We start from the raw sequence: 144,179 nt of genomic DNA, 5'->3' as shown, positions 1-144,179 counted from the left end.
TTCAGAATCTAAAAGAACAAACAAATTTGCATGCAAAAAGCAAACAACTCCATTAAAAAGTGGGCAAAGGACATGAACAGATGTTTTTCAAAAGAAGATATGCATGCAGCCAATAAGCATATGAAAAAGTGGTCAACATCACTAATCACTAGAAAAATGCAAATCAACACCACAATGAGATACCATCTCACACCAGTCAGAATGGCTATTATTGAAAGTCAAAAAATAACAGGTGCTTACGAGGTTGCAAAGAAAAGGACATTCTTATATTCTGCTGGTGGGAGTATGAATTGGTTCAGCCATCATGGAAAGCAGTGTGGCAATTCCTCAAAGAAATAAAAACAGAATTACCAATAGACTCAGCAATCCATTGTTGGGTATCCAAAGGAATGTAAATTATTTTACCATAAATACACAAGCACACATATGTTCATCTCAGCACTATTCTCAATAGCAAAAAGATAGAATCAACCTAAATGCCCATCAACTGTAGGCTGGATAAAGAAAATATGTACATAAACACCGTGGAATACTATGCAGCCATAAAGAGGGATGAGATCATGTCTTTGCAGGGGCATGGATGAAGCTGTAAGCCATCATCCTCAGCAAACTAACACAGGAACAGAAAGCCAAATACTGCATGTTCTCACTTGTAAGTGGGAGCTAAACTCCACACCCACTCTAGCCTGAGTGGATAATCACTGCCTTATAGTGAGTCATAGTCACAGCATTGTGGTTATAAGCATGGAATCACACTTAGACCACCTCTGTATAAATCCTGTCTCCTCAGTTTGCTAGCATTATGCATATCCTCTGCATTCTGGTTTCTTTACTTGTAAAATTGGAATGAAAATAGACTCTTAAACTGTATGGTTGTTGCAAGGATTAAATGAGTTAACATATGTAAAACATTTAAAACAGTGCTTTGGAGATGGTTAAGTGCACAGAAATTGTTAGTTATTCATGTCATGCCCTTCAGGAGCATTGGGCTGGAAAAAATTTGAGAACAAATTTGGTGTGGTGTCCTTCCCACAATAAAGCTGTTAAGTGAAGCTATAGCTATCATGCAACAAGGCACATTAGGGCACCTACAAATCCATGTGAGGCCTTTAGTGTTGCACTTGGCAGTATTTTTAATGTGTCCTTGGTCAGCCCCTTGTTTTTTTCCCCATATTTGATATTCTGTATCTTTGCCCACTCCTCAAACCATGTATCCCACTCCACCCAACCACTTCCCAGTTGGAAAAAAATATCCCTCTACTCTGCATCTTTCTCAGACTGCCACCCTGTCTTTCCCTTCCTCATTACTGATAAGCACCTCAAAAGGGTATCACGTCAGTCTCTCAATTCCCTCACTTTACAATCTGCTGCACTCCAGATTATACTCTCACCACTCCTCTGAGAGTGCTCTAGTAGGTATCAACAACCTCCTTATTGCTGGATCCTGAGGTCTCTTTGCAGCAACCTTGTTTATTTGACCCCTGCTCCATGGCCTTTGACTGTTGTCTACTTTCGGCTTCTGCCATACCTCTCGTGCCAGCTTCTCCTCTTACCTCTTTGATAGTTCCTTCTCAATCCCCTCTGTATTCTTTTCTTCTTCATACACCTAAAAGTTTGTTGTGCCTAGAGGTTTCACCTATTGACCCTCTTATTTTTGCAGTCTGTACGTGTACCTTCAACAATCCCATCCACTGCCCGTACTTTATTTACAGCAGTGATTAAGCATGCAGGTGTTAAAGCAGGACTGACCTGGGTTTAAATCTGGCTCTGCCATTTACTAACTGTGTGAATTACTTAACCTCTTCTAAGCCTTGTTTTCCTCATTAGTAAAAAGGGGTCAAATATGCTTCCTAAATCATAAAGTCTTTGTGAGGGTTAAATGACATAGTGCCCAGTCTTTTCTCCTGACTTCAGTTCCATATAACTGACTGCCTAGTTAAAATATCTACCTGCATACCCTCAGAAATATAAAACTCACTATGTCCAAACCTACCCTCATGGTTGTTTCCTCCAATTTTGTTTTTCATCCTGTGTTCTCAATCTCGGTGAATGACACTACCATTATCCAGTCACCCAAGCTGTAATAAACCTGCACATGCATACTCTTAGATTTGTCCCTTTTATTCACCCTCCACCTGTTGAGCTAGCAACTAAGCCCTACTTTTTCTCTGTTGTTAACATATGTCCTGTGTGTGTTTTCCTCCCAATCTTCTGTGCTGCTGCCTTAGTTAAGACCTTCATCTACATAGTATTCTAATTAGTTCTCTCTTCATATATCTGGTCTTTTAATTGGTCTCCCTGTCTCCTGCAGCTTTGTTCCCTTTTAGTCCATTCTCTAACTGCTGCTAGAATAATCTTCTACTGTCTTCCTAATGATTATAGAATAAAATCCAAATTATTTAGTGTGATATATAAGGATCTCAATGATTTCACACTTCCATCTCAGATAGCTTATGCTACTTTCTCTACTGGAAATGCTCCCTCACCTTGGCTTTCTAATAAGCATGTACTCAATGGCCAACATTTAGCTCCAGATTCACCTCCTCCAGGAAAATTTCCATGACTGCTTTACCTTTTGCTCCAGTTTTGTGTTTCCCCACTCTTCCTACACATATCTAAATACTTAAATATTTTCTTAAATACGTTGTCCCATGTACTAATATACATATCCACCTTCCCTTACTAAGTTGTAATCTCCTTGAGGGCAGAGACTTTGTTATGATCCTTTCCGGCTGTCACTCTGTTTTGTTTCACTGCTTATCATAACATATAATAACACAATATTGTTGGTCAAAGAAATGCATGAATGAACCAACCACTCATGAGCTGCGCTAATAAAAATGTACACCATTTGGTGCAAGAAAGATGATCATCCTCTTTCTAATACTTTTTTTATTTTGCTATAGTCAGACCATTATTTAAAGAGAGCCTTGGCTAAAAAATCTTTCAGAGCCCTTCTGTTTCTGAGAGTTCTTCATTCTGCCTTATCCTCAATACTATGAGGGATACCAAAGTATGAGATATAATATGCATTCACAGTAAGCTTACAATATATCTGACCAAATGAGCTTAACATCTATGAAAAACTCAAGCAGAAGTATGTTTGGAATGATAAGGCAATAGGGCTAGGCTTCAAATTAGTAACACAGCATCATTAAAAAACTCAGGATGGGGTATTTAGCTAATGGCTGGAATGGTTAGACAAGTCTTTCTGAAGGGATGGGACTTGAGTTGAACTTTAGCAGATGAGAAGGCACGAGTAATGTAGTAATAACAGGAAAGAGACAGAATAGCAAACTGGTTAAGAGTATAGACAGTCCAATTTTCTGGCTTTAAACTCAGCTCTCCCACTTACTAGACTATTTGACTTTGGGCAAGTGACTTCACCTCTCTCAGCCTCACCTAATTCTTCCATACATTTAAGACGGCAATCATATTTGACTCATGTTGTGAAGATTAAGTAAAATATTGTGAATAAAGAGTTTAGAAGAGTACCTAGTTCATAGTAAGCACTTAATGAGTCAATAAGTATTGGTTGTTTTTATTATGCCTTACATATACTGAAGGCTTTCAGTTTGCACAACTTGTTTTGCATATTTCCTCAGCGACCCTATGAGAACTGGGAAGTGTCTTATTCCCATTTGACAAATGGTAAAACTGACATCCAGAAAAAGGAAGTGACTTATCAAAAGTGAGCTAATGGAAGAGTCCAGCCTTCCTTTGGCCATTGGTTAGCCTTTTATACTCAGTGATATCACGGCTTCTCAGTAGCTGTTTTATTCATGTCTGGGAGATAAAGTGGAGTTGGGTACAGCAAGGGGTAGGGGGAATAATGGGAGAAGAAAAGTGTAGAGAAAAAGCCAGAACTATCTTCAGGATTTGATGTTTGTTAAGGATCACCCAGCTCAGTGGATAAGTTTCAGGTCCTGCCTTCTAGGACACAAAAGAAGCACAATAGACAACCCATCCTACTAGGATAGAAATTATTTGGGAGGATATAAAATAGTTCCATGCCTCACCCTCCTTGTCAGCCATCAAAACAAACAGAAAATTCTGAAAGGGTTGAGTCAACTTCCTGAGGAGGAAAGGGGAGCTTTTCTACAATTAATAACATCTGGCAAAATTGTTTCTGATTAGTCAGCATGTGTTCCAAGGGTAACTTTTCACATTGGGTGGTGTGTAGTTCATGTCCAGTTGTCACACTGAGACAAATGTAGCAATAACTACACTTTTCTCACACAAATCACTCATCAGAACCCCCACCTAGGGAAAAACTACAACCTGAATTAGCATTTTTAAAAATTACTTTTATAGGCTCTATTTCACAAAGGTTCTTCCTCCATGCTTCTAGGCGAGGTCTCTGACTATAAAGCCACACACAGGAAAACAGCCTCACTATTTCTCCTTGAATCACTTCTCTCTTTCACTCCCCTTTTCTCTCTCTCTCTCTTTCTGTATTTGTCTCTCCCTCACACACACACACAGACACACATACACTCACATACACACAGAGTTCCAGTTCTATTTCTCCATGTTAAACTGAGAAATCGATACTCTCTCATCATCAGTGTGATTTCTAAACACTACAGTTTAGAATACTTTTTAAAAATTAAGTACAGATCAACAAACTATGCCAAGTGCCTACCATGTGCCAGATATTCTGCATTTTTAACAGGACTCCTATGACAAAACTTGGTTGTGGAGTATTACTCATCTCTATCTTGCAGACAAGAAAACTGAGACTTGAGAAAGGCAAGAAAGCCTCTCATTGTGGAAATAATAGAAAATCAACCAGGCATTATGAATGCTAAACCTATATCTGTCTTATTTAACTCTCACAACAAACTGATGAGTTAGCTACTTTTGTTATCTACACTTTACAGATGAAGAAACCAACGCTCATGCTCACTTTCACAGCACATAAACTAAAATTGGAAAAATGAATAGATGATTAGCATCGTCCTTACGTAAGGAGGACACATAAATTCATAAAATATGCTATATTTGTACAATAAAATGATTAGCAACATGAATGAATGCATAACTTCCATACCTAATATATTCAATAAATCTCATACACATAATATTGAGTGAAAGAAATGAGACAAGAAAAGAAAACATAGCATATGATTCCATTCATATAAACTTTAAAAAACAGGCAAAAGTAAACTATAGTGTTTATATATAGAGAAAAGCAAGCAAGCTATTATCTATTATTGCATATTCTCATTCATATTGCTTCCCTCTATTTCTGCTTCTTTTATTTATGCATAATATACCTTAAAATAAAATTTTATTTTTCTAGGCCCTAAGGAAGGGCCTGGGACCTTTCTCAAGAAAAACTTTATAGGCTTCACCTTGGGATACACCATAAGTACAGACATGAGAATTGTGAGAGGACCAAGCCAGGGTACAGGGGTGGGCTGGGGACAATTATTTCACATGGCGTGCTGTGGGCAAAAGCATTAGCTTACAGGGGATAAATATATCTTCAAAAAAGGTATGTTACATGCCAAAAATGAGCCTCATGACTCATTGTACTCCAAATCCCTAAAATGAAGAGCTCCAGAAACCCCCATAGGCCAAAAAGCTAATGTTGAAACTTCATAAATATAAACCCTACTTCTTGCCCTAGTCCAGGAGTTGTAGGGACCAGAGAACAATTGCTGGTAGTATGGTATATTGGGAAAAGAGCAGAGTTTGTGTGTCTAACTTGAGGTCATCATCTTGGATCTGCTAAGCTATGTAACCTTGAGAAAATCACTTCCTTTCTCTGAGTCTCAACTTCTTCATAAATGGGGGTGTGAAAGGTTTAGCATACACTAAGAATCATTAAAATTAAAATGGGATAATCATACTATGTAATTTACAAACTTATTTTAGGAAAGCACCTGACACATAGTAGATACACAGTAAATACGTTTTCTTCATTTTCTTCACTTAGTGGCTCCTGCCAGACCTCAAAAGATAAAGCAGGAAACTCAATGTCAGATAACTTGTGAAGATATGTACTAGTTTATTTTTGGAAGGACATATTTCAAAGGCTACAAATTTATCATTGTCAAAAGAAGACACTCCTGAAAGCATAACATCAATCTGCTGTCTACTTCATGTCCTCTCTTATACGGGGGAGCAGAAAAACAGAAAGAAGGGGTCTACCTGGCTATATTCCTTCATCAAAACAATATTCTGCTGTTTCAAAGTCTACTTTGGGTTGAATTTCCCTACCCACAAATCAATGTAGCACACAACCATAGGAGCTCAAAGGAATAAAATTCTGTTAATATTGAAGCAACCATCCTTTGTTATCTATTAAAACACCTTGCCTATCGCCTCTGGCTAACATTACTTGGTGAAAAGGTATTCCATGCTGGTTATTAAAAGTCAGTGTAATATAAGAAACTGTAAAAATACCAGGTGACTTCATTGAAACAGATGTGATGCCCAAAGATAATTATGACTACCATCGTTTTGTGACCCTAGGGAGGTATCAACTATTGCTGTTGATGTGCCTGCTAGACTGAACCACCTCCCCAACCCACCAGCCACAGAACCTGTGGTTGACATGCTAAAATTACTGTAAAGTATTTTGGTATGGTAGCCAGAGAAACTTGTGTCTGAACCCTGGCTATGGCACTTACTGGCTAGGTGGACTTTAAACAAGTCACTTTTCTCTCAGTCGCAGTTTCCTCATCTCTCAGACAAGAAAAACAATAGTATCTGAGTCACAAAATTATCGTGAAGACTCAATGAGATTATGTTATATAAAACGCCTAGCATGACACTTCACACCAATTAGGCACTCCAATATTAGTTTCCTCTTGCCTTGCTCACTAAAGCATCTACCTTATTTCACTTAATGAATTTAGCTACAGGTTTGAACATTCCCAATGTGTAGTTGACTAGATCCTAAGATACTGTAGCATGCTCTGTTTCAAAATGGCTCAGACCTGGATTCTTATTTAATTTCACTAAACCAGAGCTCAGAAAACTGGCCAGCCAAACCATATGCATCCTGAGGCCTGTTTTGATATGGCCTATGAGCTAAAAATGGTGTTCACCTATGTAAAGGATTGCAAGGAGAAGAAAAAGAGGATGAAGAAGAAGTAAAAGAGACAGTATGTGGCCTACAAAGCCTAAAAACATTTACAATCTGACCCTTAGAAAAAAAAGCTTGTCAAACTCTGCACTAGTCCCTGGCCATCAGCAAAATGCAAATCAAAACCACAAGGAGATACCATCTCACACCAGTTAGAATGGCCATCATTAAAAAGTCAGGAAACAACAGGTGCTGGAGAGGATGTGGAGAAATAGGAACACTTTTACACTGTTGGTGGGACTGGAAACTATTTCAACCATTGTGGAAGTCAGTGTGGCGATTCCTCAGGGATCTAGAACTAGAAATACCATTTGACCCAGCCATCCCATTACTGGGTATATACCCAAAGGACTATAAATCATGCTGCTATAAAGACACATGCACATGTATGTTTATTGCGGCACTATTCACAATAGCAAAGGCTTGGATCCAACCCAAATGTCCAACAACGATATACTGGATTAAGAAAATGTGGCACATATACACCATGGAATACTATGCAGCCATAAAAAATGATGAGTTCATGTCCTTTGTAGGGACATGGATGAAACTAGAAACCATCATTCTCAGCAAACTATCGCAAGGACAAGAAACTAAACACCGCATGTTCTCACTCATAGGTGGGAATTGAACAATGAGAACACATGGACACAGGAAGGGGAACATCACACTCCGGGGACTGTTGTGGGGTGGGGGGAAGGGGGAGGGATAGCATTTGGAGATATACCTAATGCTAAATGATGAGTTACTGGGTGCAGCACACCAACATGGCACATGGATACATATGTAACAAACCTGCACATTGTGCACATGTACCCTAAAATTTAAGTATAATAAAATAAAATAAAATCAGGAATTTCTGTTCTTTAAAAGATGTTATGCCAAGAGAGAAAAGGCAACTCACCATCTTGGAGGGGATATTTGTAATACATCCAGCAAAGGACTCATATGCAGAATATATAAATAACTTATACAAATTAGTACAAAAAGACAACTTATTAGGAAAATAGACAAGAGACTTGAAGATATTTGACTGAAATGTATTCAAACACCCAATAAGCATATTAAGTGCCCAGTTTCATTAGTCATCAAAGAAATACAAATTGAAACCACAGTAATGTAACACTGACACTCATCAGAATGACTAAAATTGAAAAGTTCTAAAATATCAAGTTTTGTTGAGGATGTGGAAAAGCTGAAACTCTCATATAGTTTTGGTAGGAATGCAAATAGGTATGACCACATAGGAAAACTGTTTTACAATACCTGCTAAAACTGAACATAAGCATACCCTATAACCTACTGATTCTGCTCCTAGGTATCTAACTAACAGAAATATGCTCATCAGCAGACGTGTTCAAGAATGATCATAACAGCACTATTTGTAGTGGCCCAAACGTAGAAATTCCTCATATGCACGGCAGCAGTAGAATGGATAAAATGGATACAAACATTCTGTATAAGAACAGAAAGCCAAACACAGGATGTTCTCACTCATAAGTGGGAGTTGAACGTGGAGAACACATGGACATGGAGAGGGGAACAACACACACCAGGGCCTGTTGGGGGGTGGGGGTGAGGGGAGGGAACTTAGAGGATAGGTCAATAGATAGAGCAAACCACCATGGCATACGTAGACCTATGTAACAAATCTGCACATTCTGCACATATTTCCTGTTTTTCTTTTTAGAAGAAATAAAGAAAAAAAAGAAAAGAAAAATAAAACATTGTATATGAGGAATACTCTACAGCAATGAAAAAAACTCTGCAGATACGTGCAACGATATGGAATAATTTCACAATCAAGTAAAGGAAGCCAGAAATGAATGTAAACTGTATGGTTCTATACATATAAATGACAAAAACAGTTAAAACTCATCTATGCTGTTAGACGTTCTAATAGAGGTTACCCTTAGGGTGGGTAGAATAGAATAGGGCACAAGGAGGACTTCTAGGGTGTTGAAGCTTTTATACATTGATCTGGGTGCTGATTAGTCGAGCATGTTCAATTTGTGAAAATTTATTGAGCTGTACACTTACGTATGTGTTTATGCATGTATGTTATACTTTAATAAAGGAGATAAAGAAAGTAAGGAAGTATTTGCTAGGGCTAACATAACAAACTACCACAACTTGGTGGCTTAAAATAACAGAAATTTATATTTTTCACAGTTCTGAAGGTTACATAGCTGTCAGAAATCAAGTTGTTAGGAGGGATGCACTCTCTCTGAAAGCTCTAGGGGAGAATACCTTCCTTGTCTCTTCTAGCTTCTCGTGGCTCCAGGTGTTTCTTGGCTTGTGTCTGCATAAATCCAATCTCTACCTCAGCCTTCACATGACCTTTTCCTTCTTGCTGTGTGTCTCTTATAAAAACATTTGTCATTGGAGATAGGGCCCATCTGGATAATCTTCATCTCATCTCAAGATCCTTAACTTAATACTTTTCCTCTTTTGGGAGATCATCATTCAACACACTATAGTCAGAAAGATACTCAAAGAGAAAATTTTTAGCAGAGGAGGTCTTCCATTGCCTGAGATCTGCCACAGCCTCTTGCTTGGTGTAATAGTACTTACTATTGCTTTTCTGGCCTCCAGAATTGAAAATATTGCCAGAAGTTTCCAGCTCTATATACCTGATGACCTAATTGATGGGATCAGCTTATCTGAAACTGACATCCTGGAAGATATTTGGAACCAGGACTACTTATAAAGGAGTTGTAAGGGAAGCAATTGCAGAGCTGATTGACTCTCACACACCCAGCAAATTTCTTTAGCAATCATTGTCCACCTGGCCCCACTATGTAGGTTGTCTTATCTCTAGCTGTCCCCAGTGACCGTCTTCATGCCTTTATCTTTCTACAGCTGAGCAAAGTTCTATGCTGTGGATGGCAAGGCAGTTAAAAAGAAGGGTGGTTTATATTCAGTAACGCCATTCTCAAGGTGTTCTTATACTGACGTTTGTAAGAACCTTTTGCTCAATGTATTGGTATTTACTATTGCACAGAAGATTTTTCTTAGGTATTATGGTGAACCAGAATGGTTGCATTTGTGAAGAAAAACATGGCATAGGTCATCGGAAAGACTGAAGTTCTGGCTCATAAGTTGAACTAGGTAACACATGGGTATCTCATTACTGATGAGCCAGATACCTATAAAGTTTCTGCTGTAGCCACCTCAGTGACACAAGAATCTAATTTTGTTTCATTCTTCTTATTTAGATAACTCTCATTGATGATTAATAGGCATCTTAAACCTAACATGGCCAAAACACAGCTCTCACCCAAACCAGTTATTCTCTTATTGTTATCCATGTCAGTAATTAGCACCACTTTCCAGCCAGTTGTTCAAGCCAAAAACTTAGTAGTCATCTTTATTTGTGTGTTACTATATGCATTCTATTGACATGTCACAACTCTACATCCAAAATACAATGTATTTTGAATCTAACTGCTACTAATCCTTATCAACTCTGCTACCAACCTGGTCCAAGCTTCTATTACATCTCATCTGGATTACTACACCAGCTCCCTAATAGTATCCCTACTTCCACTTTTTCCATTACAATTCATTCACTACACAGAAGTCAGAGTAAGGTTTTTTTTAAATAAAAATATATTACAGTGCGGTGAGTGTGAATATTCCTGCTGCCCTGACTTTGATAATGATTGTCTTGACAAGGAACTTTAAAAAAGAAAAGAAAGAAGAAAGGAAAGAAAATGAGAAAGGATGAGGTGAAGAAGAAGGAGGGATGCAAAGTGCCTCACACTAAAGAATATTGCCAAAAACTGGGACCAAATATTCTGCCAAAGGCTTTCTGGAAGGTAGCAACACCATCGTTGTCACAATCCATCCAAGTACCTCTGTTACCACCTAGCATGTTAGCAGCATATAACGGGTAGGAGGAAGGACTCTGAGACTTGTGCATCGTTGGTCTAATGGACAATATAGTTTTTTTTTTTTTTTCTCACTTTTACAGGTCAGTTGTAAAAGTGTCCTTACCCTTGAGCCAAGTGAAGGTGTTCTTCAAGACAAGAGAATCACTCAAAGCAATTGTGGGAGACTTCAAAATAGAAAAAGAAACCTAAAATTTTATTACCCAGTTTGCAAGGATAAATATGTTTCCTGTGCATCTAGTGGTCATCCCAGAGGATGGCTAAACTTGAGCTGCTTTGCTGAGTCCCTATACAAGACGGCTTGCTACAAGGCAAGTGTTCCCCAGCAGCAAGAAACTTTGGGGATTGCAGGTGCGAGTGACATCTGAGAGAGGCTGAAGAGAGTGAACTGGAGCTGGATTTCCGACGTTAGGAAATGAAACAGTAGGGGAGCCCCCAATACTCGTAGGTGAACGTTTTTAACCCAAAAGGCATTGGTATTCAATTATCCTGAGAAGACAAGAACACCAGCAGAGAGAACCACAAGTATCAGCAGTTAGGAGATGTTTGCCTTTACTTTACCTGTTCCCTTTTCCCATTCCCCCAAGACCAGAGTAGTTGGGTCCTGAAAAGAGAAGTGGAGAAAAAGGGAGCTACAGAACTTCACACAGCCCCCCTACACACACATGCGCGCACACACACACACACAGACATACACACATGCACAACAATTCCAAAGTACTGGAGATAGACGAGAAAGGATTCTAGATCATCTTTACAATTTAGGCACCTCAAGCTACAGACCTGGCATGTGATACAGGAGGGAAAGGTTTGCACCTGACATGAAATTATGATTTTAGATTGGGTCAAATTTAATAAGAAACGTGACCAGGTAGTTGTGGAATCTGCCCAAGACATTATTAAGAAGAGATGTTACTCAGCAAATAAAGGATTTGACATAACAAGAAGGTATTGAAGAAAAGCAAAACTGTTTTATACTTGCATTCTGCTGAGTAGCACTGTTCACCAAATCTGCTGCACATGAATCAGATCATGTTGCTTTCTTAAAACTCTCCAAGTGTCTTTCATCTAACTCAGGATAAAATAAAAATCCTTTGTCTTGGTATATAAGGCCCAACATGATCTCTCCACTTATCTACTATGCTAAAATCACATTGGTTTCTTTTGTTCATCTAACCCAACTGACTTGTTCCCACCTTTGCAAATTGCTATTTCATCTGTCTGCAGCCTTCTCCCCTCAATTTCACAAGACTGGCTCCTTATTATTAAAATACTAGCTCAAATATCACCTCCTGGGAGAAGTCTTTGTGGACTACCCCATTTAAAGTAGTCTTTTCTGTCCCCTCCCCAAACTTATATCTGAAATTATCTTGATAATATTTGTTTACTTGTCAGTCTCCCCTCTCTAGAGCAAATTATGTGAGAACTGAGAACTTTGTTGTTCTTATTCACTGCTATGTGCCCAGCACTCAGCACAATGGTTGGCATACAGAACCCACTAAGTACTTGACTGAAAGGATTAAATGTGTATAAAATCATGGTAGCATAGAATCTATAGATTAGAAATAAATTTTGATATCTTTCTGTTCAGCTCACCATTTAATGCTTAATTTATGTCTATAGCATTAGTAGCCAAATCGATTTTTCCCAATTCTGTTTATCTCTAATAAAAGGGAATTTGTTATATCTCTCATTTGCCCATTTGATCAATGAACAGTTTTGTGAAAGGGTTAGATAAGTAGACATACTTTTCTCTATTCTTCCCACTGAGTACAGCTAAATACTCTGGATATTATATATAAAACAAGAACAAGAAGACTGAAAGGTGGAGAAAGAAAGGAAGAATGACTAGCATCTTTGAGATCTAAGGAGTGACAGCACAGTGAGTTCTTTGTGTTTTCTTTTTGCCTCACATATCCCAGACTTAATCTTCGAGAATCTGACAATGTGGTGATGCCAAAGGACATAGAAAAAGCCCCCCAAAAAGCCATCCAAAGTAGCAGCCCAGCAACACACAAAATTTTTAAATAACAGCTCCACTACAACCAAACACCAGAGGAAAAACAACTGTGGCAATGGCCAGATGCGGAGCATAGATTTTCACCCTTGCCAGGCTCTAGCAAGGTGCCCCCTAACTCCCCTCCTCCACCGTGAGTATACTTTAGTTCTAGAACGCTAGGTGGGGAGCCTGAACTTTTAACACCACCCACTGTGTTACCAGTGGAGACTGTGTTACCGGTGGAGACCATGTGGGTAGTCTTATCTCTATACATTCTAAACAACTGTCCTCATTCCTTTACCTGAGGCAACACTAAGCAAGTCTTATCCTCCCCATTCTTCATGACAGGTCCTCTAACACCTGAAGGTGGCAACTGATTTGTTTCCTATACCATCTAACCTCTCAAGTCTTTTCTTCTGTGATCTGTGATCAGTTATCTTTAATATTATTCTGGTAATTGTTTTGGAGCACCACAAACCATGCCCATATGACAGTGAACAAAATGATAATGTGTGTTCTGACCGCTCTACTGACTGGCCACTTTCCTGTCACTTTCCCTCTCCTTGCCCCTCTCTATCCCCCAAAACAAAACAAAATAGAAATTTAGGACAATTAATAACCCTAAAATGGCCAAAAGTATTCTAGTGAAAGGGAGAGTCACATGTCTCTCACCTTAAATCAAAAGCTAGATATGATTAAGCCTACTGAGGAAGGCATGTCAAAAGCTGACATAGGTCAAATGCTAAGCCTCTTGTGCCAAAGAGTAAAGTTGTGAATGCAAAGAAAAAGTTTATGAATTAAATTAAAATTGCTACTCCTGTGAACACATGAATGATAACAAAGTCAAACAGCCTTATTGCTAATAGACAGAAAGTTTTACTGATCTGGATAGAAGATCAAACCAGCCACAACATTCTCTTTAGCCAGATCTTAATCTAGAGCAAAGCGTTAACTCCCTTTAATTCTATGAAGGTTGATAGAGATGAGGAAATGGCAGAAGAAAAGTAGGAAGGTAGCAGAGGTTGGTTCATAAGGTTTAAAGAAAGGAGCAAGCTCCATAACATGAAAGTGCAAGATGAATCAGCAATTGCTGATGTAAAAGTTGCAGGAAGTTACCCAGATCATTGATGAAGGGTCTACAGTAAATAAAAGACTTTCAATATATTGGGAGGCCGAGGTGGGCGGACCACGAGGTCAGGAGATCAAGACTATCCTGGCTAACACAGTGAAACCCCATCTCTACTAAAAAATACAAAAAAAAAAAAAAAAGATTTTTGATATAGATGAAAAAGTCTTACATTGAAAAAGTTGCCTTCTAGGACTTTCAAAGCTGGAGATAACTCAATGTCTGCCTTCAAAGCTTTAAAGGTCAGGCTGACTCTCTTGTTAGGAACTAATGCAGCTGGTGACTTTAAGTTGAAGCCAATACTCATTTACCATTCTTAAAATCCTAAGGACCTTATGATTTGTGCTAAATTTCCTCTGTCTGTGCTCTACAAATTGGACAATAAAGCTGAATCACAGCACATCTGTTTACAGAATGATTTATTGAATATTTTAAGCCCACTCTGGATACCTACTACTCAGAAAGATTTAGTTCATAATATTGCTCATTGACAAAGCACCTAGTCACTCAAGAACTCTGATGAAGATGTATAGGAAAGTAATGTTATTTTCATGCCTATTAGCACAATATCCATTCTTCAGCCCATAGATTAAGGATTGATTTTGAATCTCAATATTATTATTTAAAAAATAGATATCATAGGCTGTAGCTTCCATAGATAGCGATTCCTTTGATGGATCTGGGTGAAGTAAATTGAAAACCTTCTGGAGATGATTCACCACTCTAAATGTCATTAAAAATATGTGTGGTTCATTAGAAGAGGTCATGCCAACATTAATGGGGATCTGGGAAATGTTGATGACAACTCTCATGGATGACTTTGAGGTTTCCAAGACTTCAGTGGAGGAAGTAACTGCAGATGTGGTGAAAAAGCAAGAGAGTTAGAATCTTAAGTGGAGCCTGAAGATGTGATTTAATTGCTGCAATCTCGTGATACAGCTTGAATGAATGAGGAATTGCTTCTTATGGATGAGCACAAAAAAGTGGTTTGCTAAGATGGAATCTACTATTGGTGATGATGCTGTGAACATAATGGAAATGACAACAAACAGTGTAGAATATTATGTAAACTTTGTTGATAAATCTGCAGCAGAGTTTGAGAAGATGACTCCAATTTTGAAGGAAGTTCTACTGTGGGTAAAATGTTGTCAAAGAACATCATGTATTACAGATAAATCTTTTGTGAAAGGAAAGGCCAATTGATGTGGCAAACATCACTGTTGTCTTATTTTAAGAAGTTGCCACAGCCACCCCAACCTTCAGCAATCATTACTCTGATTAGTTAGAAGCCATGAACATCAAGGCAAGATCCTCCTCTGCAAAAAGATTATAATGATTTGCTAAAGTCTCAGATAATCATAATCAATTTTTTAGAAATAAAGTATTTTTAAATTAACCTATGTGCTTTTTTTAGACATAATGCTATTACACTGTTAATAGAGTATGTTATAGAGTAAATATAACATTTACATGCACTAGGAAACCAAAACATTTGTGTTACTTACATTATTGCTCCTTTTGCTTTGTTTCAGTGGTCTGGAACTGAACCCACAATATCTCTCAGGTATGTCAGTAATGAATGAATTTCCTTTAGATGTATACTAACTAGTGGGATTATTGAGTCATGGTAGTTTATTTTTAATTATTTGAGAAATTTCCATATTTTTATAATGTCTATACACTAATTTACATTTCAGCTGCAGCATACAAGGATTCCTCTTTCTCAACATTCATGCCAGCACTTGTTTTTCATCATTTTTTAATTTTTAAAAAACTTTGTGTGGGTACATAGTAGGTGTATATATTTATGAGTTACATGAGATATTTTGATACAGGCGTGCAATGTGTAATAATTACATCAAGCACTTTTCCTCTGTATTTCAAACAATCCAATTATACTCTTTAAGTTATTTTATTTTATTTTTTCTATGTATTACTTTAAAAAATGTTTGTGGGTACATAGTAGGTGTATATATGTATATGGGGTACATGAGATGTTTGATACAAGCATGCAAGGTGAAATAAACACATTAATGCAGAATAGTCCATCTGTTCCCTTAAGCATTTAATTCTTTGAGTTACAAACAATCCAATTACACTCTTTATTTTAAAGTGTACAGCTATGTTATTATTGACTATAGTAACCCTATTGTACTATCAAATAGCAGGCCTTATCCATTATTTTTAACTATATTTTTATACCCATTAACCATCTCCACCTCCCCACCAGCCCCTCAACACCCTCTCAGCCTCTGGTAACCATCCTTCTAGTCTCTATGTCCATGAGTTTAATTGTTTTGATTTTTAGATCCCACAAATAAGTGAGAACATGCAATGTTTGTCTTACTGTGCCTGGCTTATTTCACTTAACATGATGACCTCCAGTTCCATCCATGTTGCTGAAAATGACAGGATTTCATTCTTTTTTATGGCTGAATAGTACTCCCTTGTGTATAAGTACCACATTGTCTTTGTCCATTAATCTGTTGTGGGAAACTTAGGTTAGCCAAATCAGCTATTGTAAACAGTGCTGTAACAAATATAGAAGTGCAGGTGTCTCTTTGATATGCCAATTTCCTTTCTTTGGGGTATATATACATTAGTGGGATTGCTGGATCATATGAGTATTAGTTCTATTTTCACACTGCTATAAAGAACTATCTGAGACTGGGTAATTTATGAAGAGAAGAGGTTAATTGACTCAGAGTTCTGCATGGATGGGGAGGCCTCAGGAAACTTACAATTATGATAGAAGGTGAAAGGGAAGCAAGGCATGTCTTACATGGTGGAAGGAAAGAGAGAGAGCAAGGCAGGGAGTGCAACACTTTTAAACTATCAGATCTCATGAGATCTCACTATCATGAGAACAGCATGCGGTAAATCCACCCCCATGATACAATCACCTCCCACCAGGTCCCCACCCCATGACATGTGGGGATTACCAATGCCACATGAGATATGGGTGGAACACAGAGTCAAAACATATCAATATGGTGGTGCAATTTCAGATTTGTGAGGAAATTCCAAAGAGTTCTCCATAGTGGTTGTACTAATATAGTTTCTCAACAACACTGTACAAGGGTTCCCTTTTCTCCACAGTTTTGCTAGCATTTGTTTTTGCCTTTTGGATGGAAGCCATTTTAATTGGGGTGCTATGTTATCTCATTGTAGTTTTGATTTGTGTTCCTCTGATGATCAATAATGTTGAGCACTTTTCATATGCCTGCTTGCCATTTTTGTGTCTTTTTTTTTTGAGAAATATCTATTCAGTTGTTTTTGAACAACTTTTGATCAAATTACTAGATGTTTTCCTATGCAATTGTTGGAGTTTCTTAAATATCCTAATTATTAATCCCTTGTCAGATGAGCTGTTTGCAAATATTTCTCCCATTCTGTGGGTTGTCTCTTCACTTTGTTGATTGTATTCTTTGCTGTGCAGAAGTTTGTTAACTTGATGTGATCCTATTTGTCCATTTTTGTTTTGGTTGCCTGTGCTTGTGGGGTATTGCTCAATAAATTTCTGCCCAGACCAATGTCCTGGAGAGTTTCCCCAAAGTTTTATTCCAGTAGTTTCATAGTTTGAAGTCTTAGATTTAAATCTTTAATTAATTTTGATTTGATTTTTGTATATGGTGAGAGATACAGATCTAGTTCCATTCTTCTGCATATGGATATCCAGTTTTCCCAGCACCATTTATTGAAGAAACTGTCTTTTTCCCAGTGTATGTTTTTGGCACCATTTTTGAAAATTAGTTTGCTGTAGGTGTGTGGATTTTCCTCTGGGTTTTCTACTCTATTCCACTGGTCTACATGTCTGTCTTTATGGTAACATGCTGTTTTGGTTACTATAGGTCTGTAGTATAATTTGAAGTCAAGTAATGTGATTCCTCCAGTTTTGTTCTTTTTGCTTAGGATAGCTTTGACTATTTTTGTGTGTTGGGGGGGATTTGTATACATTTTGGAATTTTTTAAATTTCTATGAAGAATATTATTGGTATTTTGATAGGGATTGCATGGAATCTGTAGATTGCCCTCTGTATTACAGACATTTTAACAATATTGATGTTCCAATCCATGAACATAAAATATTTTTCCATGATTTTGTGTCCTCTGTTTACATTTTGGATTTCTTCCTGGTTCAATCATGACAGGTTGCATGAATCTAGAAATTTGTACATTTTTTGTAGATTTTTAAATTTATTGGCATATAGTTTCTCATAGTAGCCACTAATGATCCTCTCATTTTTTTCAGTATCAGTCGTAATGTCTCCTTTTTTTTTTTTTTTTTGAGACAGAGTCTCGCTGTCGCCCAGGCTGGAGTGCAGTGGCGCGATCTCGGCTCACTGCAGGCTCCGCCCCCCCAGGGTTCACACCATTCTCCTGCCTCAGCCTCCCGAGTAGCTGGGACTACAGGTGCCCGCCACCTAGCCCAGGTAATTTTTTGTATTTTTAGTAGAGATGGGGTTTCACTGTGTTAGCCAGGATGGTCTCGATCTCCTGACCTCCTGATCTGCCTGCCTCGGCCTCCCAAAGTGCTGGGATTACAGGAGTGAGCCACCACGCCCGGCCAATGTCTCCTTTTTTATTTCTGATTTTATTTATTTGTAATCTTCTTCTTTTCTTAGCCTGGCTAAAGGATTGTCAATTTTCTTTAATTTTTTAAAAGTACAACTTTTTGTTTCATTAATATTTTGTATTATCTTTTTCATTTCAATTTCATTTATTTCTGTCATGATCTTTATTATTTCTTTTCTTCTAGTAATTTTGGTTTGATTTTCTCTTGCTTTTCTAGTACTTTAAGATGCATTGTTAGATTGTTCATTTGAAGTCTTTCCATTTTTGCTGTAGGTACTTTTACCTATAAATTTCCCTCATAGTACTGCTTTTGCTGTATCCCACAGGTTTTAGTATATTGTCTTTCCATTATCCATTGTTTCAAGAAATTTTTAAATTAACTTATAAATTTTTACATTGACCTGCTAGCCTTTCAGGAGCATATTGTTTAATATCATGTTTGCATAGTTTCCAAAATTCCTCTTGTTAATTTCTAGCTTAAGCCCATTGTGGTCAGAGATGATGCTTAATATTATTTCAACTTTGTGATGTTTTAAGAATTGTTTTGTGACCTAACATATGATCTGTCCTTGAGAATGATCTATGTACTAAGGAAAAAAATATGTGTTCTGTAGCTCTTGGGTGAAATGTTCTGTAAATATCTATTAAATTCACTTGATCTACAGTAGAGATGAAGCCTAATTTTTCTTTACTTTCTCTCTTGAAAATCTGTCCAGTGGTGAAAGTGGGGTGTTAAAGTCTCCAGGTATTATTGTAATGGGACCTATCTTTTTTTTTAGCTCTAATAATATTTACTTTATATATCTGGGTGCTCCAGTGTTGGGTGCATATATATTTAACATTTTTTCTATTCTGTTGCTGATTTTACCCTTTTAATTAATTTAATTAATTTTACAGTGAACTTCTTTGTCTCTTACAGTTTTTGTCTTGAAATCTATTTTGTCTAATATAAGTACAGCGACTCCTGCTCTTTTATGGTTTCCATTGGCATGGAATATACTTTTTCATCCTTTTATTTTCAGTCTATGTGTATCTTTATAGGTGAAGTGTGTTTCTTGTAGGCAAGAGATCAATGGTTCTTGTTTTTTTATCCATTCAGTCAGTCTCTGTCTTTTGATTGCAGAGCTCAGTCCATTTACACTCAACATTATTATTGATAAGTAAAGACTTACTGCTGACATTTTATTTGATTTTGGTTGTTTTGTGGTCTTCTCTTTCTTCTTTCTTTCCTTCCTGTCTTCCTTTAGTGAAGGTGCTTTTTTCTGATGATATGGTTTTTAGCTTCTTGCTTTGTGTGTGTGTGTTCATTGTATGATTTTTGGTTTGAAGTTACCATGAGGATTGCAAATACTGTCTTGTAACTCATTATTTCAACCTGATAACAACTTAACACTATTTGCATAAACAAACAAACAGGCAAAAAGAAAACTAATAACAATTTGACAACTTAACATCATTTCCCTGCTTTTTAAATTATTTGTTGTTCCTTCCATGAGGGGGCATCATCTGAATTTTGTCCAGTTTTCCTTTCTTCTTTAACAGGACAGCATGGACTTCCACGCCTCACAATTTCTGTGTTCTCCCACTTCCAGCACCCAGAGATGCTCTCCACACCATTCTGCTGCTCCCTGGGTTGGTGGTGGCATGGTGTCTGTAATTCAGAACTATTTTTTCTATTTCTTCAGTACCTCTTTCAGTGACATGAAATTAAAACTAGGTAGTATGTTCGGCTGATTTTTGGTTCTTATGAAGGTGGTTTGTTTTTTTTCACGTGTATATAGTTGTTAACTTGGTGTCCTTGTTGTGGGCATGGTCTGTGGAGCTTTCTATTTCACCATTTTGCTCCACCTCTCTAAGTTATTTTAAAATGCATAATTAAATCATGTTTATACTATAGCCACCCTGTTATTCTAGCAAATACTGGGTCTTATTTATTCTTTTTAACTTTTTTTGGTACCCATTAATCATCTCCTCTTCCCCAACCCTAAGTACTCTGGCTAGCTTCTGGTAAACTGTTCTTCTACTCTATATCCATGAATTCAATTGTTTTATTTTGTGGTACCCCCAGATAAGTGAGAAAATGTGATGTCTGTCTTTCTGTGCCTGCCTTGTTTCGCTTAACATAATGCCTTACAGTTCCATCCATATTGTTGCAAATGACAGTATCTCATTATTTGTTGTGGCTGAATAGTACTCCATTTTGTATATGTACCTTATTGTCTTTATCAATTTATCTTTGTGAATAATGCTGCAATAAACATGGGACTGCAGATAAGTCTTCAATATGCTGATTTCCTTTCTTTAGGGTGTTTATCTAGGCATTGGATTGCTGGATCATATGGCAGCTCTATTTTAATTTTTTATGGGACCTCCAAACTGTTCTCCATACCAGTTTTACTAATGTACATGCCCACCAACACCGTATGAGGGTTTCCTTTGCTTCACATTCTTGACAGCATATGTTATTGCTTGTCTTTTGGATAAAAGAATTTTTTTTTTTGAGAGAGAGTTTTGCTCTTGTCACCCAGGCTGAGTGCAATGGTGTGTTCTCAGCTCACTGCAACCTCTGCCTCCCAGGTTCAAGAAATTCTCCTGCCTTGGCCTCCTTTGTATTTTTAGTAGAGACAGAGTTTCACCATGTTGTCCAGGCTGATCTCTAACTCCTGACCTCAGATGATCGACCCGCCTCAGCCTCCCAAAGTGCTGGTATTACAGGTGTGAGCCACCACATCTGGCATTTGGTGAAATGATATCTCACTGTACTTTTGATTTGCATTTCCCTGATATCAGTAATGTTGAGCACCTTTTCACATACCTCTTTGCCATTTGTATGTCTTTTTTGAATAATGTCTATTCAGATCTTTTGCCCATTTTAAAATAATATTAGTAGACTTTTTTCTTATACAGCTGTTTGAGCTCCTTATATATTCTGGTTGTTGATCCCTTGTTAAATGAGTAGTTTGCAAATATTTTTCTCTCATTCTGTGGATTGTCTCTTCACTGTGTTGATTGTTTCCTTTGCTGTGCAGAAGCTTCTTAAGTTGATATGATCTCATTTTTCTATTTTTTCTTTTGTTGCCTGTGCCTGTGGTATATTGCTCAAGAGGTTTTTGTCCACTTCCATGTCCTGGAGAGTTTCCCAAAAGTTTTTTGTAGTAGATTCATAGTTTGGGGTCTTAGCTTTAAGTCTTTCATTCATTTTGATTTGTATACATCTAGAGATAGGGGTCTAGTTTCATTCTTCTGCATATGGATATCCAGTTTTCCCACCACCATTTGTTGAAGAGATTGTCCTTATTCTAATGTATGTTCTTAAAATCTTTCTTGAAAATGAGTTAATTGTAGGTGCATAGATTTATTTCTGGGTTTTCTATTCTGTTTCATTGGTCTATGTGTCTATTTTTATTCCAGTACCATGCTTTTTGGGTTACTATTGCTCTGTAGTATAACTTAGTCAGGTAATTTGATTTCTCCAGTTTTGTTCTTTATGCTTGTGATAGATTTGGATACAGTGCATCTTTTATGGTTCCATATAAATTTTAGGATTGTTTTCTCTATTTCTGTGAAGAATGTTCTTGATATTTTGATAGTGGTTGGGTTAAATCTGTAGATTGCCTTGGGTGGTATGGACATTTTAACAATATTGATTCTTCTAATTTATGAACATGGATATCTTTCCATTTTTTGGTCCTCTTCAATTTATTTTATCAGTGTTTTATAATTTTCAATGCTAATATATTTTACTACTTTGGTTAAGTTATTTCCTAGGTATTTTTTATTCATAACTATTGTAAATGAGATGACTTTTTAATTGCTTTTCTACATCGTTCACTGTTGGCATATAAACATGCTACTTATTTCTATACATTGATTTTGTATCCTGTAACTTTGCTGAATTTGTTTATCAGTTCTAATAGTTTTCTTTCGGAGTCTGTACGTTTTTCCAAATATAATATCACATCATCTCCAAAAAAGGATAATTTGACTTATTACTTTTCAATTTGGATGCCGTTCATATCTTACTCTTGTTTGATTACTCTAGCTAGGACTTCTAGTACTATGTTAAATAACAGTGGTTACAGTGGACATCCTTTTTGTGTTCTAGATCTTAGAGAAAAGGCTTTCATTTTTTTTCCCATTCAGTATATTAGCTGTTGGTCTTTCCCATTTGTATTTTATTATGTTTAGGTATATTACTTCTATCTCCAGTTTTTGGAGGGTTTTAATCAGGAAGTTATTTGAATTTTATCAAATGTTTTTTCACCATCAATTGGAATGAGAATGTTTTTTGCCTTTCATTCTGTTGATATAATATATTACATTGATTTGCACATGTTGAGCTATTATTGCATTCCAGGGATAAATCCCACTTGGTCATAATGAATGAACTTTGTAATGTGCTATTGAATTCAGTTTGCTAATATTTGGTTGAGGGTTTTTGCATCAATATGCATCAGTGATAGTGGCCTGTGGTTTTCTTTTTTTGATATGTCTTTGTCTGTTTTTGGTATCAGGCTAATACTGGCCTCATAGAATAAATGTGGAAGCATTCTTACCTCTTCTAGTTTTTAGAATAAGTTCACTATGTTTGATAGTATTTCCTTGCGAGAAGACTTTTTATTACATCTTCAATCTTGTTACTTATTATTGGTCTGTCCTGGTTGTGGATATCTTCATGGTTCAATCTTGTTAGGTGGCATGTGTCTAAAAATTTGTCCAGATTTTCTAATTTATTGGCATATAGTTGCTCATAAAAGCCACTAATAATCCTTTGAATTTCTGTGGTGTCATTTGTAATGTCTCCTTTTTCATCTCTAATTTTATTTAGCTGGAAATGCTCTCTCTCTTTCCTTTTATTTAGTCTGGCTAAAGTTTGTCAATTTTGTTTAATTTTTTTTAGAAAAACAACTTCTTATTTCATTGACCTTTTTTATTGTCTTCTTGAGTCCAATTTCATTTATTAACTCTCTGATTTTTAGTACTTATTTTCTTCTAATTTTGGGCTTTATGTGCTTTTGCTATTTTAATTTTTTAAAGATGCATCTTTAAGTTTATTTATTTGAAGTTTTCCTTCTTTTGTAGTGTAGGCATTTATAATCACAAACTTCCATTTTATTACTCAGTTTGTTGTATTCCATAGGTATGTCATATTTCCATTATCATTTTTCTAAGAAATTATTCAATTTTCTTCTTAATTTCTTCATTGGCACATGGGTCATTCAGGAACTTGTTGTTAATTCCCATTTATTCATATAATTTCCAAAATCTATCTTGTTACAAATCCTACTTTTTTTCCATTATGGTCAGAGAATATGCTTAATATTTTTTCAATGTTTTTGTATATTTTAAGACTTGTTTTGTGACCTAACAGATGGTCTATATTTGGGAATGATCCATGTGCTAAGGGAAAAAAAAGTATATTCTGCAGGTGTTTGACAAAATGATCTGTAAATATCTCTTAGGTCCATTTGGTCGATAGTGCAGATTAAGTCCCATGTTTCTTTTTTGATATTCTGTCTGGAAGAACTGTCCAGTGCTGAAAGTGGAGTGTTGAAGTCTCAGCTTTTATTGCATTATGGTTATCTCTCTCTTTGGCTATAATAATACTTGGTTTATATATATGAGTGTTTGTCTGGCTTTGGAATGAGGTTGATGCGGACCTTATAAAATGTGTTTGCTAGTCTCCTCTCCTATTTTATTTTTTGGAAGAATTTGAGAAGGATTGACCTTAATTCTTCTTTAAATGTTTGATGGAGTTAACCAGTGAAGCTATCAAGTTCTGAGCTTTCCATTCTTGGGAGGTTTTGGATTACTAATTCAATATTTTTATCCATTTTTGATTTGTTCAGATTTTCTATTTCTCAATGGTTTAGTCTTGATAGGCTGTATGTTTGTAGCAGTTTAACCATTTTTTTCAAATTTATCCAGTTTCTTGGCGTATAGTTTTTCATAGTAATCTTTTACAGCCATTTTTATTTCCATGGTGTTAGTTTTAATGTCGTGTCTTTAATTTGTAATTTTACTTGTTTATTCTCTCTTATCTCAATCTAGCTAAAGGTTTGTCAATTTAGTTTATCTTTTTCAAAAAAGCAACTCTTAGCTACATTAATCTTTTCTATTGCTTTTCCTTGTATCTATTTTATTTATTTCTGCTGTGTTCTGTGTTATTTTCTTTATTCTGCTGAAGTTGAGCTTCATTTTTTCTTCTTTCTCTAGTTCCTTGAAGTCTCAGGTTAGGTTGATTATTTGAGATCTTTCGTATTCCCTATTGTTGGCTTACATTGCTATAAATGCCCCTCTTAAAATTACTCTTCTGCTGCATAAATGTTTTGTTATGTTTTGTTTCCATTTTCATTTTTCTTAAGACTTTTATTTTCCTTTTTTGGACCCACTGATTGTTCAGAAGTTAGTTGTTTAATTTCAACTTATTAGTGAATTTTCTCATTTTCATCTTGTTGATGTTTAGTCTTATTCCATTGTGTTCAGAAAAAAATACTTGATGTGATTTCGTCTTCTTAAATGTTTTATTAAGAATTTTTTGTGGCCGGACATATGATCTATTCTGGAGTGTGTTCTGTGTGTGCTGAATAGAATGTGTATTCTGCTGCTGTTGGATGGAATGTTCTGTACATGTGTGTTGAGCCAGTTGTTGAAATCCACTGTTTTCTTATTGATTTTCTGTCCAGATGATCTATCCATTGTTGAACATGTGGTTTTGAAGTTCTCTACTACATTTTGCATTTGCTACTATTTTTGCATTTGCATTTTTGCAGAAATGCAAAATAGTCTTCCTTCAGCTCTGTTAATATTTGCTTTATATATTTAGTTGCTGTCATGCTGGTTGCATATGTATTTACAATTAATTGCTATGCCTTCTTGATGAATTGACCCCTTTATCATTATATAATGCTTTTTTTGTCTTTTGTCACAGTTTTGACTTAAAATTTATATTTTGTTTGATATTAGTAGACATATCCCTGCTCTTTTTGATTACCCATTGTACGAAGTATCTTTTTCCATACCTTCACTTTCAGCCTATCTGCATCCTTCAAGCTGAAGTGTGACTCTTGTAGAAAACATAAGTGGGATCTTGTTTTTCTATTTTGTCACTTGATTCCTTTTTATTGGAAAATTGAATCTATTTTCATTTTACATAATTTTTATTACTAAGAACTTACTACTTCCATTGTGTTTTCTGTCTCTTTTGTAATTCCTTTGTTCATCTCTTCCTCTCTTGCTGTTTTTCTTTGTGATTTGATGACTTTTACCAGCATGTTTTGATTGTTTTCTCTTTATCATCTGTGTATCTAATATTGGTTTTGTATGTAGTTACCATGAGACTTAGAATATACATCTTACATAAAATGGTGTACTATTTGCATATAAACTTCACATATCTATTCATGTACTTTAAATCATCTCTAGATGTAAGCATAATATGTAATATCATGTAAGTTCTATGTAAATACTAGTTATACTGTATTTTAAAATTTGTATTATTTTATTGTTATTTTTATTGAGTTTCAAAAAATATTTTTGATCTGTGGTTAGTTGATTATCTGGATGCTGAACTTTCACATATGGAGGGCTAACTGCGTATGGTTTCCTTGATGGTATCCCATAAGTCCCACATGCTTTCATCACCTTTTTCTTTTATTTTTGTTACTGTTGCTTTTGAGTGGGCAATTTCAAATAATCTGTCTTGGGGTCACTGCTTTATTTTTCTGCATTATTGAGCCTGCTATTTCCAGCTTTCTCTAGGAATTTTTAGTTCAGTCATTGTGCTCCAGAATTTCTATTTGGTTCCCTTTTATGCTTTCTATCTCTTTGTCAAATGTCTCATTTTGTTAAAGTATTGTTTTCCTGTTACCATTTATCCACAGCAAAGGGCCTGGAGCCTGGGTTCATTGTAGCAGGACTCGATCCTGGATCTGCAGGTGGCATACTAGATTCTAAGTCTGCAGATGGTGGCGTGGAAGCTAGGTCTATAGGGGTTGGCCTGGATGCTGGATCTGTGGGAGCAGGCCTAGTATGTGTCTGGGCCTGAAGGATGAGTCTGTGGGCTAAGCCTGGATCCTGGGGCTGTGGGGGGTAGTTCTGCAGCCTAAGGCCATAGGCTGGCCTGGTGCTGGGGCCTACTGAAGCAGGTCTGGTCTCGGGGTCCACTGGAGTGTGGGGCCATGAGTACTAGCACAGAACCTTGGTGTGTGCATGCTGGCCTCTTGCCTGGTGCCATGTAAGACAAGCTGGAGCTGGGGTCTGTCAATTTTGTTCTGATACTCTAGCAGGCCTGGAGTCTGGGTCTGTGGATGCCAGCATGGAGTCTAATGCTGTGTGTGGGGACTAGCCTGGTGCTGGGGCTTCTCCAGAGTCTGAGACGGGCCTGGAACCTCAATATATAGGGACTGGCCTATAGCTGTGGTGAGCCTGGTAACTAGGCCAGATATATTAGCATGGATAAGTTACCTACCATTTATGTGCCTCAATTTTCTCATCCATAAAATAGGAGCGATGTCATGGTTTTTGGCGAGACATGGGGGAGGGGTAATATGGATAATATAAAACTTTCTTTACTTCCTTCTTTGATGCATCTTTTCTTACTTCTGTGCTATGTCCAGGTGCTATAATCTCTCACCTGGATTCCTTCACTCTTGTGAACATATTTTTGTTCATGGATAGTTTTGTTTTTTGTTATTGTCATTGTTGTTGTTGCTTGTTTGTTTTGGTTTTTAAGAGAGTTTTGCTCTGATCACCCAGGTTGGAATGCAGTGGCATCATCTATAGCTCACCGCAGCTTCAAACTCCTGGGCTCAAGCAATCCTCCCACCTCAGCCTTTTAAGTAGCTGATACTACAGGCTCATACCATGACAATAGGCTAATTACTTTTTTTTTGTAGAGATTGGGGTCTCGCTTTGTTGCCCAGGCTATGGATTGTTTTTCAAATTGATGTTTCTACAAGAGGATGAGTGCTGAAAAGTTCTATCCAACAATGTTGCTACTGTCACTCCCACTTAATGTTTTATATGTTTACTTGTTTCACTTTTAAAAATGGAGTTAATTATGGAGCTGCTCTGGAAGGGTTAGTGAAATAACTTACATAAATTACCTAGTATAGTGCCTGTATATAGTGCACATCCAACAGACAGCCTTCTGCCCTTTCCAATTAGTAAATTGCTATAATAATAGCAATTCCACTTTCCTGTGATTATAAAGATTGAATGAGGCACGTGTGTACAGGACTTTAAAGGGTTATATCCCACATTACTTTAAAGTAATATTATTAACAAATACATGTGTAGAATAGTCAGTATTGCAGAGCCTTCTGGTCAGTGTGTGCTGGGCTTCTGAGTATAGGCCTGCTAAGATATAGAGTAGGCATAGAGGTTTGGCTACTTGTCTGACTCAGAATTACATTTGAAGTGATTTGAGTAAGGTGAGAGCAGACAATAACAGGAAGTAATGATAAGGAAATTACTCATGTAACCAAGTACCACCTGTACCCCGATAACTTATGGAAAAACATTAATTTAAAAAATAAAAATAAATAAAAAGAAAAAGAAAAATAGAAGGAAGCCAGCGGACAGGATTTTTTTTTTCAACATTAGAAAGAGTGTTTTCCAAAGAAAAGAGTGACCACTACTGGAAAAAGCTGTGGATAAATCAAGTAAGAAGATGAGTGAAAAAAGCAGGTCAGGTGGTTCCAAGATGGCCAAATAGGAACAGCTCCAATCTACAGCTCCCAGCATGAGCAACACAGAAGATGGATGATTTCTGCATTTCCAACTGAGATTTGAAGACACTAGTGGTTCTCCCAGAACACAGCTTGAGATCTGAGAATGGACAGACTGTCTCCTCAAGTGGGTCCCTGACCCCCAAGTAGCCTAACTGGGAGGCATTCCCCAGTAGGGGCCGACTGACACCTCACATGGCCAGGTACGCATCTGAGACAAAACTTCCAGAGGAACGATCAGGCAGCAACATTTGCTGTTCACCAATATCCACTCTTCTGCAGCCTCCACTGCTGATTCCCAGGAAAACAGGTTCTGGAGTGGACCTCTGGCAAACTCCACAGACCTGCAGCTGAGAGTCCTGACTGTTAGAAGGAAAACTAACAAACAGAAAGGACATCCACAACAAAACCCAATCTGTACATCACCATCATCAAAGACCAAAGTAGATAAAACCACAAAGATGGGGAAAAAACAGAGCAGAAAACCAGAAAATTCTAAAAATCAGAGCACCTCTCCTCCTCCAAAGGAACACAGCTCCTCACCAGCAAAGGAACAAAGCTGGATGGAGAAAGACTTTGACGAGTTGAGAGAAGAAGGCTTCAGACGATGAAACTTCTCTGAGCTAAAGGAGGAAGTTTGAACCCATTGCAAAGAAGTTAAAAACCTTGAAAAAAGACTGGACAAATGGCTAACTAGAATAACCAATGCAGAAAAGTCCTTAAAAGACCTGATGGAGCTGAAAACCATGCCACAAGAACTACATGACGAATGCACAAGCCTCAGTAGCCGATTCGATAAACTGGAAGAAAGGGTATTAGTGATGGAAGATTAAATGAATGAAATGAAGCAAGAAGAGAAGTTTAGAGAAAAAGGAAATGAACAAAGCCTCCAACAAATATGGGACTATGTGAAAAACCATATCTACGTCTGATTGGTGTACCTGAAAGTGACAGGGAGAATGGAACCAAGTTGGAAAACACTCTGCAGGACATTATCCAAGAGAATTTCCCAAATCTAGCAAGGCAGGCCAACATTCAGATTCAGAAAATACAGAGAACACCACAAAGATACTCCTCGAGAAGAGCAACTCCAAGACACATAATTGTCAGATTCACCAAAGTTGAAATGAAGGAAAAAATGTTAAGGGCAGCCAGAGAGAAAGGTCAGGTTACCCACAAAGGGAAGCCCATCAGTCTAACAGCTGATCTCTCAGCAGAAACTCTACAAGCCAGAAGAGAGTGGGGGCCAATGTTCAACATTCTTAAAGAAGAGAATTTTCAACCCAGAATTTCATATCCAGCCAAACTAAGCTTCATAAGTGAAGGAGAAATAAAATCCTTTAGAGACAAGCAAATGCTGAGAGATTTTGTCAGCACCAGGCCAGCCCTAAAAGAGCCCCTGAAGGAAGCACTAAACATGGGAAGGAACAACCGATATCAGCCACTGCAAAAACATGCCAAAATGTAAAGATCTACGAGGCTAGGAAGAAACTGCATCAACTAACGAGCAAAATAACCAGCTACCATCATAATGACAGGATAAAATTCACACATAACAATATTAACTTTAAATGTAAATGGGCTAAATGCTCCAAATAAAAGACACAGACTGGCAAATTGGATAAAGAGTCAAGACCCATCAGTGTGCTGTATCCAGGAAACCCATCTCACCTGCAGAGACACACATAGACTCAAAATAAAGGGATGGAAGAAGATCTACCAAGCAAATGGAAAACAAAAAAAGGCAGGGGTTGCAATCCCAGTCTCTGATAAAACAGACTTTAAACCAACAAAGATCAAAAGAGGCAAAGAAGGCCATTACATAATGGTAAAGGGATCAATTCAACAAGAAGGGCTATTTTAAATATAAATGCACCCAATACAGGAGCACCCAGATTCATAAAGCAAGTCCTCAGAGACCTAAAAAGAGACTTAGACTCCCACGCAATAATAATGGGAGACTTTAACACCCCACTGTCAATGTTAGACAGATCAACAAGACAGAAAGTTAACAAGGATATCCAGTAATTGAACTCAGCTCTGCACAAAGCAGACCTAATAGACATCTACAGAACTCTCAACCCCGAATCAACAGAATATACATTCTTCTCAGCACCACACCACACTTATTCCAAAATTGACCACATAGTTGGAAGTAAAGCACTCCTCAGCAAATGTGAAAGAACAGAAATTATAACAAACTGTCTCTCAGACCACAGTGCAATCAAACTAGAACTCAGGATTAAGAAACTCACTCAAAGCCACTCAACTACATGGAAACTGAACAACCTGCTCCTGAATGACTACTGGGTACATAACGAAATGAAGGCAGAAATGAAGATGTTCTTTGAAACCAACAAGAACAAAGATACAACATACCAGAATCTCTGGGACGCATTCAAAGCAGTGTTTAGAGGGACATTTATACCACTAAATGCCCACAAGAGAAAGCAGGAAAGATCTAAAATTGATACCCTAACATCACAATTAAAAGAACTAGAGAAGCAAGAGCAAACACATTCAAAAGCTTGCAGAAGGCAAGAAATAACTAAGATCAGAGCAGAACTGAAGGAGATAGAGACACAAAAAACCCTTCAAAAAATCAGTGAATCCAGGAGCTGGTTTTTTGAAAAGATCAACAAAATTGATAGACCACTAGCAAGACTAATAAAGAAGAAAAGAGAGAAGAATCAAAGAGACGCAATAAAAAATGATAAAAGGGATATCACCACCGATCCCACAGAAATACAAACTACCATCAGAGAATACTATAAACACCTCTGTGCAAATAAACTAGAAGATCTAGAAGTAATGGATAAATTCCTCGACACATACACCCTCCAAAGACTAAACCAGGAAGAAGTTGAATCCCTGACTAGACCAATAACAGGCTCTGAAAATGAGCCAATAATTAATAGCTTACCAACCAAAAAAAGGCCAGGACCAGATGGATTCACAGCCGAATTCTACCAGAGGTACAAGGAGGAGCTGGTACCATTACTTCTGAAACTGTTCCAATAAATAGAAAAAGAGGGAATCCTCCCTAACTCATTTTATGAGGCCAGCATCATCCTGATACCAAAGCCTGGCAGAGACAAAACAAAAAAAGAGGATTTTAGACCAATTTCCTTGATGAACATTGATGCAAAAATCCTCAATAAAATACTGGCAAACCACATCCAGCAACACATCAAAAAGGTTATTCACTATGTCAAGTGGGCTTCATACCTGGGATACAAGGATGGTTCAACATATGCAAATCAATAAACATAATCCAGCATATAAACAGAACCAACAACGAATGCCATATGATTAGCTCAATAGAAGTAGAAAAGGCCTCTGACAAAATTCAACAACTCTTCAGGCTAAAAACTCTCAATAAATTAGGTATTGATGGGACGTATCTCAAAATAATAAGAGCTATCTATGACAAACCCACAGCCAGTATCATACTGAATGGGCAAAAACTGGAAGCATTCCCTTTGAAAATCAGCACAAGACACGGATGCCCTCTCTCACCACTCCTATTCAAAATACTGTTGGAAGTTCTGGCCGGGGCAATCAGGCAGGAGAAGGAAATAAAGGGTATTCAGTTAGGAAAAGAGGAAGTCAAATTGTCCTTGTTTGCAGATGATGTGATTGTATATCTAGAAAACCCCTTCGTCTCAGCCCAAATGTCCTTAAGCTGATAAGCAACTTCAGCAAAGGCTCAGGATCCAAAATCAATGTGCTAAAATCACAAGCATTCTTATACACCAATAACAGACAAACAGAGAGCCAAATCATGAGTGAACTCCCATTCACAATTGCTTCAAAGAGAATAAAATAACTAGGAATCCAACTTACAAGGGATGAGAAGGACCTCTTCAAGGAGAACCACAAACCACTGCTCAATGAAATAAAAGAGGCTACAAACAAATGGAAGAACATTCCATGCTCATGGATAAGAAGAATCAATATCGTGAAAATGGCCATACTGCCCAAGGTAACTTATAGATTCAATGCCATCCCCATCAAGCTACAAATGACTTTCTTCACAGAATTGGAAAAAACTACTTTAAAGTTCATATGGAACCAAAAAAGAGCCTGCATTGCCAAGTCAATCCTAAGCCAAAAGAACAAAGCTGGAGGCATCACACTACCTGACTTCAAACTATACTACAAGGCTATAGTAACCAAAACAGCATGGTACTGGTACCAAAACAGAGACATAGACCAATGGAATAGACCAGAACCCTCAGAAATAATACCACACATCTACAACTATCTGATCTTTGACAAACCTGACAAAAACAAGAAATGGGGAAAGGATTCCATATTTAATAAATGGTGCTGGAAAAACTGGCTAGCCATATGTAGAAAGCTGAAGCTGGACTCCTTCCTTACAACTTATACAAATATTAATTCAAGATGGATTAAAGACTTACATGTTAGACCTAAAACCATAAAAACCCTAGAAGAAAACCCAGGCAATACCATTCAGGACATAGGCATGGGCAAGGACTTCATGACTTAAACACCAAAAGCAATGGCAACAAAAGCTAAAATTGACAAATGGGATCTAATTACACTAAAGAGCTTCTGCACAGCAAAAGAAACTTCCATCAGAGTGAACAGGCAACCTACAGAATGGGAGAAATTTTTTGCAATCTACTCATCTGACAAAGGCCTAATATCCAGAATCTACAATGAACTCCAACAAATTTACAAGAAAAAAACAACCCCATCAAAAAGTGGGTGAAGGATATGAATAGACATTTCTCAAAAGAACACATTTATGCAGCCAACAGACACATGAAAAAATGCTCATCATCACTGTCCATGAGAGAAATGCAAATCAAAACAACAATGAGATACCATCTCACAGCAGTTACAATAGTGATCATTAAAAAGTCAGGAAACAACAGGTGCTGGAGAGGATGTGGAGAAATAGAAACACTTTTACACTGTTGGTGGGACTGTAAACTAGTTCAACCATTGTGGAAGTCAGTGTGGCGATTCCTCAGGGATCTAGTACCAGAAATACCATTTGACCCAACCATCCCATTACTGGGTATATACCCAAAGGATTGTAAATCATGCTGCTATAAAGACACATGCACACGTATGTTTAATGAAGCACTATTCACAATAGCAGAGATGTGTAACCAGCCCAAATGTCCAACAATGATAGACTGGATTAAGAAAATGTGGCACATATATACCATGGAATACTATGCAGCCATAAAAAATGATGAGTTCATGTCCTTTGTCGGGACATGGATGAAGCTGGAAACCATCATTCTCAGAAAACTATCGCAAGGACAAAAAACCAAACACCACATGTTCTGACTCATAGGTGGGAATTGAACAATGAGAACACTTGGCCACAGGAAGGGGAACATCACACCCCGGGGCCTGTTGTGGGGTGGGGGAAGGAGGGAGCTATAGCATTAGGAGATATACCTAATGTAAATGACGAGTTAATGGGTGCAGCACACCAACATGGAACATGTATACATATGTAACAAACCTTCATGTTGTACACATATACCCTAAAACTTAAAGTATAATATAAAAAAAAAAAAAGATGAGAGAAAATGTTTCCTAAAATTTGGCAGTTAAGTGGTCCCCTGTAGCTTTAGGGAGAACAAATGGGGCTAGAAGCCAGATTTTAGTAGGTTGGGGAGCTAATGGAAAATAAAGTCACGGAAACAGTTATTAGAGACAACTCTATCCAGAAATTTGGCTAAGAAAAACATGAGACAGGGCTGTTATTTGAGAAAGAGGAAAATGTGGTAGAATGGTTGATTTTATTTTGTAATGGGAGGAATTAAAATATGTTTATGAGTAAAAGGGTTAGGCACAAGAAGGCAGGTAAATAATGATGCCATCGAGAGTGGGGGTAATTGATGGAGAAAGATTCATACATATCAGGGGAGGCATTCTCTCCTCTTCTTCAAGAGGAAAGGCCAAGATGAGTGAAGACAGAGAGAACCTTATAGGAATTAGGGAAGAAGTTATAGGCACTAAATGCCTAATAGATTCTGTTTTATTGATGAAGAAGAAAAGAGTCAATGTTTCTGGGCTAAGAATTCAGTGCTAAAGTAGGAACTTAACCTTTACTTCTAAAGGTAGAGGTTTAGAATAGCTCTTCAGAGAGGATGGGGGGAGCCTCTGATTGGAAGGGAAAGTAAAGATTATACATTTGAGTGTGACAGTGAATAATTTAGGCATCAGCTATTCTTGAGAATCCTGGGTCAATTGCCACTTATTGGTTGTGGCACTGATAGCTGGCATAGATAAGTTACCTATCATTTCTGTGCCTCAATTTTGTCATCTATAAAATAGGAGTGATGTCATGGTTTTTGCCTCATAGGATTATTTTGATGATTAAATGAGCTATTGCATACAGAACATTTGGCATAGGGTCTGACATATAGAGTTCATCAAGCATTGATCAAGTGTTGGCTATTATTATTATTTTGGATGTGGGCTTCAATTCCTTTTTAGCCATCTTATTTTTATTGTGGCACACCTGAGACCTGGGAGCTCATTACAGAAGGATACATTCAAATGTGAACATTTTACTCGTTGGGCCCACCCGTTTATTTATTCAACAGATGTACTGATATATAAAATATGTAAAAGTGTATTGAGCACTTAAAATACTCTAAGTACGGTTTTGCATGTGGAAATTCGTGAAATGGTATATAAGGTCCCTGCCACATAGGTTCACACTCCAGTGAGAGAAGTTAGAATCAGGCCAGAGGGCCAATGGAGGATGGGAGGAACTCTATAAAATCCTTACACTTGAGGGGCAAGTGGAGAATGAGAAACCAGAAAATGTTGTAGAGAAATAAGTGAAACTAGAAGACATTAGTTCCATGAAAGTCAAGGGAAGAGAGTCAGAAAGAAAAGAATCCAGACAATGTTAGATGTTTTAGATAATTCAAATAAGAAAACAGAAGAATCCATGGGTTTGGTAGCATGGAAATCATGGGTGACCTTGAGAAGAGCAAAATTTAGGGAGTTTGGAAATGAAGAGGTGGAGGTGAGGATGTGAAAAGAATTAATCTTAGTTCAGAATTGAAAGAAAATTTAGGAGAAAGAGCCAGAGGAAGAACAAACACAGATGGAGACAGGAAGGACAGGAGGAAACTCTGAGGTAAGAAACAGGACGAACTTGAATGTGGAGAGGTCAGAAGTTGTTTAGACTTCAAGTTTCATGCCCTTTTACATTCTCGATGAAACTAGAGGTGAAGTAATATGCTAGGAGTTTGAGAGCTGTGTTGAGCACTTGACTTAAGAAGAGTGAGTTTTAAAAGCCATCTTGTGCAAGTGGAATAGAAGATTATTTAAAATGAGAGATAACACTATTGGACTGTGCTAGAATCTAACTGAAGTTTGGAAATTCCTATGGCTAGAAGTAACTCTTATATCCCAGCTTTCTAATTCAGAAGACCTAAGCCTGTATATACCACTGCAGCAGACATTTATGGCCAAGTTTATCTACACACATCTCACAGGCTAAAGAGAACAAGAAGCTAATATTTTGTTCAGGGACGTCCTTAGCAATGTTTGAGTTTACAGGGGTTGCCCCACAGGCCTCAGCATCCCCTTAGTCTTTCAGCCTCTTTTTCTGCCCCCTGGTCCCAGTCTTGAGAGGAGCTATAAGGGCCCCATTCTGCCTGGATAACCATGAAGCTCCTTCATGAAAGGTGGTCCTGCCATTGTTGGACACTAGAATTAGAGGCTACCCAGGATTCTCTGAGACACAGCCAAGGCCAGTATTCCCCGAGTGACCCTAAGTAACCTCTGAGAGAGAGCTGAGGGGTGGCATCAGAGAGCCCTGAATCTCACTGAGCCCCGGAATCTGTCTGGCCCCAGAGATAAGCACAGTGGAGGCTCGTCCTGCCTATCCTGCTGTCAGGTTAGGCTGGTTCCAGCAGTAGAGGGTAGGCAGAGAAACTCTGTACTGATAGTTCTCAGTTTGGGTTCATGAAGTGACTCCTGTTTATCATAAAAGGAGGGGTTGTGGAAAGCCCCCAGGAAATTAGCTGATCCAAACTTAGTTCTGCTGCACAAGCACATGGAGCTAGATTGGCTCCCCCATAGAGAGCAGAGTTGAGAGCCTTAACCCTACTCACCACCACACTGCACCTCAGGTCCTGGGGCTATGCTGAGAAAAAGCTCACCTACCCAGTGGATTTCAAAAGGCCTAGGCAATCCCATTAGCTTGTACTAGCTAGGGTATTCAAGAAAGTCCTCTTTGATAAAGTGACATTTAAGCAGGGATATGGAGGAAGTGAGAAAAGGAGCCATGCTGATATCTGGGGGAAGAATTGGCTAGGCTGAAGGAGCAGCAAGTGCAAAGACCAGAGTCTTGAGCATGCTTTGAGTGTTGGAAGAAATATCAAGGCCGCCAGTTGGGGTTGGGTATGGTGGTCAAGGCAAGTGGTAAGAGATGAGATCAGAGATAGAGGGGCAGGTTAGTGAGGGTGGGATGGTGTGGGATAGATTGTAGACTATTATAGACCATAGTTAAGGATTTTGGGTTTTCTGCTGAATTCGAAGCCAACCAGTAGAATTGCTTGGACAGACTTAGACTGATGTACATTTAAAAGGATCATTCTGTCTGCTCTGCTGACAATTGACTGGAGTGGGGTAAGGACAAGAGCAAGGAGAGCTATTGGAGGATATGGCAGTAATTCAGGTGAAAAGTAATCGTGGCTTGCAACAGAGTGGTTGCAGTGAAGGTGCTAAGAAGTTGGTGAAATTCAGAGTTTATCTCTGAGGCAGGAGGCAGAGCTGATAGGATGTGCTGATGGGTTGAATGTGAGGTGTGAGCAAAAGGAGAGTGGAGGATAATTCTAATGATTGTGGCTTCATAGATTTTGAAGATAAAATGAATTAATTCATGAAAAAAATTTGAACAGTGCCTGGCAAGTGCTTAGTGAGGGCCAGCTCACTGTTATAGTATTATTGGACAAGTTATGGTGGAGGACAGTGGTTTCATATTTGCTGCTTATAATCACTTTCTACAATAGTTTGTGGACTCTGACATATCCCTGGTACCTCTATCTCAAGTTTCCTCCTGTACTTCCATGCAGAATCACAGAGTACAAGGAGCCTCTTCATCTACAAAATGAGGATAGTAACCTCAACCTCATAGAATGGTTGTAAGGTATAAAGGGACACATATGCATGATTTATAGATGCTCAGTAAATGTTATTCTTGTCCACCTTCTAGACCTTTGCTACTAAAACTATGGTCTGTAGCCCAGCACCATCAATATCACCTGGAAGCACTTAGAAAATCAGAGTCTTAGTCCCACACCAGAGCTGCTAACTCAGAATCTGTGTTTTAACAAGATCCTTAGGTGATTTGTGTGCACATTAATGTGAGAGAAGCACGGCTCTAGAGTTTCAAGGTCATCCAGTCCAACAGTCTCTTCAGGGTACAGATGCAGAAAGGAAAACTAAGAGAGAGGAAGAGATTTACATGATGTTACACTTAGTTTTGTCAAGACATCTAAATTCCAAGCTAGGGTTCTTTACACTAAAGTTTCAGAACTGTCTGTAATTCAGCCTCTCTGGGTAGGAAAGGATGGAGAAAAAGAAGAGGTCCTGTTTTCTAAGAAAGGACAGAACAGAATTAGGAGCTACCCAGGGTAGCTATTTTCATTTTAATCTCACAGATGATTTCAGAGGGCCCTAAAGTGCATCCATGTATTTATTTATATTTAATAAACACTTCTATACCACTATGTCCCAGAAATCATTCTAAGCTCCTTACACATATGAACACTATTTTGTATATTAACTCATATAATACCTAAAACAATCCTATGGGTAAGGGATTGTTATTTTCCCCATTTTACAGAAGAGAATCCTGAGCCACAGAGTGGTTAAGTAACTTGCCTTAGGTCACAAAGCTAGTAAGGGGTAGACCTAGGATTCCAATTCTGGCAGTTTTCCCTCCTACTAGGCCTGAGCCCACAGTAGCCTATTCTGGTCTTAACTCTAGCTAGGGGACAGATATGAAGTTCATTTAGGACTTTTTCTACTTCAGCTTAGGGCTTATTCAGCCCTTTCCCACCAAAGGCTTTTCAGGTGCTTTACTGAGACCCCACCCTGAGCTGGCATATAGCCTCTGCCCAGTACAGGAGGGGCCCCTCAGAGACTGACAATGGCACATTTCTTGGTCCTTTCCCCCATACCTTGGCTCAAGCTTTTCTTTTCCTCTACCCGTTATGCTATTTCCTCTTTGACCTCTTTTAAAACCTCCTAATCTATTGAAAAGCATTTGCTTTCCTTGTCAGACTCTTTTTTTACTCCTTCTTCCTACTGGCCCCCTAACCCTTCCAGTCTGCACCTCATAGTTTGGCCCTTAATTCTCTGTCTCTGTTCAGTCTATTTTATCTTCCCAGCTCTGCAAGCTCTTCAAGGTCTGGGACTAGTAACGTTTCGGGATTTATCCACTGCTACCTCTGAGATCATAGATTAATAAACTCCCGAAGTGTCATTGTTTAAAGTGCCCTTAGAGACTACGTAGCTCAACCCCCTCCTTGTACAGACACTCAGGGGCCCAGAGAAGATGGATAATCAAAGCTGAGTGCCGAATCCAGTTTTCCTTTATTTTTAGTGGTCTTTTCCCTGCTTCATGTCTGCTGTCTTCCTCCTGTCACAATCCTACCTACCCTTCTGAATGGAGGAGTATTTTTTGGAGGCAGACCCAGAGCTGGAAAGTGGCTTCTCCGTGTGTCTGAAAATTTTGGCTTTTCCAACAATAATTTGCCCTGTCAAACTCCAAGCCTGCTAAGTCATGAATAAACTTTGATGAGCTGAGCTGCATTCAGCTGTGAAAGAGACAACTTGATGCTTTCTCTGGACCCAACTCCCCGGCTAGTCTCTGGCCCCCGCTTCAGTCCCAGGAGATTTGCAGCTACTGCCATACCGGTGGCTCAGTCACTGTTCTTCAGCCTCACATTGTGCCTCTCAAAGGCAGTTTCTTCTCGTAGCCACGCCTAGGCACTCAAACAGTCCAATAGCTGCTCTAGGAACTTCACGGGGGCGGAAGAGGTAAGCTTACCGTGAAAGGAGGGTTTCGGCTGTTGTTGCTACACGTGGATGTGAAATGAGTCAAGAGGAACTTTGATTACAAGGAATTTCATATACTGTGAGTGTGTATGCAGGCTGGGGCCTGAGGGGCGGGGCTGAGAGGCGGGGGCTGAGGGGCGGGGGCTGAGGGGCGGGTCTAAGGGGCGGGGTCTGAGGGGCGGGGGCTGAGGGGCGCGGGGTGAAGGGCGGGGGGTGACGGGCGGGGGCTGGGTGAGATGTGTGCTCTGCGCTGAGGTGGGTTTGTACGGGAGTCCCATTTGGGAGCAAGAGCCATCTACTCGTCCGTTACCGGGTGAGTGTGGGAACACCCCCTGGTGTGGCAAGGCGGCTGGGACCTGCGGCATCTAGGTGCAGAAGTACAGAATCAGGTCAGGATGATCCTGCTAGGGTACCGCAAAATCAGAACAATTGGGAAGGCGCCCCGTGGCTGGCTGTCAGTCCATCCATTTGTGTCCGGAGAGCGCTTTCTGAGGCACCAGGGATCTGGGCTGACATCTCTAGGATCTTGGCGAGCCAGTTCCTGTAGGCTCTTACTGGATCTGCATTGCCTCTGGGAACATGCCTGGACGTGTCCAACAACCTTGAGCATCTAGTGTTGGGAGATAAAGAAGAGAAGTAGGCTGGGTGTTAGTGAAGGCGGAGACAGTGGATCAGACTTGTGGAGCATCCTGAGGAAAGCAGAACTGCTAACCCGCGTGGCTTGAGGGCAAGTCAGGGCTTGTGTAAAGAGCATCCTGGCTCTGTTTGGGGGCTTTCAATCCACCCCCTCACCCGCCGAGCTTGGTTTCACTTGATCTCTCATTCCTGGAAGCTGAGCCCCGGAAAGTGTTATTTTGATCCTGTCTCACCCCAAACACTGGCCAAGACCCAGCAAGCTGCAAGAACTGGGGGACAAGAAGGGACCTGCCAGAGACCAGGCTAGGAAAACAGAGACCTCAGGGTCTGACTTAGACAGGTGTTGGCAGCGTTGGCCAATGTCATGCTGGGTGGCTGGGGCAGGAAAGTTTGGAACATCTTCCCTAGATAACTCCTCTGTTCTTTTCTTCACCCCAACATACCTTCAACTCAGCAGACTCACTGAGCACCTAGTCTGTGCCACCATGTGTGAGACAGTGAGATGTCTGTCTGAGACCTAGGCTGTGCCCACTGGGGCCTGACAATCTCATCCTGGATATAAAAACACAGATAAATATTAATATAACACAAGAGAGGTTTAAAAAGTTAAATAAAAATGCTTAGATGCTGCCAAGTAAGGATCATATCAAGTTGAACCATACGAAATCAGAAGAAGGTGTTTTTTATTCTTTTTTTGAAATTTTTATGCCTTTCAGGGCTCCAGAGCTAGACTATTTGAGTTCAGATCCCATGCTCACCATTTAACTTGTGTTACTTCTCGCTTTCTGAGTTTCTGTTAACTTCAGGCTAAAGTGGATAATAATAGCACCCACCTCATCGGGTTGTTGTGAGGATTAGATGAGATAATCCATATAAAATACTTGCACACATTTAGCACAGTGGCTGGCCCAAAATAAACACTCAATAAATATTAACTATTATTATTTAAGATAGACTGTGGCACACAGATAAGATTTCAACAGGTGGAGATAGAGAAGACAGTTTAAGCAGAGAAAATAAGAGGAACAACTGCTTTAAGGCAGGGAAGCTCAGGGCATATGAAAAGAACACCAGCTGAGCCGGATTTTAGAGTACAATTAGCAGAAAAATGGAAGTTAAACTTGCCAAGGCAGATTGGTGGTAAACTGTAAACGACAGTGGATGCTAGAGTTTTGATTTGATATGGCAGACAATGGAAAGCCATTGAAAGTTTTTGAGCTTAAAAAAAACGTCAGATCCTCAGCTTTAGGAAGAGTAATCTGGTAAAAGGTTAGTCAGTTGGATTGGAATAGGAAAACACAAGAGGGGGATAAACTAGGGGCAGAGAGGGAACAAGGCCCTGGAACTGAGGTGGTCGCTGTGGGAACAGAAAGGAGGTGATGAATTTAACAAGCCATCACAAAAGTTGAATCTACAGAACTTTGTAGTTAATACATTATATGGAATTGAAAAAGGAAGAATGAGAAAATCAGAATCTCACTTCTGTGGATAATGCAATAGAAACGGTATGTACCTTCTGAGCTACACACAGCTATTTTCAAGTCCTGGGTCTGCTATTTATCTGCTGTTTGTGATCCTAAGCATATTATGTACCTGACATTCCCAACTAGGATCAGTATTTCCACAAAACATTTAGAAGTATGTGGGGTGTGTGTGCATGTGTGTGTGTGTTTTACACACAGTCTGAGGTACTACTGCATTTAATGCCAAACAGATGCAACAAATAATTGTTCCTCTCACCCACCATGCCAGTAGTAAGCCCAATGAGAAGTCAAATTCTTTGAGCCTCAGCTTTCTAACCTGAAAAAGAGGGATAATAGTACTCACATCATGGTGTTATTGGGAGGATTAAAAGATATATTTCCTTTTATATATAGGGTCTAGCACAGTGCCTGACAAGTAGAATTGCATGAATTGTAATTTTCCTTTACCCTAATGGATTCAACATTAAAACATCCTTGCCAGCCTCTGTTTGAACACTTCCAGAGGGAGGTTCATTACTGCTTTCTGAGAGAGCCCACTGTCTTCAGGGAAAGCCTTGGACTGTTAAAAGTTCTTCCTTTTGCTAAGCTGAACTTAGTTTTCCTAAAGCTTGTACCTGGATATACTAGTCATTCTCCCTGAGGCCACCTAGAGCAGTCTGTTCTTTTTCTTCCATGACAGTTTTTCAGAGATCTGAAGACCAGAGATCAGATCCCCCTGCATCTTCTGCTCCCAGGTCAAACAGCTCAGATAATTGCATCATTTCTTATCTGGCATGGTATCAAGTCAAATATGACTCTGTGGTTTTGAAGTATATAAATTGGGGTATGAGTATGTCTTCATAGTGATGAGGAATACTGCAAAAGGAACAGGATGGGTAAATGTGACAAAATTCCTTGTAATTTATTATTTTTTAAATTATTTTTTCTGGTCAGGAAGGGTGGCTCATTCCTGTAATCCCAGCACTTGGTAGGAGGCGTAGGTGAGAGAAAGGCTTGAGCCCAGGAGTTCAAGACAAGCCTGGGCAACATGGCGAGACCCTGTCTATATAAAGTTTTTAAATAGCTGGGCACTGGGTGCTGGGCACTTGTAGTCCCCGCTACTTGGGAGGCTGAGGCAGGAGAATCTCCTGAGCCCAGGAGTTTGAGGCTGCAGTGAGCTATGATCATGCCACTACACTCCAGCCTGGGCAACAAAGTGAGACCCTATCTCAAAAAAAAAATTAAAGAATATAAATCATTTTTTCCACTATGTGCTAAATACTTTCAAATCCATCATCCCACTGATTCCTTATCCCCAACTGAGGGAATTGCAGATTTATTTATATATATTATACAGGTGGCCAAACAGGCCTAGAGAAAATGAAACTTGCTAGAGATCATTTAGTTAGTAAGCATCTGTGCCAGAACTGCAAGACACATTTTTCTTACTCCAAGTTCAGTATGGCTTTTCATTTTCCACAGCTGTTAGGGTTTAAGGTGATAGATAGCTGGGCAATTACGCCAACTCTGGCACTAAAGAATGAGTCAAAAGAAAGAGGGATCCTACAATTACCTTATACCAGTTATTGCCTCTTTGAGAGAATTCCTTTCTTTAGATGTCTTCTTGACCTGCTCCACTTGAATGCTTCCTGCAGAGAGTGAGTCATCTTTTGGAGCCATTCCTCAGTGCTGAAGCTTCATATTGAAGCAGAAGCTGCTTTTCATTGCTTTCTTTCTAGAACTAGCTCCACCCATGTATTCTCTTCTTGGGAGCTTAACAAGAAAGATATGAGTAAGTTTCACCATCAGTATGTAATATACGACTACTATTATTTTGTGCACATAGATATGAGGATGGCTATACTTTGTCTTGGATTAGAGTTTACTGTATATATTTTCTATGTTCCCCACCAGACTGCAATCTCCTGAATTTGGAGAATATGGTTTATTCACCTCTGTTTTTCTCTCTTGCCACTAAGTTCTAACAGAACGCCTAGCATAGAAAGTACTCATCAAGTGGTTGCTGAGTGACCAGAAATTAACTCTCTCTATCTTGGGATGACGACAGTTATTATAGCTTCCAAACACCACCAAAAGACATCGTGCTATTCTCAAAAATAAAGGATTTTCCATGTAATATATGGTGGAATCAAACACTGACATGTCCTCCTTCCAGGAGATTATTAGTCACCATTGTGGATAAGCCAAAAAGAGTGGGCATCACTTCTTCCCTTCTACGATCCACCTCTCCATGACCCAGCCCACCCTTTGGAATTGTTTCTGTTGAGGATAAAATGAGCCATTATTGGGTTGTGGGAGTTAGGAAAAAGAAGCTGGAGCCTTGGTAGTATAGTCACTGAGTAATTGGTCCTAAAGCTGGACCAACTCCTTTCTTTGTATATGGGAAGTAGAGAAGCCACTGGGCCATGAATATGCAGACCTGAATTCTACTTTTAGCTCTACCATTGACCACTGTGTGACTTTGGGCACATTTTCTGAGCATTAGTTTCCTCATCTTGGATCATCAGGGAATGGGGTTAAGTTGTCCTAAATAATACTTTTAGGATCCCATGACTATATGTTTTCAATTATCTGACAGTTTGAAGTTTTAACTGGTTGCCAAAGAGGAGGAAAAAAACAACAACAAATGATGGAATGTGCTGTCTTACGAGTACTGAGGTGCCTGTTACTAAAGGACTTCAAGTAGAGCTGGATGGTATTTCTTTACTGGGCAAAAGGCCACTGGGACTAAGATTAATTTTCAACCTCCCTTTGACACTAAGATTGTCAGAGTCTAAAAAGGGTCTCAAAGAATGTGCATTTACATATGAGGTCATAGGCTTCTTGTTATCAGTCTCACCTTCCCTCCACAACCTCGCAAAGTACTATACCTTTCTCCCTTTTCTTGGGCATCTAAAGAAAAAATGAAGAAATATTTTGGCAGCAGCATTTCATTTTGTACAGACATGCCTCATTCTATAGTGCTAATTCTATTCTTCCAGTCCTTTATTAAGGATGTGGACCTGGGTTGTGCTTGTATTTGCCCACTGGTTCGTATCTCTGCTCCTTTAGGATATTTTATTCCCAGGCCTATGAGGATGGGATGGAGTACTTGATTGCTATGGGAAAAAAAAAAAAAGAGACTGTTCTTATCGACATCTTCAGGTACAGCTATTCCAGATTGCTTGGTAAATGGGACAGGGTGGAGGGAGTGTGGGGCAAGACAAACAAACTTAATAGAAATCAGAAATTGGAGTACTTGACTGAGTTTTATCCAGTCCCAGCCCTGCAAATAAATCATATCATGAATTCAATTCCCAACTGGGACAACTCAGCCAAAAGCCTTCTTGGGAAGTCAGCTTATCTCCCCTTCCAGTACTGCTGGTTGAGTAATTTTTTTATGATACCATAATTTTATGGAATCTTGTGGTGATTGGTACATGACCAGTGACTCACTTTGGCTGGGATAACAGCAGAGCAAAGCAAGAGGTTTCGGGTGTTAGCTGAGTGCTGGTCTGGCTTGGGGCTTGTCTCCAATACCCTTTGTTCCCCAGCTCTGGGTGGGATAGTAACAACAATCATAGCAACTCCTCACATGCGTAGCACAATCTGGAGTTTCCACAGCACTCTCACATACATTATCTCATTTTTCCCTTGAACATAATCCAGGGTAGTTTCTGTGCTTTTGCTCCCACTTGGGAAGAGTATTTTAGCAGTCAGTAGAAGAACATTTTCCCTCAAAATCAGCCTAGAGTTTGCTGTTCTTAATTTCATCCTATTTCTTTTATAATGGTATCTTTGTATTCTTGGCTACACAGTCTCTTTTCCCCATTTGTTTAATTATTTTTCAGCAGTTGCCAAACACTAACCAAATATTTATATTTTCAATTTACAATCTTCTAAGTTGTATTTGTCTTTTGAGGTTTGTGCTTTGTTTGTTGTGTGTGTGCACGTACGCATATGTTTTGAAGGCAAAACAATAGACTCATCTGGTTAGCATTTACTTTTGGCCAACTGGAAGTAGCCCAGTTCAGTTGGTCATTAATTTTGTCTGTACAATGACAACAACTTTTAGTAAAGATTTTTTTTTTCTTTTTCTTCCCCAGCTGGGGCATTACCTCTTGCTCTGTGCGCTAGAATAAAAGACAAAGGAGAATAGATGAGACTTCTTTAATTTTGTGCAGGTTCGTTCTCCTCTGTTGATATACCATTCCTGACATTGCTGGGCCAGATGTTGCTATCACTAACAGTTAAAATTCTTCAGCCACTTTGGAAATGTTGAAAGTAGCCCATTAAAAACTGTAGTACCCACCTGTGGTCTCTACATTATGTCTATTCCAGGCACAGATTTTAGTATACTTAAACACAAAAAGATAATTTACTTTTATCACATGCCCATGAAATAAAGTAAAAATGACACATCCTCAGTCTTGGCCTCCTCCACCTCCCAGTATCAATAGCTGAGACATTACTCATCCCTTACTTCTTAAAGCTTTGTCCTATACTACCCTATCAAGGTTCTTTTTTTTTTTCTTCTCTGGCTTCCTTCTTCATTACTGTCATGTATTCCTCCTCTTCCAGCTTCAAGTATATGAGTGACCCTCGATGTTTGGTTCTTCTTCCTCTTCTTCTCCCTTCTTCCTTCCTTCTTTCTTCCTTCTTCCTTCTTCCTTCTCCTTCTCCTTCTCCTTCTTCTTCTTTGTTTGAGAATGAGTCTGACTCTGTCACCCAGGCTGGAGTACAGTGGCACAATCTCGGCTCACTGCAACCTCTGCCTCCCGGGTTCAAGTGATTCTCCTGCCTCAGCCTCCCGAGTAACTGGGACTACAGGCGTGCACCACCATGCCTGGCTATTTTTTGTATTTTTAGTAGATACAGTGTTTCACCATGTTGACCAGGCTAGTCTTGAACTCCTAACCTCAAGTGATCCACCTGCCTCGACCTCCCAAAGTGCTGGGATTACCGGCAGGAGCCACTGCACCCAGCCATTCTTCTTTACCCATGATTTAACTTCTGCCATGATTTACTTAGGCCAGTGGTTATCAAACCCCAGAGGTTTTTATTTAATTAATCTAGAGCATAGGATTTTTTTTTCAGTGCTCCATATGATTCTGATGTGCAGCCATAAGCAAGAACTGTTATTCTGGTGTTTCTATGCATTTGACACATCTCCAGCTTCAACTTATATTTTACATATTGTGTATGCTTGTTGGGCATGACCATTGAAATGTTCCTCTGTCCGCTTCAACTTCTCTATACTGAAAATAATTGAAAAACAGTGCATTTTCTTTTCTTTTACCAAGCTGCGCTCCTTTCACGCTTCTCATGGCACTTGAATTCTTCTGGTTTCCCAGGCGGAAACTCTCAGAATCTTCTCTGACTCTGGTCATTCTGTTTGTCCTCACTTTGTAAGGTTTGTATCTCCCACCATCATTCCTCTCTGTTCCTGTTGTAACCACCTTTGACCTGGCCCTTATCTCCTAAAGCTTGGGCAGGGGCAGTAACCCTATCAAACCATTATTTAAAATGCACTCAGGTTAACATTCATAAAATGCTTTTTTGCCCATCCTAAATTGTCACTGAAGAAAAAATTTCAGTGAAGGTTGGGAGGACCTCCATTCTCTATTTTAGAGTTCAATACTGCCTTGCAAAGTGTGCCAGACTCATAGCTTCTAAATGACCTTTGAGTTCTGTCTTGCTTTTTACTAGCCAAATAAAGATAGGTGTATACTTTCCCTCTGAGCCTCAGTATTTTTTAATCTATTAATTAAAAAAAATTCCATAGGTTATTGGGGTACAGGTGGTATTTGGTTACACGGATACGTTATTTAGTGGTGATTTGTGAGATTTTGGTGCATCCGTCACCTGAGCAGTATACACTGCACACTATTATCACCTGAGCAGTATACACTGCACACTATTTGTAGTATTTTTTCCCTTGCCCCCTTCACTCCCTTCCCTCCAAGTCCCCAAACTCCATTGTATCATTCTTATGCCTTTGCATCCTCATAGCTTAGCTCCCACATATCAGTGGGAACATACAGTGTTTGGTTTTCCACTCATGAGTTACTTCACTAAGAATAATAGTCTCGAATCTCATCCATATATATATGTGTGTGTATATATATATGTCTATATATGTGTCTATATACACACATGTGTGTCTATATATACATATGTGTGTGTGTGTGTGTGTGTATATATATATATGATTCTTTTTAGTTCTTTAAGGAATATCCACACTGTTTTCCATAGCGGCTGTACTAGTTTACATTTCCACCAGCAGCGTAGAAGTGTTGGCTCTTCACAACATCCACACCAGCATCTACTGTTTTTATTTTTGGATTATGGCCATTTTTGCAGGAGTGAGGTGGTATTACATTGTGGTTCTGATTTGCATTTCCCCAATCATTAGTGATGTTGAGCATTTTTTCATATGTTTGTCGGCCATTTGTATATCTTTTTTGAAAATTGTCTATTTATGTCATTAACCCACGTTTTGATGAGATTGTTTGATTTTTCTACCTGATTTTTTTGAGTTCATTGTGGATTCTGGATATTAGTCCTTTGTCAGATGTATATATTGTGCAGATTTTCTCCCATCCTGTGGGTTGTCTGTTTATTCTGCTGACTGATTCTTTTGCCATGCAAAAGCTCTTTAGTTTAATTAGGTCTCAGCTATTTATCTTTGTTTTTGTTGCATTTGCTTTTGGGTTCTTGGTCATGAAATCATTGCCTAAGCCAATGTCTCGAAGGGTTTTTTCAATGTTATCTTCTAGAACTTTTATAGATTCGGGTCTTAGGTTTAAGTCCTTAATCTATCCTGAGTTGATTTTTGTATAATGTGAGAGATGACATTCCAGTTTCATTCTCCTACATGTGGCTTGCTAATTATCCCAGAACCATTTGTTTAAAAGGGTGTCCTTTTCCCACTTTATGTTTTTGTTTGCTTTGTCAAAGATCAGTTGGCTGCAAGTATTTGGGGTTACTTCTGGGTTTTCGATTTTGTTCCATTGGTCTATGTGCCTATTTATATACCAGTACCATGCTGTTTTGGTGACTATGGCCTTATAGTATAGTTTGAAATCAGGTAGTGTGATGCCTCCAGATTTGTTCTTTTTGCATAGTCTTGTTTTGGTTATGTGGGCTCTTTTTTGGTTCCACATGAATTTTAGAATTTTTTTTTTTTGTAATTGTGTGAAGAATGATGGTGGTATTTTGATGTGAATTGCATTGAATTTCTAGATTGCTTTTGGCAGTACGGTCATTTTCACAATATTGATTCTACCCATCGATGAGCATGGGATGTTTCCATTTGCTTGTATCATCTATGATTTCTTTCAGCAGTGTTGTGTAGTTTTCCTTGTAGAGGTTTTTTGCCTCCATGGTTAGATATATTCCTAAGTATTTATTTATTTTTTTTGCAGCTGTTGTAAAAGGGGTTGAGTTCTTGATATGATTCTCCACTTTGTCGCTGTTGGTGTATAGGAGAGCTACTGAATTCTGTACTTTAATCTTGTATCTGGAAACTTCGTTGAATTATTTTATCAGTTCTAGGAGCTTTCTGAGGGAGTCTTTAGGGTTTCCAAGGTAAATGATCATATCGTCAGCAAATAGTGACAGTTTGACTTCCTCTTTACCAGTTTGGATGTCCTTTATTTCCTTCTTTTTTCTGGTTGCTCTGGCGAGGACTTCCAGTACTATGTTGAAGAGGAGTGGTGAGAGTGGGCATGCTTGTCTTATTCCAGTCCTCAGAGGGAATGCTTTTAACTTTTCCCCATTCACTATTATGTTGGCTATGGGTTTGTCATAGATGGCTTTTATTACATTGAGGTGTGTCTCTTGTATGTTGGTTTTGTTGAGAGTTTTATTCATAAAGGGATGCTGGACTTTGTTGAATGCTTTTTCCTCATCTAACGAGATGATCATGTGATTTTTGTTTTAAATTCTGTTTATGGGGTATATCACATTTATTGCCTTGTGTATGTTAAACCATCCCTGCATCCCTGGTATGAAACCTACTTGATCATGGTGGATTATCTTTTTGATATGTTGTTGAATTCAGTTAGCTAGTATTGTGTTAGGATTTTAGTATCTATGTTCATCAGGGATATTAGTCTGTAGTTTTCTGTTTTGGTTATGTCCTTTCCTGGTTTAGGTATTAGGGTGATGCTGCCTTCATAGAATGAATTAGGGTGGCTTCCCTCTTTCTCTATCTTGTGGAATAGTGTCAAAAGGATTGGTACCAATTGTTCTTTGAATGTCTTCTAGAAATCACTTGTGAATCCATCTGATCCTGGATTTTTTTTGTTGTTGTTGTTGGTAATGTTTTAATTACCATTTCAATATCTCTGCCTGTTATTGGTCTGTTCAGGATATATAATTCTTCCTGATTTAAGCTAGGGGGGTTGTATTTTTCCAGGAATTTATCCATCTCTTCTAGGTTTTCTACTTTATGTGTGTAATGATGTTTATAGTAGCCTGAAATGATCTTTTGTATTTCAGTGGTGTCAGTCCTAATGTCTCCCGTTTTGTTTCTTAATGAGGTTATTTGGATTTTCCCTCTTCTTTTCTTGTTTAATCTTGCTAATGGTCTATCAATTTTATTTGTCTTTTCAAAGAACCAGCTTTTTGTTTTATTTATCTTTCATGTTTTTTTTGTTGTTTCAATTTCATTTAGTTCTGCTCTGATCTTGGTTATTTCCTTTCTTCTGCTGGGTTTGGGTTTGGTTTGTTCTTGTTTCTCTAGTTCCTTGAGGCACAACCTTAGAATGTCAGTTTGTGCTCTTTCAGTCATTTCCATGTAGGTGTTTAGGGCTATGAACTTTCCTCTTAGCACCACCTTTGCTGTTTCCTTTTGATAGGTTGTGTTGTTATTGTCATTCAGTTCTAAGAATTTTTTTAATTTCCATCTTGATTTTGTATTTGACCCAGTGATCATTCAGGAGCAGGTTATATAATTTCCATATATTTGCATGGTTTTGAAGGTTCCTTTTCAAGTTGATTTCCAGTTTTATTCCACTTTGGTCTGACAGAGTGCTTGATATAATTTCAGTTTTCTTAAATTTATGGAGGCTCGTTTTGAGGCCTATCATATGGCCTATCTTGGAGAAAGTTCCATGCACTGTTGAATAGAATGTGTATTCTGCGGTTGTTGGATGAAATGTTCTGTATATATCTGTTAATTCCATTTATTCCAAGGTATAGGTTAAATCTATTGTTTCTTTGTTGACTTTCTCTCTTGATGACCTGTCTAGTGCTGTCAGTAGAGTATTGAACTCCACCACTGTTATTGTGTTGCTGTCTGTCTCTGCTGTCAGTAGAATACTGAAGTTCACCACTATTATTGTGTTGCTGTCTGTCTCACTTCTTAGGTCTGTTAGTAATTGTTTTATAAATTTGGGAGCTCTGGTATTATTTTCATATATGTTTAGGATTGTGATATTTTCCTGTTGGACAAGGACTTGTATGATGATATAATGTCCCTCTTTGTCTCTTTTAAGTGCTGTTGCTTCAAGGTTTGTTTTATCTGATATAAGAATAGCTACCTCTGCTCACTTTTGGTGTCCATTTGCATGAAATGCCTTTTTCCATCCCTTTTCTTTAAGGTTATGTGAGTCCTTATGTGTTAGGTGATTCTCCTGAAGGCAGCACATAATTTGTTGGTGAGTTTTTATCCTTTCTGCAGTTCTGTATTTCTTAAGTGGAGCATTTAGGCCATTTACATTCAATGTTAGTATTGAGATGTGAGGTACCATTGCATTCATTGTGCTATTTGTTGCCTGTGTATCTTGCTTTTTTGTTATTTTTAAATTTTATTTTTGTTTTATAGGTCCTGTGTGATTTATGCTTTAAAGAGGTTCTATTTTATGTGTTTCCAGAATTTGTTTCAAGATTTAGAGCTCCTTTTAGCAGTTCTTGTAGTGGTGGTTTGGTAGTGGTGAATTCTCTCAGCATTTGTTTGTCTGAAGAAGACTGTATCTTTCCTTCATATATGATGCTTACTTTCAGTGGATACAAAATTCCTGGTTGATAGTCGTATATTTTTAGGAGACTGAATATAGGGCCCAAATTCCTACCAGCTTGTAGGGTTTCTGCTGAGAAATTTGCTGTTAATCTGATAGGTTTTCCTTTGTGGGTTACCTGGTGCTTTTACCCTTTCCCTCCCCTCCCCTCTCCTCTCCTCCTCTCCCCTGTCCTCCCCTCCCCTTCCCTTCTCTTCCTTTCCCTTCCAGTCTCACAGCTCTTAAGATTCTTTCCTTTGTCTTAACTTTAGATAACCTGATGACAATGTGCCTAGGCAATGATCTTTTTGAGATGAATTTCCCAGGTGTTCTTTGTGCTTCTTGTATTTGGATGTCTAGATCTCTACCAAGGCCGGGGAAGTTTTTCTGTTATTGCCACAAATATGTTTTCCAAACTTTTAGATTTCTCTTCTTCCTCAGGAACACTGATCATTCTTAGGTTTCGTTGTTTAACATAATCCCAGACTTCTTGGAGTCTTTGTTCATATTTTCTTATTCTGTTTTTTCTTTGTCTTTGTTGGATTGGGTTAATTCGAAGACCTTGTCTTTGAGCCGTGAATTTCTTTCTTCTTTTTGTTCAATTCTGTTGCTGAGCCTTTCCAGAGCATTTTGCATTTCTAAAAGTTTGTCCATTGTTTCCTGAAGTTTTTATTGTTTTTTCTTTATGCTATCTATTTCCTTGAATATTTGTCCCTTCACTTGTATCATTTTTTAGATTTCCTTGCATTGGGCTTCACCTTTCTCTGTTGCCTCCCTGATTCACTTAATAACAAACCTCCTGAATTCTTTTTCAGGTAAATCAGAGATTTTGTCTTGGTTTGGATCCATTGCTGGTGAGCTAGTGTGATTTTTTAGGGGGTGTTAAAGAGCCTTGTTTTTTCATATTACCAGAGTTGTTTTTTTGGTTCCTTCTCATTTGCGTAGCCTCTGTCAGTGGGAAGGTCTAGAGCTGAAGGCTGTTGTTCAGATTCTTTTGTCCCATGGGGTGTTCCCTTGAGGTAGTACTCTCCCCCTTTACCTATGGATGTGGCTTCCTGTGAGCCAAGCAGCAGTGATTGTTATATCTCTTCTGAGTCTAGCCAACCAGCAAGTCTATCTGGCTTTGGGCTGGTACTGGGGGTTGTCTGCACAGAGTCCTGTGATGTGAACCATCTATGGGTCTATCAGCTGTAGATACCAGCACCTGTTCCGGTGGAGGTGTCAGGGGATGAAATGGTCTCTGTGACAGTTCTTAGCTTTGGTGGTTTAATGTTCTATTTTTGTGGTGGTTGGCCTCCTGCCAGGAGGTGGTGCTTTTCAGAGAGCATCAGCTTTGGTAGTATGGAGAGGAACCAGTAGTACACAGGGCCCTAGAACTCCCAAGAGTATATGCCCTTTGTCTTCAGCTACCATGGTGGGTAGGGAAGGCCCATCAGGTGGGGGTGGGGCTAAGCATGTCTGAGCTCAGACTCTCCTTGGACAGGTCTTGCTGTGGCTGCTGTGGGGGTGGGGGTGAGGTTCCCAGATCCATGGAGTTGTGTACGTAGGAGGATTATGGCTGCTTCTGCTGAGTCATGCAGGTGGTCAGGGAAGTGGGTCAAAGCCGGCAGTCACAGGCCTCACCCAGCTCTCATGCAATCCAAAGGGCCAGTCTCACTCCCACTGTGCTCCCATAACAGTCCCAAGTCTGTTTCCAGGCAATGGTTGAGTAGGGCTTGAGAACCTGCCCCAGGTTACCCACCTCCCAGCTGTGAAGGAAAAGGGCTTTGGTTCTTCCCACTCCTGTAGAGTCTCCACACCAGATTCATGCCCTACCCCAAGTTCTGGCCAGGATGCTTCTCTCCTGGTTCAAATTGTTACAAAGTTCAGCTGGAGACTTCCTTTCCCCGTGGCATTTTCCCCTCTGCCTCTGGCCACCCTTCTGAAGGTTCCCTGTGGTTCCAGGCCTGCTTGGGGACCCAGCAAACTCCTGGGGCTTTTCCCGCTGCTTCCTCTACCCCTATATTTTGCTCAGCTCTCTAAATTGACTCAGCTCCAGGTAAAGTCAGAAACTTCTTCTGCAAATTAGACCTTTAGTTTCCCCAGTGCGGGTGTGTGTTAAGGAATGGAGGATCTCCCTTTCCCACTTCTGCTGTTGGCGTGCTCACAGTATTTGGAGTGTCTCTTGGGTCCTGCAGGAACAGTCCACTTCCTAAGAGTGTCTGTAGGTCCTCTCAAGATCCCTGGTTTGTTCTTTCAGTCGTCCTGGAGCTAAAATGCACGATGCAAACCTCCTCACACTGCTCTGTCCATCCGAGTTGGAATTGCAATCTAGTCCTGCCTCCCGTCTGCCATGATGATCCCCCAGTTCTACTTCTTTACTGAGATCTTGAGTAAGATCTCAGATCTGTCTGTTCCTTCCTCATCATGTGATCTTCTTCTTTAATGTATTTATTCATTTATTTATTTGAAACAGAGTCTCGCTCTGTTGCCCAGGCTGGAGTGCAGTGGCACAATCTTGGTTTATGGCAAACTCAGCCTCCTGGGTTCAAGCAATTCTTGTACCTCAGCCTCCCAAGTAGCTGGAATTACAGGTGCATGCAACTACACCTGGCTCAATTTTGTATTTTTAGTAGAGTCGAGGTTTCACCATGTTGGCCAGGCTGGTCTTGAACTCCTGACCTCATGTGATCTACCCATCTCGGCCTCTGAAAGGGCTGGGATTCCAGGTGGGAGCCACTGCGCCTGTCCAAATTTATTAATTTTTCATAACAATCCCTAGCTTCCTCCTAGGGATATGATGGTGATCTGTTGAGCTAATTGATGTAAAATCCTTTATAAACTGTGAAACCTTTTACTCAGACAGGAGAGTATTCCCAGTATTCTGTAGATTTTCACCATTTTCTGATTCAACAAATATTAGTTTAATGCCTACTGTGTGCCAGGCACTATTGTAAGCACTGATGATGAAGTAGCAAACACAATATGTACCATGGTCTCATAGCATTCACATTCTAACTGGGGAAGAAACAAGCAATAAAGTACATTAGATTTATGATATGTCAGAAGGTCATATGTGCTATGGAAAAGAATAAAACTGGAAATGGGGATAGGAACTCTGGAAAGAAGGTGAAAATTTGAGAGAGTGGTCAGAGAAGCCTGACTAAGAAGACTGTATATGAACAAAGAACTGAAGAAGATGAGAGAAGTAGCCATGTAGGCATCTGAGGAAGAACATTCTTGCATGAGGGAACAGCAGATGTGAAGACCTTAAGATGAAGGCATTTCTGGTTAGTTTGAAGATCAACAAGGAGGCCAGCATGGGTGGAGTGAAGACAATAAGGAAAAGAGTAGTAGAACATAAGGTCAAGAAATAATGGGGGAAATTGAGGTAGGCATATCATTTAAGGTCTCCATTGGCCATTATAAGAACTTAATTTTTTTTAAATATGAGCCGTTTATTATATGCCATACATCACTGTGTATATTTTATGTTTTTACATACCCATTCGTTTTTGAAGTTATATCCAAAGCTATGTAGGGCTTATGTGCTATTATGAGTGAAAGAGGGAGCCATCAATGGCTTTTGAGGCTGGAAATGACATAATCTAACATGTTTTATCCCCTTTATCTTTATTTTCTATTCTCCCTAGGAAAAAATGGGTAGGCCCCAGGTTTCTCCCTCAACAGATTCTCTCTGAATATGGGGGAGAGACACAGAAAAACCTTTTTTTCTGACTGCACTTTATTTTCAGGTGAAACAGACAAGATCAGAGCTAAAAGAAAAGAGCCCTTAAAACTGTGATTTTCAACATTGACTGCACATGATAATCACTTGGTGAACTGTAAAATGTTGTGTGCTCATGCCACATTTTTTACTAACTACAACAGAATCTTAGGGGAGGGACCCAGGTGTCACTATTTTTTGGCACTCCCAAGGTGCAACCAAGACTGAGAACCACTGGTCTAAGAGGTTAGCCAAACCAACTCCCTCGTGGTATGAATGGGGAACTTGATTCCAGCATTGGGAAGGGATATTCTCCTGATGGCAGAGCTAGGACTAGGACCATTCACTATGCTGAGCTAAAACAGGAAACGCAAACTTTACAAATAGTGGGGCAGAAGGAAGATATGATGTTTGATAGTTTGGAAGGAGGTTATAGACAATATAAACCTTGGATAGAAGTGGCCTTGGGTCAGGTCAGAAAACGGAAAGGCTGAGTGCCAACACCAAAAGGTAAAGCAACATTTGAATTACAGGCCAAGCATCTGGAAATGATGACACTGTACAGTTTAGAAGCTTGATTTTCAAGAAAGCTGTGTTCTCAAGGCTACGTTAAGCAACTTCTTTGATTCTGTCTTGTGCATGTGGGTGGATGGATGGGCTCACAGGAGAGGAATGGGCAAGGCATGGAGACCATCTGCTGTCTTCTTCACTGTTTTTAATCCCACACCTCCTGCATTGTCCAGGAAAAGCAAATATCCTGAAGTACTGAGTTCTTAATTTAGACATGTCCTTCTTTCCTGCCTACCCATACTACATAGAGAGAGCATGTTTCACCCCACAGGCATGTGTACAAGTTTAGAAGAGCAGCAGCCACAAGCTGCAGCAAGAAGCAGCTGCACCCCCAGCAGCCTGGGTACCTCGCATCCAGCAGAAACTTGGCCAACATCAATTATTCAGGGCATGATGAGCTAATTTGGGGATTACTATTGATGTCAGCTGTATTGTTTCTCCTGTTTCCTGTCTGCTTGCGTTCTTAATCGTCTGCATTATTTTTTGAGGAATTAGGACAGGAGGATGGATGGGAAGAGCAGTCACATGACAGACAGGCAAAATAAGGGGATAACTCTAGTCATATTGCCACTTGTTGGCCCTTGTAAACACAATCAATGTATATACAACACATACTTGGATAAGTTTGGGTGAGAAATTGGATTAATCAAATTATATTTGGAGGCCTGTATAAAAATATTCATAGCAACTTTAACATTTTTTGGGGGCTAACTTAAGCAGTATCCTATTGGAATAATAAATTCAAAGTATTAAATAAAGCTAAAGAACCATCTTTTAAAATGAGATATAATTCACATACTATAAGATTTACCCCTTTAAAGTATATAATTCACTGGTTTTAGCATATTCACAAAGTCACACGACCCTCACCACTATCTAATTCCAGGGCATTTTCATGATCCTAGAAAGAAACATACCTATTCAACAGTCACTTCCCATTTCCCTTTCTATCCAGGCCCTGATAACCACTAAAGCTAGTTTATGATTGATTGCCTATTCTGGACATTTCATGTAAATAGAATCATACAACATTTGTCCTTTTGTGTCTAGCTTCTTTTATTTAGCATAATGTTTTCAAGGTCCATTCATGTTATTGCACATGTTAAGCACATCATTCTTTTCTCTGACTGAATAATTTTCATTGTATGGATAAACCACATTTTGTTTACCATTTATCAGTTGATGAACATGTGGATTTTCCCTACTTTTTGGCTATTATAAATAATGCTGCTAGGAACATTTGTTTACAGGTTTTTGTGTGAACACATGTTTTCAATTCTTTTAGGTATTTACACCTAGGAGTGAAATTGCTGGATCATGTTGTAACATGATATTTAACATGTTGAGGAACTGCAAATTAATTTCCAAAGGGGCTGCATCATTTTGTATTCTCACCAGCAATACACAAGGATTCCAGTTTCTCCACATCCTTCTCCCCCAGGCTGGAGTGCAATGGCACGATCTCGGCTCACTGCAACCTCTGCCTCCCAGGTTCAAGCAATTCTCCTGCCTCAGCCTCCCAAGTAGCTGGGATTACAGGTGCCTGCCACCATGCCTGGCTAATTTTTGTATTTTTAGTAGAGTCAGGGTTTCACCATATTGGCCAGGCTGGTCTTGAACTCTTGACCTCAGGTGATCCACCTGCCTCGGCCTCCCAAAGTGCTGGGATTACAGGTGTGAGCCACCGTGCCTGGCCGGCTACTTTTTTTTTTTTTTGGTAGTGGATATAAAGTGTTGTTTTATTGTGGCTTTCATTTGCATTCCTTTTGTTGCTGATAACACTGACCATCTTTTCATGTATTTATGGGCCATTTGTAAGTCTTAGAGTGATATCTATTCAAATTCTCTACTCATTTTTAAATTATCTATCTTTTTTATTTTTGAGTTGCAAGAGTTTTCTATATATTTAGATACAATTCTCTTATCAGATATGTGATATGAAAATTTTTGTCTTCCATTATGTGGATTGTCTTTTCATTTTCTTGATGATGTCCTTTGAAGCACAAACATTTTTAATTTTTAAATTTTGTTGACATGTCATTGTTCTGTTTTTCTCTCTTGTTGCTTGTGCTTTTGTTGTTATATCTAAGAAACTACTGCCTAATCCAGTGTCACAAAAATTTACACCTATATTTTCTTATAAGAAAAACATTAATTACAGAATTATTATGTTTTCTTATAAGAAACTTTTATAAGAGTTTTATAGTTTTAACTTTTACATTTGGGGATTTAGTCTATTGTGAGTTAATTTTGTATATGATGTGAGGTAGGGGTCTGATTTGATTCTTTTGCATGTGGATATCCAGTTTCCCCAACACCCTTTTTTGAAATGATTTTTTTTTCTCATTGAATTTTCCTGGCACTCCTTAAAAAATCCATCAACCATAGTATAGCAACTCAATTTATAATGGCCTCAAATTAAAAGCAGCCCAATATTTGCCAAGAAAAATATATAAACTGTGGTATATCCATACAATAGGATACTACACAACAATAGTAATTAACAAATGTTGCTATACAAAACATAATGGATAACTATCACAGACATTATATTTAGCAAGAGAAACCAGAAACAGAAGAGCGCATCTTGTATGATTCAAATTTATGTGAATTTCAAGGACAGGTATAACTAATTGTAGTGATAGAAGCCAGTGCTGTAATTACCTGGGGAGGAGTTGATATTGACTGGGAAGGGGCGTGAGGGAGCCTGCTGGGGTAATAGAAAGGTTCTGTATATTTATCCGGGTGGTGTTTACATGGGCATGTACATAGTAAAAATTTATTAATTTACTTAATCTTTGTGCTCCTTACTTTGTATATGTTGTACTGCAATCAGAAACAGATAGAGAAAAAATCCCAGCACGTTACCCACATGAATTTTTAGAGCACTTCTACATTACCTCATCTGTGTAACTTCTGAGTTACACAGATCAGATATTCTCTGGGCAAGCTGGGAAGTTGGAGGAAGTATTTCAGGGTGTAGCTGACAAACAGTACAACTGAGTGGGTGATGGGCTTTAGTAGAATCAGAACCCCATCATGTGTTATACTCCATGGGATTGAGACAAGAGGCATCTGCCACTTCCCTTCCTCTCCCCAACCCTCAGTACTGTAAAGAGAACACAACCCCATGTCAGAGTTGGGGTGAAAAAAATTTTCTTGAGCAGCCATAACCTTAGGTTGTGGAGGTGAGAGGGACTGTTGTGTGGAAAATGATGTGCTATTTCATAAAGTCCATAATAACATCCTCACTTACTTGCAAAATAATTTTTGCAATATTTGCAATAATATTTGCAAATCTGATTTTATTTCTTTTTCACTTCCATTTCAAAGGCAATTGTCTCAGAAAAGTTTCCAAACATTTGCTGACCAAGTTAATCCTATACCGAAATGTCTTGATGAAAAAAATCCAGCAAACACTTAGAACAATGTTTCTTTTAGCCAAGGTGGCTTAGGCACTGAGGGTGTCATGGAGAATCTTTTCCTTAAGCATCAGGTCACTGGTGGTTGCGATTAATGAGGAGAAAATTGCTATAGTGGCATCCATCTTAAACATGGCCTTCATGCTCCAGCTGAAATGGTCAGTGAAGAAGCTTGGGTGCCTTTCCCTTTTCTTCCCCACACATCCCAAAAATGACAAATGTCCCCCCCTTCACTATAAACCTCACTCTTCTGAAGAGGAAAGAAGAAAGGGAACCTGCTAATTACCAAACGTCTCATATGTATCAAGCCCTATACTTGGTCCCTTAATATGTATTATTGCATTTAATTTTCTAAATTACTGTGCAGTATATTATTTAAACGTCCATTTTGCAGATGAAAAAACTGATGCTGACAAAGGTAAAACCATTTGTTTGAGGATGCAGAATTAAAATTAAAACTCAAGTCTACATGTCCCTAACTAAGAGCTTCGCTCTTTTCTTGAAGTGAGGTTACTACTATTGTTTGGAAAGTCATTATCTTAAAGAGAAATGATCTATGTTGCTAGATTCATATGCATAGTTAACCATAGTCCAGGGAATGTAGCATGTTGATAAGCTAACAAATAGTAAGCACTGTTGAGGTACACACTCTCTGCCAGGTGCAGGGCTAGGCACTGGGCATGCAGTGGTCTCTACTCTTGGGAACTTTACAGGTCTGTATATATTGCCAACTTAGCCAGAAGTTTAGAGGATTCAGCCACATCCTTTGTGATACTTTGGAAGAGTGTCCAGCTGCAGTATGGAATACCTCAGAGTAACTCTAATTTTCTGAAAACATAATTATTCTTTCTTACTTTTTATTTTAAAAGGCAGTTACATATGCTACAGGAAACTGTTGATTACAGGGAAAAATTTATATAAGGTCTGACTTTGTCCCTAGATAATGACATTTAACCCTTATTAGGTAGTTTTACACACACCCCCTGACCTCTTCAAAAGAGTCCAGAATCTATGATTTTGTTCTCTTTAATAAAGTCAATTTGTTAAGCTTTGAATGAAAGATAATTTAATTTGTATGTTTTGAATAAATAGTATGAGAAAAAGAGAGGGAAGGCTGGGCATGGTGGCTCACGCCTTTAATCCCAGCACTTTGGGAGGCTGAGGCAGGCGGATCACATGAGGTCAGGAGTTCGAGACCAGCCTGACCAATATGATGAAACCCTGTCTCTACGAAAAATACAAAAATTTTCTGGGCATGGTGGCATGCACCTGTAATCCCAGCTACTTGGGAGGCTGAGGCAGGAAAATCACTTGAACCCAGGAGGCAGAAGTTGCAGTGAGCCAAGACTGTACCATTACACTGTGACAAGAGTGAAACTCCATCAAGGAAGGAAGGAAGGAAGGAAGGAAGGAAGGAAGGAAGGAAGGAAGGAAAGAAGGAAGGAAGGAAGGAGAGAGAGAAAGAAAGGAGGAAAGGAAGGAAGGAAAGAAGGAAGGAAGGGAGGGAGGGAGGGAGGAAGGGAGGGAGGGAAAAAAGAAGGGAGAGAAAGGCCCTCTGTTCAATTTGGCATCAAGCCTGCCTTGCCTAGACAGAGGTTTCAAAGCCATGGTTAGAGAGACATGTTGGGGTTTAGGACACATGATGTTTATTAGGTGGGTGGAGCTCTAGAAACCAAATGAAATAGGATGTCTCAGACCCTCAAATGCCAGCAGCAGTTGTCATGGAGATTTTAAACGTCTATGTTGGGAACTTAGCTCAAGAAGAGGGCTACTTCTTGGTTCCTGCCAATGTTTTTCTGTTTTGTGGGCAAAAAGGGATATGAGAAAGTTGTCCAGAGCAGTTTCCTGGCCCTGTTACTGTGGTGCTTAACTTCCTGGTCATGAAGGCTATGAGAATACTGATGTTTTTTGTTCTCAATGAGAAGAGTGCATAGCAAGGGGAGGGAAGCATGCCTACTGAGACCAACACCACGGGCCAGCGATCAAATCAGCACAGAAGACAGTATGTTTAGGCCGGGCGCGGTGGCTCACGCTTGTAATCCCAGCACTTTGGGAGGCCGAGGTGGGCGGATCACGAGGTCAGGAGATCAAGACCACGGTGAAACCCCGTCTCTACTAAAAAAAAAATAGAAAAAATTAGCCGGGCGTGGTGGCGGGCACCTGTAGTACCAGCTACTCGGAGAGGCTGAGGCAGGAGAATGGCGTGAACCTGGGAGGCAGAGCTTGCAGTGAGACGAGATTGCACCACTGCACTCCAGCCTGGGTGGCAGAGAGAGACTCCAGTCTCAAAAAAAAAAAAAGAGACAGTGTGTTTATCTTATGCAAACATGGATCTTGTAGCCCCCTTTCCTTTGAATGAAGGAATGGGAAAGAATGGCCCAGCTGATGATGGAAAAAAGGTGCACTTATGGAATGCCATCTAGAATGATTTAACCTATCGCTTTTGGGGACCTTTGAGTGGAGGAGTGGTGGCCTCTGAAGGTACACATGTACACTCTCCTCTCTTCTGACTAAGAGTACACATTAAGGACTTTGGTACTTTTAGAAACCACTTGAAATTCACCCTAGTATGAAGTCATGAGTAAGTAAAGAACCTCATGCTACCTTTCTCTTTGAGTAGGATAAGCCCCATTTATGAATTACTTGAGCCCCTTCATTAAAATTCCTCTTTGTAGAAGACAACCTTTCTGCATACTTAACTCTGTCTTATTTTGTATAGCCCTTTAGAATGGTTTGATGGACCTTAGCTCCTTTAACCCTCCCAAGAGCTATATACGGTAGGTGAAGAACATTCTATCCCTTTTGCTTAGATTAAGTAACCGAGGCCAGAAAAGACAAAGTGATCCATCCCAGATTATAGATTGAAAGGGTAAGAGCCAGGCATGGTGAACAGCCATCCCACTTTGCCCAGAACTGTTCCAGTTTTAGCACGGAAAGTTCCGTGTACTAGGAAACCTCTTCGTCCTGAGCAACAGGATTATTTGCTATCCTATAGCCAGGAATAGAATCCATATCTCCTAATTCTCAGTCCAATGCTAGCTCTACTGCTATATGTGTCTGTATTCCAAGAACTATTATCTGAGTAATGTTTCCCTATCTGTGCACCTTTGTGCACCAAAATATGTCTACATGCTGTGTCATTCTCCCCTCCCATTCTGCCTAAGACAGAAGCTATGGCAGCTATTGGTCCTCAGAGGTACTGAGGCCACTGTTGGCAAAGAGAAACCATGTTCCAGCTTTTTCAATTATAAAATAAAGATGACAATCCCTATACTGCTTACCTCACTTGGATGTTGTGTAGATCAAATAATAATAGATGTGAAAGTACTTTCTAAATTGTTATGATCTGTTCACACATGAGGGATTGTGATTATTCTTTACCCCCTGGGCAGAAGCCAACTCCTTGTCTTATTACTCTCTTTACAAATTCAGCTCCTGGTATAGCCACTGACTGAATTTGAGCAAATTGCTTAGTCTCTTTGCCTCAGTTTCTTCATCTGTAAAATGTTGCTAACAATAATTCTTAATATGATTGTCTTGAGAATGGAATGAGTTACTACATGCAAAGCGTTTACAAGAACTCATGGCACATGGTCAGAGCTACATAAGCATTCACTCTTTTGTGTTGGCTTCCTCAGCCCCACTATCTCAGATCTAGAGAATAGATTAAGGGGACCCAGAAGCCAAGTGGCATGGAAGCCACTACTTATAGTCCCTTCCCACTAGCTTGCTAGTTCTTGTGTTCTCTACCCACAGCCTTCCCACCATGGATTGCCAAGAAAATGAGTACTGGGACCAATGGGGACGGTGTGTCACCTGCCAACAGTGTGGTCCTGGACAGGAGCTATCCAAGGTAAGTTCTCCTATTCAGTACACTTATTTTTGTTGCATCTTAGGAACCAGCCCAGCAACTGAAAGAGGCCAAGATTAGGGGAGTCAGCTGTACTTATGACTGATCCAGTTCAGCGAGTAAAACCTGGGATCCACAGAGTATGCAATAGCAGTCATGATTCCAGCATGAAGTCACCCTAGCAAGATCAAGGTCAAGGGAAGTTTCCATCAGATAAAAGAGTATTTCAAGAAGAGATGTGTAATGCAGAGACACATGAGGACTGTTCAGCATTAGAGTAATCTGTCAGCTAAAGCAAGGCCCAACCACAGGGTGTTCAAGAGCCAGATATCAGGTCTTAGGAATGAGAAAGAGAGAAGAACCAAGAAGGCCTCTGTTCTAGAGGGTCTGCACTACTGAGGAAGCTGTGCAATGGAGAATATAGGGATAGGGAACCACGGACGGTCTAAAATTCCAATTAAAGATAAGGATCAGAACAAAATGACCAGCAAAGCACAGACTTTATGTAACTTACTTGTTTCAAGCCTGGATCTGCTTAATTGTTCTTTCCTCAGATCCCTTGTTGGTCCCTGAACTTGGGGGTGGTATTAAATTTTGGCTGCAGCTGGGGCTACAGAGGCCAGAAGCAAGCAGCTAGCAGATGGCTTCTGCATACTCACACCCTATTGTATGCAATTTTCATTTATTCAGCAGTTGCTTATTGAACACTTGCAAAATGGTAGGCATGGTTGTAGACACCATGGATATGGCAAAACGGACAAAAATATTTGCCCTCATAGACCTTACCTTCTATTATTAGTGAAAAAATAATTATTGAGACACATACACAGATAAATGAAGAATCTGGATATGAAGATATGAGAAGAATCAAATTAGGGTGACTGGGTGGCTACTTCAGATTATGAAACAAGGAAAGGTCTCCCTAAGGAGACAGCCTCTGGGGAGAGGATACTAGTGCAGAGTCCCAAGGTGAAAATGAACTAGGCATTTTGAAGGAAAAGGAGAAAGGTTAGTGCAATGAGTGTATGGTGAATGAGAGGGAGGGTAGTACACAAAGAGGTCAGAGAGAGAAGTATGGACCAGACCAGATAGCAGCTTGAGGTCTGTGAGAAGTTTTCATTTTTCTCTAAGTGCATTAGGAGCTCTTTGGAGGGTTTTGGATTGGAAAGTTACAGGAATCTGTGGCTGGAAAACAACGTAGTAATTATCTAGCCCACTTTATTCCTACCTTTGTATTTTAAAAAATGAAGAGAATAAGGTGCAGGGATATCAAGACATACAAGCACTAATTCTAAGTTTTTATACATGGCATTATGTCCCACAGTGGGGTACCCACATGGTTGATAAAGGATCCCAATACCAAGGAAAGATCGCCAGAGGTTGGGTCATGCTGGACATTAAAATAGATATTAAAGCTTATATATGTGTAATATATATAAGCTTTAGAGCCAGATACACATGGGCATGAGTCCCATCTTTGCTCTGGGCAAATTATTTCACCTCAGAATCAATTAGGATGTAGTAAGTTGAAAGTAGCATAAAATTTAACCATGACATGAACCGTAAGTATATTTATTTATGTAATGAAGTCTGGAGACAGGTAGCCTTTTTGCTTGTTGGGCAGATCAGCAATGTTCTCAAGGATTCAGTCTCTTTCCACCCTTCATTTTGGACATCTTGCTGTTTTGTTCTAATTATTGTGGCCTCATGATTGCAAAACTCAAAGCATCATATCTTCATACAATAGTCAAAGTCAGGAATCGGGGCAAGGTCAAAATAGCTTGCCTTTTATAGGGAAGAAATCTTTTCCCAGAAGCTGTCCAATAGATTTTTCCTTATATCTTATGGTCCAGAACTGGGTGACGTAGCTATCTCTAGCTGGAATAGAGACTGGGAAATAAGTATCTGGCCAATGAGAATGGGATTGTGTGATTAAGACCAATCAAGAATCCGTTCTGGAGGCTGGTCATCATGCCACCTAGAATGAAATCTGTGTTTTTATAGTAAAGAAGAAGAGGGGCAATTGTTTGAATAAGCAGCTAGAAGCATCTGACAGCCTTTTTTAAAGTTACTTTTATTTACTTTTAAATTTTACTCATGAATTATAAACATCACTGTAAATAAATCATTGCAGAAAATTAACACCATTTCCTCAGGACATTTTTCTTGATGTATAATTGCCAAGCTAAATAATGTGTACAATTTTAAGACTTGAAATATATCAGCAGATAACACTTCTGAATTTTTTTTATACTAATTTCCATTACCATTACATTTATTTTCAACAGTGCATAGAATTCCTGTTGTGGCCCTCCGTTTGGAGTCCCTGACTTCCCACAACAAATTCCCATGTCCCAGAAGCCTAAACGCAAATGAATAATAGACATTTTCCTGATCTATTAATTTTATGCCTTCCTCTTAATATTAATTACTAATTTATGAGGACTTTATGAGAATTTTGGTTTTACTTTTTTTCTATTTGATAGGGGAAATGTACCAACTTTACTGTGTTTATTTGCCCATTTGCCTTTCCAATTTTGTGATCTATTTCTGATTGTTTCTCTTTCTATTCTTTCTATTCATTATTTATTGTTATTTGTCTGCTCACATAAGGAACTTAAGTAGACAGACATATAGTAGATAATAGAGTATTTTAAAAATCATTTATATAAAATATATTAAAATGTAAGTATATTTGTATTTAAAAACCAGAAATGCTTTTAAATTTTGTTTCTTTTTAGCATCATCTATTGATTTGTAAATATATTTTCCCTTTGATGTATTAATTTGATGACATATATTAATAAATTCCTAAAATTTAAATATCTTCCATTCCCAGTATAAACCATTCTTGATTATAGTTTTAAGGTAAATACCCTTTTATGTTGTATAAGTTAGTATTTTAACTAAAACAAATAATTATTATTGTAACACCATCAGCATCAAAATTTTGGATCAGCATTGTGCTATCATGGCAAAATCAAGAATATCAATGTTTTCTGGATATAAAAGTGGTTAATAGCAAAAGAATTTTTGCACCTTAATCATTTGAAAGAACTTCCTTTGCCTCCTAATTCTGAAGGAGAATTCTCAATAAATTTTTAATGATAATTTGCTCCTTCTTAATTTATTAAAAAATGATTTATTTATTTAATTTTTATTGAGTACAATTTGATAGTCTTTGGTTTTATTTCACTGTGCCAATCCCTGTCTTTTAATTGGCTTACTTAGAACATTTATATTTAAATAATCATTGATATTTTAGGATTTAAGCCTAACATTTTATTGTTTTTGTGTTTGTTTTCTCTGGTTTTTTTGTCCCTCTATTTGTCTTTTCTTGCCTTCCTGTGCTTTCCATGAACATTTTATTTAGGATTCCATCATGATTTATTTGTAATGTTTTTGAGTGTATCTCTTTGTATCATTTTTTTAGAGGTGGTTCTGAGTATTACATGAAAAACTAACACATGTTACTTTTTCAGTGTCAGCTGGTATCAACATTTTGCCATTTCAAGTGAAGTACTGAAATATCTGTTCCATTTAGATTCCTTTACTTTCCCCACTTTTAAATATCATTGTCGCGAATATCAGATATAATTTTTGTTAAATTTGTTTTAGTCATCAACTATGATTTATAAAGTGTGTGAAGAGAAAGACAGTACATTTTATACAACCATATTTTTTTCTCTCCCAGTGTTCCTTCCTTCCTGATGCTCCAAGATTTCTTCTTTTATCACTTCCACTCTTTCTTAAATCATTTCATTTCTGTTTTATGAACTCCCTTTATCATTATTTAAGGGTAGGCCTACTAGCAACTCATTCTGTTAGTTTTCCTTTGCCTGAGAATGTTTTTGTGTCCCTTCATTTCTGGGGCTACTTTCATTGGATATAAATTTGCAGTTGACAGTTTTTTTATTAGGGTACTTGAAAAATGTAATACTTCCTTCTGGCCTCCATTGCTTCTGACAGAAACCCACTGTCATATCATTTGAATGGGTGCTTTTCTATAGGTAATGCCATTTCTTCTTGGCTATTGTCAATATTTTTTTAATTTAGGTTTCAGAAGTTTTATTATGATGTGTATTGGTGTGCATTTCTTTGGATTTATTCTATCTGGGGTTTGTTCATCTTCTTTAACTTGTAGGTCTTTTACCAAATTTGTGAAGTTTTCTCCCAATTTGTTTGAAAATATTTTTAGATAAACATTTTAAAAATTTTCTTTTCATAAGATTCTGACAATATGATTGTTCTATTTTTTTTATAGTCTCATAGGTTCTTGAGGCTTTGTTCATTTTATTTTATTTTGTCGTTTTCTCCCTGTTGTTCATATTGCATAAATTCTATTGTTCTGTCCTCAAGTTCACTGATTCTATCATCTGTCTCTACTACTAAGCCCATCCACTGAATTTTTAAAATTTCTGTCATTTTATTTTTAATAATTACCATCTGTTTATTTAAAAAAACTTCTGTTTCTTTGATGAGATTTTCTATTTTTAAGATAATTTTAAATTGTTTTTTAAAACATTTTTATTATGGGTGCTTTAAAATCCTTGTTCAGTCATTCCAACATCTGCTTTATCTAGGAGTTGCTGTCATTTAATTGACTTTTCTCATTCATGTTGTGATTTTCCTTATTCTTATTATCATGGGTGGTTTTTCGTTGTGTTCTGGACATTTTGTCAATTAAGTCAGGAGACTCAGGGTCCTATTTAAACTTTTACTTTAGCAGGCAGTCATCTGTTTAGGTTTAGCATACAGGTTTTGGCCCTCATTTGTGAGCTGCAGTTCTAAAGACTATTTAATTTCCCGGACCTTTGTAGTGTGATTTTTTTGTCTGTGGGGTTTATCTTGTGCTGCCTCAGGTATAAACGATTTCCTGGGCCAGGTCACTTGGTCCATTTAGGTCGGCATAAAGAAGTGTCTGAGTTGTAGAGTCAAAGGACGTTTCCCATACTGGACCATTTGTTATTAGTAGGATACCACTTGCCAGTAAACCCCAGCCACCTCTTCCTATGTGGGGGAAAATAATCTAAGACCCACAGGACAAAGAAGCATTTGAGCTGGGTACTTATGGTGGAATCTCTGGTGCCCCCTGCAGCCCACTGTCTCTAGTTGTGTGTGGGAATCGCAGGCCCGTGGGGAAGAGGCTTCTCAGGCCAACAATTGGTGCCTCAATTTTGCTTATTTGTGAAATATGGATTATAATGCACCCTTATAAGGTTTTATGATGAATAAACAAGTATATAAATTCATGCGTGTGTGTGGATTTTTGTCTGATTGATTCAATTATTTAGTCACAATATTCAGGATAGCATCCTCATGCATTGTAGTTGCTTCAAAAATGTTTTCTGAGTTAACCAATAAAATAAAAGGGAGTGCTAACCAATTAATCAATCAATCACTCAACTTATTGGTTAATTTTCAATAAATGCTAGCTTGCTTTTGTCATTCCCTTCTCTAGCAAGTGAGTAAGTGAGGAGTCAGGCACGGGTCTTCTGATTCCAGTGCTATAGATAGAATAAAAACTTGCTTTCCAGAAGAACAATACCTAATGTTCATCTGTTCATTGAAGGATTACTATGTTCTAGGCATGGTGACAAGCACTACACACAACCCACACACAAAGCTATATATGTATCTGTGTGTGTGTGTGTGTGTGTGTGTGTATGTATCTGGTTAAGAGACATCCTTTATCTAAATAAGAGCTGTTTGTGTTTCTTTGTCTGTGAATATACGTTTAGTTTCTCATAAGGTGGTTGTCATTAATTTATACTAGTTCTGTATTTTAGGAATATAAATCTTTAGTCTGTGATATGGTGTACATCTTTTTACTAATTCGTTATGTATTTTCTAATTTTGCTTATGAATCTTTTACCCTGAAACTTTTTAAAATTTTTATGTAATTAGAACTATCTTTCCTTTACTGCTTCTGGACTTTGTGTTGCAGTTAGAGAAAATTTCTCCACTCCCAGATTAAAGAGGAATTTATTTATATTTTGTTTTGGTACTTTATGGTTTTAATTTTTATCTATAAATTTCTGATCTATTTTGAATTCATTCTGGTGTATAGTGTGAGGAATGTATCAAATTTTATCATTTTTCACATTGTCATTCGATTATCCAACATAACCTATTTAAAAAGCCAGCTATTCTCCATTGCTTTGAGATATTCCCTTTGTTCATTTCGACAGCTCATGTAATCTCAACAAACCTATAAGTTGGATAGCATTAATTCCAATTGGATTGACAAGAAAATTCAGTCTCAATGACTTGCCCAAGGTCACATCACTGGTCAGTAGTAGAAGTGGGAGTTAAAGATAGGTCTTCATTACCTTGGATCAGGGATTTTCATCACTACCTTATATTTCCTAATAGTTTGACCTCCAGCTCACTGTTTTAAGCAGATATGGAAGCTATCACCATTCCAATGGTGCACATAAGGTAGCAGAGATTCCAAGAAACCCTTTGCCTTTTCAAGAAACTTAGAGTATGAGTAAAATGGCTAGTGCCCATGTCAGATCCCATTGGTAGATGGTATCATTGTGAGTGAGGCTGCAAGGTATTGAGTAAAGCCTGAGTGCGCAAACACAGGGACAGAATGGAAGGAGTATTTAGAGCCTGCCTGATGCTCACTTTTTCCAACTCCTGGGAAAGTATAACTTAAATGTTAGTTCAGGTAATACTAACTGCTGTAACAAATACTAAAATTTGGTGACATAACAGGTTAAGGGTTTATTCCTGAATGTGACTCCAATCCATGTTGGGGAGTAGGAAGATTCTTCTCAGCCATTCAGGAAGCCAGGCTTATGGGAGCTCTGTATTTTTTAAGAAGCCTTATTAAAATACAGTTCACATACCAGACAATTCACCCATTTACGTTTACAATTCATGGTTTTTGGTATACTACATTATGATTTTTAAGATTGTGGTAAAATATATAATCTCAAATTTGCTGCATTAGTCATTTTAAGTGTATAATTCAGCAGCATTAATCACATTAACAATGTTATGCAACGATCACCCCTTTATTTCTAAGACTTTTTATTACCCCAAATACAGTCTCTGTATGCATTAAGCAATAACTCCCAATTTCCCCCTCCCCAAAGTGCCTGATAGCCTCTACTCTCTATCTCTACAAATTTTCCTATTCTAGATATTTCGTATAAGTGGAATCATATTTTTTCATGCAATCACCTTTACCAGAGATATTTACTCTTTGCATGGCTTTGAGTTACTCTCCATTGTCTGTTCATTTCAGCCTGAAGGACTCTCTTCTTGTAGTCAGGTCTAGTGATATCAATAAGCTATTGTTTATCTAGGGATATTTTAATTATTCCTTTATTTTTGAAGAACTTTTTTCTGCATATAGAGTTTTTGGTTAACAGTTTATTTGTTTAGGCACTTATATATGTCATCTCACTGACTTTAAGTCTGCACTTTGTGATGAGAAATATGCTTTGAATCTTATCGAGAATACCTTTACTTGACAAGTAATTTCACTCTTGATTTTCAATATTTTCTCTTTGTTTTCAGCTATAAACATTTTGTTGATAGTGTATCTCAGCATGGGTCTCTTTATGTTTACTCTGCTTGGAGTTTCTTGAACATCTTGGATGGGTAAATTTATGTCTTTCATCAAATTTGAGAAGTTTTAAGCCATTATTTCTTCAAATATTCATTCTTGTCCCCCATCTCCCTATTTTTTCTGGGAATCCCATAATGTATATATTGGTCACCTGCATGATGTTCCACAAGATCCTTATGTTCTGTTTACTTTCTTCTCCTCAGACTTGGTAATTTAAATTGTGTTACATTCAGGTTTGCTCATTCTTTCTTTTACCTACTCAAATTCTCTAGTGAAGTTTTCATTTCATTTATCTTACTTTTTAGCTCCAGTATTCATGTTTGGTTCCGTTTTACAATTTTTCTTTACCAATATTCTCACTTTGTTTATACATTTGTTTCTTGATTTCTTATAGTTCTTTGTCCATGTTTGTCTTTGAGCAAATTTAAGACAGTTCTTTCAGTCTTTGTCTACTAAGTGCAATGTCTGGGCTTCCTCAAGAATAGTCTCAGTTCTTACTTTTTCTTGTTCCTTTTAATGGGCCACACTTGCCTGTTTCTTTTTACACTGTGTGATTTATTTTTTTGTTGTTAAAAACTGGGCAGTTTTGTATTGTAATGAAGTAACTCTGGAAGTCAGATTCCCCCTCTTCCTGTTTTATTTTTGGTTTTGGTTTTGTTTGTTTTTTTTGTAGATTTGTGTTGTTGAAGGCTATAGTAGTCCATCTGTTGTTATTATTATTATTGTTGTTGTTATTATGATTTTGTTGGGGACTGGGTATTGCTCTGTCACCCCGACTGGAGTGTAGTGTCATGATTATTGCTGGCTTCAGCCTCCACTTCCTGGGCTCTAGTGATCCTCCCATCTCAGCCACCTGAGTAGTTGGGACCACAGGTGCATGCCACCATTCCCAACTAATTTTTGTATTTTTGGTAGAGACAGGGCTTTGCCGTGTTGCCTAGGCTAGCACTCCATTTGTTTAGGTGTTTTTCCAAACTATTTTTATAGAGACTATTTTTTGTCACGTATCGTCATTGAAACCTATGTTAATTTAGCTCATGTTCAGCTAATGTTTGGACAGCAATTTCATTGAATGCTAAAAGTTAAAAAATGACAACAACAACCAAAAGAAAAAATAGCCACACACTACTCTCACATTTTTAGATTGGCTCTGTGCTGGGGAACTGCTTAAACAGCCAGATGTGCACTTAGCTTAGGGATCAGCCTGACATGTAAGCTTTAGGTCTCCACTAGTATTTTCTGAGCATGTGTCTTGTATGCACACACATTTCTAAATTCCTCCATGTGGATACTTTTGAATGTCCTTATTTCTAAAGGAACCTCCCCCAGCTTTTGCTCCCAGACAGTCTGTTTTATGTCTTAATCCATAATCATTGCCCTAGGCATTGTGGTTTGTTAGTTTGCCTTGCAGCATTTTGAAACAGTGCCCATCACTTTTCCAATCTGCATTCTCAATTGAGTGGAACATACATAAATACCTTATATCAGTCCTTTAAATAGCCCTCAAAGAGGTTGGGACAGACATACACAGTAATTTGTCAATGTTTTGCTTAGCTCACTCTGGAATCAGGTACTGAGGTCTCACACTAGGAATACAGGCTGAGGCTACTTTAAGACTTCCACTACTTGGGCCGGGCGTGGTGGCTCACCCTGCAATCCCAGCACTTTGAGAGGCTGAGGCGGGTGGATCACGAGGTCAGGAGATCGAGACCATCTTGGCTAACATGGTGAAACCTCGTCTCTACTAAAAATACAAAAAATTAGCTGGGCACAGTGGTGGGCGCCTGTAATTCCAGCTACTCAGGAGGCTGAGGCTGGAGAATGGCATGAACCCGGGATGCGGAGCTTGCAGTGAGCCAAGATAGCGCCACTGCAGTCCAGCCTGGGTGAAAGAGCGAGACTCCATCTCAAAAAAAAAAAAGACTTCCACTACTTTAGGACTGCCACTGCTCTGGGGTGAGGGATGTAACAAGTACAAGTAAAAATAGCAGAAAACTTTCCTATTATTTTCAAGTGACCTTTTTCTTGATTTCAGATTTACATGGTTGATGTAAACCTTTGAATGTTTCCCAGAGTTCTGACAACATTGATTATGACAGTTCCTGCTTGTTTTTCTATGTTTTTGTGGGGGCATAAGAGCTTGAAGCTGCCTACTCCTCCATTTTATCTGGCTTCTGCTATCATTCTTAATATATTTATTCCAAGGTTTCCAGGGGTGTCAGCATGCACTGGAAAATGAATGCATGAAGAACATTTAAGTATCACACAGGACATGTTTTTGAGTCAGGCCTGGGAATGGCAAACAATATTAGTATCCATATTTCATTGGCTAGAAATGATGCACGTGCCCCCACTTCATTGCAGTGGGGTTAAGGAATGTTGGCTAATGGTGTTCTCAGGAGAAATAAAGAATAGGTTAAGCGAACAACCAGCCAGCTTCTGCTACAACTAGCATACAATTAATATCCTTTCACAACTAGAGTTGTTTCTTTGAGAAAGAGCTGTGACTGGTATCAGGCAGGAGCCTTGTTCCTGTTGAGGTTAGGCTGTCAGCTCTAAGAATCTCTAGAGAGCATTTATTCCAGTTTCCTCAGTGTTGGGACTTCTGATGCCCAGAAACTGGGGGTCGGGGGAAGGAATATGGCCAAAGTTAGTACCAGGGCTGAGATAAGAGCCAGCTAGAGTGTTTGCCTCTCATCTATACCATTGGCATTCAAACATTTTTTACCATGACCTAGAGTAAGAAATAACTTTTTATCACAACCCAACATATACTTTCATGCATTTTATCTGTAAAACTTTTATAAAACAGTACCGATGTGGGTAGTGCTTATGACTATTTGTCAAATATTTCAGCTCCCCATATTCTGTCACATTGTAGAATTGCATTTTCTTGTACCCGTTGTAGTTATTAATGATCATGTGCTGTGTATGGCCAAGGACATGTGAGTAAAGCAATATGGGTCATTTCTTGGGGAAAACTTTAAGAGCTTATACACAGTTCACAATGTTTCCATCATAAAAGCAGAAAAATTAAGCTTCTGTAACCCCGGGTACCCCATTGAGGATTATGTACAGCAGAGTCCTCAGGAACCCCCTGGTAGGCAGATATGATGAATGAGAAATAAACTTTTATTCTTTTAAGACACCGAGATTTAGGGTTTGACTTTCGCCATACTACAGCATAGCCTATGCTGACTGATACAAATACTTAGCTTTACTTCATTCTGTGTACTCTTATATTTGATATTATTCTTCTATTTCATCCTATTTTATCTTTTAATGCTGGCTGGAAGCTAGTGAATTGGTTTTATGATTTAGTAATGGGGTTGCAAGTTGCAAAATACTACTCTGTACATGTCCACTTGTCCCACAGGTGATCCCATCTCCAAGCTCCTATAAAGCAGTATTAACAATTCCCATCTGTCTACAGGATTGCGGTTATGGAGAGGGTGGAGATGCCTACTGCACAGCCTGCCCTCCTCGCAGGTACAAAAGCAGCTGGGGCCACCACAGATGTCAGAGTTGCATCACCTGTGCTGTCATCAATCGTGTTCAGAAGGTCAACTGCACAGCTACCTCTAATGCTGTCTGTGGGGACTGTTTGCCCAGGTGAGCCTGCTTTATGAGACCAAGCTTGTCTGGGTTTTTCCAGCTATTGGAGGTTTCTCCCATCCTCACTTCTCAGAACTTAGTTGAAGTATTCTACCTATAAACATAATATTCAGTTTAAGCTCCCAGAAGAGAGAAGTAGTGTCTTCCCAAGATACCTCTATAAAGTGCTTAGCACATTGTCAGTCACAGATAAGTACTTGACAGCTTTTTCATCATCACTCTCAGCTGAAGACCAAAGTTCAAGGTAAATCTCACTGTAGACTCAAAAGAAGTTATGATGTACTTGGTAGCAAAGCAGTGCACCCCTCTCTTGTGGAATTAGGTCGCCTTTTGGCTACATGGTGTCATGAATGGGGGAAGAAGTAGAGTGTCTGGGTCTCTGAGTCAGAAAAAGACACAGAGGCAGATAACTCAGAATGAGGGGTGGGCATTTACTTTCAGGTTGGCAAGATTCTTAGGAGCTGCTTTCCCAGGAAGAACTGGTCCAAGTGCATTGCTTGTTTGATCACCCTGCCATTCCTAATTGCTCTGAACACAGGTTCTACCGAAAGACACGCATTGGAGGCCTGCAGGACCAAGAGTGCATCCCATGCACGAAGCAGACCCCCACCTCTGAGGTTCAATGTGTGTATCCAGTTCTCTTCTTCCCTTTTCTCCTCATCCCATTGGGTGGCAGCAAGATAGGGTAGTAAAGACTTCCCATATCCCCTCATACCTTTTCATGTAGAGTAGAGTGGCAAGGGAATCAGATTAGAATTCTGGTTTTACAACATATTATCTTTGTAACTCTATGCAAATCATTCAATCTCATTGAACCTCATTTCCCACTTCTGAAAAAAGGGTGAGTCATGATAATCATTTTTCTTCATACCTTGTGTGGTGGGTGTCTAGGTCTAATGATAAAATGGATATTAGGAAGCACTTCACAAATTATAATATTTGTAAACCTATGAGATATTATTATTATACAAAGTATATAGGATCCCCTGGGGCTGAGGACTTGTAAGAGGCTGAGTGAAGAACTAGGGTCCAATCTATGCCTATACCACTATCCATTTATCTGATCGTCTATCTTTTTTGTCTACCTTCTATTTACTTACTTACTATTTTAAAATTATTGATATATTTTTTAAATCATGAAAATTTTCAAACATGTAGAAATATTTTTAAATGCAGAAAAATATAAAATTAAAATGCAATCACCCAGCATCTACCCAAAGTTAATAAATCATAGCATTTTGCATATTTGCTTCAGATTTTTTAAAAGAATGAAGATTCCACAGATATAATGGAATTCTCTTCTAGATTCTCTCACAGTCCTATTACCTCCCTACCTCCTCAGATACAACCACTATCCTGAAATTGTATGTATTCTGTTGGTAGGCTATGCTACAGTAACAAACAAACTGCAAAATCTTAGTGACTTTATACAATAAAAATTTATTTTTTTTTACTATGCAAAGGCCTTCCTACATCATTTCACTGTGCATTCTAGACCATATGTCTTCCAGGTCAATGATACAGGGGAAGAGATGGAGGAGACATACTGGTTCTTAACTGCCTCAGTCTGGAAGTGACACATGTTATTTCAACTCACAGTTCATTGGCCAGAAGTACTCTGATGGCCTTACTGCAAGGGTATAAGGGAAATACGTGGGAGTATGTGGATAATTGGTGAGCACTATGCCTTTGCCATACTCTCCACTAATATTTGAATACTTGGGTTCTTTTGTGATATATGTGCATATTCATAACCAATATATGCTATTATTATGTATTGTATAATGTTTTATAGAAATGATATCAAGCTATATGTTCTGTTTCTCCAACTTTCTTTTTCCCCTCTACATTATTTATATTGATCCATAAAGGCCTTTAAGTGCCGTATAATAATGTAAGATTTTAGGATTATATCATGATTTGTTTATCTTGTGCTCTACTGATGAATGTTTTAGCTTGTTTCCATTCACCTGGATTGTATAATTAGATGTGGCATAGAAAGATCTTAGGATATGTGCATCTTTGATTAATTGTACTAATTTGTACATACCAGCAGTATATACAAATTATTTTGTCTTGTTCTTTATAATTTTGCCTGCTCTAGAAGTAAAACCAGCATAGCCACCCTAATTGGGGAAGGCCCTAGGGAGAAGGGTGACAGCCTGAGGAAGTCCAGGTCCAGGGTCAGGGTGACTGTTTACTGCCCACGCTAACTGACCTCCCTCATTTTTTTGTCTCACAGGTGCCTTCCAGTTGAGCTTAGTGGAGGCAGATGCACCCACAGTGCCCCCTCAGGAGGCCACACTTGTTGCACTGGTGAGCAGCCTGCTAGTGGTGTTTACCCTGGCCTTCCTGGGGCTCTTCTTCCTCTACTGCAAGCAGTTCTTCAACAGACATTGCCAGCGTGGTAAGGGTGGCTGTTTCATGTTTCACATGAATCAGGAACAAGGTTCTTATTGGCAGAAGAGAGGAATGTTTTGGGGTTGAGAGACAATGGGTCTTTTCTACCATGCTTGAAAACCCCATGAATAGTCTCCTGTTGGCCTGGGGAACTATCTGGGGCTGCAATAGAAAGCATGGGACTTAAGAGAGTACTGAAGCCAACCCTGAGAGTTTAGAAGACCTGGTTCATTACGTTTCAAGGGTTTTTAAAGGAACGTGGTATGGTGGGAAATCCCTCAGGAAAGGAATCGGGAGACCTAGGTTCTACATCTACCTCTAAATCACCATGTAACCTTAGACAAGTCATCTAGCCTCTTCAGACCTTTTTCTTCCTAATCTTTAAGATAAGAGATAGGATTGAATTTGTTGATTTCTGGGTTCTTTTCCAATTCTTTATATCTATACTAGTAGGTATAAATTCTAGAGCACGTCATGAATTGAGGAAGGCTCGGCTATATCTGAGATATGACTGTAATAAAAGTGGTTGAGGTCTAAGGCCACTGCTATCAGGATAATAACTTCACAAATGGGGACAACTGAAAGCTCTGTGTCCAGAGTAGTTGGCAAACCTAGACTTTTTCCCTCAGATAATGCTGATGTCCAAGAGGTCTGGCCCAGTCCATATCAGATGGCCATGCAAAATTCCAGATGGAAAGTCATATTTAAAGTCACAGTAACACTGTGATCTCTATTAAGCACAACTTCAGCTACTAGACAAGAATGTGGGACAGAAAATCCAGCTCACTGAGGACAAAGATGAGGGAGGTGGGAATGTGGCTGGTCAGGACCAGGCAAAGAGTTAGAACTGCAGCCAAGAATACCAAGGTTCAGTGCAGCTTCATTGCCATTAAGGGAACTGAGAGTTAGGCAGGGACACTGAAACAGGAACTCAGATAAGACAATGAAGTTGATTTATAAGGGGGAGAATAAAGTTTACTAGATAAAAGAGTGCTCAGGACTCCTTTTCAGCCCACTGGATACTGTGTGCAAAGCAGCAGTATTTGTGTGGGAAGACCCTGCTAATGTAAATTTGCCTTGGGTCAGTTTGGCTCTGGGGCCTAGCAGACGATCTTGAAAAGCCCAAGAGGTATGTTTGGTTGTGCCCTGGCTTAATTGGAGATGAATATAGCATTTCATGGGCTGCAGGATACACAGGGAACACTGTTGTTCCTTTATAATTTTTCTCAAAGTCTACTTCTTGCTAGCTCCTGGGACACTGTGACTCAAGGTAGACCTTCCTGTCTCTGAGTTTGGAGGCCAATGTCCCACATAAGAGCTGTTGCTTAGGCCCTGGGTGCACGGACATGAAACATGAGCAATGAAGCATTTGGACTCCAGGGTCCAGAAGATGAAAATGAGAGAATATCCGAGAGCTGCCTTAGAAGAAGAGAGATGGGTAACCCTTTTCTGCTCTCCTTCTATCCTGAAGATAATAATGTGGTAACCTGCTTGGAATATGAGGGCAGGCAGTTTCCTCACTGTTTTTATAAGGGGTAGGAAGGCTAGACGTTTTCTCACTTTGGAAAACTGTTTTTCAGGAGTCACTGACTTACACACATACTGGGATGAGATGTATGTGAGATTTAGATCCAGTGTAAGGTTGCAAGAGAGAAAAGTGCAACTATGGCAAACTACAGAGCATATCCCTTAGCTAAAGGAGAATCCCACTACATAGCTCCAGCTCTTTGTAACCATATGGAAATATTTAATGTTGCAAGATCTTCTACATTTTCAAGAGAATTCAGAAATCTGAGTTTCTTAATGAAATTGTGTTAAACATAGTCAATGAATTTGAATAAAGAGTGAAATCACAACCAAAGCAAAGAGGCCAAACACAAATCCCATAGGTTCTCAGTTTGTGACCTGATGTTGAATCAGATCCATGCATAAAGGGGATATTACTTTTCTATCATGGCCATAACAAATTACCACACATTTAGTAGCTTATTATCGCACAGTTTCCATAGCTCAGAAGTTCAGCAGGCTCAATTTGGTCTCTGCTTAGAGTCTCACAATGCCAAAATTAAGATATTGGCAGGACTGTGTTTCTTTCTGGAGTCTCTGGAAGATAATCTGTTTGCTTGATCATGCATAAACGTGGCAGAACTCAGGTCTATGCAGTTAAAGGACTTAGGTCCCATTTCCTTGCTGGCTATAAGCTGAAGGCCATTCCTAGCCTCTAGGGCCACTTATATTCTTTGGCTCATGCCCCCCTTGTATTTTCAAAAGTAGCAATGGTGAATTGAGTTCTTCTCATGCCACATCTCTCTGATACTCTCTGTCTCCTCTGCCTTCCTCTTCTGCTTTTAGGGACACAGGATTACATTGGACCCATAGAGTAATCCAAGATTCTCTCCCTATTTTGAGATCCATAACCTTAATTCCATCTGCAGAGTTTGCCATGTAACTTAATGTACATAGACATAAGACCAGGCCATGAAGATTATGGCAAGGGAGATGGCATCAAAATCCTGTTTCCCACAAAGGTTTCTTTTTCTCTAGAGAAATTGATTATTTTCCCTGATCCAGTACCAGGTAGCCTCAATCTGATACCAGAATGTAAGTATGTTTCTCAACTGTGTCACCTCAGCCTGGTGCTAGGTGCTCTAGACCCCAGGGAGAGGAAGGAAAAAATCAGCTCCCAGACCTTTACCTATCTTGTGCTCAGTACCCAGTGCCCAGCTGAGAAGAGCCCCTGCTTTTGGGTAATCCAGTGGTTTTCTGCTTCGAGTTGCAGGAGGTTTGCTGCAGTTTGAGGATGATAAAACAGCAAAGGAGGAATCTCTCTTCCCCGTGCCACCCAGCAAGGAGACCAGTCCTGAGTCCCAAGTGAGTGAGAGCATCTTTCAGACCCAGCCACTTAACCCTATCCTCGAGGACGACTGCAGCTCGACTAGTGGCTTCCCCACACAGGAGTCCTTTACCATGGCCTCCTGCGCCTCAGAGAGCCACTCCCATTGGGTCCACAGCCCCATCGAATGCACAGAGCTGGACCTGCAAAAGTTTTCCAGCTCTGCCTCCTATACTGGAGCTGAGACCTTGGGGGGAAACACAGTCGAAAGCACTGGAGACAGGCTGGAGCTCAATGTGCCCTTTGAAGTTCCCAGCCCTTAACTCTAATGAGGTGAGCTGGAAAGGTGGATCAGAAAAAAAACAAAAAAGCAAAACAGAAATTAAGGACTAGCCTCAAGGAATTCTCTTCTTGAATATTATTGTTCACTAGGAGTGGAGGAACAGCAGCAAGCTAGGAACGCTTGTGGATGGAGGGGCAACAGTGGTGATGCTAAACTTTTAAGCCAGACAGATATCACACTTCTGGGTCTACAATTGTCAGGGAACTGGCAAGGTTGTCATGATACCAGTCTCTCCATTTTGGTCTTTTGTGAGCTCTCTCAGGGCCCCACTATCTAATGGTCATATTCAGGTATCTCCCTTTATGTGTACAAGCAGCATAGCATGGTAGAAAAAAATATACAAGCCTTGTCATCTGGAAACCCTACATTTCAAATCAACCTCCATTTCCTAATAGCTATACAAACCTTGTGTGTATATCCCTTCATTTTACATTTTACAGAGGCAGGAACTGAGACACCGAGAGGGAAAGTTAGCTTCTCAAAGTCACAGGGCAAATTAGTGGGCTAGAACTGGGCAGGAACCCAGATTTGGGGACTACATTTTAGAGTTGGTCCAACTCCACCATTGCAACCGTTTGATAGCCAATGTTACTTTCTCAAAGGCTTATGTAGCATGAGGTAGGAGAGTAGGTAGATTCCCAGTTTTCAACTATCCAAATATCTTGCAGTGCCCAATTCTGTATTTCTTCAGTTAATACGTTTTCAGTTATCCCAATGACTTCCCCGCTCCCTGCATCCAACCTAAGAAAACGTGAACAAATGTATATTTGAAAGTCATAACTGATATCAAATTTGAAAGTTATAACTGATGATATCAAATCAATCAACTTAGGTACCTTCAAGGTTGTCTAGTCCAGTTCTTCTTCCAAGGCTTGGGTGCATTTTATAATATCCCCACTAAGAGTTTGTGTAGTCCTTGCTCACATACTTGAGGTGGCAGAGGGCTGACTACTTCTCAATGTATATTACAATATACACAATTGTGACTGGTGGGTTTGAGCTCAATGTAAGAAAGAGCTTTCCCTATAGTACCTGCAAATCCATCCTGGCTCTGTTCCTTGTGCCAGACAGACCTCATCAGTTTCCTCTGCTTTAAGATAGCCCTGCAGAGGCTTGAAGACAACACCGCCTCTCTGGAGAATACCACTTTAGGTTCCTCTAAAGTATGTGGAGCTTAGAACTAAATCCATCTTCAGGATAAATGGTTTCACTAATGTAGAATAAGGTAGAATTGTCATATCCCTGTCTAGGTAATGTATTTCTGCTATTACATCCTCAACCATTGGCTTAACCTATGATATTTGGAGGGGTAGAGAAAGAAGGGTGCTAGTGAGATTTCCCCACATGTTTCTAACTTGATTTGCTCTCTCCCTAGGTCTCTTGGGCTCCCGGCAGGCTTGCCCAGTGGTTCTCTCTGGACTCTGTTCCTATACCACAACAGCAGCAGGGGGCCTGAAATATGGTGTCCACAAGAGCTAATACTCTACAGTTGGGGCATATCCTATCCCATCCCACCAGAGGATTGATTCTCCATTTCACCAGGACTGATCTGGAGCACTTCTTGCTTCCCTGTTGTAGTCTGGGGAGCCAGATTCCACATTCATGGGACTACCAGACATGTTCCTAGCTCAACTTGATTATAGAGAAGAGGAGAGAGGACAGTGAATGGGGTAGGGTTTTCATGGCTGCATTTTTGGTCAGGTAAGCCTCTCAAAATTGTGTTGGCACATCTGCCTAGCACTTTAGGGACAAAATCAAACCCTTCTCCCCTTTTAGCTCCTCCACACTGCCTCCCTCCTCAACACACACACACACACACACACACACACATATACATAGACACACACACACACACACACACATATTAATATCTATCTTGGGGGAGGCCTGGTGCCATAATTCCCAAGTTCATGTCTCAGACTGCTTGCTGCGTTGCAGCATGAGGCAGGGCAAACACTTTCCCTCTAGATCCCTGGGGCCTCACCGTGTATTTGAGGTGCTCACCACCCTCAGCAGGGAGAAGGGCTGAAGTTTGCCATTTTGGAACCTTTCTGAGCCAAAGTAATCTTCCTGCTGGGGCCTGGGTTCCCCAAACTACCCCCCAGCAGTCCCTCAAAGACAGCCCTCAATCCATTTAGGGACATCTGAGTATGACTCTTTATATTGAAATGTCAATTCAATCCCAGCTCTCTCACCACTGTTCCCCTTTGATTCTTTCTCAATTGTCTTTTTGCCTTTAGCTCCCACCTATACATCTCATGCTCAGAGAAAAACAAGTTCCTTGGAGGTTGTATTCTTTATTATCTGAGAATCTGTCTGAAACTTGTACAGCTAGTTCCTGTCCCACAAGTATTAAGTGGTTTATTAAGTACATTAGGCAGAATGTGCACTTCATCACCAGGTTCTAGCTCTGGCAAAGGAGTGCTGTCTACAGCAAGATTTTTGCTTTTAGAATTTTATTAAATACATCTTTTGGGTTTGTCCATCTACAAACACTGATTAAGGGCCCCTGGGGCAACCAATTGATCAGATTACTAAAAGCACTTGGGAAAAAGCAAAAAGGTCCCATTGTACTGGACTGAGGATTAAAAGCAATTGAAATACAAGCCTGTACCAAGCAAGCAGCCTGGCCCCACATAGGTATTAGCAAATACGTGGTAACCACTGTTTCAGGCCTTGGCCTTTAGGTTTCCTGTTTGTTTTTGTTTTTGTTTTTCTGCAACAGGTTATTCTTATCTCACTGGCTTTCACTGATCATGTGTATACCTTCTGGTAGAAGAAATAATATCCAGACAGGGGATGATTCGGCTTGAGCAGGCTGCAGGTGTTCAAAGGTTGCCATGTGGCTGGCTGTGGTTCAAGCCCGCATTTAACACTGCTGCTCTAGAGGAAAGATAATGATTGTAACACAGTAATAATAATAATAATAATAACAAAAATATGATAAAGTGACAGAGTAAGCCTTCTTCAGTGTGCTTGCTCATGGCATGAATGTTATGTGGACAGCCCAAGCCATACCAGAATCACCTTAATTCCAACTTTTTGAGGTTCAGCAACTGGAGGTGGCAATTTGCTTTGCATTTTAAGGTATTTCGGGTAAAGGTGAAGTGAAGGATATTTGTCTTTATAATTTCTGTTTGGCCATGGCAAATATCATGGTTGAGTATTTGCTTCAGGAGGGTTCTTTTTACGGTTTTACTTTTCAATGCTGAGGCATATTTCTTTGAGCACTGTGCTTTTATGTGTCTTTCTACAGAGGGGTTCTTGGTCAGTGGAAGAACAACGTACACTTGATAGAAATATTTTCAACATACATTGAGCCTAAACAGTAGTTAAGTTGTCTCTAAATTAACTAGCAAAAAGAAAAAATGTAGTTTTTGTTTGTAAGGAAGGGGAGGTATTTCCTGAGAATGAATTTTTTTTTTTTTTTTTTTTTGGATTACTGTTTTTCTCTCCATATACCTTGACTTGGATTTTGACAGGAGGGAGTCTGGGAAAATAACTTTTTCATCCAAGATTCTCAGATCCAGGCTAGGAAAGGATTCAGCACTACAGCGTACCCCTCTACAACATACAGCCCTGTCACACTGAGATCATAATCCCTCCTGTCCCACTCCTCTCTACGAACCCCACCTTACTAGCTAGGTCTTCAGTGTTTTACATTGAATATTGGTACATTTTAATTATTTTTTTCTCATAAATGGGTTATTTATAGAGATTTTGTTAACTCTCGAGCCATATGCATGTGTACATACTGGCAGGGCTATGTTTGTTTATGATGCTCTGCAAACATTTCATATTGGCCAATAAACAGAAATATATCCAAAAACCTTGTTTATTCCTCTACTTTCAGAGAACCTGGTGAATCATTTTGCTCGTGTGTCTTTTCTCAGTGAGCACAGCAAAAAATGTGTTTCTGATCATTGGACATGGCATCAGTAGTGATGGGATTCACTGACTTGTCACACAGGAGATCTGGGTTATAGTTCAAGCTCTCTTTCTTTTTCTAAAATTGTTTATGCCATTTATATTCTCCTCTGAGATAAGGATCTACTAGAAACTGTTGTGTTCTAAACTAATACTTATCAAACAGGGTTCCATGGTCCTAAGGGAACTGTGCACGTCTTCTGAGGTCTGCAAAATCTTTAGGAATTTAAGTGTGTGTGTGTGTTTTCATTTTCATTGTAATGTCTTAAAATACAAGCATATTCTAGCTAGACCTGTTAGGAGTACTGCCTTGCCATTTCAGGGTCTGTATTTATGTTGATAATCTTACCAGGTTAAAGAGACCACCTAAAGAGACACTATTTAATTTTGAATGCTATACTTTACTATAATTTAAGAGGCAGGAAAATCAAATCTCCTTCCATCTTTAATATTCTATAATCTTGACAACAACACATGTTGGCAAGGATGTGGAGAAATGACAAGTCTCATATATTGCTGGTAGAATTACAAAATGGTATAGCCACTTTTGAAAACAGTCTGGCAGTTTCTCTAAAAGCTAAAGCTAGAGTATGATCCAGTAATATCACTCCTAGATATATACTCAATATAATTAAAAACATATGTACACACAATACTTGTATACAAATATAGAAACATTATTTATATCCAAAAAGTGGAAACAACCCAAATGTCCATCAACTGATGAATAGATAAAAAGTTGTGGTATATACATATAATAGAATACTATTCATTAATAAAAAATATTGAACTTCTGACACATGATACATTGTAGATGAACCTTAAATCATGTCAAGTAAAATAAGCCAGATACAAGAGACCACATATTGTATGATTCCATCTGTATAAAATGTCCATAAAAAGCATGCTAATCAAGACAAAATGTAGATTAATGGTTGCCTTGGAATGGGCGTGAGAAAAACAATTAAATGTTAATAGGCATGATGGATCTTATTTAAAGGATAAAGATGTTCTAAGATTTAGTTATGGTGATGTCTGCCCCACTCAATAAAGTTAACAAAAATCATTGACTTGTATACATGAAATTATGAATGAATTTTATAATATGTAGAATATTCCTCAATAAAGCTGTTTTAAAAAATATTCTATGATTACTGATCTCTGATCTCTGAGTAGACTGCTATTGGTTTACTAATTTACTTTCTTAAAAACGTTCAGGGCTGATTCCATAACCAATCTCTCTCTCTCACACACACACACACACTCACCACTTAATTGCTCAATTCAGAGCAAAAGAAAGAGACAGAACTTGAGTCCTATTCAGTTCTCTTCTTTTTAGTCTCTCTACACCCTATGTAGCCTAGAGAAAAGAGGGAGAGAAAACATCTAGGCAGAACTTAGAGGAGGACGACTTAGGAGGTATCACTCAAACCAAAGGAGAAAGGACGGAGGAAACCACTAAGCCTTAGGGGTGTGTATAGGAAAAGATATATTGGGAAATAACTATCACACGCTGTAGAAGGATTTATTGAGGGAACTACTACAGAATGGGGGAGAAGTGACTGGAATTACCAGGAGGTAAGAGGCCAGGGCTTGTGTATTTATCATGCCTCTGTTTGATAAAAAGCATTTTTTAAATCCTAACTGGGCCTTGCATTCTCACTTGATAAAATTATGAATGGTGGTACAGTGGGGGAAACGGAATCCTCTGATTTATGGATGATAATAAAGGCATAGGAAGGGTTAGCATTTAGGCAACCCTTGTCTGTTTTGGAGTTGATTTCAGTGTGTGCCTGTGTCAAAGTGCAGTGAGCCCCTACTCTATACCCCAGAAGGACATGGGGAACCAGATCTCTGTGAATAGATGGATCAAAGCAGCAAACAAGTCATCAAACTGTCAGACAAGTTTCTTAGGTGATTGTTAATAACCTTTTCATTAGGGACCAAAAGCACTTGCATATTTCTGGGCTGATATGATGCTACTGCATTTTATACTCACAGTGTGATTGGCAAGTTTCTATGTACCCAGCAGTTAGGCTTAATTTTAAGTCCTCAGAAATTGTGTACACATGAGTGTTAGGGGTTCACATGCTGCCTGTCAGGATAAAATGGATCCCCACTGAGGGCAGCTGTGCAGTCACATGGCTATCTTCTACAAAGCCTTTCTTCCTTGTGGTTTCTAGTGGGAGCAAATTACCTTCCTTAAGACCTCTTTTCTAAGGAGTAGTGCAGTGAAAGAGAAGGTGGATGAAAAACTAATATTTAGTGATTATTGCTTGTGTGCTTTTTTACTTCCATACATTGTCTTATTTAATACTCATGATATTCCCAGGTGGTAGGCATCCTTTACAATCTTTATTTAACAAAAGAAGAAACTAAAGTTCACAAAGGTTTAATAATTTTTCTGTGAATATACAGCAGCAAGTGATATGCTGAATTTCAGCCCAAGACTGTCTGACTCTGAGGCCCAGCACTATCCACTACACCACAGATGCCTCCTTAAGACAGGCCTCAAAAAAGAGGACGTTTATCCCATTGAGTCCCTCATAGTGTTCAACTTGGAAAACTACATCAGACAGTCTCCCTAGGAGTTTCCAAAACCACATACTAGTGTCAAAATATCATCAGTTATTATAAAATCAGTTATATAAAATCAGTTATTGCACTTATAAAAATGCAAAATGCTCTGGAAAGTCTCAGCAATAGAATCAAACAAGTAGAAAAAAGAAATTCAGAGCGCCAAGAAAAGGTCTTTGAATTAACCCAATCCAACAAAGATAAAAAATATATAAGAAAATATGAACAAAGCCTCTAAGATGTCTGGGATTATGTGAAATGACTAAATCTAAGAGTAATTGGCGTTTCTGAGGAAGAAGAGAAATCTAAAAGTTTGAAAAGCTTATTTGGAGGAATAATTGAGGAAAACTTCCCCAGCCTTGCTAGAGACCTAGACATCCAAATACAAGAAGCACAAAGAACACCTGGGAAATTCATCACCAAAAGATCATCAACTAGACACACTGTCATCAGGTTATCTAAAGTTAAGAAGAAGGTAAGAATCTTAAGAACTGTGAGACAAAAGCACCAGGTAACCTATAAAGGAAAAGCTATCAGATTAACAGTATATTTCTCAGCAGAAACCCTACTAGCTAAAAAGGATTAGGGCCCTATCTTCAGCCTCCTAAAGCAAAACAATTATCAGCCAATAATTTTGTATCATGTGAAAATAAGATTCGTAAATGAAGGACAGATACAGACTTTTTCAGACAAACAAATGCTGAGAGAATTTGCCACCACCAAGCCAGCACTACAAGAACTGCTAAAAACAGCTGTAAATATTGAAGCAAATCCTGGGAACACATCAAAACATAACTTTTTTAAAGTATAAATTTAACAGGACCTATAAAACAAAAATACAATTTTAAAAACCAAAACAAACAAACAAACAAACAAACAAAAAACCAAGGTATAGAGGCAACAAATAGCCTGATGAATAGAATGGTACCTCATATCTCAGTACTAACATTGAATGTAAATAGCTTAAATGCTCCACTTAAAAGGTACAGAATTGCAGAATGGATAAGAATTCACTAACCAACTATCTACTGCCAAAAGCAAGCAGGAGTAGCTATTCTTATATCATACAAAACAAATTTTAAAGCAAAAGCAGTTAAAAAAGACAAAGAGGAACATTATAAAATGATAAAAGCCCTCATCAAACAGGAAAATATCACAATTCTAAACATATATGCAAATAACACTGGAGATCCCAAATTTATAAAACAATTACTAATAGACATAAGGAATGAGGTAGACAACAACCCAATAATAGTGGGGGACTTTAATACTCTACTGACAGCACTAGACAGGTCATCAAGAGAGTAAGTCAACAAAGAAACAATGGATTTAAACTACGTCTTGGAACAAATGGAATTAACAAATATATACAGAACATTTCATCCAACAACCACAGAATACATATTCTATTAAACAACGCGTGGAACTTTCTCCAAGATAGACCATATAATAAGCCACAAAATGAGCCTCAATAAATTTAAGAAAATTGAAATTTTATCAAGCATTCTCTAAGATCACAGTAAAATAAATCCAGAAATCAACTCCAAAAGGAACCTTCAAAACCATGCAAATACATGGAAATTAAATAACCTGTTCCTGAATGAGCATTGGGTCAAGAATAAAATTAAGATGGAAATTAGAAAATTCTTCTAAATTAACTACAATAGTGACACAACCTATCAAAACCTCTGGGATATGGCAAAGGTGGTGCTAAGAGGAAAGTTTATAGTCCTACAGGCTTACATCAAAAAGTCTGAGAGAGCACAAACAGAAAATCTAAGGCCAGACCTCAAGGAACTACAGAAACAAGAACAAACCAAATCCAAACCCAGCAGAAGAAAAAAGTAACCAAGATAAGATCAGAACTAAATAAAATTAAAACAAACAAACAAACAAAAAACACAATACACAAAAAAAGAAACAAAAAGCTGGGTTTTTTGAAAAATAAAATTGATAGACTATTAGCAAGAATATCCAAGAAATGAAGAAAGAAAATCCAAATAAGCTCAATAAGAAATAAAATGGGAGATAATACAACTGACATCCCAGAAATCCAAAATATCATTCAAGGCTACTATGAACACCTTTATGCATATATAAATAGAAAACCTAAAAGAGATAGATAAATTCCTGGAAAGATACAACTCTCCTAGCTTAAATCAGGAAGAATTAGATACCCTGAACAGACCACTAACTAGATGCAAGATTGAAATGGCAATTTAAAAATTATCAACAAAAAAAGTCCAGGACCAGACAGATTCACAGTAGAATTCTACCAGACATTTAAAGAATAATTGGTACCAATCCTCCTGACAGTATTCCACAATATAGAGAAAGAGGGAACCCCAGTGAAATCATTCTATGAAACTAGCATCTCCCTAATACCAAAACCAAGAAAGGACATAATGAAAAAAGAAAACTACAGACCACTATCCCTGATAAACATAGATGCTAAAATCCTTAACAAAATACTAGCTAACTAAATCCAACAACAAATAAAAAAGATAATCAACCATGATCAAGTGGGTTTCATACCAAGGATGCAGGGATGGTTTAATGTACACTAGTCAATAAATGTGATACACCACATAAACAGAATTAAAAACAAAAATCACATGAACATCTCAACAGATGCAGAAAAAGGATTTGACAAAGTCCAGCTTCCTTTTATGATTAAAACTCTCATCAAAATCGGCTTACAAGGAACATACTTCAAGGTAATAATAGCCATCTATGACAAACCCACAGCCAACATAATACTGAATGAGGAAAAGTTGAAAGACTTCCCTCTGAGAACTGGAACAAAACAAGGATGCCTACTCTCACCACTCCTCTTCAACATAGTACTGGAAACTGGAACTCCTGGCCAGAAAAATCAGAAAACCAAAAGAAATAAAGGGCATCCATACCAGTAAAAAGAAACTAACGCTGTCAATGTTTGCTGATAATATGATTCTTTTTTTTTCCTTTTTCTTTAATCTTTTTCTTTCTTTTTTTTATTATTATACTTTAGGTTTTAGGGTACATGTGCACAATGTGCAGGTTTGTTACATATGTATCCATGTGCCATATTGGTTTGCTGCACCCATTAACTAGTCATTTAGCATTAGGTACATCTCCTAATGCTGTCCCTCCCCCTTTCCCCCACCCCACAACAGTCCCCGGAGTGTGATGTTCCCCTTCCTGTGTCCATGAGTTCTCATTGTTCAATTCCCAATTTTTTAAAAAGAAAAGAATAAAATGGAACTGATAGAACTGAAAAACTCACTTCAAGAATTTCAGAACACAACCCAAGTCCTAACAGCAGAATCAACCAATCTGAAGAAAGAATCTGAGATTTCCAAGACAGGTTTTCTGAAATAACTTAGGCAAAAGTAAATAAAAACAACAAACAAGAATGAGCAAAACTTCTGAGAAATATGGAATTATGTAAAGAGACCAAATCTATGAAAATTGGCATTCCTGAAAAACAGGGAGAGAAATCAAGCAACTTGGAAAACATATTTGAGAATATCATCCATGGAAATATTTCTATCCTCACTAAAAAGGCCAACATTTAAATTTAGAAAAATGCAGATTGCCCCAGTGAAATACTACACAAGAAGAACATCCCCAAGACAAATAGTCATCAGATTCACCAAAGTGGAAATGAAAGAAAAAAATGTTAAAGGCAGCTAGAGAGAAGGGTCAGATTACCTAGAAAAGAAAACCCATCAAGCTAACAGTGGACTTTTCAGCAGAAATCTTACAAGCCAGAAAATGTTGGGGATCTATATTCAGCATTAATAACAACAAAAAAAATTACAACCAAGAATTTTATATCCAGCCAAACTAAGCTTCATAAGTGAAGAAGAGATCAGAGTCTTTTCAGACCAGAAAGTGCTCAGGGAATTTGTTACCAGCAAAACTGCCCTATAAAAGGCCTTTAAAGGAGTTCTATGTATGAAAAGATCATTACCTGACACTACAAAAACACAATTATGTATGTAAAACATTGACACCATGAAGCAACCACACAATCTAGTCTGCATAGAAACTGGCTAAAAATACAATGACAGGATCAAATCTGCACATATCAATACTAAACTTGAATGTAAATGGGCTAAATAAAATTAAATAAATTAAAATGCACAGAGTGGTAAATTGTATAGAGAAGCAAGACCCAGTTATGCTTTCTTCATAAGACTCATCTCACATCTCACATGCAATGTCACACATAGGCTTAAACTAAAAAAATGGAGATCAATCTACCAAACAAGTGAAAACAGAAAAAGACATAGGTTGTTATTATAATTTCAGACAAAGCAGGTGATAAACCAACAAAAACAAGAAAGAAGAGCATTACATAATGATATAAGGGTTAATTTGACAAGAAGACCTAACTTTCTTAAATATGCATGCATCCAACATAGGAGAACTCATATTCAGAATGGAAGTTCTCAGATACCTAGGAATAAACTTAAATGTCCAAAAATGATAGTGGGAGACTTCAACACCCCACTGACAGTATTAGATCATTGAGGCAGGAAACAAGCAAATATATTTGGGACCTGAAAGTGACATTTGACCAAATGCAACCAATAGACATCTACAGGATGAAGAGCAGGATAGAGAAATAGAAAACTCCAATTTTTCCCCAACAAAGACACCAAGTTAACAACTATCTATGCAGAAAAAAAGAAAGAAAAAGAAAGAAAAGAACCTTCAAAAGAACAAAAAATCAGGTGAGCACTCATAGTACCTGGTTTTAACGTTATATTGCTGAAAGAGGCACTGAAGAGATAGAAAAAAAGAAAACAGTGCTCAATTGTGGACGCCACACCTTCCTCACCCCCAGAAGTGGTGACCTGTTGGGGAAGCATCTCTGGGCAGTGGGAGAAGAAGAACCTGGAAATTGTGAGGCACTGAACTCAGTGGTGCTCTCTTAGAGCAGAAAGAAAAGCCAGACCAAACTCAGCTGATGCCTGCCCACAGAGAGAGCATTTAAATCAGTCCCAGCAAAAGGAGAATCACCAATCCAAGCTATCTGAACACAAGTGCCTGCAATACTGACCACTGAGGGCCAAAGTGTGCTTGGTCACTAAGTAAACTTGAAAGGTACTCTAGGCTGTAAGGACTACTGCGTGTATTAGGCAAGTCCTAGGACTAAAATTGGCCCAGACACAGTGGAATGGGGACAACACATGACATACTGAGACACCGGGCAGACAAGGGAGTACTGGCATTACCCCTCCTCTAACTCCAGCTTTACAGCTCAGGGCTTCAAAAGAGACCCCTTTTTCCACTCCAAAATTGACCACCTCCTTATGCCTGAAGAGAGAAGAGGGAAGAGTGGGGAGAACTTTATCTTGCATCTAGCAAGACACAGCCACAGGGCGCTGGTGAGAGTAATGAGGACCCCATACCAGGCCCTAGCTCCCAGATGACATTGCTAGTCACACTGTGGGCAATAAATAAACCTGCTGCCTTGAAGGGAATGCCCCTATCCTAGAAGCATTCATCACCTACTAACTGAAGAGCCTTTGGACCCTGAATAACCATCAGCAATAACCAGGTACTAAAACATTGATCTTGGTGAGACTTTGTGTCTTGCTGGCCTCAGGTACCAACACTGTCACGGGGGGTAGAACACCAAGTGAAAACTTACATTCCCCCATTCCAGAACTTGACATTTGGATGGCATTTCTGGACCTACCCTGGGCTAGAGGGCTACTCACTATGCTGAAGTATGAGCCCTGGACAAGGCAGCAGTCACCCAAGTTGACTTAAGAAATGTTGGGCATTAAGGGAACATCAGTGGTAGTCTGGAAGTAGTCCTCATTGACTGGGGTGGTAGTGGCTACTTGGTGAGGCTCTTCTGATTTTGCAAAGTAGAGGAAAGAGTGGGAAGAACTGCCTTTTGTGGTTCAAGTGCCAGCTTAGCCACAGTACAATAGGATACCAGATAGAATTCTAAGGTTTTTGACTCTAGTCACTGACTCCCTGATTGCACTTCTGGAACCACCTAGGGCCTGGTGGACCTTGTCACCGCGAAAGGAAAAACATAATCCTGGCTGGCATTGCCTTTTGCTGATTGTAGAGCCCTAGCAACTTAAGTGAACATAGGCAGTAGCCAGGGAGTGGTTAGAGGAGGCCTAGGTAAAGACCCAGCACCGTACTGGCTTCATTTCTGACCCAGCACACTCATAGTGGTGATCACCAAAGGAATGCTTGTGTCACTCTACCCCCACCTTTAGGTGGCTCATCACAGAAAAAAAGACTTCATTTGTTTAGGAAAAAGTAAGAGAACAAGAGTCTCTCCCTAATAATCCAGAGAATTCTCACAGAATTTGTCCAAGACCATCAAAAGAGTATCTTTATGGGTCTGCAAGAAACACAGTGTTACTGGTCTTGGGGTACCCCCTAAAGCAGACACAGTTTAGATCACAAAACAGAAATCATTTTAAATATCAAAAAAGCCTTCCCAAGGAAGACAGCCACAAATAAGCCCAGACAATAAAGCCTACAAAAAGTACCTAAATCTTCAATACTCAGGCACTGAAAAACATCTAGAAACATCAACACCATTCAGGAAAACACGACCTCACCAAATAAACTAAATAAGGAACAAAAAAATCTAATCCTGGGGAAACAGAGATATGCGACCATTCAGAAAGAGAATTCAAAATAGCTGTTTTGAGGAAACCCAAAGAAATTCAAGGTAACAGAGAGAAGGGATTCAGAATTATATCTGTTACATTGAAAAAGATTGAAATAATCAAAAAGAGTCAAGCAGAATTTCTGGAGCTGAATGGTGCAATTAACATACTGAAGAATATATGAGAGTTATTTAATAGCAGATTGAATCAGGCAGAAGAAAGAATTAGTGAGCTAAAAAAACAGGTTATTTGAGAATACACAGTCAGAGATAAAAGAAAAAAGAATAGAAAAACAATAAAGCACAAACAAGATATAGAAAATCACCTCAAAAAGGCAAATTTAAAGCTTATTCACCTTAAAAAGTAGGTAGAGAAAGACATAGGGGTAGAAAGTTAATTCAAATATATAGTAAAAGAGAAATACATAAACCTAGAGAAAGATATCAATGTCCAAGTCCAAGGAGGTTTTAGAACACCAAGCAGATATAACCCAAACAAGACTACCTCAAGGCATTTAATAATCACACTCCCAAATATCTAGTATAAAGAAAGGATCCTAAAAGCAACAAGAGAAAAGAAACAAATAACATACAATGGAGCTCCAATAAGGTTGGCAACAGCCTTTTCAGTGGAAACCTTACAGACTAGGAGAGTAGAATGACATATTTAAAGTGCTGAAGGAGGCTGGGTGTGGTGACTCAGGCCTGTAATTCCAGCACTTTGGGAGGCTGAGGCAGGCAGACCACCTGAGGTCAGGAGTTCAAGACCAGCCTGGTCAACATGGCAAAACCCCGTCTCCACTGAAAAAAAAGAAAAAAAAATTAACTAGACATGGTGGCAGGCACCTGCAATCCCAGCTACTAGGGAGGCTGAGACATGAGAATCACTTAAACCCAGGAAGCAGAGGTTGCAGTGAGCTGAGATCACACCACTGCACCCCAGCCTGGGTGACAGAGCAAGACTCCATCTCATTAAATAAATAAAGAGCTGAAAAAAAAAAAAAAACTACCCTAGAATAGTATATCTGGAGAAAATATTCCTCAAACATGAAGGGGAAATAAAGACCTTCACAGACAAACAAAAGCAGAAGATTTTATCAATACCAGATCTATCCTACAAAACATGCTAAAGGGGGTACTTCAATCAAAAAGAAAAGGACGTTAATGAGCAAAAAATAATGACCCAAAAGATGAAACCTTACTGGTAATAGTACGTACAGAGAAAAACACAGAATATTGTAACACTGTTACTGTAGTGTGTAAACTACTCTTACCCTAACTAAAAAGACTGATGAAAAAATAAAAAATAATAACTACAACAACTTTTTAAGTCATAGTCAGTACAATAAGATATAAATAGAGTTAGGAACAGGCCCCCAAAAATCTGGCCATAAACTGGCCCCCAAACTGGCCACAAACAAATCTCTGCAGCACTGTGACATGTTCATGGTGGCCATGACGCCCACACTGGAAGGTTGTGGGTTTACCAGAATGAAGGCAAGGAACACCTGGCCCACCTAGGGCAGAAAACTGCTTAAGGGCGTTCTTAAACCACAAACAATAGCATGAGTGATCTGTGCCTTAATGACATGCTCCTGCTGCAGATAACTAGCCAAATCCATCCCTTTATTTCCGCCCATCCATTTGTTTCCCATAAGGAATACTTTTAGTTAATCTATAATCTATAGAAACAATGCTTATCCCTGGCTTGCTGTTAATAAATACGTGGGTAAATCTCCCTTTGAGGCTCTCAGCTCTGAAGGCTGTGAGACTCCTGATTTCCCACTGCACACCACTATATTTTTGTGTGTGTGTCTTTAATTCCTCTAGAGCCACTGGGTTAGGGTCTCCCCAGCCGAGCTGGTCTCAGCAAATAGAAACAACAAAATGTTAAAAAGTGGGGGAACAAAATTAAGGCTGATTATTTTATTAGATATCTTTTTGCTCGTTTGCTTATGCAAATAGTTTTAAGTTGTTATAAGGTTAAAACACGGTTATAAGAGAGTATTTGCAAGTTTCATGGTAGCCTCAAACCAAAAAACATACAATGGACACATAAAAAATAAAACGCAAGAAACTAAATCATATCACTAGGAAAAAAATGACCTTTACTAGAGAAAAACTGAAAGAAAAGAAAGAAGAGTAGCCCACAAAGCAACCAGACAACAATAAGGTGACAGGAGTAAGTCATTACTCATCAATAATAACATTGAATGTCAATGGACTAAACCCTTCAATTAAAAGACACAGACTGGCTCAATGGATGAAAAAAAGACCCATTAATCTATAGCCACCAAGAAACACACTTCATCTGTAAAGACATAAAGAGACCGAAAATAAAGGAATAAAAAAGATATTCCATGCCAATAGAAACCAAAATATCACAAAAGTTACAATACTTATATCAGAAAAAATAGATTTCAAGACACAAAGTATAAGAACAGACAACGAAGGCCACTATGTAATGATTAAGGGGTGTATTCAGCAAGAGGATATAACAATTTTGAGTATATATGCATCCAACACTGGAGCACCCAGACGTATGAAGAAAATATTATTACACCTAAAAAGAGAGATGGGCCCCAATACAATAATACCTGGAGATTTTAACACTCCACTTTTAACTTTGGACAGATATTCCAGGCAGAATATCAACAAAAAATGTCAGAATTAATTTTCACTGTAGATAAAATTGATATAATAAATATTTAAAGCATTTTATCTAACAGCTGAAGAATACACATTTTTTTTCTTCAGCAAATAGAGTATTCTCAAGGATAGACCGTATGTTAGGTCACAAAATACTTCATAAAACATTAAAAAAATTGAAATTATGTCAAGCATCTTCTCTGACCACAATGGAATAAAAGTAGAAAATAATAAAAAGCAGAATTGTGGAAACTCTACCAATTCGTGGAAATTAAACAATATGATCCTCAATGACCAGCAGGTAAATAAAGAAATTTAGAAATAAATAAAAAAATTCCTTGAAAGAACTGATAGTAAAAACACAACATACCAAAACCTATAAAAAATAGCAAAATTGGTACAAAGAGGGAGTTTATAAACATAAGAAAATACATCAAAAAAGAAACAACTTCAAATAATAAAACTTAACAATGAATATTAAAGAACTAGAAAAGTGGGGCAAACCAAGCCCAAAATCGATAAAAACAATAAAATAATAAGAAACAGAGAAGAAATAAATGAAACCGAAATTTAAAAACATATAAAAGATCTTGGCAATGTGGGCCCTTTTTTGGTTCTATATGAACTTTAAAGTAGTTTTTCCAATGCTGTGAAGAAAGTCATTGGTAGCTTCATGGGGATGGCATTGAATCTATAAATTACCTTGGGCAGTATGGCCATTTTCATGATATTGATTCATCCTACCTGTCAGCATGGAATGTTCTTCCATTTGTTTGTATCCTCTTTTATTTCATTGAGCAGTGGTTTGTAGTTCTCCTTGAAGAGGTCCTTCACATCCCTTGTAAGTTGGATTCCTAGGTATTTTATTCTCTTTGAAGCAATTGTGAATGGGAATTCACTCATGATTTGGCTCTCTGTTTGTCTGTGATTGGTGTACAAGAATGCTTGTGATGTTTGTACATTGATTTTGTATCCTGAGACTTTGCTGACGTTGCTAATCAGCTTAAGGAGATTTTGGGCTGAGATGATGTGGTTTTCTAGATAGACAATCATGTCATCTGCAAACAGGGACAATTTGACTTCCTCTTTTCCTAATTGAATACATTTTATTTCCTTCTCCTGCCTGATTGCCTTGGCCAGAACTTCCAACAGTATGTTGAATAGGAGTGGTGAGAGAGAGCATCCCTGTCTTGTGCCAGTTGTCAAAGGGAATGCTTCCACTTTTTGTCCATTCAGTATGATATTGGCTGTGGGTTTGTCATAGATAGCTCTTACTATTTTGAGATACGTCCCATCAATACCTAATTTATTGAGAGTTTTTAGCATGAAGGTTGTTGAATTTTGTCAAACGCCTTTTCTGCATCTATGGAGATAATCATATGATTTTTGTCTTTGGTTCTGTTTATATGCTGGATTACGTTTATTGATTTGCATATGTTGAACCAGTCTTGCATCCCAGGGATGAAGCCCACTTGATCATGGTGGATAAGCTTTTTGATGTGCTGCTGGATTTGGTTTGCCTATATTTTATTGAGGATTTTTGCATCAATGTTCATCAGGGATATTGATCTAAAATTCTCTGTTGTGGTTATGTCTCTGCCAGGCTTTGGTATCAGGATGATGCTGGCCTCATAAAATGAGTTAAGGAGGATTCCCTGTTTTTCTATTGATTGGAATAGTTTCAGAAGGAATGGTACCAGTTCCTCCTTGTACCTTTGGTGGAATTCGGCTATGAATTCATCTGGTCCTGACCTTTTTTTGGTTGGTAAGTTATTAATGATTGCCTCAATTTCAGAACCTGTTATTGGTCTATTCAGAGATTCAACTTCTTCCTGGTTACATAAAACCTTCTAAGGTACATAAAACCTTTCAGGATTGGACAAGAAAGAAATAAAAAATCTGAACAGTCCAATAACAAGTAACAAGATTGAAGGCATAATAAAGTATCTCCCAGTAAAATAAAAAAAAAAGTCTGAAAATTGATGGATTTACTGCTGAATTCTATCAAATATTTTAAGAACTAGGACCAATCCTAATCAAACTATTCTGAAAAATAGAGGAGGATGGAATACTTCAAAACTTAACCTAAGAGGCTTCAGTATTGAGCGGATACCAAAACTAGACAAAGATACGTCAAAAAAAAGAAGACTATGGTCCAATATCTCTCATAAATATTGATGCAAACTTTCTCAACAAAATGCTAGAAAACCGAATTCAACAATACATTAGAAAATCATTCATTACTACCAAGTGAGATCTATCGCTAAGACTCAAGTGTGGTTCAACATACACAAAGCAAACAATGTGACACATTATATCAACAGAATGCAGGATTAAAACTATGTGAACATTTCAATTGATGCTGCAAAAGCATTTGATAAAATTCTGCATCCATTCATGATAAAAACCCTAAAAACATAGGTATAGAAGGAACATACCTCAACATAGCAAAATCCATATAATACAAACCCACAGCTAGTATCATATTAAATGGGGAAAAATGGAAATTCTTTCCTCTAAGACCTGGACCACAACAAAGATGCCCACTTTTACTGTTAGTTTACTATTATCTGGCATAGTACTGAAAGTCTTAGCTAGAGCAATTAGACAAGAGAAAGAGATAAAAGGCTTTCAAACTGAAATAGAAGAATTAAAATTATCCTTGTTTGCAAATGATTAAATTTTATATTTGAAAAATAAAAAATTCAAAAGTGTTCTGGACTTCACAAGAACACTATTAGAACTGATGAACAAATTCAGAAAAGTTGCAGGATACTAAACCAACATACAAAAAATCAGTAGCGTTTCTATACACCAACAGTGAACAATCTGCAGTAGACATAAGAAGTATAATTTCATTTACAATAGCCACAAATAAAATTAAATATACAAGAATTAACCAAAAATGTAAAAGATCTCTATAATAAAAACTATGAAACACTGATAAAAGAAATTGAGAAGTTTATAAAAAAAGAAAATATTTTATGTTCAGAGATTGAAAAAATCAATATTGTTAAAATGTTCATACTACCCAAAGCAGTCTACAGATTCAATGCAATCCCTACCAACATACCAATGACATTCTTCGCAAGAAATAGAAAATACAATTCTAAAATTTGTATGGAACCACAAAAGACCTTGAATGGCCAAAGCTATCCTGAACAAAAAGAACAAAACAAGTGGTATCACATTACCACATTTTACATTACACTATAGAGCTATATAGTAGGCAAAACATTATGGCACTGGCATAAAAACAGACATATAGGACAATGAAACATAACACAGAACCGAGAATCAAATCCACACACCTGTAATGAACTTGTTTTTGACAAAGGTGCCAAGAACATACACTGGGGAAAAGACAGTCTCTTCAATAAATGGTGCTGGGAAAATTGGATATCCATATGCAGAAAAATGAAAGTAGACCTCCATTATCACAATGTACAAAAATTGAATCAAAATGGATTAAAGACTTAAATCTAAGAATTCAAACTATGAAAGTGCTACATGAAAACATTAGCAAAAATCTCTAGAATATTGGTCTAGGGAAAGATTTCTTAAGCAATACCCTGCAAGCCCAGGCAACAAAAGCAAAAATAGACAAATGTGATCACATCAAATTGAAGAGCTCCTGCACAGCAGAGGAGAATAACAACAAAGTGAAGAGACAACCCACAGAGTGGGAGAAAATATGTGGAAACTATCCATCTGACAAGGGATTAATAACCACACTATATAAAGAGCTCAAACAACTCTATAGAAAAAAATTTAACAATCTAATAAAAATGGGCAGGAAATTTGAACAGACATTTCTCAAAAGAAGACATACAAAAGGCAAACAGGCATAAGAAAAGGTGTTCAACATCATTGATCATGAGAGAAACGCAAACCAAAACTACAATGAAATATCATCTCCCCTTAGTGAAAACGGCTTATATCAAAAAGATAGGCAATAACAAATGGTGATACGAATATGGAGAAAAAGGAACCCTTGTACCATGTTGTTGGGAATGTAAATTATTACACCACTATGTAGAACAGTTTGGAGAATCCTCACAAAACTAAAAATTGTGCTACCATATGATCCAGCAATTCCACCGCAAATAATATATTCAATAGAGAAAAAAATCACTATTTTCAAAAAAATGTCTGCACTGCTATGTTTGTTGCAGCACTGTTTACAATAGCTAGGATTTGGAAGTAACCTAAGTGTCCATCAACAGATGAATGAATGAAGAAAATGTGGTGCATATACACAATGGAGTACTATTCAGCCATTAAAAGAATAAGATCTGGTCATTTGCAACAGCATGGATGAAACTGGGGATCATTATGTTAAGTCAAATAAGCCAGGCACAAAAAAACAAATATCATGTTTCCACTTATTTGTGGAATCTAATAATCAAAACAATTAAACTCACGGACACAGAGAGTAGAAGGTTTACTTCTTCTACTCTGGGAAGAATATACTGGGAAGTACAGTGGAGAGCTGGAAGAGAGGTAGGATGGTTAGTGGATATAACAAAAATAGAAAGAATAAATAGAAAAATAAATAAATAAATAGATAAATAAGATAAATAGACAAATAAATAGATAAATAAAAGAATACATAAATAAATAAGACCTATTATTTGATAGGACAGCAGAGTGACTATGGTCAAATATAACTTAACTGTACATTTTTAAATAACTTAGAGTTTTTAATTAAACAGAGTTTAATTGGATTTTTTATTTTAATTAGTTTTTAAATTAATTTTTAATTTTTAATTAAACAGAGTTTAATTGGATTTTTTCCAACTTAAGTAAATGCTTGAGGGGACAGATATTTCATTCTTCATGATGTTCTTATTAAAATATCTCATGTACCCCATAAATGTATAAACCTACTCTGTACCCACAAAAATTAAAAATAAAGAAATAAAAATCCCACATCTACAGAATGCTCCACCCAAAAACAACAAAATATTTTTTATTTCATCTGCTTATGGCACATACTCTAAAATCAACCACACAATCAGCATAAAACAATCCTCAGCAATTTTTTTAAAAAACAAAATCATACCAAGTATCATCTCAGACCACAGCACAATAAAAACAAAAATTAATCCTAAGAAAATTATTTCAAAACCTTACAATTACATGGAAATTAAACAACATGCCCCTCAATGACTTTGGAGTAAACAATAAAATTAAGATAGAAGTCAGAAATTTCTTTGAAATGGAACAAATCTAAAACTTATCAGAATCTTTTGGACACACCTAAAGCAATGAGAAGAGGGAAGTTTATAGAACTAAATGCTCATATCAAAAGATTAGAAAGATCTCATATTAACAACTTAACATTTGATATAGTTTGGCTGTGTCCCCACCCAAATCCCATCTTGAATGATAGTTCACATAATCCCCATATGTCATGGGAAGAACCCGGTGGGAGGTAATTGAATTTTGGGAGTGGTTACCCTCATGCTGTTCTCATGATAGTGAGTGAGTTCTCATGAAATCTGATGGCTTTATAAAGGGCTTCTCCCTTCACTGGGCACTCATTCTCTCCCCCGTCACCCTGTAAAGAGATGACTTCTGCCATAGTTTTAAGTTTCCTGGCGCCTCCCCAGCCATGCAGAATTCTGAGTCAATTAAACCTCTTTTCTTTATAAATTACCCAGCCTCAGGTATTTTTTTCATAGCAGCATGAGAATTAACTAATACAGTAAATTGTTCCCAGGAGTGGGGTGCTGCTATAAAGACATCGAAAAATGTGGAAGTGACTTTGGAACTGGGGAACAACAGGCAGAGCGTGGAACAGTTTGGAAGGCTTAGAAGAAGATAGAAAAATGTGGAAAAATTTAGAACCTCCTACAGACTTGGAGGTCTCATAAGACAGAAAGATGTGGAAAAGTTTGGAACCGCCTGGAGACTTGTTGAATGGCTTCAACCAAAATGCTGATAGTGATATTGACAATGAAGTGCAGGCTGAGGTGGTCTCTGATGGAAATGGGGAGTTTGTTGGGCACTGGAGTAAACATCACTCTTGCTATGCAAAGAGACTGGCAGCATTTTACCCCTGCCCCAGAGATCTGTGGAACTTTGAACTTGAGAGAGATGATTTAGGGTATCTGGTGAAAGAAATTTCTCAGGGACAAAGAGTTCAAGAAGAAGCAGAGTATAAAAGTTTGGAAAATTTGTAGCCTGATTATGCAATAGAAAATAAAACCCCATTTTCTGGTAAGAAATTAAACCTGGCTGCAGAAAGTTGCGTGAGTAATTAGGAGCCTAAAGGTAATCACCAAGGTAATGGGGAAAATGTCTCCAGGGCATGAGAGAAACTTTCACTGCAGCCCCCGCCCCCATCACAGGCTCAAAGTCCAAGGAGAGAAAAATAATTTCCTGGGTTGGGTCCAGGGCCCTCCTGCTGTGTGCAGCATTGGGATTTGGTGCCCTGCATTCCAGCTATTATAGCCATTGCTAAAACAGGCCAACGTATAGCTCAAGCCATTGGTTCAGAGGGTGCAAGCTCCAAGCCTTGACAACTTCCATGTGGTGCTAGGCCCACAGGTGTGAGGTTTGGGAACTTGCTGCCTAGATTTCAGAGTATGCATGGAAAGGCCTGGATGTCCAGGCAGAAATTTATTGCCAGGGCAGAGCTATCATGGAGAAACTCTGCTAGGGCAGTGCAGAACAGAAATGTGAGGTTGGAACCCTCACACAGAGTCCCCACTTGGGCACTGCCTAGTGGAGCTGTGAGAAGAGAACCACCATCCTCCCAACCTAAGAATTGCATATCCGCTGAAAACTTGCACCATGTACCAGGAAAAGCTGCAACCCATAAAAGCAGCCCGGAGGGGAGCTGTACCCTGCAAAGCCACAGGGGCAGAGTTGCCCAAGGCCGTGGGAGCTCATCTCTTGCATCAGTGTGCCCTGGATGTGAGACGGAGTCAAAGGAGATAATTTTGAAACTTTAAGGTTTAATGACTGCTTTATTGGATTTCTGACTTGCATAAGGCCTGTAACCTCTTTGTTTTGGCCAATTTTTTTTTTCATTTGGAATGGGTGTGTTTACCCAATGCCTGTACCTCTATTGTATCTAGTAAATAACTAACTTGCTGTTAATTTTACAGTTTCATAGGCAGAAGGACTTGCCTTGTCTCCGATGAGACTTTGGACTTGGACTTTTAATTTCATGCTGGAATTAGTTAAGATTTTGGGGGACAGTTGGAAGGGCATGATTGTGTTTTGAATTGTGAGGACATTATATTTGGGAGGAACAGGGGTGGAATGATATGATTTGTCCGCATCCCCACCAAAATCTCATCTTGAATTGTGGTTCCCATAATCACCACGTGTCATGGGAGAGAGCTGATGAGAGGTAATTAATCTTTTGGGAATGGTTACCCTCATGCTGTTCTCATGATAGTGAGTTCTCACAAAATCACCTGGTTTTATAAGGGGCTTGCCTCTTCAGTGGGCACCTATTCTCTCTCCTGCTGCCCTGTGAAAGGAAGCGGTGTCTTTAGCAATGGAGGTAGGTTTCCTGAGGCACCAGCCACACAGAACTGTGAGTGAATTAAACCTCTTTATAAATTACCCAGTCTCCGGTATTTCTTCATTGCAGTGTGAAAACAGACCAATACAACATTGCACCAAGAGAAACCAGAGAAACAAAAGAAAACCAATTTCAAAGCTAGAAGAAGACATGAAATAACCAAAATCAGAGCTGACATGAAGGGAACTGAAATGCTAAAAAACATACAAATTAATTATCAATGATTCAAGGAGTTGGTTCTTTGAAACAATTCATAAGATATATAGATAGTTAGACTAATCAAGAAAAAAAGAAAGAAGAACCAAATAAACACAACCAGAAATGGCAAATTGGACTTGACCACCAACCCCACAGAAGTAAAAAAAAAAAAAGAAAAAACCTTCACAGACTACTAGGAATGCTGTTATGCACATAAGCTAGAAAACCTAAAAGAAACAGATAAATTCCTGGAAATAAACAACCTCCCAAGAATAAACCAGGAAGAAATTAATTTTCTGAACAGAGCAATAAATATTTCCAAAATGGAATCAGCAATAAAAAGCCTACCAACCAGAAAAAGCCCAGTATCGGATGAATTCACAGCCAAATTCTACCGGATTTATAAAGAAGAGCTGGTATCATTCATACTAAAACTATTCCAAAAGATTGAGGAGGAGGGACTCCTCTCTGATTCATTCTTTCAGGTCAGCATTATACTGATACAAAAACCTGACAGAGACACAACCAAAAAGAAAACTTCAAGCCAATATTTTTGATGCACATAGATGCAAAAATCCTTAACAAAATACTAGCAAACTGAATCCAGCAGTGTATCAAAAAGCTAATCCACCATAATTAAGTAAACTTTATTCTGAGAATGAAGGTTGATTCAACATGAAAAAATTAAAAAATGTGATTCATCACATGAATGGGACTAAAAACAAAAAACACGTGATTATCTCAATAGATGCAGAAAAGGCTTTTCATAAAATAAAGCATCCCTTCATGTTGAAAACCATCAACGAACTAGTTATTGAAGGAACGTATTTCAAAATAATAACAGTTGTCTATGAAAAACCCAAAGCCAACAATGTATTGAATTGGCAAAACCCGGAAACATTTCCCTTGAAAACTGGAACAAGACAAAGAGGCCCTCTATCTCAACTATTCAATATAATACTGGAAATTCAGATCAGTGCAATCAGGGAAGAGAAAGAAATAAAAAAATCCAAATAGAAAGAGAGAAAATAAAACTATCTCTGTCTGTAGATAATATAATTCTATATTTAGAAAACCCCATAGACTCCACCCAAAATCTCCTTGATCTGATAAACAACTTCAGGAAAGTTTCAGAATACAAAACGAATATACAAAAATCAGTAGCATTCCTATACATCAAAAAGAAAACTAAGTTGAGAGACAAATAAAGAGTGCAATATCATTCACATTAGCCATGGAAAAAAATAAAATACCTAGTTATAGCTAACCAGGTAGGTGAAAGATATCTACAACAAGAATCACAAAACACTGCTCAAAGAAATCAGAGCTAATACAAACATAGAAAAACATTCCATGCTCATGGATAGGAAGAATCAACATTGTTAAAATACTCATACTGCCCAAAGTAATTTACAGATTTAATGCTATTCACATCAGACTTCCATTCTGCACTGATTTAGAAAAAAATATTTTAAAACTTTTATGGAAACAAAAAATAGTCTGAGTAACAAAGGCAATACTAGGCAAAAAGAACAACAATGGAGGCATCACATTACATGACTTCAAATTGTACAAGGCTACAGTAACAAAAACTGCATTATACTGGTACAAAAAGAGACATATAGACAAATGGAGCAGAATAGAGAGGCCAGAAATAATGCAACATACCAACAAAAATCTGATCTTTGACAAAGTCAACAAAAGCAATGAAGGAAAAAATCTCTAGTCAACAAATCCTGCTAGGACAACTGGCTAGCCATATGCACAAGATTGATACTGGACCCCTTCCTTACACCGTATATGGAATTCAACTCAAGGTGGATTGAAGACTTAAATGTAAAACCTAAAACTAGAAAAACTCCAGAAGATAACCTAGGAAATACCATTCTGGACACAGAACATGGCGAAGATTTCATCAGGAAGACGCCAAAAGCATTTGCAATAACCACAAATATTGACAAAGGAGATGTAATTAAAATAAAGAGCATCTGCACAGCAAAATGAACCATCAACAGAGAAAACAGACAATATGTAGAATGAGATAAAATATTTGTGAACTATGTAACCAACAAAGGCCTAATATCCAGAATTCAAAAGGAACTTAAACTAATCACTAAGCAAAAAACAAACAACTCCATTAAAAAGTGAGCAAAGGACATAAACAATCAATTTTTCAAAGAAGATAGAAACATGGCCAAGAAGCATATGAAAAAAATGCTAAACATCATTAATCATTACAGGAATGCAAATCAAAACTGCAATAAGATACCTGCTCACACAGGTCAGAATGACTACTCTTAAAAAGTTAAAAAATAACAGATGTTGGTAAGGGTGCCGAGAAAAGAGAAATGCTTTTACACTGCCCGTGGAAATGTAATACAGATCAGCCATTGTGGAAAGCAATCTGGTGATTTCTCAAGGAATTCAAAGCACAATGACCATTTGACCTAGCAATCCCATCATTAGGTATATGCCCAAGGGAATATTAATCATTCTAACATAGGAACACATGCACTCTTATGTTCATCGCAGCAATATTCACAATAGCAAAGACATGGAATCAACCTACATGCTCATCAATGGTAGACTAAAATGTGGAACTGTTACACCATGGAATAACACACAACCATAATAAAGAATGAGATCATGTCCTTTGCACCAGCATGGATGGAGCTGGAGGCCATTATACTCCAGCTATATCAATCTAGGTAGGACTTTATCAGTTTAGTGATGTTTTTGAAGAATAGGAACACAGGAACAGAAAACCAAATACTGCATGTTCTCACTTATAAATGGGAGCTAAACACTTAGTACATGCAAACAACAAAAAAAAAACAACAGACACTGGGGCCCAGTTGAGGATAGAGTGAGAGAGGAAGTCGAGGATCGAAAAACTACCTATTGGGATTCTGGTATGTTGTGTCTTTGTTCTCACTGGTTTCAAAGAACATCTTTATTTCTGCCTTCATTTCATTATGTACTCAGTAGTCATTCAGGAGCAGGTTGCTCAGTTTCCATGTAGTTGAGCAGTTTTGAGTGAATTTCTTAATCATGAGCTCTAGTTTGATTGCACTGTGGTATGAGAGACAGTTTGTAATAATTTCTGTTCTTTTACATTTGCTGAGGAGAGCTTTACTTCCAACTATGTGGTCAATTTTGGAATAGGTGTGGTGTGTTACTGAAAATAATATATATTCTGTTGATTTGTGGTGGAGAGTCATTCAAAGCAGTGTGTAGAGGGAAATTTATAGCACGAAATGCCCACAAGAGAAAGCAGGAAAGATCTAAAATTGACACCCTATCATCAAAATTAAAAGAACTAGAGAAGCAAGAGCAAACACATTCAAAAGCTAGCAGAAGGCAAGAAATAACTAAGATCAGAGCAGAACTGAAGGAGATAGACACACAAAAAAACCTTCAAAAAATCAACGAATCCAGGAGCTAGTTTTTTGAAAAGATCAACAAAATTGATAGACCCCTAGCAAGACAAATAAAGAAGAAAAGAGAGAAGAATAAAATAGACACAACAAAAAATGATAAAGGGGATATCACCACTGATCCCACAGAAATACAAACTACCATCAGAGGATACTATAAACACATCTATGCAAATAAACTAGAAAATTTAGAAGAAATGGATAAATTCTTTGACACATACATCCCCCCAAAACAAAACCAGGAAGAAGTTGAATCTCTGAATAGAGGTTCTGAAATTTAGGCAATAATTAATAGCTTACCAAACAAAAAAAGTCCAGGACCAGATGGATTCACAGCTGAATTCTACCAGAGGTATGAGGAGGAACTGGTACCATTCCGTCTGAAACCGTTCCAATCAATAGAAAAACAGGGAAACCACCCTAACTCATTTTATGAGGCCAGCATCATCCTGATACCAAAGCCTGGCAGAGACACAACAAAAAAAGAGAATTTTAGACCAATATCCCTGATGAACATCGATGCAAAAATCCTCAATAAAATATGGGCAAACCGAATCCAGCAGCACATCAAAAAGCTTATCTACCATGATCAAGTGGGCGTCATCCCTGGGATGCAAGGCTGGTTCAATATATGCAAATCAATAAACGTAATCCAGCATATAAACAGAAACAAAGACAAAAACCACATGATTATCTCAATAGATGAAGAAAAGGCCTTTGACAAAATTCAACTACCTTCATGCTAAAAACGCTCAATAAATTAGGTACTGATGGGATGTATCTCAAAATAGTAAGAGCTATCTATGACAAACCCACAGCCAATATCATACTGAATGGATAAAAAGTGGAAGCATTCCCTTTGAAAACTGGCACAAGACAGGGATGCCCCCTCTCACCACTCTTATTCAACCTAGTGTTGGAAGTTCTGGCCAGGGCAATCAGGCAGGAGAAGGAAATAAAGGGCATTAATTGGGAAAAGAAAAAGTCAAAGTGTCCCTGTTTGCAGATGACATGATTGTGTATCTAGAAAGTGCCATCATCTCAGCCCCAAATCTCCTTAAGCTGATAAGCAACTTCAGCAAAGTCTCAGGATACAAAATCAATGTGCAAAAATCACAAGCATTCTTATACACCAATAACAGACAAACAGAGAGCCAAATCATGAGTGAACTCCAATTCACAATTGCTTCAAAGAGAATAAAATACCTAGGAATCCAACTTACAAGGGATGCGAAGGACCTCTTCAAGGAGAACTACAAACAACTGCTCAATGAAATAAAAGAGGATACAAACAAATGGAAGAACATTCCATGCTCATGGGTTGGAAGAATCAATATCATGAAAATGGCCATACTGCCCAAGGTAATTTATAGATTCAATGCCATCCCCATCAAGCTACCAATGACTTTCTTTGCAGAATTGGAAAAAGCTACTTTAAAGTTCATATGGAACCAAAAAAGAGCCCGCATCACCAAGTCAATCCTAAGCCAAAAGAACAAAGCTGGAGGCATCACGCTACCTGACTTCAAACTATACTACAAGGCCACAGTAACCAAAACAGCATGGTACTGGTACCAAAACAGAGATATAGACCAATGGAACAGAACAGAGCCCTCAGAAATAATGCCACATACCTACAACTATCTGATCTTTGACAAACCTGGCAAAAACAAGCAGTGGGGAAAGGATTCCCTATTTAATAAATGGTGCTGGGAAAACTGGCTAGCCATATATAGAAAGCTGAAACTGGATCCCTTCCTTACACCTTATACAAAAATTAATTCAAGATGGATTAAAGATTTAAATGTTACACCTAAAACCATAAAAACCCTAGAAGAAAACCTACGCAATAACATTCAGGTTAAAGGCATGGGCAAGGTCTTCATGACTAAAACACCAAAAGCAATGGCAACAAAAGCCAAAATTGACAAATGGGATCTAATTAAACTAAGGAGCTCCTGCACAGCAAAAGAAACTACCATCAGAGTGAACAGGCAACCTACAGAATGGAAGAAAAATTTTGCAATCTACTTATCTGACAAAGAGATAATATCCAGAATCTGCAATGAACTCAAACAAATTTACAAAAAAAAAACAAAAACAAACAAACAACCCCATCAACAATTGGGCAAAAGATATGAACAGACACTTCTCAAAAGAAGACATTTATGCAGCCAAAAGACACATGAAAAAATGCTCATCATCACTGGCCATCAGAGAAATGCAAATGAAAACCACAATGAGATACCATCTCGTACCAGTTAGAATGGCGATCATTAAAAAGTCAGGAAACAACAGGTGTTGGAGAGGATGTGTAGAAATAGGAACACTTTTACACTGTTGGTGAGACTGTAAACTAGTTCAACCATTGTGGAAGACAGTGTGGCGATTCCTCAGCGATCTAGAACTGGAAATAGCATTTGACCCAGCCATCCCAGTACTGAGTATATACCCAAAGGATTATAAATCATGCTGCTATAAAGGAACATGCACATGTATGTTTACTGCGGCACTATTCACAATAGCAAAGACTTGGAACCAACCCAAATGTCCAAAAATGCTAGACTGGATTAAAAAAATGTGGCACATATATACCATGGAATACTATGCAGCCATAAAAAATGATGAGTTCATGTCCTTTTTAGGGACATGGATGAAACTGGAAACCATCATTCTCAGCAAACTATCACAAGAACAAAAAATGAAACGCTGTATGTTCTCACTCATAGGTGGGAATTGAACAATGAGAACACTTGGACACAGGAAGGGGAACATCACACACTGGGGTCTGTTGTGGGGTGGGGGAAGGGAGAAAGGGGAAGAGAAAGCAGTAGGAGATATACCTAATGTAAGTGACGAGTTAATGGGTGCAGCACAGCAACATGACACATGTATACATATGTAAAAAACCTGCACGTTGTGCACACGTACCCTAGAACTTAAAGTATAACTAAATGAATAAATAAATAAATAAATGGAAAATACAGTTATATTTTTTTCTCAAGTATGCACAGTTTTCTTAAAAGTGTGCATGGCCTTGGGAAGAAATGAAGCCAACTCACTGACTTAAAAAGAGGGGCATAATATAAAATTAATATTCAAGTTTATCAGTTGGCCAAGTGGCCCAACCCCATATTACTCCTCTCTTCAATTCTATTCCTTCCCATGGTCCTAAGCTTCCCATACACCCTAAATATTGCTAAGGAGTGAGCTAATGCTGTCCTAGTATGAATGAGGCCAGGTATGATATGCTCAGGTTTATGGAAAGAAGATGACAAGAAGTGGACCTAGAAGATAGCTAAAAATGCATACCAACTGATCCTATTCACTTTCCCTCTTACTCTGAGTATTCAACCACACCATCCCTCCAACAAAAGGAAGCTAATGTAACACAATGAAGCTGATGAAGAGATAACAGTGTTATGGTGTCCTCCCCTTGTCCTAGTCCTAAGCACAGGTACAGATATGAATATGCTCAGGGAAGCTTCTAAACCTGAACAGAGCTCTCAAGGCAGAATTGGATAAATACTTCAAGATCCTCATGCCTGGCCCATTTAGCTTTATCTTTTAGTCACCTATGCAAATAGCTTTGGGTTATCCCCTCTTATAGTTCCAAACCCAATGCTTGGAGCAGCCAAAGGGGGCAATGGGAGAAGATGAAATCTGTCTCATCTATAATTTGCCACCTTATGGGCTGGGCACTTAGGAAGCAGTTTTCTTAAAGGGGACCACATCCTAGTTGACCTGAAGTCTTTAGACATGGAGGAACTACTGTGCCCTCCTTTCTCTCCTTCAGGCTGTATAGCTGGAATTATTCAACAGTCAAAATTGTTTGGTCTCTTTCACACAAACACACTCCTATTTCTTTAATTAATATTAATTCTTATTGTTGCTATGTGCCAGGCATTATGCTGAACACTAGGTGTATATTTATAAGTAAAGAAGATGAGGCCCTTGCTCTCTTGAATTTATAGTTTAGTGTTGGAGACAAGCATTAAATAATTAAACAAATAAACATATAAATGCAGATTTTCATAAGTTGTAAAATGTAAATAAATAGAACACAGTAATATAAAATAATTGTAAGGGGAGAGTATGTTGCCTATTCAGAGCAGGCATGGAAGACCTCTTTAAGGAAGTATCAAGTAAGCCTGAAGGTGAAAAAGGACCAAGTCATGCAATGAGCTGATGACAGAAGAAAGGCCGAGACAAAAGTAGGATGCCCATATTTCCTAGTTTTCTAAAAGACAGTTTCTTTCTTTACTTGTCCCAGCACATTTATTATAGTACTCTCTCTCACTCTCAAAACTTCTACAGATTGCAAATGAAGCATGATCCAACCAATTAACTGCAAACCCCTCAGGCCCCAATGTTTATTACCAGGTACCAACTTTGCTTTCTGAGTGAAAGCAGCAGTGTATGCTTGGAGACCTTCTGGGCTGTTGTGTACAAAAGAAACAGTGGCCCAGAAGTATTTCTGAGCCCATGTCATAGGTCCCTGCACCAATCTCTCTGGGCAAGGAGACTAGATTTGAGAAGCAAAAACTCCTTTCATGTGGCATGTCAGGCTCTTCCAAGACCCCTCAAGAGTTTTTGAGCCAAGCTACCTGCATCCATATTTTCCAGTGTAGAAGGTAACAATTCTTTAAAGAGTGAATTTGTGAGAATTTTCCACCTAGGTTAGTTAAAGTCAGATATATTAGGGTTACTTGAGTTTCAAGACTGTTTTTCTACTAAGCTAAGGAAACTTGGAAAAGTCTCTGCACCTTTCTGATCCTCATTTTGCTTATCTGTAAAATGGAGAGAAATCAGGTTCATCACCGTCATGACATTAACGTGAAAATATGTGAAACATCTAGCACAGTTCCTTGTATGTAGACAATAGTCAGTTGTGACCATTGATAATAACAATAATAACTCCCACTACCAAAATCTAGATGGGCCGGTCCCAGTATTGGCCTATCAGTCTTCAGTCTACTTAAAAATTTCAGCCATCACTTGTAGGGCCTTTGACTCTGCTGAGATTCTCCATTTCCCTGCCCTGAAATGTCAACCGCTGCCCTGACTTTCCAAATGCTTCTTTTCAGCCCTAGCTGAAACACTTTTCTATCTAGCAAACCACTTTCCTCACCCCAGCTAACATGTAGTACACTCTCTCCAGAGCCTTCAAGATTGCAAAGGCTGTCAGTAGCCTTTGCATCTACTCCTAGGCTGCCTGATATCACTTTATTGTCTCACGCGTATGTTGCCTCATCTTTCCAATTTGTTGTAAACCTTCCACGGATACTTTGTACTTAAACTGAAAACAAGAATGCATCCCTGCTAACCCTCTTAACTCCTCACTCACTGAAAAGTGATAGAATGCTGAATTTATCGCAAGACAGAATAAGTGGATTTCACCCAACCTCTCTGCCATTCCTTCCTGTACAGTTAAAGAAAGTGTTATGGATAATTGGTGTTTCCACACTGAGTCCACGGAGACCTTCCATTTCCCTCATACCTCTTGCCATCTCTCTCTCTATCTCTCTCTTTCTCTCTCTGCCACAAGAAATGCAGCAAGAAGCTTTGCTATGATACATTTAATTTGACATAGACGTAATTACAGCAGAAATGTTTTGCTGAGATGGGAGTGACATGAGGCAAAAGAAGCAATGACAGTTTACAGGAAAATAGTTCCTCTGGAAATTAAGAATAAAATGGAGGAGCGAGTACAAGTCAGTGTCATCCCACCAATTCCATCCCAAATCCATTTTCTCCTGACATTTTTCTATCTTTCACATGTCCACCATCAACTGTGTACATCTTTGTAAGCAGAGTCAGGTGGTGGGAGGAACAAAGGGAAAGAAAGTTGAAAGACGTGAACTAGACAGGAAACAATACGAGATAAACAGACAATTAATGAAAAAATATTTCCAAGGTGGTCTTACTAACATTGCCATGGGATTATTTACATGGCAAGTCACATGGCTAGCATTGAGAACAATGGATACACTTAACAAAGAATCAAAATCTAAGACTGATCAAATAAATATCTTCATATTGCTCTCAGGTATAAAGCATAGTCTAGGCTCATTCAACAAGAGAAGTAATGTGTGAAATGATCTAAGTTAGAATATTTACAATTTACAACAAGTTTCTGTATGTAATAATGTATAAGACACATACAAGTCATTTACAATAGATGACATAATTGCTGAGGCCAGCAATTAAAGGAATGTGAAAGGCATGCAGTTCTTTCACAGAGTTCTCAAAATGTTCCAGCCCATCTTATGTTTTGGAAGCACGGTAGTGCAGTAGTATTATGACAGGTTTGAAAGCTAGACATAGCTGGGTTCAAATCCTTCCTTTATCATGGTGAAAATTTGAAAGGGTCCTTCTGTACTCTAGGTACTAATACGGTGCTTGCACTGCAGAGTTATTCTGAGGTGTAAATGAGATACAGTGACAGGTACATCGTAGATGCTCTTTCTGGCTATGAGTATCTATCATCCTATGATACAGTACAACACACAAATAGCCATACATTGGCCTTTCCCTCAATGTCTTCATACATTTTTTGTCTTTCTCAAAGGAATAGAGCAAAGGCTTTGCCTTCTTCTGTTGCCTAACACTGAACATATCAAACAGTAGTTGCTTAATAAAAACTCATTAATTATCTAATCTTTGATGTCTGTCTTTACTTTGAAAAGGCTACTGATTTACATTTGGGTCTGTTCTACTCAAGAGTGAGACCCTAAGAGTATATTCAAGTCTATTATGAACATTTTCTTCAGGCACTTGCTGATAGTGACAACTATCAGCAAGAAGTTCCCAGCCTCTTTCCTCTAGCAAAAAGAGACAAAAGTCTAAACAGATCACTTATATTGTGGTTCTGTTTCACTTTCTGGTTTACAAAAAGAAAGGAAGGAAGAGGAAGTATCACAGGAGTAAGAGAGGAAAAGGTTAAGAACCTGACATTATGCTTGGATTTTAACACTCATAATGTTTTAACAAGCACAATAACCCTGTGAGGTAAATTATTTTTATTTCACTGATGGAGAGCTGAGGCAAAAAATGCCAAGTAGCTTGTCCATAATTACACTGCTGGTAACCTAATTTAAATTAAGTTGTTTGAGTGTGTACGTGTGCTTCCAAGACAATGCCTACACGGCTGGGGAAAGGCCCAGTTAGGTGGGAGGCATCTTTGCTGGAAATCAGCCAAACTGAAGACATTGACAATAAAGGAAAGAATGATGTTTTGGACATGTAAAATATTGTAGGTTTTTTGGGGGGTGGAGGAAGAAGGCAGTGGGGAGAACAAATTTGAAGTTTCTGAGCAAAAAGGACTCATCTCTCAAAGGTCATTTATGTCAGCTTCAGGCCAACACCAGAGAAGCTACACCTGCTGTTTCTCTGGCTATCACCATTGGCAGGAAACCCAGCTTCCTTCTCTGCCCTGCCAAGTAGTAGGACATGGGCAAGCCTAAAGTTCTGTGTTGAATATCCATCCACATTCAATCTAGTGTGACAGCTATTGGCTTAAAAGATAATCATCTGGATCAAAATTACAGGGTGATGGGGAGAGAAGACATCTGACCTATTTGGAACTTGACTGTAAGCTATCAGAAATGATGAGAACATATGTAATTTTCTGGATCTGTGAAGGATTTTTAAGCTTCTAAGAAAGTGTTACATGGAACTCCCATATTAACATTGTTTATACAGTGTTCAATAGGCACATGCACTATTGAATTTATCAACCAATCTCAGCTTGTTGAGGGGGCTGAAATACCACCGGTGTGATAATGATGGCACTAGGGTGATTATTAGGATCAATATCCAGTAGAAGAGGCTCTGGATGGTCTCCAGCAGAACAGGGGCACAGAATTTACGCCACAGTCGAAGTGATTCTGCAGCATTTAATGCCAAAAGCTAGAGATGTTGAAAAAGGGAAAATACCACCAGTAAGCCACTTTTCCCCCAAAGTTTAATAGTCTGAGGATGGGAATGATGGAATGACATGGGAGCCATGCTCCTCAGATTGGTGAAGAGGTTGACCTCACCAAGCTGCTCAGGATTATGGTCTAGTGCAGATTCAGTAGTGTATCCCACATCTTTTCCTCTATTGGTAAAATCTTAGGTGGCTCATTGAGAAATTTCCCAGGAACTCATGGTGATGAGACAGTCCAGTTCAAAGGAAAGATTTCTTCCAAGGCATTGGGGAAGTGGATCCTATCAAAACATACCTCCCAAATCTTTAAATGTTTATTAAGATGCTTCAACATTCACTTATTTTCCCTCCAGCATTGGATAAATGGTTGAGTTCTTCAAATGGGGTCTATAGAAACTATAGCAACAAGTTGGGCCCCATCAACCTGTCTGTATGGAAGACTACTGGCATTGAGCAGGACTAGCAAAAGGAACCAAGCATAAAAATGCAATGGAAAGAATATGGGGTTTGGTTTTAGATAGTTCTCGATTCAAATTATATCTCTGCTACTCACCTGTCATGTGATATTTAAGCCAAGTGTTTCATCTATTTGAGCATCAGTTTCTTTATACGTCACATGAAAATAATGTCTCCTATATCACCAACTCTTATTGAGAATTAAAAAAGATAAATTTACATAAACTACAAACATAGTACCTGGCACAGAGTAAGTACTCAATCAATGTTAGTAACTTCTGTCCTCACTTCCACTTCATATTAATTTTTCCTTCGTGCACCCTAAGTCTCATTAAGTTTTAGTTCAGTGAAAGAATAGAATTCCAGGAAGGTCAAGAGAGTTACTCAAGGACATATAGCTAATAAATAGCAGAGGTAAATCAGAGCCAGAGCCTAAGTCTGGCTAACTGAAGTTCCAGTATTGTTTCCATTATGCTTCAGATTCTTTCATAGATTATGAGATTGCCATGAATCTCATCCAAAAACAGCAGAGTGTTGAAAAGTGTGGGCAAGCTCACTGGCTGGATGGCAGTCTCCATTCCACCTGCCTTCAGGAACCCTGCAAGGTAGAGAAACAGAAGCTCCAGAGGAGACCTATACTCAGTTTCCTGATGAGCTGGGCATGGGAAGCCTTAGATCTCAGCTTTGCCAAGCAGGGGCTATATTGCCAATAGTTTTCAAGAACACAGTGGAGAAATTTACTTAGTTAATGACCCTTCATGCAGCCATGAACAAATAAGTTCTGAATTGCCTCCCACTTGTCTGTATCACTGAGTATAAAATGAGAAATTACAGGGAAACATCATGCTCCATTAGAATTAATTATTCTCCAAGAGGATTTTGGGGAGTTGTAGTTAAGAGCTACCTCAAAAAAGATGCCAATAAATGAATAGTGCTGAGTTAATGAAAACTATCACAACTAACAAAATAAAAGTAAAATTTTTAAAATTTCCATTAAGAACAATTAAAAAGCAACAGAAATATATAATAAATGAAGTAGAATAACAAGCTAGAAAAGCATTTCTGGATGATTTGGATAGCTAAGTAGATGGAAAAACAACTTCACCTCCTCCTGTTTCAATACCACCACATAGTACACACTTACATGACTCAAACACATAAATACACACAAAACACATTCACAGTCCACAAAAATTCACAATGCTTTGTAAGGCTAGAGAAAGTCCCTGCTACTATTAATATCATAAAATTAATGCCATAGCAACTATGATTTGGGCAGCCCGAGCTGCAAGTCAGGCTAACTTTTAGAGTTTATTTAGATCTACCCTGGAAGATTTGAGAAAAAGGAATAAGAAGAAATAAACACTAAAAGTTACCCTGCAATCAGTATCACTAGTTATTTAACTCATAAAATATTTATTTTGATTATGCCATTGATTTAAAACGTATTGAGCACCTATGCCATATTATGCAACATGTGAGTCATGAAAAACACATAAAAATACAGTTCCCATCCTCAATGAGCACACAGTCTTTAAAAGACAGACTTGTAAACACATTTAACAACACAAAGTAAATAAGTGTTAATTATAAATATGAGAAAGGTGTTGAGAGAACAAAAAGAAAAGAGAGATTAGTTATTTCTGAAGAGAAATCATGAATATTTCCACTGTTAAGGTAACATAAACACATGCCTTCAAGTATTGGCAAATTTCACAGGCAGAGAAAAATGTGGGTTAATATCACCCTAGGTGGAAGAAATAGCATAAGCAAAGGCTCAAAGATAAGACAAGGGATGGCATGTTCGGGATATAGTTAATTATGGCTACAAAATGGTGTACATATGGACAGAAAGGTGGTTATAGATCAAATAACAGAGGCCTGAAGTGGCACATAATGGAATTTCAACTCTATCTGTCATATAATGAGGAAATATTATAATGTCTGAAGTGACCAAGTGAACTGATGTTTTCAGATTTGATATGAGGAAGATACCTCTGGTGAGAGAGGTGAGAGATTGGAGGCAAAGAAACAAGTCAGAAAACCATTGCTATTATTTAATCAAAGGATGAAGACATTGGATGGTAAAGTTGAAAAATAATGATGTAGAAAAAAACAGTAATTACTTGAAGCCATCAGAAAGTGTCCCAATAACATACAGAAAGTGGAGTAACTAAATATTTAATAGTAAGGTCTATGGCACTTGAGTCTTGGTCCATTCACTCACACTGATATGGTTTGGATGTGTCCCCACCCAAATCTCACCTTGAATTGTAAGAATCCCCATGTGTCAAGGGTGGGGCTACGTGGAGATCATTGAATCATGGAAGCAGTTTTCCCCATACTGTTCACATGGCAGTGAATAAATCTCATGAGTTCTGATGGTTTTATAAATGGGAGTTGCCCTGCACAAACTTTCTTGTCCTCTGTCCTGTAACAAGTCCCTTTCTTCTTCCTTCATCTTCCACCATGTTTGTGAGACCTCCCTAGCCATGTGAAACTGTGAGTCTATTAAACCTCTTTTCTTTATAAATTACTAAGTCTTGGGTATGTCTTTATTAGCAGCATGACAATGGACAAATCCACTCATCTACTCCTCTCCCAATTTTAGCATGACAGAAACTCCACTCTGGGTAGGGGTGACCAAGGAGACAGGGATCCCTCTTTCTATCTCCAGAGAATTGCTATAATATCTTCCTAGAAGGAGAAGGTCTTCAGCACTTCTCTTCACTCTCATCTCTGTGTTTCAGAGACTGAATACCAGTCAAGAGTTCCTGAGAAGTCAGGGGCTCTTTTCCTCCACCAAGCCCCAACTCACAAGATGGAAGCTTTGCCCTAGGTGTGACAGACTGAGAATCATGGGGCCCCAATTTCCCAACTCTCAACTAACTTGTAGGGCAGAGATTCAATGATAGAAGGCAAGCTGAGAATACAAGAGGTTACTGCCTCATCTAGAACCCTGTTCATAAAGCAGAAATGCCACTCCAATAAAAGTGGGCTATGGTCCCTGCCACCAGCTCCAGAGCACTTTCTTAGAGATTCTGCAGATACTATTAGAATAGAAACCTGTGAAGTTCTTCACAAAGAAACTGAATTTATTTGGAAAAGAGTGTGGGGAAAGTTGAAGCCTAAGGGTACATTTAAGAACAATTTTGGTAGTAAGCAAGAGGAGGCCAGTAGCTTTAAAAATGCAACAAACTAAACCATAGGTCAAATGGTTTACCAAAGAAAATTTAAAAACGAGCAAACTAAGAAGAGCTCGTGTGGGGTCTGAATGAAACTCAAAGACTAGGCTCAATAGCTACCCCTGCACGGGGGCCTGAATTCAATTAGATTGAGCTGTGGGGAAATTTATGACCCAGCTAGTGATCAAAAGCAGTCAGATGTCATTTAGTGGAGGGTAACAGCCAAATGTGATACCAATAGAGGCAGACATCTTAGCAGACAAATCGAGGGAAGAGACAGTGAAAGAGATTCTTGCTAAAACCACTCCACTGCTAATACTTAACCGCAGGGTAAGTCAGTGAATGCCCAAGGCTGTGCCCTTGAGGAGGTACATCAAAGGATTGACACTGTGGGGAAAATAAATTTCACTAATATTCGTTAGTTACTAAACAAACAAGCCAACAACAAAACCAGAAATGGGGTGATATTCTGTTTCTGTAATGTATTATCTAAATGTCCTGTTCTCAACAAAATGTAATAAAACCTACAAATAAATAAAAATTGTGACCCATACAAAACAAAAAATACAAGCAACAGAAACTTTCTGTAAGAGGACCGTATCTTGGCTGTAAGACATCAAAGCAGCAATCATAAATATATTTAAAGATCTACACAAAAAATACTTAATTCAGAAAATAGAGGTATTCTGATAATGTTTCATTAAATAGAGAATATAAATAAACAGATAGAAATTATTTTAATTAAAATACTGAAGTTAAAAAAATAATAACTGAAATTATAAAATCACTAAAGAAGCTCAAATTTAGATTCCATTTGTCAGACAAATCAGTAAACTTAAGATAGATTGATACATACAGTGAAACCCAAAGAGCAGAGAGAAAAATAGGAGATCCAATTAAACACACCAAAATAAATGTAATGTGGGTGCTAGAAGAACAGGAGAAAAAGAGGCAGAAAAGATATTAATAGTAATAGTTGCAGAAATTTCCCAAAATTGATGAAAAAATTAACCTAAAACCCAAGAAGAACAACAAATACCATGGCTAAGATTGCACTTCTACAAACTTCTGATCTTTGACAAACTTGACAAAAACAAGCAATGCAGAAAAGATTCCTTATTTAATAAATGGTGCTGGGAAAACTGGCTAGCCACTTGCAAAAACTGAAGCTGGACCCTTCCACATACTTTATACCAAATTAACTCCAGATGGATTAAAGACTTAAGCATAAAACCCAAAACTATAAAAACCCTAGAAGAAAATCTCAACAATACCATTCAGGATATAGGCATGGGCTAAGATTTCATGACAAAAACTTTGAAAGCAATTGCAACAAAAGCAAAAATTGACAAATGGGATCTAATCAAACTAAAGAGCTTTTGCAGAGCAAAAGCAGCTATCAATCAGAGTGAGCAGAAAACCTACAGAATGGGAAAAATTTTTGCAATGTATCCATCTGATGAAGGGCTAATATTCAGAATCTACAAGGAACTTAAACAAATTTACAAGAAAAAAAAAAACAATAAAAAGTGGGCCAAGGATATGAGCAGACAATTCTCAAAAGAAGACATTTATGTGGCCAGCAAACATGAAAAAAAAAAAAACCTCAACATCATTGATCATTAGAGAAATGCAAACAAAAACTACAATGAGATACCATCTCGCATGAGTTGGGAATGGGCGCGCCTCTGCCCGGCCGCCCCGTCCGGGAAGAAGTGAGGAGCGCCTCTGCCCGGCAGCCCCATCTGGGAAGTGAGGAGCGCCTCTGCCCGGCCTCCCCGTCCGGGAAGAAATGAGGAGCGCCTCTGCCCGGGCGCCCCATCCGGGAAGAAGTGAGGAGCTCCTCTACCCGGCCGCCCCATCCGGGAAGAAGTGAGGAGCGCCTCTGCCCGGCCACCCACCGTCTGGGAAGTGAGGAGCGCCTCTGCCCGGCCACCCACCGTCTGGGAAGTGAGGAGCGCCTCTGCCCGGCCACCCACCGTCTGGGAAGTGAGGAGCGCCTCTGCCCGGCCACCCATCGTCTGGGAAGTGAGGAGCGCCTCTGCCCGGCCACCCACCGTCTGGGAAGTGAGGAGCGCCTCTGCCCGGCTGCCCCGTCTGGGAAGTGAGGAGCACCTCTGCCCGGCCGCCCCGTCCGGGAAGAAGTGAGGAGCGCCTCTGCCCGGCCACCCCGTCTGGGAAGTGAGGAGCGCTTCTGCCCGGCAACCCTGTCCGGGAAGAAATGAGGAGTGCCTCTCCCCGGGCGCCCCACCCGGGAAGAAGTGAGGAGTGCCTCTACCCGTCCGCCCCATCCGGGAAGCAGTGAGGAGCGCCTCTGCCCGGCCACCCATCGTCTGGGAAGTGAGGAGCGCCTCTGCCCGGCCACCCACCATCTGGGAAGTGAGGAGTGCCTCTGCCCGGCCGCCCCGTCTGGGAAGTGAGGAGTGCCTCTGCCCGGCCGCCCCGTCTGGGAAGTGAGGAGCGCCTCTGCCCGGCCACCCCATCCGGGAAGAAGTGAGGAGGGCCTCTGCCCGGCTGCCCCGTCCGGGAAGAAGTGAGGAGCGCCTCTGCCCGGGTGCCCCGTCCGGGAAGAAGTGAGGAGCGCCTCTGCCCGGCCGCCCCGTCCGGGAAGAAGTGAGGAGCGCCTCTGCCCGGCCGCCCCGTCCGGGAAGAAGTGAGGAGCGCCTCTGCCCGGCCGCCCCGTCTGGGAAGTGAGGAGCGCCTCTGTGCGGCCGCCCCGTCCGGGAAGAAATGAGGAGCGCCTCTGCCCGGGCGCCCCATCCGGGAAGAAGTGAGGAGCGCCTCTGCCCGGCCGCCCTATCTGGGAGGTGAGGAGCTCCTCTGCCCGGCCACCCATCGTCTGGGAAGTGAGGAGCGCCTCTGCCCGGCCACCCACCGTCTGGGAAGTGAGGAGCGCCTCTGCCCGGCTGCCCCGTCTGGGAAGTGAGGAGAGCCTCTGCCCGGCCGCCCCGTCCGGGAAGAAATGAGGAGCGCCTCTGCCCGGGCGCCCCGTCCGGGAAGAAGTGAGGAGTGCCTCTGCCCGGCCGCCCCATCCGGGAAGAAGTGAGGAGCGCCTCTGCCCGGCCGCCCCATCTGGGAGGTGAGGAGTGCCTCTGCCCGGCCACCCATCGTCTGGGAAGTGAGGAGCGCCTCTGCCCGGCCACCCACCGTCTGGGAAGTGAGGAGCGCCTCTGCCCAGCCACCCCGTCTGGGAAGTAAGGAGCGCCTCTGCCCGGCCGCCCCGTCCGGGAAGAAGTGAGGAGCGCCTCTGCCCGGCCACCCCGTCCGGGAAGAAGTGAGGAGCGCCTCTGCCCGGGCGCCCCATCCGGGAAGAAGTGAGGAGTGCCTCTGCCCGGCCGCCCCGTCCGGGAAGAAGTGAGGAGCGCCTCTGCCCAGCCGCCCCGTCCGGGAAGAAGTGAGGAGCGACTGTGCCCGGCCGCCCCGTCTGGGAAGAAGTGAGGAGCGCCTCTGCCCGGCTGCCCCGTCGGGAAGAAGTGAGGAGCGCCTATGCCCGGCCGCCCCGTCCGGTAAGAAGTGAGGAGCGCCTCTGCCCGGCCGCCCCATCTGGGAGGTGAGGAGCGCCTCTGCCCGGCCACCCATTGTCTGGGAGGTGAGGAGCGCCTCTGCCTGGCCACCCATCGTCTGGAAAGTGAGGAGCGCCTCTGCCCGGCTTCCCCATCTGGGAAGTGAGGAGTGCCTCTGCCCGGCCACCCATTGTCTGGGAAGTGAGGAGCGCCTCTGCCCGGCCGCCCCGTCTGGGAAGTGAGGAGCGCCTCTGCCCGGCCACCTATCGTCTGGGAAGAAGTGAGGAGCGTCTCTGCCTGGCCGCCCTGTCTGGGAAATGAGGAGCTCCTCTGCCCGGCCGCCCCATGTCTGGGTAGAAGTGAGGAGCTCCTCTGCCTGGCCGCTCCGTCTGGGAGGTCTACCACGGAGGCCAGAAGCAATGTGGGGGCTGGACGTGGTGGCTCACGCCTGTGGTCCTGGCACTCTGGGGGGCGAGGCGGGTTGATCACTTCGGGCTAGGAGTTCGAGACCAGTTTGGCCAACTTGGCGAAACATGAAGAATACAACAGACAAACCAACCAACCAACTCAGTGACAACAAAACAGGTCTACCCTGGAGTCATACTCTAATTTTTTCTATTTTCCTCCCTTTCTGATCCTTTATCCCACTTTCTTTTTCTTCCTCTTCCTTCTCCCTCTTCTTTGTCAAATAGAGGATTGAGTTATTATCACTGATCCATATAAAGTCCCTCTCTCATTTATTTTAACTCCCACCCCCCATTTCTATTCCCCGACTTCCCATGTGCAACCTTCCTAATATGTTTGATATGCATCTTTTTGTTTGTATGTATTTTTAGAAAATGTTTATTGTTTTTGTATGCAAAAAAAATTAATAAAAAAAAAAGTCAAGAAACAACAGATGTTGGCAAGGCTGTGGAGAAACAGAAATGCTTTTACACTCTTGGTGGGAGAGTCAATTAGTTCAACCACTGTGGTTGAAAGCGAGTATGGTGATTCCTCAAAGACCTAGAACCAAAAATACTATTTAATGCAACAATCCCATTACTGGGTATATGCCCAATAAATGGAAAGCAAAATAAATGCAAGGGTTGCAATTCTAGTCTCTAATAAAACACACTTTAACACAAAGAAGATCAAAAAAGACAAAGAAGGGCACCACAATTAAAGGAAATAGAGAAGAAAGAGCAAACAAATTGAAAATCTCACAGAAGACAAGAAGTAACTAAGATCAGAGCAGAACTGAAGAAGATAGAGACATGAAAAACACTTCAAAAAAATCAATGAATCTAGGAGCTGATTTTTTGTAAAGATTAACAAAACAAATAGCCCGCTAGCCAGACTAATAAAGAAGAAAAGAGAGAACAATCAAGTAGACACAGTAAAAAATGATAAAGAGGATAACACCACTGATCACACAGAAATACAAACTACTATCCGAGAATACTGTAAACACCTCTATGCAAATCAACTAGAAAATGTAGAAGAAATCGATAAATTCCTGGACACATACACCCTCCCAAGAATGAACCAAGAAGAAGTTGAATCCCTGAATAGATCAATAACAAGTTCTGAAATTGAGGCAGTATTAATAGCCTACCAACCAAAAAAAAAAGCCTTTGACCAGACAGATTCACAGCCAAATATTACCAGAGGTAAAAGAGGATCTGGCACCATGCCTTCTGAAACTATTACAAAAAATAGAAAAAGAATGACTCCTCCCTAACTCATTTTATGAGGCCAGTATCATCCTGATACTAAAGCCTGGCAGAGACACAACAACAAAAAAGAAAATTTCAGGCCAAAATCCCTGTTGAAAATTGATGCGAAAATCCTCAGTAAAATACTGGCAAACCGAATCTAGCAGCACATTAAAAAGCTTATCCATCATGATCAAGCCAGCTTCATCCCTGGCATGCAAGGCTGGTTCAACATACACAAATCAATAAACATAATTCATCACATAAAGAGAACCAATGACAAAAACCACATGATTGTCTCAATAGATGCAAAAAAAAAGGTCTTCAACAAAATTCAACACCCCTTCATGTTAAAAACTCTTAATAAACTAGGTATTGATGAAACATATTTCAAATTAATGACAGCTATTTATGACAGATCGATAGCCAATATCTTACTGAATGGGCAAAAGCTGGGAGCATTCCCTTTGAAAACTGGCACAAGACAAGGATGCCCTCTCTCACCACTCCTATTCAACATAGTATTGGAAGTTCTGGGCAGGGCAATCAGGCAAGAGAAAGAAATAAAGGAGTATTCAAATTAAAATAGAGGAAGTCAAATTTTCTGTTTGCAGATGACATGAGTCTATTTAGAAAACCTCATAGTCTCTGATCAAAATCTCCTGAAGTGGGTAAGCAACTTCAGCAAAGTCTCAGGATACAAAATCAATGTGCAAAAACTACAAGCATCCCTATAAACCAAAAATAGACAAACAGAGAGCCAAATAATGAGCAAACTCCCCTTCACAATTGCTACAAAGAGAATAAAATACCTAAGAATACAACTTACAAAGGATGAGAAGGACTTCTTCAAGGAGAACTACAAACCACTGCTCAAGGAAATAAGAGAGGACACAAACAAATGGAAAAATATTCCATGCTCATGGATAGGAAGAATCAATATCGTGAAAATGGTCATACTGCCCAACATAATTTATAGATTCAATGCTACTCCCATTAAGCTACCATTGGCTTTCTTCACAGAATTTTAAAAAACTACCTTAAATTTCATATGGAACCAAAAAAGCCAGAATAGCTAAGACAATCCTAAGCAAAAAGAACAAAGCTGGAGGCATCATTCTACCTGACTTCAAACTATACTACAATGCTACAGTAACCAATACAGCACGGTACTGATACCAAAACAGATATATAGAACCACGGAACAGAACAGAGGCCTCAGAAATAACGTCACACATCTACAAATATCTGATCTTTGACAAACCTGACAAAAACAAGCAATGGGGTAAGGATTCCCTATTTAATAAATGGCGTTGGGAAAACTCGCTAGCCATATGCAGAAAACTGAAACTGGACCCCTTCCTTACACTTTACACAATAATTAACTCAAGATGGATTAAAAACTTAAATATAACACCTAAAACCATAAAAAAAACCCTAGAAGAAAACCTAGACAATACCATTCAAGACATAGGCATGGACAAATACTTTATGATTAAAACACCAAAAGCAATGGCAACAAAAGCCGAAATTGACAAATGGGATCTAATTAAACTAAAGAGCTTCTGCACAGCAAAATAAACTATCGTCAGATTCAACAGGCAGCCTAGAGAATGGGAGAAAATTTTTGCAATCTATCCATCTTACAAAGGGCTAATATCCAGAATCTACAAAGAACTTAAACAAATTTACAAGAAAAAAAAAACCATGAAAAAGTGGCTGAAGGATATGAACAGACACTTCACAAAATGTGGCCAATAAACATGAAAAAAAGCTCATTATTACTGGTCATTAGAGAAATGCAAATGAAAACCACAAAGAGATACCATCTCATGCCAGTTAGAATGGCAATCATTAAAAAGTCAGGAAACAACAGATGCTGGAGAGGACGTGGAGAAGTAAGAATGCTTTTATGCTGTTGGTGGGAATGTAAATTAGTTCAACCATTGTGGAAGACAGTTTGGCGATTTCTCAAGTATCTAGAACCAGAAATACCATTTGACCCAGCAATCCCATCACTGGGTATATTTCCAAAGGATTATAAATCATTCTCCTATAAAGACACATGCATACATATGTTTATCGCAGCACCGTTCACAATAGCAAAGACTTGGAACCAGCCCAAATGCTCATCAATGATAGACTGGATAAAGAAAATGTGGCACATATACACCATGGAATACTATGCAGCCATAAAAAAGGATGAGTTCATGTCCTTTGCAGGGACATGGATGAAGCTGTAAACCATCATTCTCAGCAAACTACCACAGGAACAGAAAACCAAACACTGCATGTTCTCACTCATTAGTGGGATTTGAGCAATGAGAACACATGGACACAGGGAGAAGAACATCACACACCAGGGCCTGTCAGGGTATGGGTGGGGGGGTTAGGAGAGGGATAGCATTAGGAGAAATACCTAATGTAGATGACGGGTTGATGGGTGCAGCAAATACCTAATGTAGATGACGGGTTGATGGGTGCAGCAAACCACCATGGCACATGTATACCTATGTAACAAACCTGTACATTCTGCACATGTATCCCGGAGCTTAAAGTATAATTAAAAAAAAGAAAAGAAGAAAAAAAATGTGTAATTATTGTTTAATATGTGAAAAACCTTGACTATTTTGGTGCTAAAGATTGTACAATATAGAGGATGTAATCAGTACCACTAAATTTTACATTTAAAATTGTAAAAATCATGTTTTATGTTACATACAGTTTACTGCAACTGCAATAAAATAAAAAAGAAAGTTCTCAAATTTATAACCTGACTTTACATCTTCTAAAACTAGAAAAAGGAGTGCACACTAAAACCAAAAGAAGCATAAGGAATTAAATAATAAATAATAAAATGAAGAAAAATAAAATAGAATAAATCAAAACAACAATACAGAGAATCAGTGAAAACAAGATTGGTTCTATTAAAAGATCAACAAAATTGAGAAATCTTTATAAAAACTTTAGACTGAGAAAAGATACATGACTTAAATTAATAAAATCAGAAGTGAAAGCATAGGCATTGCTTTCAATTTTATAGAAGTAAAGTTGATTTCAAGAGAACATCTTGAGCAATAGTAATTCAACAAATTATATAATCTATATGAAATGAACAAATTTCTAGAAACAAACAACCAAAACTAAATCAAGGGGAAATAGACAACTCATATAGGTCTAACAAGTACAGAAATTGAATTAGTAATCAAAAACCTCTCAACTAAGAAAAGCCCAAGACTAGATAGTTTCATAGTGAATTTTCTTATTTAAAGAAAATTAACATGTCTTTTTCGTATTCCACCAGAAAATATAGAAAATAATGGAAAACTTTTAAACTCATTCTTGTAAGAACAGATGTAACTTGATACCAAAACCAGACAAAGATATCAGAAGAAAATTACAGAGCAATATCTCTTATCAATAAACATAAAACAATTCTCAACATACAAGCAAACAAATCCATCAGCATATCAAAATGATTGCACACTATGATGAAGTGGAATTTATACCAGAAATACAACAGTTTCCACACTCAAATATCAATCAGTGTAACACTCACATTAATAGGAAAAAAAATAAAAGAAGCACATGACCATCTCAACTGGTGCAGGAAAATTATCCAGTATATCGTAATGAAAAGTGTATTTTTTATGATACAATATCATAAAGGAGCAGTAGAAATAGCCCTTATACCCTAAAACTCATACAAGAAAACAGATAAGTTTTCATGAACATTTGTTAGGTAATAATTTCTTAGATACAAAACCAAGCACAAGAAAAAGGTGAATAAATATAACTTCATCAAAATTTAAAATGTTTTGCTCCAAAGGCAAACCCAAGAACTATAAAAAATTCACAGTATACTATATAATTTGCAAGACATGTATCTGATAAGGAACTTGTGAGTAAAACACGTAAAGAACTCTTACAACTAAACAATGAAATGTAAATAGCTAATAAAAATATGAGTACAATATTTACATAAATATTTCTGTAAAGAAGATACACTAATTATTAATAAGCACAAAAATGATGTTTGAAATTATTAATCATCAGGGAAATCAATATAAAATCTAAATGAAATATCACTTAATACTCACTGGGATGAGTATAATAAAAAATGAACAATAACATGTAGTGTCAAGGTTACAGATTTATCAGACCACTCATACACTGATGGTAAGATACAGGATAATGGTATTCACAGCATGCAGAACAGTCTGGCTGTTCCAAAAAAGGTTAAACATAGCGTTACCATATGATGCTGCAATTCCACTCCTAGGTATAAATCCAAAAGAATAACAGACTATGTTCAAGCAAAAATTCTACATCAATGCTCATAGCAGTATTTTTCATAATAGCCAAAAAGTTAAAAGCAAGAAATTACCATCAATCAAAGAATGGATATATAAAATGTAGTATATCCATACAACTGATATCATTTAGTAACATAATAAATGAAGTATTGATATGTACTAAAACACAAATGAACCCTGAAAATATCTTAAGTGAAAGTCAATCACAAACAAGCACATATTGTATTGTTCCATTAATACAAAACATTAAAATAAATCTATAGAAAAAGGAAATAGATTGTTGGTTGGCTATGACTAGAAGAATTGAGGGGAAAATGGAGACTGACTGATAATGAGGAGAGCAATATCTTTTGGAGTGATAAAACTATTTTAAAAGCAACAATGATGATGGTTGCATAGATTTGTGAATATTTCAAAAACAAACTATACACTTTAAATGAGTAAATTATGTAAATTATATGCCAATAAATCTGTTACTAAAATGACATCAAAACAATAGAAGCCTTAGGAGTAAAACTAACAAAAACACAAACTTGTACAATAAAATGTACAATATTATTTAAAGAAATTGAAAGGGGCAGAGCAGGATGGTAGAATAGAAGGCCCCACTGTTCATGCCCACCAACAGGAACACATAATTTAACAACTATCTACACAAAGGAAGCACCTTTGAGAAAACCAAAAGTCAGGTGAGCACTCCCAGTACCTGGTTTTAAATTTGCATTGCTGAAAGGGGCATTGAAGAGGGTATGGTGTTATAATATATATTTGTTTTCATCCATGGTTCCTGGCTCATTACTCCCATATCTCTTGTTAGTCTTTTGTTATAAGATTGGATGTGTTAGACTTCAGAGGCACTCCTCTGCCCTTCTCTGCCCTTCTTTAACTCCAATGTTTCTCTGACTTTCTGATAGTGAATCTTAAGACCCTTCCATGAGAGGGTCTCACCCTATACCCTGGAGAAGAAGAAATGCTGACATCATGAAGCTTCCATAGAAATTCAAGAGAACAAGGTTCAGGGAGCTTCCACGTAGCTGAAAACAGGCAGGTTCCTGGAGGGTAGTACAACCAGAGAAGAAATGGAAGTTCTATGCCCCTTCCCCCATACCTCACCCAATGCATCTCTTCATCTGTATCTTTTGAAATATTCTTTATAATAAACCAGCAAATGTAAGTATTCCCCTGAGGTCTGTGGGGCACCCCAACAAATTAATGGAACCTAAAGAGGGGGTCATGAAAATCCTAATTCGAAGCCAGTTGGTCAGAAGCTCTGGAAGTCCAGACTTGTGACTGCTGTGTAGAAGTGTCAATCTTGGGGACTGAGCTCTCAACTTGTGAGATTTGACATTATTACTGGGTAGATAGTGATAGAACTAAATTATAAAACACCCAGGTCATTTTCACTACTTGCTGTGTGGGGAAAACCCCACACACATTTGGTCACAGAAGTCTTCTGTGTTGATGATTGTTTTTGTGTGAGAGTAGAGGGAAATAATGGTTAAAGGGTGTTTTCCCTAAGCATTTTGTGTCAAAAGTGGAATTTGCCAATTGTCCTGACTCACAGAAACATGTGGTTTGAAGAGAGAAAGGATAAAAGGGCGGAGAATGAGAAAACTTTGATTCCTGGGTGTCCACATGATCATCCGTGGTATGAAGCCACAGTTATGTTGACATCAGTTTCAAAAGGGAAAATTGACCGGTGGAATTTAGAGATGGATCCAACTCCCCAAGAATTGATCTGCTAAATGAATAAGGAAATGTAAAATAGTAAGAGAAAAGTGAAATATTCAATCCCTTGGTTATTGTTATCTGTAATAACTAAAATGAAGTTAAAAGAGAATACTGGGTCAGACTTTCATGCTAGACCAAGCTCATATTTCAATCTGTCTGAGCTCAGGCCACTAGCCTCAAAGTCACCTACGAAGCAGAAAATTATGCAGGGACAACAGAAAGTATCTCTGAGACCTGCAGTTACCAAAGAGGTAGTGAATGTGAAGGAACAGCAAAACCAGGTAACTGTTGAAACCATATGATATATTGTGAAGCAATTGTTTCATTTTGTAAATCAGTATCATCAGCTTACTGGGAGACATTCATTAGAATGGATTATGAGAGTGACTAATGTAGGGGCAGTATCTTTGGTTTTAAATGTTGCAGGGTGAAAGAGCGTGTTTGGGTTGATGTAGGACCCACAGCTCACCATTGAACAATCACAGATGGGTATATATGATCCGGACACAAAGGAGGTTATTCCTGAGGAAACAGCCAGCCTGGTGGACTGGATAAAAGCCACCATAAGATCTCTTTACCCTGAGAATTGGGACTGTCCAACTCTACCTATAAATGCCATGTGGAACACGCTAGATGAGGCAGCTGATATGTTTGGATGCAAGCCATGTGGGACTGGCTATATAAAGACAGGAATATTTACCCACTGAATATGCTGATTTCCCATTCATGGTAAATGCCATGGTTAAGGGGCACTCATGTGATGTTGATCCTGCAGAATCTAACAACAGTTTGAGAAGGCTTATCAAATTTGCCGTCTCATCTTCCCTTCATGGGTCTCACAGATATTGATAAAAACAATAGGTTAGTTAACATGATAATGGGGAAAGGCAAAAGTGAGAGTCAAATGACTCATTCCAGAAAGGCAGCAATTTTTAAACGGTTATTAAGAAATAAGGTGAACGGCTCCAGCTCCTTTGCTCTCTTTGCTCCACTAGGGGAAGGAGGAGAAGGAAAAGGACTGGGTGCCACCTGCCTGCACTCTCCTTGGATGCTGGAGGCAGTGAGGCAGTATGGCAGCAACAGCACGAGGCAACTTTGGAGTGGCGTCATAGTGATCTTACCTTCCACTGAGCTTCTTTCCAAAGCCCAAGAAGCCCCAAGCACATGACAACCAGCACTAAAATGAGGAGGAGGCGGCACAGCCAATGAATTAAAAAAAAAATCGGAACTTTTCAATATTTAAGACCACACATTTGCTGGTGAAGAAGTGTGCACTGCAAGGCCTGACCTTCTGGTCTCCACCACACAACACAACTTTCTTGGGAATGGTCAAGTGACAGATTGCAGGGATAGTAGGATGTGCATAGGTAAAACTCATTGTACAGGGTGGTGAGCTCAGTGTGAAGGTCATGACAGCCAGAATATAAGAAGGAAAAGGAGCTAGAGCCTCAAATAAAGGCTGGAGTGCAGTGACATGATCATGGCTCATTACAACCTCAACCTCTGGACTCAAGCAATCCTCTAAACTCAGCCTTCTGAGTAGCTGGGATTACAGGTATACACCACAACATCTGGCTAAGTTTTGTATTTTTTGTAGAGCCTCACAATACATTTAGATGGAAATCAGACAGAAAGTCTGATGCTGCAGGCTGTTGAATTGTAAGGTTCTTGCAGAAGCAGCTTTCCTGATCACAACAGAGGCAGTGTGGCTTTGGGAGCTATTCAGATTTAGTCCTGCTCCTCTTGACTTTCCAACAATTGTATTTGACCCCGCTTCAAGATAATGACTAATTAGAAGCAGCTGCAGTCTGTGACTTTCACTGAGAGGAAGAAAAGGGGCCAGTGAACACAGCACATTCAACTGAAATATCTAGGTTCTTATGTGCATTGGGACTGATCAGGAAATCAACTTGACCCCTGGAGAATGAAGAAAAGCAGGGTAGGGTGATGGCCCGCCAGGGAGTGACATGGAGCCAAGGTAATCCCCACCCCCAGTCAAGGGAAGTGGCGAGTAATTGTGCAAACCTGGGAGACCACACTTCTCCCATGGATCTTTGCAACCCATGGATCAAGAGATCCCTTAGCGAGCCCATGTCAACAGGGCCTTGGGTCTGACACACACAGCTATGTGGAGTCTCAGCAGAGCAGCTGCTCAGGCATGCACAGAGACCTGGGAGCTTTACATACTTCAGCCCCAGGATCCACAACAAAGTTATCTGCAACTCAGGCAAGGCGAGAAGTCAGTACACACCCCTAGGAAGGGGGCTAAATTCAGGGAGCCAAGCAGCATTTGTCAGCAGACCCCATTTCCATGGCATCCTACAAGATAAGACCCACTGACTTGGAATTCCAGCCAGACACCGGCAACACGGTAGAGCCTGCCTGAGACTGGTCAGAGCCCCTGGGAGGTGGGGCAGGCAGCCACCTATGCTGCTTGATTGACTCAGCTGTTGCAGTCTGCAGGCTTTGGAGAGTCCAAATTGTCCAGATGAGGAAGGTTCCCCACAGCACAGCACAGCTGCTTTGCCAGATCATGGCTAGATTGCTTCTTAAAGTGGGACTCTGATCCATTCCTACTCACTGGGGAGGACCTCCCACCTGGGACCTCCCACAACCCTGCCTGTATTCTACAGGTAGAGTGCTGAACTCTCCCAGGGACAGAGTACCCAGAGAGAGGCGGACTGCCACCTTGGTTTTTTGGATGATTCAGCTGTTCCAGCCTGTGAGATTTGGAGTGTCTAAACTGACACGGGTAGAGGTGGTTCCCAAGCATGACATGGATATTTGGTCGAGGCATGGCTAGACTGCTTCTATAAGCAAGACCCTGATCCACTCCTCCTTGTGATGTGGGTACTCACAGCCAGGGCCTCTGGCCACCCCTGCCCGTGTTCTATGACAGAATTCTAATTTCTCCCTGGGATGGAGTACTAAGAGGGTGGGGCAGGACACCACCTTGGCTGTTTGGATATTTCAGCCAGTCCAGCCTGTGGGCCTTAGAGAGACCACAGTAATCAGGGGCCGAAGGAATCCCCAACACAGCACAGCTGCTTTATCAAAAAGCAGCCAGGATGCTTCTTTAATCAGATCCCTCATTCCATTCCTCTTGACTGGGTGAAACCTCCTAACTGGGGTCTCCAGCCACCTCCTACAGGTGCTTTCAGGCTGGCGATAGGTCAGTAACCCCCTAGGACATAGCTTCCAGAGGAAGGGGCAGGATGCCATCTTTGCTGTTTCACAGCCTTCACTGGTGATACCTCCAGGTACAGGAAAATCTGAGGTAACTAGGGTCTCAAGCAGACCCTATCCAACTGCACCAACCCTATAGAAGAATAGCCAGACTGTAAAAATAAAAATAAACAATCAGAAAACAAGAAGAAAAACAAAAAAACCCACAAAAATAACCCATCCAGAAGTCAGTCATGACAGGGCAGCACCAAGTTACATGTAAGTCTCCCAACCACTGCACTATCTCTCCCAAAAGTGCACAGACTCTCAGTGCCACACAACCACTGCTGGGGGATGGGACAGAAATGGCCTCAGCAATTCAGGACTTTCTATTCGACCCTCTTCAATATCTCTTTCAAAGATATAAAGTTAAAATCGGGTACTGTGATTGCTCACCTGAACTGAAACATGGCTAGGATGCCCACTTTTTCCACTTCTATTCAGCAGAGCAAATGTCCTAGCCAGAGCAATCATGCAAGAAAAAAGTATAAAGGCGTTAAAATTGCAAAAGAGTAAGTTAAATTGTCCCTCTTTGCAGATGACATAATTTTATATCAAGAAAAAACTAAAGACTCTGCCAAAAAACTCTTAGATATGATAAATAAATTCGGTAAAGTTGCAGGATACAAAATCAATATATAGCAATCAGTAGCATTTATATACACTAATAATGAACAAGTTGAGAAATAAATCAGCAAGTTAATCAAATTTACAATAGCTACAAAAGAAATACCTGGAAATAAATTCAACAAATAAGATAAAAACACGACAAGAAAAACTACAAAACACTGATGGAAGAAATTGAAGACAACACAAACAAATGGAAAGACATCCCATACTCATAGATCAGAAAAATTAATATCATTAAAATGGTCATATGGACCAAAGCAATTGACAGATTCAATACAATTTTTATCAAAATGCCAATGTTATCTTTCACATAATTGGAAAAAAATTCTGAAATCCATATGAATAGAAAAAAAGAGGCTGACTAGCCAAAGCAGTCCTGATAAAAAAAACAACAAAACTAGAGGCATTGTACTACCTGACTTAAAAAAATATATTACAAGGCTATATAACCCAAACAGCATTGTTTGGCTATAGAAACAGGCATGTCAACCAACAGAACAGAACAGAAAAAAATAATCCAATAAAGCCACATATTTAAAGCCAACTGATTTTCAGCAAAGGCAACAAGAACATACATTGAGGAAAGGGTACCCTCTTCAATAAATGGTGCTGAGAAAACTGGACACCCATATGCAGAAGAATGAAACTGGATCCCTATCTCTTACCATATAAAAAAATCAACTCAAAATGGATTAAAGACTTAAACATAAGACGGAAAACTGAACAACTACTAGAAGAAAACATAAGAATAATACTTTAGGTCATTGGTCTAGGCCAATATTTCATAGCTAAGATCTTAAATCACAGGCAAAAAAAGCAAAAAAATAGATGAATGTGTCAGCAAAAACGTCAGAGTTAAAAGGCTTCTGAAAAGCAAAGGAAGTAATCAACAAAGAGTCCATGCCTTGAATTGGATATGTGCAAACTATTCATTCAACAAGGGACTATATACAAGAAACTCAAAGAACTCAACAGTAAAAAAACAAAAATAATCTTATGAAAAAGGGGGCAAAGGACATAAGAATATATTTTGCAAAAGGGGACATATAAATGATCAACAGGTATATAGAAAAATGTTCGACATCACTCATTCCCAGGAAAGTGCAAATAAAAGTCACAATGAAACATTATTATACTCCAATTAGAATGCCTACTATTAAAATAAGAAAAAATAACAAATGCTGGTAAGTATAGAGAAAAAAGGGAACTCTTATACACTGTTGGTTGAAATGTAGATTAGTATAGCCACTATGGAAAACACTATGGAGATTATGGAGTTTTAAAAAAACCTGAAACTAAAAATAGAACTACCATACGATTCAGTAATCTCAGTACTGTACATTTATCCAAAGTAAAATAAATCAGTATATCAAAGGGATACCTGCACTTGCATGTTTATTACAACACTATTCACAATAGCAAAGATACTGAATTAACCAAAATGTTCATCAATGGATTAATGGATAAAGAAAGTGTGGTATATATACTCAAGGGAGTATTATTCAGACATGAAGAGAATAAAATCATGTCATTTGCAGCAACATGGATGAAACTAAAGGTCCTTATGTTAAGTGAAATAAGCCAGACATAGAAAGACAAATATTATATATTCTCATTTATATGTGGGAGTTAAGAAGTTTATCTGTGGAGGTAGAGTATAGAATGATAGATACCAGAGGCTGGGAAACTTGTGTGGGTTGGGGTTGGGGTGATAAAGAGAGGTTCAGTAATGGGTACAAAAATAGTGTTAGACAGAAGAAAGAAGTTCTAATGCTTGATAGCAAGGTAAGGTATCCATAGTTAACAACAATGCATTGTATATTTCAAAATAGCTAGAAGAGAGGAATTGAAATGTTTTAAATACATAAAAATAAAAAAATACTTGAGACGATGGTACCCCAAATATCATTACTTGATCATTACAAAGTCTACACATGTAATAAAGTATCACATATATCTCAAAAATATGTACAGATATTACATACCAGTAAGAAATAAAAATAAAATATGTTTAGAGAGGTGAAGAAAACTATATCTAAAAAATCAAGGAAAACAAGACAAGAAGGGGAGAAGGTGCTAGCTGCCACATGTCTGAGTGTGATGGTTGGACCATGCACTGCTATGTATGCCTCAAGTACTTGAAGACACTTTGCATCTAAATGCTTGGCTGGATTAATAGCCTAATTAGAATGATTTTCCAACAAGTTGGAGTAAGCATGCAGTTGGTATTTTGGCCTGGGAAGCCATATGGTTTGTCTCTAAGTATCATGAAGAAAATCGTTACTATTAATAATTTATCTGTGATCCAGTGTCCAAGCTTACCTGCCATGCAACAGAATCGCGTCCCAACCACCTAGGAGAGGATGCAGTGTTGTCTTTTGCGGCTGTTGAATGGGTAGCCAAAGGAGAGTGTTCAACAAGACTAAGAACAGAGGCCAGATCAAGGCCATCCTTTCAGGATGACCTTTTCTTTGAGAAGGCCCAAAGCAGACAGATTTCCTTACCAGACTTGTCTCAAGAGGATCCTCAGCTGAAGACTCCAGCCTGGTAAATGAGGAAGCACTGCAGAAGATTTGTGCTCTTGAAAATGAACTTGCTGCTCTCAGAGCTCAGATTACCAAAATTGTGACTCAGCAATAGCAGGAAAATCTCATTGCAAGTGACTTAGATTTTACCACATCTGTTACCACACCACCATCTGCTCCACCTCTCCCACCACTCTTGCCCCCTCTCTCCACTGGGACTCCTCCAAAGTATATGTGATATTGATCTGATTAGAGAGTGAGGAGGGAAAAAAGCCAATTCTGGAAAGACGTTGGTTAAGAACAATCCAAAAAAAGTTGACATGCCAAAAATGCTAGAGATTCTTAAAGATATGATCAGTGTAAAACTTTAGTCAGTAAAAACGTCAGAGCAAGATGTACAGCCCAAGCCAGTGGATGCTGCTGGCCCTGCTCCCCTCATAGCAGAGGCTCTGAGAAAGAAAAATTTGCTTATCGGTATCAAAGTAGTATACCAATTGGTATACCCAAGATGAAGTTGAAAAAAGAGTTCCAAAGTCTGAATCAGAGGCCACCTCAGATATAGAGTTGTTTGAGCTACACATGTTGAAGTCAACAGGAAAAATAAAGGCTTTAATTGAAAATATAACAAACTCCTAATAGACAAGGAACTGCAAAAGGCTATCCTGGTTCAACTGTTGGTTTGTGAGGGGTAACTTTGACTAGTATAAATCAACACTATTTAGTAAATACCTGATTTTAGTATTCAGTGGTCTCCTTTTCAGTCTAATTAGAGGATTAAACAATAACAAGAGCACAATAAGTTTGTTTTTGCTTTATGAGATGTTCAGTTTTGGCATTCTCCACAGCATATATGTATTCAGATGTGTTTCTAATATGTAGCCAGGGTGTTCAGATTTCCCGTCTTGAAAACAATTGTATAGATTTTAGAACACAGAGAGGACACTTGTGGATGTTACTGGACATTTTTATTATTAACACTAGTTTATCTGCATAAATGTTTATATGCATATTTTTGGACAGTTTATGTAAAATTAGTAATGAATGATGGCAATGGCTTTAACCTATAACTGTTACCATTATAAGGTACTGTTATTTTTGTTTGTTTTGAATAATCATTTAGTATTCAATGGTGGAACAGCTAGTTGTTGGCATGAAATACTTGAGATTGGAAACTTCTTACCTTAAACAGAATTTATATACTAGATCCTCTCTCACATTTTCTTGGAGCTGGGATTTGAGTAGAAACCAGACGATAGTCCCCGCTGAAATTCCATAATGCTTTCCATTAAAGGGAAGTTCAGAACTAGGAAAGCTGTTTTCACCTCGTTGTCATCCAGGACAGAAGAAAATGTAGTTTTCAAATAATAACAAATCAAATTAGTGAGTTAAATATCCTTTTAAGTAAAACCCAGAATGTATCATCTTTTCTTTCAGTTTAATAAATAGCATTATAAATATTATTTTGCTAAGTTCATACTTCCGGAAATGTCAGAATAGAGTTTTAAAATCTTTAATATTGGTCAAAATATTAACTTTATAGTGAAACATTAAGCAAGTAAATTTTCTATAAATTGTTTATCGTTGGTCAGAATGCTATTTTGTTTAATTGTATTATGCAATATAAACCATGGGTGTTATTAGAAAGTGGATAATTGCTTTTCTTATCTAGAGCTTTTAACCACTTGATGTAAATGATTATTTTTTAAATATCTTATAAATCTTAATGATTTTTCTATTTCTTATAAACTCAGCTACAGTTAATGCCAGAATATCCTACCGTGAGTAAATATTTGTGTATGTTTTTAACATTTTGGTGCATTTCAATTTTGTTCTTTTTTATTTTCAATGTTTGTGGGTACATACTAGGTATATATATTTATGGGGTATAAGAGATATTTTGATACAGGCGTACAATAGATTATAATCACATCTGCATAGACGGAATATCTATCACTTCAGGTGTTTATCATTTCTTTGTGTTGCAAAAATCTAATTGTACTTTTAGCTACTTTAAAACGTGTAATTAAATTATTATTAACTATAGACACCCTGTTGTGCTATCAAATACTAGATCTTATTAATTACAGTTAGATACACTAACTATATTTTTGTAATCATTAATCATCCCCACTCCCCCCACCTCACACTGCCCCTCTTGTTATCTTCTGATAACCATCATTCTATTCTCTATCTCCATTAGTTTGTTTTAATTTTTAGCTCCCAGAATATAAGTGAAAACATGGAGTTTATCTTTCTGTGCCTGGCTCATTTTACTTAACATGACTTCAATTGCCACACATGCTGTTGCAAATGACAGGATCTTATTTTTTATGGCTGAATAATATTCCATTGTGTATATGTACTACATTTTCTTTATTTCAGCTTTTATTTTAGGTTCAGTGTTACAAGAGTAGATTTGTTACATAGGTAAATTTGTGTCGTAGGGATTTGTTGTACCGATTATTTTATCAGCCAGGCATTAAGCCTAGTACCTATCGGTTAGTTTTCCTGATTCTCTCCCTCTTCCTACCCTCCACCCTCTGAAAGGCCCCAGTGTGGGTTTTTTCCTTCTATGTGTCCATGTGTTCTTACCATTTAGCTCCCACTTACGAGTAAAAACATGTGGCACTTGGTTTTCTGTTCCTGTGTCAATTTGCTAAGCCACCAGCTCCATCCAGGTCTCTGCACAGAACATGATTTCATTAACTTTTATGGCTGCATTGTATTCCATAATGTATATGTATCACATTTTCTTTATCCAGTCTATCATTTACAGAAATTTAGGCTGATTCCATGTCTTTGCTATTGTGAATAGTGCTGCAATGAACATACACATGCATTTGTCTTTATAATAGAATAATTTATATTTCTTTGGTTATATACCCAATAATGGGGTTTTTGAGTCAAATGGTATATCTGTCTTTAGGTCTTTGAGGAATCATCACACTGTTTTCCACAATGGCTGAACTAATTTACACTCCCACCGACAGTGTATAAGCAAGCCTTTTCTCTACCACCTAGCCAGCATTGTTATTTTTTGACTTTTTAATTATAGTTATTCTGATTGCTGTGAGACAGTATCTCATTGTGGTTTTGATTTGCATTTCTCTAATGATCAGTGATGTTGAGCTTTTTTTTTCATATGATTGTTGGCAGCATGTATGTCTTTTGAGAAGTGTCTGTTCATGTCTTTTGTCCAGTTTTTTAATGGGGTAAATTTTTTAAAATTTCTTATAGATGCTGCATATTAGACTTTTATCAGATGCATAATTTGCTAAAATTTTCTCACATTGTGTAGGTTGTCTGCATACCCTGTTGATAGTTTCTTTTGCTGTGCAGAAGCTCTTTAGTTTAACTAGGTCCCATTTGTCAATTTTCGATTTTGTTGCAATTGCTTTTGGCATCTTTATCATGAAATCTTTGCCCATGGCTATGTCCTGAATGGTATTGTCTAAGTTGTCTTCCAGGGTTTTTATACTTTGGGGTTTGATATTTAAATCTTTAATCCATCTTGAGTTGATTTTTGTATATGGTGTAAGGAAGGGGTCTAGTTCAAATCTTCTGCTATCCCAACACCGTTTATTGAATAGGGAATACATTTTGCCATTGCTTGCTTTTGTCAGGTTTGCCAAAGATCAGATAGTTGCAGGTGGATGGTTTTATTTCTGGGTTCTTTATTCTGTTCCATTGGTCTATGTGTCTGTTTTTGTACCAGTACCAATACCATGCTGTTTTTGTTACTGTTACCCTGTAGTATACTTTGAAGTTGAGTAGTCTGATGCCTCCAGCTTTGTTGTTTTTTCTTATGATTATCTTGTCTGTTTGGGCTCATTTGGTTACATATGAATTTTGAAATAATTTTTTCTAATTCTGTGAATAATGTCAGTGGTAGTTTAATGGGGACAGCATTGAATCAATAAATTGCTTTGGGCAGTATGGCCATTTTAATGATATTAATTATTCCTACCCATGAATGTGGATTGTTTTTGCATTTGTTTGTGTCATCTTTGATTTCCTTGAGCAGTGGTTTGTAATTCTTGTTGTAGAGATTTTTCTTTTTTTAAATTATACTTTAAGTTATAGGGTACATGTGCACAACATGCAGGTTTCTTACATATGTATACATGTGCCATGTTGGTGTGCTGCACCCACTAAGTAGTCATTTAACATTAGGTATATGTGCTAATGCTCCCTACTTAGTTGCACTCCTAGGTATTTTATTGTTTTTGTGGCAATTGTGAATGGGAGTTCATTCCTGATTTGCTCTCAGCTTGCCTGTTGTTTGTGTACAGGAATGCTAGTGTTTTTGAACATTGACTCTGTATCCTGAGACTTTGCTGAAGTTGCTTATAATCTTAAGAACTTTTTAGGCTGAGATGATGGAATTTTCCAGATATAGGATCATGTTATGTGCAAACAGGGATATTTTGACTTCCTCTCTTCCTATTTGGGTGCCCTTTTTTTCTTTCTTTTGCCTGATTGCCCTGGCCAGAACTTCCAATAGTATATTGAATAGGGGTGGTGAGAGAGGGTATCCTTGTATTTTGCTGGTATTCAAAAGTAATGTGTCCAACTTTTGCCCATTCAGTATGATATTGGCTGTGGGTTTTTCATAGATGGCTCTTATTATTTAGAAGTAGGTTCCTTCAATGCCTAGCTTATTGAGAGTTTTTAACATGAAGCAATGTTAAATTTTATCAAAGGCCTTTTCTGCCTCTATTGAGATAATCACATGATTCTCATATTTAGTTCTGCTTATGTGATGAGTCACCTACATTGATTTGTGTATGTTGAAACAACCTTGCATCCCGGGGATGAAGCCAACTTTATCATGGTAGATGAGCTTTTTGATGTGCTGCTGGATTCGGTTTGCCAGTATTTTGTTGAGGATTTTTGCGTAGATGTTCATCAATGATACTGCCTTGAAGCTTTGTTGTTGTTGTATCTCTGCCAGGTTTTGGTATCAGGATAGAATGAGTTATGGAGAAGTCCCTCCACCTCAATTTTTTTGAAATAGTTTTAGTAGGTATGGTACCCGGTCTTCATTGTATGTCTGGTAGAATTCAGCTGTGAATTTGTCTGGTCCTGGGCTTTTTTTTTTTTTTTTCTTTGATTGGTAAGCTATTTATTACTTCATCAATTTCAGAACTTGTTATTGATCTGTTCAGAGATTGAATTTCTTTCTGGTTCAGTCTTGGGAGGGTTATGTGTCCTGAAATGTATCAATTTCTTTTAGATTTTCTAGTATATATTCATAGATATGTTTATAATATTCTCTGTTGGTTTTTTATATTTTTGTGGGGGTCAGGGTTATATTCCCCAGGTTGTTTCTGATTGTGTTTATTTGAATCTTCTCTCTTTTCTTCTTTACTAGTCTATCTGGCAGTCTATTTCATTATTTTTTACAAAAATAAAAAAGCTCCTGTATTTACTGACGTTTTGAATTGTTTTTTGTTCCTATTTCTTAGTAAATGGAGTGACAATAAATGTCAGTCCTTGCTTCAACAGTGACACGTTTGAAGGCAGTGCTGGGCTTTGGAATCTACCTTACCTTCTTGCATTGACTATTGTAGACAACTCATATAAGTGAAATTATACAATATATGTTATTTCCTTTGTGTCTGGCTTATTTCACTTAGCATAATATCTTCATGGATCATCCACATTGTAGCATGCTCCAGAATTTCTTTCTTTTTATGGTTGAATGATACTCCATTGCATGTATACTACATTTAGTTTATCCATTCATCTACCGGTGGACACTTTGATTACTTCCATCTTTTGGCTATTATGAATAACGCTGCTATGAACATACTGTACAAATATCTTTTTGAGACCTTGCTTATAATTCTTTTGGGTAAATACCATAAAATGGAATTGATAGATCATGTGTTAATTCTATTTTTACATTTTCTGTTTTTATTGTATCTTATGGTATACAAATAGATTATTTGATATAAGTATACATTGTAGAATAATCATCACAATCAAGCTAAATTAACATGGTCATCACCTGACATATTACCTTCTCTTTCTTTGTGTTGAGAATACTTAGCATCCATTTTTTAAGCAAATTTCAAGTACACAGTATTATTACCTATAGTCACCATACAACATATTAGAACTCCAGAACTTATTCATCTTACATAACTGAAACTTTGTAACCTTAGTGTGTTTTTACATTTTATAAACACATTATTAAAATATATGTAGGTGTTGAAATTTGATTATACTGTTGAAATTTAAATATAAGTTTTCTGTGTCTTTCAATATATCATTCCACTCCCTCCTGGCCTGCAAGGTTTCATTTGAAAAGTCGGCTGATATATTTTTGAGATTTCTTTGCATATGATCAGCTGCTTTATTTTTTTCTGTTCTCAAGATCATTTCACTATCCTGAATGTTTGACAATTTGATTATAATATCATTGGGTAAAGATCTCTTGATGTTCAGCCTATTGGTGTTTCTTTCTGCATCATGGATCTGAATGCTCACTTTTCCCCCAGATTGAATAATTTTTTGTCCTTATTTCTTTAAATATGTTTTCTTCCCCTTTCTCTTCTTCTCTGCTTCTATTAAGAATTCCATGATGTATATTTTGTTTCACTTGATGGTGTCCTGTAGTCCCTTTGGCTTTCTTTGGTCTTTTGTTGTTGTTCCTATGACTGAGTAATTTCAAATAGTTTGTCTTCAAGTTTGCTGATTATTTCTTCTACTTGGTAAAGTCTGCTGATAAAACTAATTTTTTTTCAGTTTATTCAGTGTATTCTTCAGCTTCAGAATTTCCATTTGGTTGTTTTTATAAATGTTTTATATCTGTTTGTTGAATTTATCATTTTGTTGATGTATTATTTCTCTGAATTTTATTAACTTGTCTGTGTTCTCTTGTGGCTTACTGAGCTTCCTTAGATAATTATTTTGAATTATATGTCAGGCAATTTTTAGATCTCCATTTTGGGGGGTTAGCCATTAGAACTGTCATTTTGTTCCTTTCATGGAAATGTTTTTACTGTTGTTGTTGTTTTTTTATGTTCATTGAAGTCTTAACTTGCTGTATTCTCTGATGAAAAAAACAGTTCACTCCTTCAGTGTTTACTGAATGACTTTAGAAAAGCAAGACCTTCACCATTCAGTCTAGCTAGAAATCTGGGGAGTCTCTCAGGATTTTTCTTTTGATGTGCCTGCACCACTATTTTTTTCCTCTGTTGAGAAGACGTCTTAGGACTGTGTGTCTTCTCTCAATGCTACAAAGTCAGAACAGGTGATGAAAGCCCCTTAATTATCTTTCCCAGGGGAATGTCCCCAAGTTTTCAAGTTTGCACACCTTTACCCAATCACACAGCATCATGCCAGCTGCTAATATCTGTGTCCTCTCTATGGGGGTTTTCTTACATCTTATTTTAATGGAGTTTCATGTTTGCCATCTGCAAAATCACTTGCATATTGTCTGCAGAGGCTCGCATTTACTGACTCAGAGACACTTGTGAGTGCTGGGGACATGCCTCAGGCAGTACTGGGGAATGCTTTAGATGATGTGTCTTACGGGGTTTTTGAGTTTGCCTCTTGGTGAAGTCTATGAACATTTAAGTAAGATCTTCAGTTAGATTTTGAAATATGTGTGATTATTGCCATAACTTCTCACTCCTTTTTATTGTGTTTATCTCCCTTAGACTATTCAGCCATACAAACCTAGTCAGTGGTCTGGGTGTTGTGAGGAAGAAGTAGTGCTTTTGAGCAGCTTTCTGCAAGGCTAGGGAAGCTGGCCATTTACTCCATAGTCACTGTTATCCATGGAAAAAAATCCCAGGCTGAGAGGTCTCCCTTAGTAGTGAGATGTGACACCTTGTGAGAAGAATGATGTGTATAAAGTGAATTGTTCTTCATTTCCCTTTCAATGTGTCTATTATTGAATTGTTCCTTAAATACAGTGCTAGTGTCTCTCTATTTGACTCTTGCATTCCCTTAAAAATGTCCCCATCCATGAAGGTTGTCAAAATCAACATTTGTGTGAGTTTATAAGGGCTGGAATCTCCTATTCTGTCTCTTGCTGATGTCACTTTCTATTTTTAAATTATTTTATA

General features: G+C 38.6%; 1 protein-coding gene, 1 non-coding gene and 1 pseudogene across 7 annotated transcripts; all 3 read left to right on the top strand.

Moving 5' to 3' along the window:
• Positions 1-4,901: 4,901 nt before the first annotated feature.
• LOC129476543 (U6 spliceosomal RNA) lies at positions 4,902-5,008 on the top strand. The gene has a single exon (XR_008654979.1). It is a non-coding gene; the product is annotated as a U6 spliceosomal RNA (small nuclear RNA).
• A 34,507-nt stretch (positions 5,009-39,515) lies between these two features.
• On the top strand, positions 39,516-85,002 carry EDA2R (ectodysplasin A2 receptor). Of its 6 annotated transcripts, XM_055268265.2 has the most exons (7): positions 39,734-39,894; positions 63,063-63,159; positions 74,175-74,353; positions 74,895-74,980; positions 76,599-76,763; positions 79,301-79,357; positions 79,530-79,918. In XM_055268265.2, the coding sequence occupies exons 2-7, from the start codon at positions 63,073-63,075 to the stop codon at positions 79,910-79,912; spliced, it is 957 nt and encodes a 318-aa protein (XP_055124240.1). In that variant the 5' UTR covers positions 39,734-39,894; positions 63,063-63,072; the 3' UTR covers positions 79,913-79,918. The 6 variants fall into 6 exon arrangements, with proteins under 6 accessions (XP_055124245.1, XP_063491211.1, XP_063491210.1 ...); XM_063635141.1 differs by lacking the exon at positions 79,301-79,357 and having other exon boundaries at positions 39,725-39,818; positions 79,536-79,918; XM_063635140.1 differs by lacking the exon at positions 79,301-79,357 and having other exon boundaries at positions 39,725-39,818.
• Positions 85,003-135,732: 50,730 nt separating this feature from the next.
• Positions 135,733-136,734, top strand: LOC129476268 (mitochondrial fission regulator 1-like; annotated as a pseudogene).
• Positions 136,735-144,179: the final 7,445 nt, after the last annotated feature.

Source organism: Symphalangus syndactylus, chromosome X (genome assembly GCF_028878055.3).
Source record: "Symphalangus syndactylus isolate Jambi chromosome X, NHGRI_mSymSyn1-v2.1_pri, whole genome shotgun sequence".
Lineage (NCBI taxonomy): Eukaryota > Metazoa > Chordata > Mammalia > Primates > Hylobatidae > Symphalangus > Symphalangus syndactylus.
The sequence above is the reverse complement of the archived record's forward strand: the minus strand, read 5'-3'. Positions and strand labels throughout refer to the sequence as shown.

What these genes read in the sequence shown, in the direction of transcription:
- EDA2R (XM_055268265.2), top strand. Translation starts at nt 63,073, where the DNA reads ATGGATTGCCAAGAAAATGAGTACTGGGACCAATGGGGACGGTGTGTC. An exon ending in TGTGGGGACTGTTTGCCCAG is followed by an intron (nt 74,354 to 74,894) that starts GTGAGCCTGCTT and finishes CTCTGAACACAG; the next exon opens with GTTCTACCGAAAGACACGCA. An exon ending in CAACAGACATTGCCAGCGTG is followed by an intron (nt 76,764 to 79,300) that starts GTAAGGGTGGCT and finishes CTTTTTCTCTAG; the next exon opens with AGAAATTGATTATTTTCCCT.